This window comes from Eleutherodactylus coqui, chromosome 6 (genome assembly GCF_035609145.1).
Source record: "Eleutherodactylus coqui strain aEleCoq1 chromosome 6, aEleCoq1.hap1, whole genome shotgun sequence".
In the NCBI taxonomy this organism is placed as follows: Eukaryota; Metazoa; Chordata; class Amphibia; order Anura; family Eleutherodactylidae; genus Eleutherodactylus; species Eleutherodactylus coqui.
Genome location: NC_089842.1, coordinates 188,574,297 through 188,718,475, shown reverse-complemented (window position 1 = coordinate 188,718,475; position 144,179 = coordinate 188,574,297). Strand labels below are relative to the sequence as shown.

The following is a 144,179-nucleotide window of genomic DNA, read 5'->3' as shown; positions in this document are numbered from 1 at the left end:
CCGCGCGTACGCCCGTGGCAAGTAGAACATGCCACAGGTGATTTCACGAGGCGGAATTCCACGGTGGAATTCCACACCATGAGCATTGCGCTATTAGGCTCTATTGTTTCGTAATACGTGGCAGAAATATATATATGCACTGACTCGGCTTATAAATTCCTTACATCGCTATACAATTGATCATCTATAGGATGTGCTGGAAAAGCAAGTTATGTCCACAGAAGCCCCACTGCACAACTTAAAAGACTTAAAGAATCTGCTGCTAATGTCTTGGTGCTAGACTAGATACAAGATACTTTCAAAGTGAAGTCCATGGTTCAAAGCTATTTTTGGAAGGATCTACCTACGAAATATTAGACAGGTGATTTCCCTATTATGGTTAATCAATATATAGCTGTACATTTCGGACGGTTTATGGATGGGATTAGGTGTTTTTTACAGCCTTGCCTTAATGTGAATATCTGTGGAAATACACTGCTGCCTCTACAACAAGTTATATATCGCAAATACACAAAACAAAATCACATTCAATCCATGTATTTTATATCAAAAACTTTTTTTTTATTATCATTTGGCTGCTTCTTTTAGAACAGCCATATTTTGCTAATTTTTACTTGTTTTCTCCTGCTTTGCTGCTTACATTTTTGTTCACTACCATAATGAAATAAAGCAGGTTCACTTACCGATATTACTTTATCCATTTCCATGGCAACAATGCTACATACGAATATCAGCTATTGAGATGACCTAATTCAGCTTCCTTAGCCGTTCTCATGATGACAATGTCATCTACACATTAACTTTGATAACAATTAAACTCAACTATTAGCAGACCTTAATATTAACCAACAGACCATCCTGCTGCTGCAGCCTTTGAGTACAAACTGTCCTGGTTTTTGCAGTCATTTCTTTAACAATCATGTAAACGTTATAAACATATACTAACAGCACACTGATTAGTATTATCCATTGTTTATTTTGTAACACTATGATTTCTGTGGTTGCTCCCAAGTTGTAGTTCCCCATGGGTCCTGTAAAACAAACTACATCAAATTAATCCTTATTAGGAAGTGAAATTGTGTCACAAGTATTTTTGCCTACTCCAATATGAACAGTTCCTCAAAAACAATGTAGTTTGCAGAGTCACTTTTCTGATTATATATGTATCCTTTTATGTATATTTATAGTTCTTAGGCTGCATTCCCACGAACGTATATCGGCTCGGTTTTCACGCCGAGCCGATATATGTCCTCCTCATCTACAGGGGGAAAGAATGGAAGAGCCAGGAGCAGGAACTGAGCTCCCACCCCCTCTCTGCCTCCTCTTCGCCCCTCTGCACTATTTGCAATGAAAGGAGGCGGGATGGAGGCGGGGGCTAAGTTCCGAGAATTACCCCCACCCCCGTTCTGCCTCCCCCTATTGCAAATAGTGCAGAGGGGCGGAGAGGAGGCAGAGAGGGGGCGGGAGCTCAGTTCCTGCTCCTGGCTCTTCCACCCCCCCCCCCCCTGCGCGTGAAAACCGAGCCGATATACGTTCGTGGGAATGCAGCCTTATGCTGCTTTTACATCTGCGTTAGGGGGCTGTTCAGGGTTTCCATCTCTGCTCTCTTTTTGGAGGAGAGAAACTGGTAAAAATAGATCAGTTTTTTTCCTGTTGACTTCAATGGAGCTTAAAAAAAAGCAAACAGAAAGGCTTCCATTTGCTTTCATTCCGTCAGGTTTCCGATTTTTGTGGCCGGAAAAAAAAATCTGCAGACTGCCCTATTTTCCCAAAAGGTTTTATTCTATTATAGCAGTCACTAGGGTAATGGCTGCCAATGCAGACAGGAGAGCATTTTGCATCCTTCGGATTTTTACGTTCACCAGTCTGTTATTAGATGCAACGTCATTTTTAACAAAGTTTGATGAAGATCCCTATAGTGTGCACACAATGCATAAGTGGCTCTCCAGTTTTAAAGGAAAAAGGTTGCATCTGTAAGTAAAATTATCCGTCCGTCCACCAGTAAGTGAGGAAACAGCAGAGCGCGTCCGGGCAAGATTCACAGGAAGTCCTCAGAAATCCACCGTCAAAGCAAGCAGAGAATTTGACATCCCGCAGCCAACTGTGTGGGAGATTCTGCACAAAGGTTTGCAATGTTATCCCTACTGACTGTAATTGTTACCGACCCCGAAACCGGCCGACAAAGCAAGGGGAGGTTCTTTCTGCGAGACTATACAAACTAATAGAAACTGGTGGGATCATAGATTCTTTACTGTTTAGTGATGAAGCCGCCTTCCACCTTTCGGGCACCAAACGTAATGTCAGATTTTGGGGGAGGGAAAACCCACTTGTCTACGTGGAGCATATGTGGGACTCCCCCAAGGTGAAAGTGTTTTGCACTATAACCTGCAGGATATGGCCTCTGCCACTGCTGGAACAGGAAATCCCAGGTTTCATCTTCCAACAGGGTGGGGCACTCCTCCCCACCCCACACCCCTCCATTATCACAATGAAGTCGGAAGTGAGTCCAATAACTGACTACCAAACAGATAGACTGGTCGTGAATGTAGTGATGATAGTGAACTCCTTTGTTGGCCTCCACGTTACCCGGACCTTACGTCTTAGGATTTATTTTCTCAGGAGCAAGTTAGAGATCGAGCCCACATGCCACCCTTCTCTCCCACTATGCATGCTCTGCAAGTACACATCCCAGAAACCATTGCATCAGTCAATTATGATATGCTATAAGATGTATGGCAGGAACTTGACTAGAGGCTCCATGTGTGTCGAGTGATAAAGGGGGCTCACATTGACCATCTTTGATGTGGAAAACATTTCTGATGTTGTGCAATAAAACTTTTAGAGTTTCTGTTTCCATTGATATCAAATTCAGTGTAACTAAACATGAGTAATGAGCGTTTCAAATTGGTAAGATCATTTGTAATATAGAGTAGAAGTGCAATAGTAGAGATGGCCTTTTGGGTGTGGGGGGTCTTTAAGCAGACCGTTCGGCTGATGCTGTCTGCCTCCCAATTATTTTCAGGTTTGAGTACTCAAAGACAACTTAGATGGATGACCACACGGGTATGTGGTTAGCCAAAGAAGAAGTGAAGTTTATTCAAAGAATTACAGAAGATATAGAAAAGGTTTGCTGACGTATTGATTTGATTACTGCGCATGCCCCAGGCATGCCCAAGGCTACATAACATCTGCAGATTTTAATTAACAATACACATCTTTCAAAGAAGTCTCCTACATGAGCAATACATCAATGTCCGGTGACAACTGTATCAAAACAAAATGTTCCTGGACGCTTCTTACTAGAAGGGAGTGAGCTTTCTCAAGGAAAGAAGACATGGGAGAGAGAAAGCTGATAAGACATATGTGAACATATTCAAGGTCATTATAATTGGGATCTAACATCTTTCTAGGTAAAAGTTGAAATTAATATAGATACATGTATTAAAGCAAGCAAGCAAGCAAAGAGATACAAAATGGAGTCACTGTAGTCTATTATTAAAGCGTCGGCCCTTACATGTATAAGCTTAAACCTTTAGCAGAAGAAGACGCAAATTATAAACACATAAGTATGCTGTGAAATACACTTATCAATTTAAAGGCATAAACCTGAATTAACCCCCCACATGGGGGTGTAGCAGGGTGAGAGGTGAAGTGAGGGATGGAAGGTATATATAGCGGAGGTTACTAGCATCTATGATGTAGATCCGGCCCGTTCCTCACTCCGGTACGGAATTCCACCTAAGCAGGACAGGTGGTGGATTCATATTGGTGCAGCTGACCAGTTCAGGAGGAGATGTCCTGTGTGAGCAGCAGAGACTGAGAGTGAGAGCCCTGAGATGGAGACTCCGCACCACGCTGCAGGGAAGGTTTGCTGAGACTATGCCCTATTGAACTCTTAAAAGACTTTTGTGTTTGCTTTTGCTGGACTGCTGATTTAAAAGGACTTTCCTTGCATGTTCTGTTATCTGGAGAATGCCAGTACTTTATGTTATGTTCATCAAGTCTGAATAAAGACAAGACGCTCAGCACTTGGTCATGGCCTGGTGTGTTTCCCCCTGCACTGCTACAGGGGACTGGAGATCAGGCATTGTGCACTAATCAGCAGCCTCCAGACACACTGAGCACTATGGCTGCTTACCCCGAGGATGATACCCAGCTTGGGTAACAAATGTGATGGACTTTGTGTTTGAGGCACTAGGCCTGATATAGCTAGTGTGAGATTACCGATGTTATTTAGCGGCCAGGGAAGTTTATCATAAATGTGTTGACTGTGATTATTAACAACAGTATGAAGTTATTCTGCCTGTGATATTACCAAAGCAAATGAACTGAGTTTTATGCAAATTCTGGCCTGGACATGGGTTACTGAGGTGCAACCACCCATCTAGATGAAGGAAACATGGCAATCCTGTGAGCTTCATACCCCCAAGTAGTGTGTGTGTGTGTGTGTGTGTGTGTGTGTGTATTTTATATATATATATATATATATATATATATATATACACGCATTGACTTATATAATGGTAGACTAGTTACGTAATACATGGAAAGAATGCACTAGAGTGGCCCTTTAACTTTTTCCTTCTACTTTGATTGCTCTAAATACATTAAAGCACAAAGTCTTCATGGTCTAGAAGTGTAGAAACTGTAGGACAGTTAATCTTTCTATGACAGAGTCTGCATCTTACTACAGTCAGTCAGAAAATTTAAAAAAATGTTAGAGAATTCAGATACACATGGTAAGAGGGTTCTGAGTTAGATAACCAAGCCTCTCTAAAAAGACATATAGGAAATAATTCTGTATGCAAGAGAGAACACATAAAAGCAACATTTAACATACAGTAATGCCTTCATACCGAATATATTTTATAAGCACTTTTTGCTCTCATAATCCTTAGTTATTATGTTTCCATTTAATCAGATTTAATATGAAATAGAATTCTAAAGTAGCCATGCTACTTAATATTACAAAGGCATACCTTTAAAATAGCACAGCTCTTGCCTTCACTTCTTTTTCATGAGAGGACCGGCTCTAAAACTCTGCATAATTTAAGCCAACATTTCAAGGCTGTCAACCAAATTTGTCATCCTAACATTATGGAGGTAAGAAGAGATATGCTGTTACCATACAGAATTGGCATTGCTTATCATTAGACAGGAACCATACTACTATTTCCCCCAATCAATCTGATTTATGGGGTTATACTGATCAGTTTAGTGGTTTTAGAAATCTTATTTCTGAAACTTTGCAGGGCTAGACGGGAGATGAGTCCTATAATGCTCATGCATATTCATATATGCACACTGCCTGTGCCCTCCTTCTCCCTGTGGATGCTGATTATCAGGTGTTTCTTTAAGAACTGTCAATCAGCATCTGGAGGAAGAAGGACAATGGGTGGGCGTACATATCAATATACACAAGCTTTATTGGACACATCTCCAGAGCAGTCCTGCAAAGTTTTAAAAGTAAGATTTACAAAACAACTACATTTATGGGTATAAATGTCAGACTACTGAAATCAGTGTGTCTTTCACTATACACAGCTTAGACGTCTTGAAAGGTTCCATTAAAAGTGTACCTCATTTTTCCAATGACTTTTTAGAATAAGCTGACATGTGTATACATGAGGAATAATACTTTCTGGACATTACATGACTTGTATCCTGTCTTTTTCTCCATTTTTTTCCTCTGCAGGGTGTGTATCTGATCCTCAATCCTCTCAGGACAGGTTGAAGAAGTCTTGCTGCTGTGTTATGTTCTCTAGACTTCACACTGAGAACTGCAGATTCTAATCTTTAAATGTCTTTAACACACACAGACATAAAATCAAATAGAATCACAGTGTACAGCAAAAAATAAGCAGTGGTGATGTGATTTCTGTACCTAAAACACAGTAAAAAGTGACTTACAATTAGCTTGTAGGCAGCATCTGTGCAAATTTCTCCTTCCATCCATCCTCCCTTTTCCTCTGCTCTCTATACATTTCAATGAGCACAAAGACTCATTCCCCTCCTCCACTCCTGTTCTAAGGTATCCACATCTCCTGTCAATCGGGTGCAGACATTGGACAGCACTTAGATTTTTCAACACAAAAATGTTACTTTGGGTAAAAAAAGTAAATAGCAGTTTTGCTAGTTATCACACTGGCTGTCATACAAGTAGAAGTTGTTTGAAAAATTAATGACTAGTCTTGAGCGATTAATGGAACATTCGGATCGAAAGTACCCGATCTTCTAAAAAATGATCATGCATTTGGATGGCTGATTGTGACTCCCATTGAAATCAATGGGGGTAAAAAAATTATTGGGGTGTGGGTCTTTTTCGTTTTTCCCTAAATGTGGTTCAGTTGTTAGCACTATTGCCTTTCAATACTGGAGCCCTAGATTCAAATGCCAGCAAGCTCAACATCTCCAAAATTTTGAAAAACTCCATCCAGATGTTGCCTCTGGTCAAATTTGAACTTGCTACTCCAGCACTACTAACAACTGAGCCACCCACTTGTCAATTCTGCAGCAGACCAGAACAACTAGAATAAACATAAAGAGAATATAAAAGACTCATCCAAACATTACCCATGGTCAGAGTTGAACCCTACAACTCCAGCACTGCAAAGCAGCAGTGCTAACAAATGAGCCCCCACACTTGTCTATGCTGCTCTGTACGAGAAGAACTGTTTGTACTGCTGTTTTGCAGTGTTGGAGTTGTAGGTTCAAGTGTGACCAAGGGCAACAACTGGATAGGGTATTTTTATGTTTTTTTTTGTTTGTTTATTCTTTTTCTTATTCATAGTAAAAAGCGCAAGTGTGGTGGCTCAGTTGTTAGCACTACTGTTTTGTAGTACTGAAGTTGTAGGTTCCAATCTGAACAAGGACAATATGGCCCCATCCACGGCCGTGACGGAATATCGCTAGCAATATTCTGCCGTGGGGGAGGAGGGGGTAGAGCTGTCAGGTCTCTGCGGTGAGCCTATCTGACAGTTAGGCTCATCGCGGCATGCTGCGTTTTGAATCCCGCGAGCGTTACCTGTGGCCGGATTATTGCCGCAGATAACGCAATGAACTATCGCCCGTGGACAGGAGCCTATACGGATACGTTTGTCAAAGAAAACCTAGGACCCCAGTACTGAAAATAAAGAGTGCTGGCAACAAAGCCATATTCATAGAAAAAAGGGACACATATGCACACTTCTGTTTTTTTTGGGTTTTTTTTAATCCATAAAACCATTTTCATTTGCTTTTTGCTAAACAGTGGGTCGGGATAACCCAGCTCGATTTTATAGCACAGTTGAACACAATAAACAACACTATTAGTGACTATTTAGTATGTATGTATGTGTATATATATATGTATGTATGTGTGTGTGTGTGTATATATATATATATATATATATATATATATATTTCTGTGACTTGTCAGTTTCAGAGTGGCTTGGCCGCAACGGCTTCTCCACAGCGAGTCTCGTCCACTTTACTGGTTAATCTAAGGTTTAAGACTGCCAGCAGAATGTGTACAACTACATTTTAATCAAACTGACTTGTAAGGAAAGCAAGTTTCAAATCAAAGTTCAAGTAACAAAAATCTCTGAGGCAAAGACGATTTAGTTAGTCAAGGTAATAAGTGGCATCCAAGATCATAGAATTTAGGAATTTGATATTCTCACATTTTATGAAATATCAGATGATCATTCGGACTTTAATGATCATTGCTTCTAGGGGAGAATATGTCCATACAGTCTATATAGCTCCATACAATGGGTTCTGTTGTGTGCATGAACCTCTAGGCCAATTTCAGACAGTTGTAAAATAGCTACATTTTATTATGCGTATTACAGTAGTAGAGATGAGCGAATGTACTCGTCCGAGTTTGATACTCGTTCGAGTATTAGCGTGTTCGAGATGCTAGTTACTAGAGGCGAGTACCACGCGATGTTCGAGTTACTTTCACTTTCATCTCTGAGACGTTAGCGCGCTTTTCTGGCCAATAGAAAGACAGGGAAGGCATTACAACTTCCCCCTGCGACGTTCAAGCCCTATACCACCCCCCTGCAGTGAGTGGCTGGCGAGATCAGGTGTCACCCGAGTATATAAATCGGCCCCTCCCGCGGCTCGCCACAGATGCATTCTGACATAGTTCAGGGAAAGTGCTGTCTTGCTGGAGTTGCTATAGGGAGAGTGTTAGGAGTTATTTTAGGCTTCAAGAACCCCAACGGTCCTTCTTAGGGCCACATCTGACCGTGTGCAGTACTGTTGAGGCTGCTTTTAGCAGTGTTGCACAATTTTATTTTTTTTTGTATATCGGCCGTGCAGAGCATTGCGTCCGCAGTCTGCAGTCATTGTACAGAGTATAGGGCCAGTACTGGTGAGGCAGGGAAAGAGATATTCAGGCTATATAGGCAGTGGGCTTTTTCCAAAAAATTGATCGCCGTCATCCCGCCAGAGGGAAACAGTATACATAATATTATACGCTGCCTACAGTATCTATCTGCTGGGGGTAGTAGTCATAATTAATACGCAGCTAAGCGTTACAGCAGGCTTGCGCAAAATTGTTTCCTTGGATCTGCTGTCTCTGTTACATGATCGCCGTCATCCCGCCAGAGGGAAACAGTATACATAATATTATACGCTTCCTACAGTATCTATCTGCTGGGGGTAGTAATCGTAATTAATACGCAGCTAAGCGTTACAGCAGGCTTGCGCAAAATTGTTTCCTGGATCTGCTGTCTCTGTTACATGATTGCCGTCATCCCGCCAGAGGGAAACAGTATACATAATATTATACGCTGCCTACAGTATCTGTCTGCTGTATCAGCTCAGCATTTTAAAAAAATAGAAGCAAAATACTTAAGGCCTACTACTGGCACTTGGGCCACTTGACTGCTTCTGCGCTGTGAATTCCACTAGCTCAGTCATACGCACCTACGTCTCACTACAGGCGTGCGCAAAATTGTTTCCTGGCTCTGCTGTGCGTTCCATAAGGGAAGTCAGCCTCCAACCACAGGCCAATAAGCGGCACATTTAATTACAGCGTTCTGTTTCTGCACTACTGGTAATACAGCATGCTGAGGGGTAGGGGTAGGCCTAGAGGACGTGGACACGGGCGAGGACGTGGAGGCCCAAGTCAGGGTGTGGGCACGGGCACAGGCCGAGCTCCTGATCCAGGTGTATCGCAGCCGACTGCTGCGGGATTAGAAGAGAGGTACGTTTCTGGCGTCCCCACATTCATCTCACAATGAATGGGTCCACGCGGTAGACCTTTATTAGAAAATGAGCAGTGTGAGCAGGTCCTGTCGTGGATGGCAGAAAGTGCATCCAGCAATCTATCGACCACCCAGAATTCTGCGCCGTCCACTGCTGCAACTCTGAATCCTCTGGCTGCTGCTCCTCCTTCCTCCCAGCCTCCTCACTCCATTACAATGACACATTCTGAGGAGCAGGCAGACTCCCAGGAACTGTTCCCGGGCCCCTGCCCAGAATGGCCAGCAATGGTTCCTCTCCCACCGGAGGAGTTTGTCGTGACCGATGCCCAACCTTTGGAAAGTTCCCGGGGGCCGGGGGATGAGGCTAGAGACTTCCGGCAACTGTCTCAAGAGCTTTCAGTGGGTGAGGAGGACGATGACGATGAGACACAGTTGTCTATCACTCAGGTAGTAGTAATTGGAGTAAGTCCGAGGGAGGAGCGCACAGAGGATTCGGAGGAAGAGCAGCAGGACGATGAGATGACTGACCCCACCTGGTTTGCTACGCTTACTGTGGACAGGTCTTCAGAGGGGGAGGCAAGTGCAGCAGCAGGGCAGGTTGGAAGAGGCAGTGCGGTGGCCAGGGGTAGAGGCAGGGCCAGACCGAATAATCCACCAACTGTTTCCCAAAGCGCCCCCTCGCGCCATGCCACCCTGCAGAGGCCGAGGTGCTCAAAGGTCTGGCAGTTTTTCACTGAGAGTGCAGACGACCGACGAACAGTGGTGTGCAACCTTTGTCGCGCCAAGATCAGCCGGGGAGCCACCACCACCAGCCTCACCACCACCAGCATGCGCAGACATATGATGGCCAAGCACCCCACAAGGTGGAACAAAGGCCGTTCACCGCCTCCGGTTTGCACCGCTGCCTCTCCCCCTGTGCCCCAACCTGCCACTGAGATCCAACCCCCCTCTCAGGACACAGGCACTACCGTCTCCTGGCCTGCACCCACACCCTCACCTCCGCTGTGCTCGGCCCCATCCACCAATGTCTCTCAGCGCACCGTCCAGCCGTCGCTAGCGCAAGTGTTGGAGCGCAAGCGCAAGTACGCCGCCACGCACCCGCACGCTCAAGCGTTAAACGTGCAAGTAGCCAAATTTATCAACCTGGAGCTGCTGCCGTATAGGGTTGTGGAAACGGAGGCTTTCAAAGGTATGATGGCGGCGGCGGCCCCGCGCTACTCAGTTCCCAGTCGCCACTACTTTTCCCGATGTGCCGTCCCAGCCCTGCACGACCACGTCTCCCGCAACATTGTATGCGCCCTCACCAACGCGGTTACTGGCAAGGTCCACTTAACAACGGACACTTGGACAAGCGCAGGCGGGCAGGGCCACTATATCTCCCTGACGGCACATTGGGTGAATTTAGTGGAGGCTGGGACAGAGTCAGAGCCTGGGACCGCTCACGTCCTACCCACCCCCAGAATTGTGGGCCCCAGCTCGGTGGTGGTATCTGCGGCGGTGTATGCTTCCTCCACTAAACCACCCTCCTCCTCCTCCTACGCAACCTCTGTCTCGCAATCAAGATGTGTCAGCAGCAGCACATCGCCAGCAGTCGGTGTCGCGCGGCGTGGCAGCACAGCGGTGGGCAAGCGTCAGCAGGCCGTGCTGAAACTACTCAGCTTAGGAGAGAAGAGGCACATGGCCCACGAACTGCTGCAGGGACTGACAGAGCAGACCGACCGCTGGCTTGCGCCGCTGAGCCTCCAACCGGGCATGGTCGTGTGTGACAACAGCCGTAACCTGGTGGCGGCTCTGCAGCTCGGCAGCCTCATGCACGTGCCATGCCTGGCCCACGTCTTTAATTTGGTGGTTCAGCGCTTTCTGAAAAGCTACCCACGCTTGTCAGACCTGCCCGGAAAGGTGCGCCAGCTCTGCGCACATTTCCGCAAGTCCCACATGGATGCTGCCACCCTGCGCACCCTGCAACATCCGTTTCATCTGCCAGTGCACCGACTGCTGCGCGACGTGCCCACACGGTGGAACTCTACGCTCCACATGTTGGCCAGGCTCTATGAGCAGCATAGAGCTATAGTGGAATACCAACTCCAACATGGGCGGCGCAGTGGGAGTCAGCCTCCTCAATTCTTTACAGAAGAGTGGGCCTGGTTGGCAGACATCTGCCAGGTCCTTCGAAACTTTGAGGAGTCTACCCAGATGGTGAGCGGCGATGCTGCAATCATTAGCGTCACCATTCCTCTGCTATGCCTCTTGAGAAGTTCTCTGCAAAGCATAAAGGCAGACGCTTTGCACTCGGAAACAGAGGCGGGGGAAGACAGTATGTCGCTGGATAGTCAGAGCACCCACCTGTCTATATCTCAGCGCGTTGAGGAGGAGGAGGATGAGGAGGAGGGGGAAGAGACAGCTTGGCCCAATGCTGAGGGGGGTACTCATGCTGCTTGCCTGTCATCCTTTCAGCGTGTATGGCCTGAGGAGGAGGAGGAGCCTGAAAGTGATCTTCCTAGTGCGGACAGCCATGTGTTGCGTACAGGTACCCTGGCACACATGGCTGACTTCATGTTAGGATGCCTTTCTCATGACCCTCGCATTACACGCATTCTGGCCACTACGGATTACTAGGTGTACACACTGCTCGACGCACGGTATAAGGAGAACCTTTCCACTCTCATACACGAAGAGGAAAGGGGTTCGAGAGTGATGCTATACCACAGGACCCTGGCGGACAAACTGATGATAAAATTCCCATCCGACAGCACTAGTGGCCGAAGGCACAGTTCCGAGGGCCAGGTAACAGGGGAGACGCAGAGATCAGGCAGCATGTACAGCACAGGCAGGGGAACACTCTCTAAGGCCTTTGACAGCTTTCTGGCTCCCCAGCAAGACTGTGTCACCGCTCCCCAGTCAAGGTTGAGTCGGCGGGAGCACTGTAAAAGGATGGTGAGGGAGTACGTAGCCGATCGCAGACTTCTCTTCTCCACCAGCGGACAGTAGCAATACCTAAACAATACGTAGGCTGCACCCGCGGATGGAAGCATTGTTCTCTATCACCATCAAAAACGTGGACCTTTTAGCTTCATCAATCTGTGTATAATATTCATCCTCCTGCTCCTCCTCCTGAAACCTGATGTAATCACGCCGAACGGACAATTTTTCTTAGGCCCACAAGGCTCAATCATATAATTTTTGTAAACAATTTTTATACGTTTCAATGCTCATTAAAGCGTTGAAACTTGCACCTGAACCAATTTTTATTTTAACTGGGCTGCCTCCAGGCCTAGTTACAAATTAAGCCACATTAACCAAAGCGATTAATGGGTTTCACCTGCCCTCTTGGTTGGGCATGGGCAATTTTTCTGACGTACATTAGTACTGTTGGTACACCAATTTTTTGGGGCCCTCGCCTACAGTGTAATCCAATTAATTTTTTGCCCACCTGCATTAAAGCTGACGTTACATCAGCTGTGCTGGGCACTGCAATGGGGTATATTTATGTACCGCCGGTGGGTTCCAGGGAGCCACCCATGCTGTGGGTCCACAGGGAGTTGTAACTGCATGTGTCCACTTCTAAAGAACCCCAGTCTGACTGGGGCATGCAGTGTGGGCCGAAGCCCACCTGCATTAAACATGACATTACCTCAGCTGTGATGGGCAATGCAATGGGATATATTTATGTACCGCCAGTGGCTTCCTGGCACCCACCCATGCTGTGGGTCCACAGGGAGTTGTAACTGCATGTGTCCACTTCTAAAGAACCCCAGTCTGACTGGGGCATGCAGTGTGGGCCGAAGCCCACCTGCATTAAACATGACATTACCTCAGCTGTGATGAGCAATGCAATGGGATATATTTATGTACCGCCAGTGGCTTCCTGGCACCTACCCATGCTGTGGGTCCACAGGGAGTTGTAACTGCATGTGTCCACTTCTAAAGAACCCCAGTCAGACTGGGGCATGCAGTGTGGGCCGAAGCCCACCTGCATTTAATCGGACGTTCTCAGCTGTGATGGGCACTGCAATGTACAGCCGGTGGGTTCCAGGGAGCCACCCATGCTGTGGGTGCACACGGAATTCCCATTGCGGAGTTGTACCTGCCTGTACTATTTATAAAAAACCGCGGTCTGACTGGGGCATGCAGACACCTTGACAGAATGAATAGTGTGTGGCACATAGGTTCCCCATTGCTATGCACACGTGTGCAGCTCCTGATGGCGGTGGCACAGGATTATATTTCTCATTGCTTCTGTACAGCATTGTAGACTATCACCCCGCCCCTTTTAAAGAGGGTCGCTGCCTAGCCGTGCCAACCCTCTGCAGTGTGTGCCTGCGGTTCCTCCTCATGGCAGATGCACTTATAAATAGACATGAGGGTGGTGTGGCATGAGTGCAGCTGAAGGCTGCGCAGGGACACTTTGGTGTGCGCTGTGGACACTGCGTCGTGCGGGGGGGGGGGGGGGGTTGGGCAGCATGTAACCCAGGAGAAGTGGCAGCGGAGTGTCATGCAGGCAGTGATTGTGCTTTGTTGGGGGTAGTGTGGTGCTTAGCTAAGGTATGCATTGCTAATGAGGGCTTTTCAGAAGTAAAAGTTGTTGGGAGGGGGGGGGGCCCACTCTTGCCGCTATTGTGGCTTTATAGTGGGACCTGGGAACTTGAGATGCAGCCCCTCGCCTGCCCTATCCGTTGCTGTGTCGTTCCCATCACTTTCTTGAATTGCCCTGATTTTCACAAATGGAAACCTTAGCGAGCATCGGCGATATACAAAAATGCTCGAGTCGCCCATTGACTTCAATGGGGTTCGTTACTCGAAACGAACCCTCGAGCATCGTGAAAATTTCGTCCCGAGTAACGAGCACCCGAGCACTTTGGTGCTCGCTCATCTCTATACAGTAGCAACACCCACAAAGAACCTTGCAAGGTCAGGGTGTTGAAACCATAACACAGAACCTAACATGCACTCATGTTACAGCTATCTGAGAATGGCCTCAAGGTCGAAAGTCATTAAAAAAAATCTTTATTTTTAGAGTCCAGCACATTTAGCATCTGCTGTCTTAACCGTTAGCCTTATTGCAATTACAATTTCTGGAACTTGCTTTCTGTATACAGATCTCCTGCCAACAAGGGAGCTTCAAGCCATTAAAATTCAATTTCTGTTAAGTCCCACCTGGCAGTTGGAGGGTTAATATCCTAAGCCATACACTTTCTCTGCTGAGAACTCCAAGCAGTGCACAATAGGGCCATTCAGGACAGCTTAGGGGAAAAATGGCTCATTTCTTACTACTGGTCATGTTGGGGTCATATTGATTGGAGTACATACAGCGAAACAGCTGATGGGAGGAGAGTCCGCTTTCCTGTGTGCAATATGTAATATGGATTCGGCTTTTCGCACGGCTGCATATACTTTAAAACGAATTGGCATGACTTAGAGACTTCTACTACTGAAAAGTACATTGTTAAGAAACTTTTACATGGGATGATTGCGGGGTGCTAAAGCGAATAGAGATGAGCGAGCACCAAAATGCTCGGGTGCTCGTTACTCGGGACGAATTTATCGCGATGCTCGAGGGTTCGTTTCGAGTAACGAACCCCATTGAATCAATGGGCGACCGGAGCATTTTTGTACTTCGCCGATGCTCGCTAAGGTTTTCATGTGTGAAAATCTAGGCAATTCAAGAAAGTGATGGGAACGACACAGAAACGGATAGGGCAGGCGAGGGGCTACATGTTGGGCTGCATCTCAAGTTCACAGGTCCCACTATTAAGCCACAATACCGGCAAGAGTGGGGCCCCCCCCCCCCCCTCCCAACAACTTTTACTTCTGAAAAGCCCTCATTAGCATGGCATACCTTAGCTAAGCACCACACTAGCTACAACAAAGCACAATCACTGCCTGCATGACACTCCGCTGCCACTTCTCCTGGGTTACATGCTGCCCAACCCCCCTCCCCCCTGCACGACACAGTGTCCACAGCGCACACCAAACTGTCCCTGCGCAGCCTTCAGCTGCCCTCATGCCACACCACCCTCATGTCTATTTATAAGTGCGTCTGCCATGAGGAGGAACTGCAGGCACACACTGCAGAGGGTTGGCACGGCTAGGCAGCGACCCTCTTTAAAAGTGGTGGGGCGATAGCCCACAATGCTGTACAGAAGCAATGAGAAATCCAATTCTGTGCCACCTCCATCAGGAGCTGCACACGTGGGCATAGCAATGGGGAACCTATGTGCCACACACTATTCATTCTGTCAAGGTGTCTGTATGCCCCAGTCAGACTGGTAATATGTACCTTAACAGTAACCGCGTTGGTGGTAATGTGGTGGTGACTGCGGACCTAGTAGCACGGTTGTATTTTGTTGGTTTTCGGAATGTGGCCAGGATTAAGTGGGCCGTGGTGGGGGGATGGTGGGGGGGCTCTCTTGTTGTGTCGGTAAAGGTGAAATTCTTGGACTGCCACCAGACGAACCAATGCAAAGGCATTTGCCAAGAATGTTTTCATTGTTGGAGGAGGAGGGGGATGTTTTTGAGGCACTACGTGTCCTCTCCACGTGTCTGTGGTTATATGCACCTTAACAGTAACCGCGTTGGTGGGAAATGGCCTCGCCGCCATCATGTCTTTGGGAAGCCTCTGTTTCCACACCCCAGAGACATACCATTAGCAGCGGTATAGGCAGAGCCCAGAATTCGTAACATTTCAGCCGTAGCATTAGGACAGGCCCCACTAACATATCACTAGCAGCATTATAGGGGGAGCACAGTATTCGTTCCATTTCAGTAATAGTAGCACTCAAGACAGGCCCTAGTAACAATTGCGAAGCAGCAGTATAGGAGGAGCATAGTCTAAGTTCCATTTAAGTAATAGTAGCAGCCTACACAGGCCCCAGGAACAATTCCGAAGCAGCAGTATAGTGGGAGCGCAGTCTTAGTTCCATTTCAGTAGCTGCAGTATAGCCAAGGCCCAAGTTACATTTATGTAGCTAAAGTGTAGGCCAACCCCACACACCTTTCTGTACCATGAGTGCAGGCGAAGAACATAGAAATTGCTATGATTACACTGTAGGTGAGGGCCCAAAAAAATTGGTGTACCAACAGTACTAATGTACCTCAGTAAAAATTGGCCATGTCCAACCAAGATGGCAGGTGAAACCCATTAATCGCTTTGGTTAATGTGGCTTAAGTGGTAACTAGGCCTGGAGGCAGCCCAGTTTAACGAAAAATTGGTTCAAGTTAAAGTTCCAACGCTTTTAAGAGCATTGAAACGTATAAAAAATTTTTAGAAAAATTATATGAGTGAGCCTTGTGGCCCTAAGAAAAATTGCCCGTTCAGCGTGATTACGTGAGGTTTCAGGAGGAGGAGCAGGAGGAGGAGGAGGAATATTAGACACAGATTGATGAAGCAGAAATGTCCCCATTTTGGATGGTGAGAGAGAACTATGCTTCCATCCGCGGGTGCAGCCTACGTATTGCTTATGTATCGCTGCTGTCCGCTGGTGGAGAAGTCTGGGGAAATCCAGGCTTTGTTCATCTTGATGAGTGTTAGCCTGTCGGCACTGTCGGTTGACAGGCGGGTACGCTTATCTGTGATGATTCCCCCAGCCGCACTAAACACCCTCTCTGACAAGACGCTAGCCGCAGGACAAGCAAGCACCTCCAGGGCATACAGCGCTAGTTCAGGCCACGTGTCCAGCTTCGACACCCAGTAGTTGTAGGTGGCAGGACGGTGGTAGGTGGCAGGTGGCAGGACGGTCGTGCGATCGGCTACGTACTCCCTCACCATCCTTTTACAGTGCTCCCACCGACTCAGCCTTGACTGGGGAGCGGTGACACAGTCTAGCTGGGGAGCCATAAAGCTGTCCAGGCCCTTAAAGACTGTTGCACTGCCTGGGCTGTACATGCTACTCGATCTCCGCACCTCCCCTGCTACCTGGCGCTCGGAACTGCGCCTTCTGCCACTAGCGCTGTCGGATGGGAATTTTACCATCAGCTTGTCCGCCAGGGTCCTGTGGTATAGCAACACTCTCGAACCCCTTTCCTCTTCGGGAATGAGAGTGGGAAGGTTCTCCTTATAGCGTGGGTCGAGCAGTGTGTACACCCAGTAATCCGTAGTGGCCAGAATGCGTGTAACGCGAGGGTCACGAGAAAGGCATCCTAACATGAAGTCAGCCATGTGTGCCAGGGTACCTGTACGCAACACATGGCTGTCCGCACTAGGAAGATCACTTTCAGGATCCTCCTCCTCCTCCTCCTCCTCCTCAGGCCATACACGCTGAAATGATGACAGGCAAGCAGCATGGGTACCGTCAGCAGTGGGCCAAGCTGTCTCTTCCCCCTCCTCCTCATCCTCCTCATGCTCCTCCTCCTCCTCCTGAACGCGCTGAGATATAGACAGGAGGGTGCTCTGACTATCCAGCGACATACTGTCTTCCCCCGGCTCTGTTTCCGAGCGCAAAGCGGCTGCCTTTATGGTTTGCAGGGAACTTCTCAAGATGCATAGCAGAGGAATGGTGACGCTAATGATTGCAGCATCGCCGCTCACCACCTGGGTAGACTGCTCAAAGTTTCGAAGGACCTGGCAGATGTCTGCCAACCAGGCCCACTCTTCTGAAAAGAATTGAGGAGGCTGACTCCCACTGCGCCGCCCATGTTGGAGTTGGTATTCCACTATAGCTCTACGCTGCTCATAGAGCCTAGCCAACATGTGGAGCGTAGAGTTCCACCGTGTGGGCACGTCGCACAGCAGTCGGTGCACTGGCAGATTAAACCGATGTTGCAGGGTGCGCAGGGTGGCAGCGTCCGTGTGGGACTTGCGGAAATGTGCGCAGAGCCGGCGCACCTTTAGGCCTCCTTCCCACGAACGGATTTCCGCCGCGTAATTCGCGGCGAAAATCCGCTGCGTTGCCCGCAGCTATTAGGTTCTATTGAACCTAATAGCACAATGCTCACGATGCGTAATTCCACCGCGGAATTACGCACCGCGATTTCTCCCGTCCTCACCCGCAGCATGCTCTATTTTCTGCGGGTGAGGACGGGCTGTACGCACTGACGGCTTCCATTGCAGTCAATGGAAGCCGTCCATTCACGCTATCTCCCGCTGTAACCAGCGGGAGATAGCGTGAAAAAACGCTTTCCCGCCCACCGCCGAGCGTCATATGACGCCAAATGACGCGGTCCGGCCGCGTCACGTGACACGGCCGGCCGTGCACGTGACACGGCTGGTGACGCGAGGGCGGTGGGCGGTGACGGGCGGTGACGCGCGGCGGTGGGCGGGGAAGCGATTTCACGCTATCTCCCGCAGGTAAGTATAGGGGCTCTGGGGGGCGCCGTGACGGGCTTCACAGCGGAATATTACGCTGCGGAGCCCGTCACGCTCGTGGGAAGGAGGCCTTACGAGCAGGTCTGACAAGCGTGGGTAGCTTTTCAGAAAGCGCTGAACCACCAAATTAAAGACGTGGGCCAGGCATGGCACGTGCGTGAGGCTGCCGAGCTGCAGAGCCGCCACCAGGTTACGGCCGTTGTCACACACGACCATGCTCGGTTGGAGGCTCAGCGGCGCAAGCCAACGGTCGGTCTGCTCTGTCAGACCCTGCAGCAGTTCGTGGGCCGTGTGCCTCCTATCTCCTAAGCTGAGTAGTTTCAGCATGGCCTGCTGACGCTTGCCCACCGCTGTGCTGCCACGCCGCGCGACACCGACTGCTGGCGACGTTCTACTGCTGTTGACACATCTAGATTGCGAGACAGAGGTTGAGGAGGAGGAGGGTGCTTTAGTGGAGGAAGCATACACCGCCGAACATACCACCACCGAGCTGGGGCCCGCAATTCTGGGGGTGGGTAGGACGTGAGCGGTCCCAGGCTCTGACTCTGTCCCAGCCTCCACTAAATTCACCCAATGTGCCGTCAGGGAGATGTAGTGGCCCTTCCCGCCTGTGCTTGTCCACGTGTCCGTAGTTAAGTGGACCTTGCCACTAACCGCATTGGTGAGGGTGCGTACAATGTTGCAGGAGACGTGGTCGTTCAGGGCTGGGACGGCACATCGGGAAAAGTAGTGGCGACTGGGAACTGAGTAGCGCGGGGCTGCCGCCGCCATCATAGCTTTGAAAGCCTCCGTTTCCACAACCCTATACGGCAGCATCTCAAGGCTGATAAATTTGGCTATGTGGACGGTTAACGATTGAGCGTGCGGGTGCGTGGCGGCGTACTTGCGCTTGCGCTCCAACACTTGCGCTAGCGACGGCTGGACTGTGCGGTGCGAGACATTGGTGGATGGGGCCGAGGACAGCGGAGGTGAGGGTGTGGGTGCAGGCCAGGAGACGGTAGTGCCTGTGTCCTGAGAGGGGGGTTGGATCTCAGTGGCAGGTTGGGGCACAGGGGGAGAGGCAGCGGTGCAAACCGGAGGCGGTAAACGGCCTTCGTCCCACCTTGTGGGGTGCTTGGCCATCATATGTCTGCGCATGCTGGTGGTGGTGAGGTTGTTGGTGGTGGCTCCCCGGCTGATCTTGGCGCGACAAAGGTTGCACACCACTGTTCGTCGGTCGTCAGGCGTCTCTGTGAAAAACTGCCAGACCTTAGAGCACCTCGGCCTCTGCAGGGTGGCATGGCGCGAGGGTGCGCTTTGGGAAACAGTTGGTGGATTATTCGGTCTGGCCCTGCCTCCACCCCTGGCCACCGCACTGCCTCTTGCAACCTGCCCTGCTGCTGCCCTTGCCTGCCCCTCTGAAGACCTGTCCTGAGTAGGCGTTGCACACCAGGTGGGGTCAGTCACCTCATCGTCCTGCTGCTCTTCCTCCGAATCCTCTGTGCGCTCCTCCCTCGGACTTACTGCCCTTACTACTACCTCACTGCAAGACAACTGTGTCTCATCGTCATCGTCCTCCTCACCCACTGAAAGGTCTTGAGACAGTTGCCGGAAGTCCCCAGCCTCATCCCCCGGACCCCGGGAACTTTCCAATGGTTGTGCATCAGTGACGATAAACTCCTCTGGTGGGAGAGGAACCACTGCTGCCCAATCTGAGCAGGGGCCCGAGAACAGTTCCTGGGAGTCTTCCCGCTCCTGAGCATGTGTCATTGTAGTGGAGTGAGGAGGCTGGGAGGAAGGAGGAGCAGCAGACAGAGGATTCGGATTTGCAGCACTGGACGGCGCAGAACTCTGGGTGGATGATAGCTTGCTCGAAGCACTTTCTGCCATCCACGACAGGACCTGCTCACACTGCTCATTTTCTAATAAAGGTCTCCCGCGTGGACCCATTAATTGGGAGATGAATGTGGGGACGCCAGAAACGTGCCTCTCTCCTAATCGCGCAGCAGTCAGCTGCGACACACCTGGATCAGGAGCTCGGCCTGTGCCCACACCCTCACTTGGGCCTACGCGTCCTCGGCCGCGTCCACGTCCTCTAGGCCTACCCCTACCCCTCAGCATGCTGTATTACCAGTGATTTCCAAGCCAGGAAAGAAATTGGCGCAAGCCTGCAGCCAAAATAGAATTTTTTTCCCTTGTTTTTCAAAGGACAAGCCACACTGCGTGTATTCAATGAATACTACTAAGTTTAATAACTGTGTTGTGGCCCTGCAAATGTGTCAGAGAACTGCAGTGATGCAAAGTTATTCGCTACAGCAGATCAGGGATTTCCCATGCAGGAAAAAAATTGGTGCAAGCCTGCAGCCAAAATATAATTTTTTCCCTTGTTTTTCAAAGGACAAGCCACACTGCGTGTATTCAATGAATACTACTAAGTTTAATAACTGTGTTGTGGCCCTGCAAATGTGTCAGAGAACTGCAGTGATGCAAAGTTATTCGCTACAGCAGATCAGGGATTTCCCATGCAGGAAAAAAATTGGCGCAAGCCTGCAGCCAAAATAGAATTTTTTCCCTTGTTTTTCAAAGGACAAGCCACACTGCGTGTATTCAATGAATACTACTAAGTTTAATAACTGTGTTGTGGCCCTGCAAATGTGTCACAGAACTGCAGTGATGCAATGTTATTCGCTACAGCAGATCAGGGATTTCCCATGCAGGAAAAAAATTGGCGCAAGCCTGCAGCCAAAATAGAATTTTTTCCCTTGTTTTTCAAAGGACAAGCCACACTGCATGTATTCAATGAATACTACTAAGTTTAATAACTGTGTTGTGGCCCTGCAAATGTGTCACAGAACTGCAGTGATGCAAAGTTATTCGCTACAGCAGATCAGGGATTTCCCATGCAGGAAAAAAATTGGCGCAAGCCTGCAGCCAAAATAGAATTTTTTCCCTTGTTTTTCAAAGGACAAGCCACACTGCGTGTATTCAATGAATACTACTAAGTTTAATAACTGTGTTGTGGCCCTGCAAATGTGTCACAGAACTGCAGTGATGCAAAGTTATTGGCTACAGCAGATCAGGGATTTCCCATGCAGGAAAAAAATTGGCGCAAGCCTGCAGCCAAAATAGAATTTTTTCCCTTGTTTTTCAAAGGACAAGCCACACTGCGTGTATTCAATGAATACTACTAAGTTTAATAACTGTGTTGTGGCCCTGCAAATGTGTCACAGAACTGCAGTGATGCAAAGTTATTCGCTACAGCAGATCAGGGATTTCCCATGCAGGAAAAAAATTGGCGCAAGCCTGCAGCCAAAATAGAATTTTTTCACTTGTTTTTCAAAGGACAAGCCACACTGCGTGTATTCAATGAATACTACTAAGTTTAATAACTGTGTTGTGGCCCTGCAAATGTGTCACAGAACTGCAGTGATGCAAAGTTATTCGCTACAGCAGATCAGGGATTTCCCATGCAGGAAAAAAATTGGCGCAAGCCTGCAGCCAAAATAGAATTTTTTCCCTTGTTTTTCAAAGGACAAGCCACACTGCGTGTATTCAATGAATACTACTAAGTTTAATAACTGTGTTGTGGCCCTGCAAATGTGTCACAGAACTGCAGTGATGCAAAGTTATTCGCTACAGCAGATCAGGGATTTCCCATGCAGGAAAAAAATTGGCGCAAGCCTGCAGTAAAACGTAGCTGGCTGCGTCTGATTTTTTTTAACGTTCTGCACGCAGCACACACGTACCCAGAGCCCTGAGGACTGTCAGAGGCAGGCGAAATAGAATTTTTTCCCTTGTTTTTCAAAGGAAAAGCCACACTGCGTCTATTCATTGAATAATGTATGTCTTCTGGCCCTGCCTACACAATTCTATCCCTGTAGTATTAATGCCGGGTGCAATGGTCTGCACAGCCGGTTTTGAGAAAAAAAAAAAATATGCAACACTGCTAACAGCAGCCTGGACAGTACTGCACACGGATAGATGTGGCCCTAGAAAGGACCGTTGGGGTTCTTGAAGCCTACACTCACTGCTAACACTCTCTCTGCCTAACCACCACTTCTGTCCCTATTGCAGGGCACAATGCTCTGCAGATCCAATTTTGAAAAAAAAAATACAGTGCTAACACAGTACTGCACACTATTAGATGTGGCCCTGAGAAGGACCGTTGGGGTTCTTGAAGCCTACACTAACTCCTAACGCTCTCCCTACAGCAGCTCCAGCACGATAGCACTTTCCCTCAGCTAACTCACAAGGCATCTGTGGCGAGCCGCGGGAGGGGCCGATTTTTATACTTGGGTGACATCAGATCTCCCCAGCCACTCACAGCAGGGGGGTGGTATAGGGCTTGAACGTCACAGGGGGAAGTTGTAATGCCTTCCCTGTCTTTCAATTGGCCAGAAAAGCGCGCTAACGTCTCAGAGAGGAAACTGAAAGTAACCAGAACATCGCGTGGTACTCGTTACGAGTACCGAGCATCCCGAACACGCTAATATTCGCCCGAGTATCAAGCTCGGACGAGTACGTTCGCTCATCTCTAAAAGCGAATGACCTTTGTCCCAGTTATAATCTCTCCTGTGCTTTCACATAGGGGTAATGATCGCTCAGTGAATGGTGATGGATCGGCTGGAGATCGCTTCTGGACACCCGCCTCCATTCATGGTACACGGGCCGTCATTGATAAATTAATAGATTTTTATGCCTTCTAAAACTGAACAACGAACGTCAAGTGAACGTATTTGCGCAGCATTTTGCAGTGCATAAAACCCATTTATTTCAATGGGTTCATTCACAAATAGGCACATTTTGTGTATGTGTTTGTTCATGCCAAACGCAGCATGCTCTATTTTCCTGCACATTTGCGCTTATTGAAATAATGACACTAATTGAAAATTTAAATAAATGAGAGCATGTTTGTGTGGGGTTTTTTTGAGTACAGTAAAGGCTTCTTCAGACAGGCGCGTGCACAAATACCCTTGATGCTATGGAGCGTATTTGTGCATGAACCTGTCAAAAGTTTTGGGTTTTTTTGCCCCGTTTAAGCTTTGTGCTATTGTGTGTAGGAAAAAAAAAAGATGAATGATAGGTCCTGCCCTATCTTTTCTCGCATGTATAAAAACGATGTGCGAGAAAGATAGAACAAGGCCGTAGTAATATCATGCTAGTAAAATCAAAATGGTTTTGTTTCATCATATTTTGCAGGCGTTATTTTCACACCAGCAAAACGATCCAAAAACATGGCCAGCTGAAGAAGCCCTAAAACAAATATGCAACACCCATTACATAAATACACAGTGCAAATGTGCGCATTAATGTTCTTATGCAGTGAGACAACGGTCCTACACTTGGGATTCCTGCAATCCAGCGAGAATCTGAATTAGATGTTAGAGGTCTCTAATACCCCATTTACACTGACAGATGATCGCTCAAAAGTCGCTCAAGCGACAGTCTAAGTGACAGTTTTGAGCAATCATCTTTGCATACTTTATAATAGCTAATTAGCTATTATAGAATATGCAGCCGGAGCGGGACACAGCCGTGGCTGCTAGTAGAACAATACAGCTACTGTGCATAAGCAAACAGCTGTATTCTTCTCTGCTCTGACAGCTAGTGTCCCGATTGTGAATTCACAGTAGGACACAGGCACAGAGAACAGCCTGCTCCACTGATAACAGCTGATCACTCAATTCTAGCTAGCTAGAATTCAGCGATCAGCGACTCGTGCAGGAAAACTGCATGATGTCCCTGCATTTAAACAGAAGGAGAAAAGATTCTCGTTGTATCTAAATCAGCCTTAACAGAAATCTCTGAGCAGCGCCAAAGCGGGGATAGTTTTGTCATGGTAATAGGCAAGCATAATATAATTGAGTATTACGCGCACATAATACGCTGTGAATGGGGTCCATGCAAGTGCATTGATTTTCATTGATCCCTTTACACTTGTGTATATTCATTGTGTATAACACGCACGTAAAAAAGAACACAGCATGTTCTATTTTACCATGTATTAAGAGCACAGTTGTTCTCTGTTGGAGGGTACGATCACAAACTCCAAATGCTGGTAAAATGTTGCGCTTTTTTAACAGCGTTTTACTGTCCTATGACCCCGGCCTGTGTGGCATCCAAGACTTTACCTGGTTTTCTTTTCATCGTTTAGTTTCATTGTTTCAGACTTTTCAATGTTTTGTTCATCCATTTGCCAGTTTTATGTCCTCTATTGGATTTCAGGGCTCGACAACCATGGCTATTTAGAAACACATAAATTCCCAAAATGCAGTGAATAGAACCCATTGATTTTAATGAGTTAGTTCACAAAACTGCATTATGCATTTCAAATCGGGCAAAGCAATTAGCAGTAGGCTCTATTTTCCTGCATATTTGCACAAGGAAAGAGCACACATTGAGCTAATTACAGTAATTGCCCATTTCAATGAATGGTTGCATGTTTTTTTTGTGCATGCAAATGCTCATGATTTGCTTGTGCAAATGTACAGTAAATACACAGCGCTCATCATGTAAATACGCATCACAAATGCACTGGCCTTAGGCGGTACTCACACACGCAAGTACGGAATGATTTTGGTAGCTTTCTATGCAATTTTCATACTATTTCCTAGTGATTTTCACATGCGTTTTGTCTGCACGTTTATTCTGCTCTGCGTTTCCCAGTTCTTTTTTCCATGCAGTCTCTATGGTAACCTGCATTAACCCCTTAGTGACGAAGCCTGTTTGTGCCTTAGTGACTAAGCCAAATTTAGGAAATCTGACATGCGTTGTTCAACGTAGCATAACTCCGTAAAGGCTTTACATATCCAAGTGATTCTGACACTGTTTTTTCGCCATATGTTGTACTTCATTTAGGTTGTAAAAAGAGACCGATATCATTTGTGTATATTTATTAAAAGTACCAATATTGGAAAAATTTTGAAAAAATTGTCATTTTTTTACATTTTCAACCGTAATATCTAATATGTCCAAACATACTGTACAAATTTTTCATAAGATATGTATTTCCATCTGTTTACTTTATTCTGAATGCACACTTGAAAAACTTGTGTTTTTTTTTAACCATTTAGAGGACGTACAAATTTAACATTACTTTTCAGCATTTTGAGGAGCACTTTGTTTTCCTGCACCAAGCCAAGTTTGCAAAGGCTCATAAGTATCAGAATAATAGATACCCCCACAAATGCCCCTATTTTAAAAACTACACCCCTTAATGTATTCACTGAGGGGTGTCATGAGTATTTTGACCCCACCAGTTTTTTTCAGGAATTAGTTCAATTTAGGGGAGAAAAAATAAAATTTCATATTTTTGCAAATATGTCATTTTAAAGACATCTTTTTTTCCTATAGAACCCATGAAAATGAGGATTTACACCCCAAAATGGATACCCCCGTTTCTCCCGTGTTCAGAAACATACCCATTGTGGCCCTAATCTTATGTCTGGATGCACAATGGGGCCCAAAATGAAAGGAGCAACCGGTGTCTTTCAGAACCTAAATTTTGCTTGAAGGCGTTTTAGGCCCCATAGCACTTTTGTAGAGCTCTTGAGTGGCCAAAACCAAAGAGAACCCCCACAAGTGACCCCATTTTGAAAACTAGACCCCTTAACAAATTTATCTAGGGGTGTACTGCCCATTTTGACCCCACAGTTTTTGAATGAATTGAAGCCAAGCAAAAGGAAAAAATTGTGATTTTCCTTTTTTGTCAATTCTGTCATTTTAAAAACAGCTTTTTTTGTACAGCACACACATGAATGAAGCCTTTCACCCCAAAATGGATACCCCTGTTTCTCCCGTGTTCAGAGACATACCCATTGTGGCCCTAATCTTATGTCTGGATGCACAACGGGGCCCAAAACGAAAGGTGTAGTCGGTGGCTTTCAGAACATAGATTTTCCTTGAAGGCATTTTAGGCCCCATAGCACATTTGTAGAGCTCTTGAGCGGCCAAAATCAAAGAGAACCCCCACAAGTGACCCCATTTTGAAAACTAGACCCCTTAACAAATTTATCTAGGGGTGTACTGCCCATTTTGACCCCACAGTTTTTGAATGATTTGAAGCCAAGCAAAAGGAAAAAATTGTGATTTTCGTTTTTTTGGCAATTCTGTCATTTTAAAAACGTTTTTTTTGGTACAGCACACACATGAATGAAGACTTGAACCCTAAAATGGTTACCCCTGTTTCTCCCGTGGTCAGAGACATACCCATTGTGGCCCTAATCTTATGTCTGGGGCCCAAAATGAAAGGAGTAGTCGGTGGCTTTCAAAACAGAAATTTAGCATGAAGGTGATTTAGGCCCCATTGCCCACTTGTAGAGCCCTTGAGCGGCCAAAACGACAGGGAACCCCTACAAATGACCCCATTTTGAAAACTAGACCCCCTAACAAATTTATCTAGGGGTGTACCGTGTATTTTTACACTAAAATTTTTGAATAAATCTAAGCAAAGCAGTAGGAAAAAAATTACAATTTTCATTTTTTTGGCAGTTGTATCAATTTAAAAACAGGTTTTTTTGTACAGCACACATAGGAATGAAGACATTCACCCCAAAATAGATACCCCTGTTTGTCCCGTGTTCTGAACCATATCGCTTGTGGCCCTAATCTACTTAAAGGACACATGGCTAGGCCTATAACGGAAGGAGCACCCGTTGGATTTTAGCGTACAACGGAATAAATTCCAGGCCCCATTGCCCACTTATAGAGCCATTGAGCGTCCAAAACTATAAAGAACCCCCACAAATGACCCCATTTTAAAAACTAGACCCCTTAACTAATTCATCTAGGGGTGTATTGTGTATTTTGACCCCACAGTATTTGAATAAATTTAAGCAAAGCAGAAGGAAAAAATTGCGATTTTCATTTTTTTGGCAATTTTGTCAATTTAAAAACAGGTTTTTTTGTACAGTGTACATAGGAATGAAGACGTTCACCCCAAAATGCATACCCCAGTTTGTCCAGTGTTCAAAAACATACCCATTGTGGCCCTAATCTACTTACAGGAAACATGGCAAGGCCTGTAATGGAGGGAACACCCGTTGGATTGCAGGGCACAACTGAATAAATTCCAGGCCCCATTGCTCATTTGTACGGAATAAAAATTGACTCCCTAAAAATATCACCCCCCTCCGCGCGTTCCCCAAATCTTAGATAAAAGTAATAATGTGAACTGTGTGGTATTTCCGGAGACAGGGGTAATTACAGAGACTGGTTGGGATGGGTACATGGGGCAATAAAACCGTGTATCCCCCCTCCTCTCATGCTTTTTGGGGGTATTTCTTGACCTCAGGGCGGGTATGGGGTGTAAAAAGTGGCGTTCCGTGAGTCTTCGTAAGCTTGCTGAGGTGCGGCGGTCTAACATAGAAGGCGCTCAACAAGCTGCTCCTGGAACTGCAGGAAGGCGAGCGTTCCCAGGGCTTCTTGTAAATTGCGTATTACAGGTAGCAGTCTGAATAACGCCGGGCTCACGCAGCCGTAGGTGGAATCCGCTTGCGGAGTCCCGCAGCAGATCCCAGCTGTGAGCCCGGCTGTGACCCTGCGTACGGCCATGTAATGTACTGCGCATAACTGCCTATTCACACAGGCGGTCATTTGCAGTACACTTTTTTTTTTTGTTGTTTGTATTTCCCACACCGTTGCCTAGCGATGACGCAGGTACCCGCAGCCCGTATACAACGTAGTTGCGTATGGGCAGCAGGTATATCCGCGACCATGGAGCACAATGGGCTCTATGTTGCCGATATCCGCGGTAAAATAGAACCTGCTGCGTTCTCTTTTCTGCGAGTGGATTACGCAATTCCGACCCGCTAATGTGAGTGGAATTGTGTAATTAATTCAATGCGATTGATCTGCGTAATACCGCGGATCAGAAGCATGCCGAATCCGTAATTCCTATCCGGTCATGTGAGACCGGCCAAAGGCAGATCGCTACCTTTTTTTCACGTGACCGGGGACCGCTCAACGAGGCCACCCGTCACTGCTCCAGGCTCTCGGCGACCGTTGGTCGCTGAGAGCAAGGAGATTTTAAGTTTCCTGGGCTCCCCGACTCCTGCGCATGTGTCCGGTGTTTTGCCAGCGGTCGCATGCGCAGAATACGGGAAAGATCACGGAAGAAGATTGCGTCGGGGTGCAAATACGGAGGCCTCCGGTAAAAAGCTTCATCTCCTCTCACCGATCGCATCGGTGAGGGGAGATGAACCTTCACCTTTTTTTTAACTTTTACGTGATCGCCATTATTCATTGGATAACGGCGAACACGTGACCAGGAACCGCTCACCGCAGCCCTCCGTGAAATCTCCAGGCTCTGGGCTAAGTTTTGTAGCCAGGAGCAGGGAGATTTTAAATTACCACGGCTTTTGTGCATGTGCCTGCCATATTGGCGACGGCGACGTGCGCAGAAGCTGGGGTAAGGTCCGCGGATAAATCCGCGGGCCTTAGGTATGTCATTTCATCCTCACGGATATGATCCGTGGGGGGAGATGAAACGCAAGCTTTTTTTAACTTTTTAAAAGTTATTTAAACTTTTTTTTTTACTTTACATGATCACTGTCATCCATTGGATGACAGTGATCATGTCCCTTGTGACACATGGCAGCCAGGAGCAGAGGAATTTAGAATTTCCCGGGGCTCGAGCCCCTCTGTGCACGCGCCCGATGTCAATCATCGGGCGCGCATGCGCAGGCGGGGATTTCGGGTCCCGGGACATCGCAGAGTACCGGGGGTGAGTATTTTCACCTCCCCTCATGGATCCGATCCATGAGGGGAGGTGAAACTTCACTTTTCTTTTACTTTTTCGCGATCGCCGCTATCCAATGGATAGCGGCAATCGCGGGCCTGGGGACCGCTCACAGCGATCCCCGGTAACACCTCCTGGTTCCTGGCTACCTTCAGGAGCCGGGAGCCAGGAGATTTTAAATTTGCCGGGGACACCCGGGCTTCTGCGCGTGACGTCATCGCCTGGCGCGCATGCGCAGAAGGCCGCCGGCGGGTCCGGGAGGACCAGATCTCCAGGGGACACCGCCGACAAGCTGTGTGAGTATTTTCAGCTGCCCTGATGGATCCGATCCATCAGAGCAGCTGAATTACTACTTTTTTACACAGTTTTGTTTACTTTTTTGCGATCGGCGCTATCTATTGGATAGCGCCGATCGCAATACCGGGGGTGACTGCCCGCATCCTGGGATGACAGCTCCATGCTGTCGGCTACCTGCGGGCACCGACAGCATGGAGCTGTCACGTCCTCAGGCCAGTGGGCATTAATCCAAAGAGGATGCATAAAACTACGTCCTCTAGGATTAAAGCCCACTTTCTGAGGACGTAGTTTCCCGATGGGGCAGTCGTTAAGGGGTTAACAATGCATCTCGCCTGTATGACAATTGCATGCAAATCAGATGGCATGCAATTGCAATGCATTTTTAATATTCCCATAGAAAATAATGGCAAATTATTGATGAACCATCACACAAAAATATGACATGCAGCCATTTTTCTAAATCGGACTGTCCATCTGAGAGGAAAATCACTTGTGTTCTTTTCCTGCACAAGTTCTGTCCATCTCAGAATCGGACAGTACTTGCACGGGAAAAATGCATATAAAGGCTACTACTAAACTGCAGCCACGCACCCACGCATGCGCTCACTCCCTCTTCTCTAACCTATCTCGTGAGACATTGACGGTGGTCATTTTCTTCATGTCAGCCACCATGTTAACTCTATGACGATGGGGAACATGATAAAGCGCTCTAAATTGTTCAAAACTATAAAAAAAAAAAAAGACCACCAGAATGTATCTGTTCTAAAAAGATTACCCCTCCCTTCTCCCATGGCGAAAATCCTACCAACCTAAAAAAAACCTCTGGAAATTTAGGTTTCCTCCAGAGGGGGGTGTATATAGTAAATCCATCTAGTTGAAAAATCTGCTTAAATTTATTCCATAATTTAAACATTAAAATAATTGTCAGATATAATCTCTTTTCCCCTCCTTTCATCCCTCTCTCACATACAGTTACAGGGGGCTACAGTTTTCATTTTAGCAACTAATCTACCATTTAGCCCCACTCCATTTTTCTCTCCACCCCTTTAAAAGTTGCAATTAAGATGCCAAAAAAATATATCCAAGCATTTGGAATTGCCAACCCTCCAGACCGTTTACTAAATCCTACTAGGTCTTAATCTATATCAAATTTCTAAATATCATATGAAGTCTGAAAAAATATTGTGATGGATTCCAAACCAGAGATGTTTGAAGCATATAAAAGGAGTTGTGGCATCAAAACCATTTTATTAGGATTTCCCCTGACAATCATCAAAAATGGGAGACAATCCGGACCTTGACATTATCTTCTCAGACTTTCGTACAAATGGAAGCCGATTGGCAGAAATATAGTCTTGAGGCTTAGAAGATTCCAAAACTCCCAAATATTTGAATCCTTTTACTATTTGTAATTGTGTATGTTCCAATGAATAGTCCAGCGGCAAGGGATCTAAAGGAAAAATTACAGATTTCCCCCAATTAATACTGAGACCCAAAATATTGAAAATGGATATAACAGGACTCATTGATCTACTCACATTCCCTGTATACAACAGATCATCTGCATATACTAAGATAGATTCCTCAATTTCTCCATAGTGTCCCCTTATCAAAACAGCAAGGCCTCGTTTGCCAAGGCAAAGAGAAAAGAGTACTGGGGACTAGAGATGAGCGAACGTACTCGGATAAGCACTACTCGTCCGAGTAATGTGCCTTATCCGAGTACCGCTGTACTCGTCCTGAAAGATTCGGGGCGCTCCGCTGCTGACAGGTGAGTCGCAGCGGGGAGCGGGGCAGAGCGGGCGGGAGAGAAGGAGAGAAAGATCTCCCCTCCATTCCTCCCGGCTCTCCCCTGCAGCTCCCCGCTCCGCAGCGCGTCCCGAATCTCGGACGAGTAGTGCTTATCCGAGTACGTTCGCTCATCTCTACTGGGGACACCACTGCTTTATTTACCTCTCTAACACCATCTGTCCCAAAATACAACAATTTACCCTCACTCTTGACCCTGGCGTTGAAATCAGCAGTTTAAAGAATGCCAAAACTTTCTCACCAAAACCCATCCTATGAAAACAGGCCACAAATAATCCCACTTGATGCTGTCAAAAACTTTGGCAAGTCAAATTAAAAAACAGCCCTGCTCCCACAAATTTGATGATCCATCTAAAGATTCAAGTATAACCTTTTTACAGGGGTACTGTCATTAGAAAACAAAAATTCTATACTCGCCTATTCCTCCCCCGTCAGTCTTCTTACCGTATCTTCTCCCCACCGATCTTCTGCCTCCTGCAGTTTCCGTAGGTCACCTCACCGCAAGCCGGATGATTCTTCATCTTCCACCAACGAAGCGTTCATATTCTGCAGGCTCCTTCCCACAGGGCAGTGTACGCTACACCACTAGTGACGTAGCGTTCACAGCCTAGCAGGAAGTGAGTGCTATTGCAGAGTCTGCGCATGCGGACTGTCTCTCTGCAATAGTATATGAACTCTCACAGCGAGTATGCAGCCTTGGCAGTAGTTCAGCATTCCCTTCACTGACTTCACATCACTGACCTGCTGGTAGAAGAATGTAGAGAAAGAACGCTCCATAGCAGGAAAAAGAGGATCCGGCAGGCTGGAGGTAAGGTGACCTGGGGGACTGGAGAACATCAGCAAGGAGAAAATGTGGTGAGAAGACGGCCTGGGGAAGAATAGGTGAGTATTAATTTTTTTTTAATTACAAAACCCCTTAGTGACCAAGCCTGTTTGCGCCTTAATGACCAGGCCAAATTTTGCAAATCTGACACGTGTCACTTTAACATGGAAAAACACCAGAAAGGTTTTGCATATCCAAGCGATTCTGACATTGTTTTTTCACCACATGTTGTACTTCATTTAGCCGGGAAAAAAAGACCGATAGAATGTGTTTATTTATTAAAAGCGCCAAAATTGGGAAAATTTTGAAAAAAAATCGTAATTTTTTCACATTTCCAACTGCAATATCTTAAATATGTGCAAACATAATATAGAAATTTTTGCTAAGATATATATTTCCATCCGTTTACTTTATTTTGGGCGCACATTGGAAAAACATTCGTTTTTTTTTAACCATTTAGGAGACGTACAAATTTAACATTACTTTTCAGCATTTTGAGGAAAACTTTGTTTTCCTACACCAAGCCAAGATTGGAAAGGCTCATAGGAGTCAAAATGATAGATACCCCCACAAATGACCACATTTTAAAAACTACACGCCTTAACGTATTCACTGAGGGGTGTCGTGAGTATTTTAACCCCACGGTGTTTTTTAGGAGTAAATGCAATTTAGAGGAGAAAAACTAAAATTTCACATTTTTGCAAATATGTCATTTTAAAGACAGGACTTTTTTCTATAGTGCACATGAAAATGAAGATTTGCATGCCAGAATGGATACCCCTGTTTGTCATGTGCTGAGAAACATACCCATTGTGGCCCTATTCTTATGTCTGGATGCACAATGGGGGCCAAAATGAAAGGAGCAACCGGTGGCTTTCGGAACAGAAATTTTGCTTGAAGGAGATTTAGTCCCCATTGCCCACTTGTAGAGCCATTGAGTGACCAAAACGATGGAGAACCCCCCATATTTTGAAAAGTAGACCCCTTAACGAATTTATCTAGGGGTATGATGACTTTTTTTGACTTCACAGTTTTTGAATGAATCTAAGCCAAGCAGAAGGAAAAAATTATGATTTTCATTTTTTTGGCAATTGTGTCAATTTAAAAACAGTTTTTTTTCTACAGTGTACATAGGAATGAAGACGGTCACCCCAAAATGGATACCCCCATTTGTCCCGTGTTCAGAAACATACCCATTGTGGCCCTAATCTACTTAAAGGAAACATGGGTAGGCCTATAATGGAAGGAGCACCCGTTGGATTTCAGGGTACAACTGAATAAATTCAAGGCCCCATTGCCCACTTATAGAGCCATTGAGCGGCTAAAACGATAGAAAACCCCCACAAGTGACCGCATTTTGAAAACTAGACCCCTAAACAAATTCATCTAGGGGTGTACTGCGTATTTTGACCCCATAGTATTTAAATGAATCTAAGCAAAGCAGAAGGAAAAAATTACGATTTTCATTTTTTTGGCAATTGTGTCAATTTAAAAACAGGTTTTTTTGTACAGTGTACATAGGAATGAAGACATTCACCCCAAAATGGATACCCCCATTTGTCCCGTGTTCAGAAACATACCCATTGTGGCCCTAAACTACTTACAGGACACATGGCTAGGCCCATAATGGAGGAAATACCCGCTGGATTTCAGGGTACAACTGAATAAATTCAAGGCCCCACTGCCCACTTATATGGAAAAAAAATTCACTTCCTAAAAATGACCCTGCGTACGGACGCGTAATGTACTGCGCATAACTGCCTACTCACACAGGCGGTCATTCGCAGTACACCTTTTTTTGTTTGTATTTCCCCCACCGTCGCTTAGCGATGACGCGGGTACCCGCAGCCCCTACACAACGTAGTTGCGTATGGGCAGCAGGTATATCCGCGACCATGGAGCACAATGGGCTCTATGTTGTGGATATCCGCAGTAAAATAGAACCTGCTGCGTTCTCTTTTCTGGGAGTGGATTACGCAATTCCAACCCACTAATGTGAGCGGAATTGTGTAATCCAATGCGATTGATCTGCGTAATACCGCGGATCAGAAGCATGCCGAATCCGTAATTCCTATCCGGTCATGTGAGAGCAACCTATATTAGATCACTGCTTTTTTATTACGTGACCGGGGACCGCTCAACGAGGCCACCCATCACTGCTCCAGGCTCTCGGCGACCATTGGTCGCTGGGAGCAAGGAGATTTTAAGTTTCCTGGGCTCCCCGACTCCTGCGCATGTGTCCGGTGTTTTGCCGGCGGTCGCATGCGCAGAATCCGGGTAAGTTCACGGATGAGGATCGCGTCGGGGTGCAAATACGGAGGCCTCCAGTAAAAAGTTTCATCTCTTCTCACCGATCGCATCGGTGAGGGGAGATGAAACTAACTTTTTTTTTACCTTTACGTGATCGCCATTATCCATTGGATAACGGTGAACACGTGATCAGGAACCGCTCACAGCGGCCCCCTGTGACATCTCCAGGCTCTTGGCTAAGTTTTGTAGGCAGGAGCAGGGAGATTTTAAGTTATCCTGGCAATCCACAGCTTTTGCGCATGCGTCTGCCGCTTTGGCGTGCGCAGAAGCTGTGGTAAGGTCCATGGATAAATCCGGGGGCCTTAGGTACGTAATTTCATCCTCCCTCACGGATATGATCCGTGAGGGGAGATGAAATGTAAGCGTTTTAAATTTTTTTTTACTTTTTTTACTTTAAATGATCACTGCTATCCATTGGATAACAGTGATCATCTTTGCAGGGACATCCCTCTGCTCTTGGCTACACATGGCAGTCTGGAGCAGAGGGATTTTAAATTTCACGGTCCTGAGCCTCTCTGTGCACGCGCCCAATGTCAATCATCGGGCGCGCATGCGCAGAAGGGGACTCAGGTCCCGGAAGACCGGGACACCGCTGAGGTCCGGGGGTGAGTATTTTCACCTCCCCTCATGGACCCGATCCATGAGGGGAGGTGAAATTAACTTTATGTTTACTTTTTTAAAACTTTTTCGCGATTGCCGCTATCCGCGGCGATCGCGGGTCCGGGGACCGCTCGCCTCAGTCCCTGGGGACATCCCCTGGTTCCCGGCTACCTTCAGGAGCCGGGAACCAGGAGATTTTAAACTCCCCGGGGCTCCCATTCTTCTGCGCATGCGTGTGACGTAATTCGTCTGGCGCGCATGCGCAGAAAAGCCGCGCCGGGTCCTGGAGGACCCATTCTTTGCGGCAGACATCAGGGAAGCCCGGTAAGTACTTTCAGCTGCCCTGATGGATCCGATCCATCAGGGTAGCTGAATCTTTAACTTTTTAAACTTTGTTTTACACTTTATTGTGATCGGCGCTATACAGCTCCATGCTGTCGGCTACATGCGGGCACCAACAGCATGGAGCTGTCACGTCCAGAGCCCACGGGGCTTTATTCTCTGCAGGACGCATGTTTTTACGTCCTCAGAGAATAAAGTCTACTTGAGCAGGACGTAAAAAGACTATGGGCTGGTCGTTAAGGGGTTAAATAATAGCCGTTGGTTTATTTGGCACAAAGCCGGACTGATCCTCAAGTATTATACGCCTTATTGCTAAAAGTAATCTATTCGCAAGTACCTTCACCAAGATTTTAACATCAATGATCAACAGAGATATTGGATGTAGGAATCAGGAAGAGACAAATCCGTTCCCGGTTTAGGAATAAAGACAATCATAGTATCTCTCATTGATGGTAGGAGTATGCCTTCATGCAATGACTCATTAAACATTGTCAATAAGTGCGGCAGAAGCATATCCTGATAATACTTCAAAAATGCATTTGGAAGACCATCCAACCCAGGCGACTTTTCATTAGTAAGTGCTGTTACTGCATTTCTTAACTCATTCAGTGTCAAAGGAGCCTCTAATATCACTCTCTGGCTTGAGTGCATTTGCCAACTTTGTCTGATGATCAAATATTCATAAAGGTCTTCACGATCCACACTTAATTTAAAATCATACAGGTTTTTAAAATGCAGAAAAATGTCTCCTAAATTTCATCCTCCTTTAAACCCAAAGAATTATCGGCCTTTTCAATGATGCCACATAAGATGATGATTCCTGTGCCTTAAAGGGGTTGTCTCGTGAAATCAAGTGGGGTTCAGCACTTCTGTATGGCCATATTAATGCACTTTGTAATATACATCGTGCATTAATTATGAGCCATACAGAAGTTATTCACTTACCTGCTCCGTTGCTAGCGTCCCCGTCGCCATGGATCCGTCTAAATTCGCTGTCTTCTGGCGTTTTTAGACGCACTTGCGCAGTCCGGTCTTCTCCCTGGTGAATGGGGCCGCTCGTGCCGGAGAGCTGGTCCTCGTAGCTCCGCCCCGTCACGTATGCCGATTCCAGCCAATCAGGAGGCTGGAATCGGCAATGGACCGCACAGAGCCCACGGTGCACCATGGGAGAAGACCCGCGGTGCATCGTGGATGAAGATCCCGGTGGCCATCTTGGTAAAGGAAGAAAGAAGTCGCCGCAGCGCGGGGATTCGGGTAAGTAATAAACTTTTTTTTTTTTTTTTTTTTTTTAACCCATCCCTTGGGTTTGTCTCGCGCCGAACGGGGGGCCTATTGAATAAAAAAAAAAACCCGTGGGGGTTATTTGTTGCGATAATTGTTGTGTGTAAATGTGCCTCTCTTTCAATTTTCTGCCAATGATGATTTTATGTTCAGCATAAAATCCATGCTCTGAAGAAGAGCTGATAGCAGGGACTTCACTTTGTGTTCTCCATGGGGAGCGATGGTAACATTGTCTCAGCTGTCAGCCCCATGGCAGAACCAAGGGAATGTATTTTAGTGATCATCTTTGTGTGTAAATGGGCCCTTAATTACAGAAGCTAAAAAATGCTCTACTGCGTCTACTTCCTCAAAGATCTTCAGCTTTATAAAATGACACTTATTTTTGCCACACCTCTCCCATGATCTGCGAGTTGACTGCGCCTCTTTCCAATTGATTTTCACCTAATTATTGGAAAAAACACACATATATATATATATATATATATATATATATATATATATATATATATATGTTTGTTCTGCATCCAAAGCTAGTCACTGAAGGGCCTGCATGACATCCCGAGATTTAGACTTATGTCAGCTAATCTTCTGTATATAATGACCACATATAAATGTCTTTATAACATCCCACACTACAGAAGGAAGAGCCAATATTAAAAAAAATATATTAAAAAATCCAATAGAGCCTCCTCTGCTCTAGCATTACCATCAGCAGGTTAAACCAAAAGGGATTTAACCTCCAAACTCTGTCCAAACCAAATCCCCCTACTCATAAGCAACGACAAAGAGTGGAGAGTGATAAGACACAGTTCATAGTAGATATTCCACTCTACAAACATAAGGAAGCATAGATTGAGTACCTATCAGCACAGTCTGCTACCTGCATGATGAGAGGATGCAGCTATCTGCCCTCCTTATTCAGTAGGTATATGGCCATTTTCTGTGATTGTGAGTACCTATCAGCAGATCTATTCTAAAGAGTGTATTATATGAACTGGATAACAAGCAGTCTGGAATTCTCAACCTCTACATCTATATATATATATATATATATATATATATATATATATATATATATATATATATATTATACTGTATAAAGCTGAAAGCCCTCACTGACTCACTCACTGACTGACTCGCCAAAAGTTCTCCAACTTCCCGATGTCGTAGAAACAGGAAATTTGGCGCAAGCATAGATTATCTCCAAAATAGGAAAATAAATTGGGTCCCAACTCGATTGTTCAATTCTATGCGCAAAAGAATTGGCGTCAAAATTTTACGTACATAATCTAAATCTCTCACTTCCCAATGTCATAGAAACGTGAAATTTGGCAGAAGCATTGATTATGTCATAAAAAGGAAAAGCTAGTGGGTCCCAACTCGATTATTCAATTCTAGCGCAAAAGAATTAGCGTCCAAATTTTACGTACGGAATCTAATTTTCTCACTTTCCGGTGTCATAGAAACGGGAAATTTGGCACGAGCATTGATTATGTCATAAATAGGAAAAGCTAATGGGTCCCAACTCGATTATTCAATTCTACGCGCAAAAGAATTAGTGTCCAAATTTTACGTGCGAATGTAATTTTCTCACTTGCCGGTGTCATAGAAACGGGAAATTTGGCACGAGCATTGATTATGTCATAAATAGAAAGCACTAATGGGTCCCAACTCCATTATTCAATTCTATGCGCAAAAGAATTAGCGTCCAAATTTTACGTACGGAGCAGTGTAATTTTCTCACTTTCCGGTGAGAAGGAAATATATATATCCTTGTAGGTAGAAAAGAAAACACTGGAATATATACATTTATATAGATATAGTTATGTGCCTTTCTTTTTATATGTATACTAACTTTATTCTCATATGTACTAACTCTATGAAAAAACTTAATACTTCGCCTTATACCAGATATTCCAAAGGCCTTGCCAGGCGAAGACAAAATGTACAGCAAAGAAGAACCAGACACAAGGCCGTGTGCTTGGCCGTTTTCCCAGAAGCGCCATATCTAGATGAAGACTGTTCAACTACGTACATAACTTTCACTCTCAGGCCGGAAATACGGACTTCCCATATATGGTTATGCTGTGAATTTTAGCCAATGAGCCCATCACCAATTGCTAGTGATGAGACCAAAGGGTATAAGATCTCATGTAATCTGTAATAAAGGGCAGCGCAGTCATGTCCCCGTGTGAGGAACGATACCAGACCTCCGTGTGGTGTTTTCTTCTTTACCGCCGGCAGCGGGGCAAGTGGGGTGGGCCTGATTGGTGCTATACTTAGAATTTTACCCTGACAATTTGGCGCCCGAACGTGGGGCGGTAAAACCGGAGCCATACAACGCATTCCTCCCGGATCCACGCCACGGGGAAGCCGTCCTGCTGCAAACCGAGCCTGATCAACTCACAGAACTCCAGGTAAGACAAGCATATATTTATGTTGTGTTTTACACTGCGAGTCTTGCAGCAGGAGGGACTATCTGTGTTTTGTGACCGGACGGGTTGGGTTAAGAGTTCTACACGGTAACTCGTGTGGGCTTCGGGTTTGCCGTCATGGACCACTGACCGTGATATGCGCACCAATCGCTCACCCAGAAACTAGTCTGTAGTCTATTTGTACTTTGAAGTTCATGGTGTTTTTAACGATAGTGAAGGTTGTTTGTTGTATCTGCAGAATTTTTTTTTCTCTTTCTTTTCATTTAGTCTCATAAGAGAAGGGACCCTCGGTTGTTTTTCCAGTATATAAGGGGCTAACAATTTGAAAATTAAGAGGGATGCATTTTGTGAGACAGGTTTCATAAGAGAAGGGACCCTCGGTTGTTTTGCCATATATATATATCCCAGGCTAACGATTTGATTTAAGAGGGATGCATTTTGTGAGACAGGCTTCACAGGAGAAGGGACTCTCGGTTGTTTTGCCTTAGATATGGGGCTAACGATTTGATTTCAGAGAGATGCATTCTGTGAGGCTGGTTCCATAGGAGAAGAGACCTTCGGTTGTTTTGCCAGTATATAAGGGCCTGACAATTTGGAATTAAGAGGGATGCATTCTATGGAGCGTGTTATTATTATTATTGTTGTTGTTCTAATATGCGTAAGACCTTATTAAAGAAGACAGAGCCCCTCAAGGGCTGCCGCCGTGCGGATCAATTGATGGCGGAGAGACAAGGGTCACAATCTGTAAAATGTAACAAAACTTATGAAAATGTATGACATCGACCCGCACGGTAGATTACAGTATGGTGACTAGGAGGTCTTTAGGACCAAGAAACGTGCCTTGAAAGATCAAGGTTTGCTAGAAAGTGCTGGAGTGACGAGGAGAGAGAGACAGTCAGAGAAAGTTAAGTATGTACACATTATTTGTTTAAAGGTGTATAATACTAGGTAGATATAGATGTATGTGTATATATGTATATACTGTATGTGCAAATGGTTAACTGAGCTTGCTTTTAGATGAGAAAGATTGTTTATGTAAAGCTGCAGCTTGTGTTTAGTTTTCAAGGTCAAGCGATAAAGCAGAGAAAATGAAATAATGACCCTGGATAATATCTTTGCTTGCTTAAATGGAATGGAGGCTTGAAATGAATTTAATTAATTATACTGTCTTAGTAGGCAGGAAATATAGCAATTTCTAAGGTATATTCTTACTTATACAGGGGTTGAAAATGAATGTTGCAAGGTCCCAGGATATGTGTTATTTATGAGTTCAAATGCAGGCAATAGTTAAGCTAAAACAACTTATTCAGTCTGTGTTTCATATTCGGAGAGATAACAGTTGGTTTTACAAAGGTGGGGGCTTTCAGATTTCACTCCAATCTCAGGGTCACAGAAACTAAAATACTTCAGCGTTTAATACAGCATATAATAGTTTCAGTAAATAAGAAAGAGAATGTCTCAGTCACTCAGCAAACTTTTTCACATAATTTGTCAAAGATAGCGCTCATTCACAATCTCATCTCAATAGAATCATGTACTTTATAACATTATAGCACTCACCTCGGTGTTTTTCAGCTGATGTATGTATGTTTATCAGACTTTTTTTTCTGTGTATCTGTATGTACTGGTACACCTTCAATAGGGGGTGACGGAGCGGACTTGAGAGCATGGATGGATGAGAGTTAATGCCCAGTGCTCAGGCTGTGATGAATGTGGGATGTGTGATGCAGATATTGACTAGGGATGGAGGTCCCCCCCATGCATGGGACTTTGCTTGGTTGTGGTGTGGATGCTTAGACTGTTAAGCTGAAATGAAGCTGTGAAAAAAGACGCAAGGAGCCAATATCGAGGGGGTGGAGCTAGATGATGTAATAGTACGTAATGTGGGTCATCCCTCTTGTCCACAAGGGAGGGGGTGAGAATCTTGAGCAGCTAGTAAAAGTTTTTGTTTTGTTTTTTTTCTCTCTCAAATTTGATAAGACATTGCAGGCAGGATCAGACTAATAATGAATTTGCTTAAAGGATATCACATTTCCAATATTAATAGATGTTTGTAGATTATTCTGCCCCGATGTAACTCATGTCTCTGCTATTGGTGCTGACATCTTACAGGCCTTATCTGCATCCATCAAATCTTTTTACAATGTTATACTACCTTGAAAACGGATACTCTTGTTCCAATTGAGTACCCTGGTTCAAAGGGGGGGAGGAGAAGGCATAGGTGATCTAGGTATTGCAAATCAGCCATTTTTAATTTTTTTGCAACAAGGTTCTGATCTATTTGAAATAGAATATCAGCCCGATTGTCCAGCATTTATGCAACAAGAAAATTTAAGTTTTAAAAAGTTACTGAAAGCCCTTGTTAATAATGCATATTTTGAGTTGTTTTTTATAGATGGTACCAGGGTGATTGACGACTCCACACTGGATATGCAGTGGTTACGCAACAAGATGTCCTAAAAGCAGAATGCCTCCGCATGTCGCAGCACAAGAAGCGGAACTAAAGACCCTCGCTGAGGCGTGTAGAGTGGCCAAAGGTAAGACGGCAAACATTTACACTGACTCCTGGTATGCATTTGGCATAGCTCATGATTACGGCCCAACATGGAAGGCCAGACAGTTTTTTTTACCTCAGCAGGACAGCCAATTAAGAATGATGCAGTGGTGCAGAGCCTCACGGAGGCTCTACTTCTACCTGACAAGGTGGAAAGCTCACACCAATTCCTACACCGGAGAAGCAAGAGGCAACGCCATCACAGACCACACAGCAAAAGCAGCGGCCCTCAAGCCGTGGAAGAAAAGAAGAATTTAACAATAACCTTGGACTTTGATAAAAACTTGGACTTTGATAAAAACTTTGGACTTTGATAAAAACTTTGGACTTTGATAAAAACTTTGGACTTTGATATACTAAGAACTTTACAGTTACAAGCCAGCAAGGAAGAAATGGACTAAAAAGGGACAGCATATGATGAACAGTCAACAGCACTTGCCTACCACGGTCCCTGTGCCCCATGATGGCCCAGCTGATGCAAGGAAAGACGCACCTCTTAAAGCGGCAATGATGTCGACGCTTGAACAAAGACGGGTGGCTCCTGGGGTTTCTGTAGCTGCTGCATCATTTGTCCAATTTTGCATGATCTTTGCCGTAAAGCAACAGGGCAGAAGTAAATTTGCCACATAACACTTGCCTAGGCCACTCTACCCATTTCAGGGATTGCAAATTGGCTACACTCAGCTCCCACTTCTTGGGAAGCATGAATATGTGCTTGTTGTTGTTGACTTCTTTTCAGGTTGGAGACCTACTCTGTTACCAAAGTAAATAAGCAGGTAACCGCACAGAAGCTCATGAATGAGGTAATCCGCAGATATGGGGCACCGGAAGTGATTGAGTCAAACAAAGGTACACACTTCACAGGTGAAATAATGCAATACATCATGTCTGCTTTGGGTATATTCCAGGCTTTTCACACACCCTACCATCCGCGGAGTAGTGGGAAAGTAGATACAAAAGGTAATGAAGAAAATGGGTAAATCTTGAATTGAGTGTCTTTCATTAGTTTTTCTTTTCTCCGGAGGGTACATGCCACAGTATCAGAGTTTGGGGAATGATTTTCTTGTTAATTTTGTCATAGGCCTCTCCAAGGAATTGTTAGTAATCCATTCTGCAGTCTCTGCTTTTCTCCCAGGTCCTACAGATGAGTGTCACAATCTGAAACCAGGTGACAGGGTCTATGTGGAAAAGTTTGAGAGACAAACCCTGTTTGAATGTCCCTACCAGATGTTGTTCACCACCCCAACTGCAGTCAAGCTCGAAGGAAAGCCCACTTGGATCCACACTTCGCACTGAAAAAAACTAATGATCCTGCATATCCTTTACATGCTATAATGTGTAACATTTCTCTAACACACACCTTTGACTACTGTACACTAGCCCCCTGTTTCAGAACAAATTAATACAATCAAATGTGCAATATGTAGACTACACTAAGGGTGAGAATCCAACACCGCATCGTGCTAAGAGAGAAGTTGACGCTCCAGATGGTAACTTTGATCCACAAGTATACATAGATGTAATAGGAGTGCCAAGGGGGGTGCCAGATGAATTTAATTCTAGAGATCAGATTAAAGCAGGTTTTGAGTCTTTATTTGCTATTGTCACTGTTAATAATAATGTAGATTGGATGAAATATATCTATTACAATCAGCAGAGGTTTGTAAACTACACCAGGGATGCTTTGAAAGGGTTAGCTGACCAGTTAGGGCCCACTGCATCCATGGCGTTCCAAAATAGAGTGGCCCTGGATATGATTTTAGCAGAAAGAGGTGGGGTATGTAATTTCCTGTACGTGTATTATCCCTTTGATCAAAAAGAGTATGAGTAAGCGACTGGATAATGTGACCAACGTTTCCCTTGTTTGAAAAAGATGAAGAGCCAGTTCCGATAATGCCAACCACGTACGTTACCAGCAGAATGGAGAAATGTACTAGTACTATGCCTACCCCGGTCTCCTAAGATGGACTGTCAGTGGACTTCCCATTTGCCTAGGAATAGTGCAGAAGACCTTAGGTTCGAGCGAGGGCACACCCTGTGGGGTGTTAACTTGTACAGATAGAGGGTATGGATGCCCGGAAATAAGCCCAGGGAATCCATGGCCTCCTTCTGAGGTGAGGTAGGGATCCCCCCCCTCCTAGGAGTAGGGACTTACGGGCAGTGGGGAAACCCTGACGCAAGGGAGAGGCGACCGAGGGAGAGTGCGAGACCTGGTGCTTGGTCTCCGTATTAAGTTTTTAGGGGGGTTTGAGAAGGAAATATATATATCCTTGTAGGTAGAAAAGAAAACACTGGAATATATACATTTATATAGATATAGTTATGTGCCTTTCTTTTTATATGTATACTAACTTTATTCTCATATGTACTAACTCTATGAAAAAACTTAATACTTCGCCTTATACCAGATATTCCAAAGGCCTTGCCAGGCGAAGACAAAATGTACAGCAAAGAAGAACCAGACACAAGGCCGTGTGCTTGGCCGTTTTCCCAGAAGCGCCATATCTAGATGAAGACTGTTCAACTACGTACATAACTTTCACTGTCTCAGGCCGGAAATCCGGACTTCCCATATATGGTTATGCTGTGAATTTTAGCCAATGAGCCCATCACCCATTGCTAGTGATGAGACCAAAGGGTATAAGATCTCATGTAATCTGTAATAAAGGGCAGCGCAGTCATGTCCCCGTGTGAGGAACGATACCAGACCTCCGTGTGGTGTTTTCTTCTTTACCGCCGGCAGCGGGGCAAGTGGGGTGGGCCTGATTGGTGCTATACTTAGAATTTTACCCTGACACTGGTGTCATAGAAACGGGAAATTTGGCAGGAGCATTGATTATGTCATAAATAGGGAAAGCTAATGGGTCCCAATTCCATTATTCAATTCTATGCGCAAAAGAATTAGCGTCCAAATTTTACGTATGGAATGTAATTTTCTCACTTCCCGATGTCATAGAAACAGGAAATTTGGCACGAGCATTGATTATGTCATAAATAGGAAAAGCTAATGGGTCCCAACTCGATTATTTAATTCTATGCGCAAAAGAATTAGCGTCCAAATTTTACGTACGGAATGTAATTTCCTCACTTTCCGGTGTCATAGAAACGTGAAATTTGGCAGGAGCATTGATTATGTCATAAAGAGGAAAAGCTAATGGGTCCCAACTCCATTATTCAATTCTAGCGCAAAAGAATTGGCGTCCAAAATTTTACGTGCGGAATTTAATTTTTTCACTTTCCGGTGTCATAGAAACGGGAAATTTGGCAGGAGCATTGATTATGTCATAAATAGGAAACGCTAATGGGTCCCAACTCCATTATTCAATTCTATGCGCAAAAGAATTAGCGTCCAAATTTTACGTACATAATCTAAATCTCACACTTCCCAATGTAATAGAAACATGAAATTTGGCACGGGCATTGATTATGTCATAAATAGGAAAAGTTAATGTGTCCCAACTCAATTATTCAATTCTATGCGCAAAAGAATTAGTGTCCAAATTTTATGTACGTAATCTAATTTTTTCACTTTCCGGTGTCATAGAAACGTGAAATTTGGCAGGAGCATTGATTATGTCATAAATAGGAAAAGTTAATGGGTCTCAACTTGATTATTCAATTCTATGCGCAAAAGAATTAGTGTCCAAATTTTATGTACGTAATCTAATTCTCTCACTTCCTGATGTCATTTTATATAAAGTAAACGTCACATGGTTACCTCCACGTGGTGTTTCCTGGGTAACGCAGAGAATTATGCAAAATGGTGAACATATGTTTTTCCGGTGTCTCTAAAGTAAGCACGACTTCATAAGATTTTCCGTGTGAACACCAGATAAACACCAGTACCAAATTAACTCGGGCGAAGCCGGGTATATCAGCTAGTATCACATAAACCTAATTCCACTAACAGGTGAGTGGAAGTAGTTGGGGAAGGAGAAGCTACTATAAGGCCTTTATTAAATCTATCCAAACAGGGATCCAGACAATTATTAAAATCAACCATGTAGGAATAGCAGGGTATATGGCAACATATTCCATCACTTTCTTAATACGAAGGGGGGATATATATTGCCACTAAAAAATATTTCTTTTGCACAATAATAATTTTAAAACAAACATCTAAATGGAATCCACAAAAGATGACTCATATCTAAAAGAAACATTTTTATAAATCAGTACATTTACTCAACACAAATAACTGGAGTACACAGAAAGAAAAGAATGTGCCCATACAGAAGGGTGAAGCAAATGTACAATGTCTCGTGTTAAGGGAGTTTCTAACAGTGAAATTGTTGAAAAGATGAAAAAACTGCATATTTTTTAGTTTTCATGCACGAAAATCACCCATTAAAGTTAATGGGTGCGTGAATATAGAAATGTGAATAAAACCAATTAAAACGATGGAATTACTACAGATATGTAATATTTGTGACAACTTGGCTTAGTCACAGAGAACAGTGAGGTCTATCATTGGAATGGGTCTCGTATAGAAAAATTGATACAGAAAGCTAAAAACTAGTAGTTGCTTTCATTTTCTATCCTGCAACAGAAAAACAAAATGGATGTAGTTGCAGTGGGTAGTTTTTTTTTCTTTATGTTCGCACTATATGTATAATGAGTCCTGTTTTCCAAGTTGTTATGCTATAGTATAAGGCTGCTTTCACACCATATTACTTCAGTTTCTGCACCCGTATATATGCGCCCATAGAGAACGATGGGCTCTACTGTGTGTATATATACGTGGCAAAAAAAGAACATGCTGCGCTTTTTTTTGCGCACAGTATAACGCAATTCTGACACCCTAATGTGAGCGGAACTGCGTAAGGCAATGTAATTGATTGCCTACGAATTACCACCTATCACACGGGCGGACAGCACAGGCATAGTGCGCGATAATCATACGCTGGTCTGAGTCTGGCCATAGTTAGCCGACCGCAGCCTGTAGTTACAGTTAACGCAAATAGATGCAAGGCTCAACGGAGGAGGGGGCACCCGCGTCTGATCCTTTTACAAGACATAAGCTGAAGCGCTAGATTTATGATAATGTACATGTGTATTATTTGATGCATGCATAACACCCAAGCAGAGCGCCTAGAAAAAAGAGGGTGACATATAAAATCGGTGAAGCGGAAAACTGGAGCAATTGCCTATGGCTACCAAAGAAGTTACCGAGTTCACTTTTATGCCTTTTCATAATTATAGAATTAATTTGCGCAGTTCTTGTTTGCAATTGCTTCTTTGCATTACTTATTATGGCATATAGTGTGGAGATACGATATATTTTGCTCCTGGATTCCCTGTATGCGCACCAATGATTTATCAATGTATGATTTTGTTTTAATCAAAGTGACAATATTTTCATTTTGCATTAATTAATGTCAAGCTGAAAACAAATTCCTGTCCTCTAATTTATTTTTTTAGGTTAGATTGTAACATTCCATTGGGGTAAGGAGCTGTTAAGAATACAGTACTTGTATAGTCATGCCACATACTGCATGGAACCGTAATTCTTTTCCCAAAAGTCATCCTGTGTATTTTTTTCTAAGATTTGGGGCGTTGGTTTGGCCCATGAAAAATTAACATATTCATGTTAGTGAAGAGGAGTGTCATGATGACCCCTCAGACTTCCTTCCTCCATAAGTAATAAAGTATACTAATATGTATGAGGCATAGATGCGGAGACTTGGGGGGCTATGCTCCCTTCCTCTGGGACTATTGGCTCTCCACAGAGGCTACAGCCTTTTTTCCCCAAGCTTTTAGAGATATAAAACATTAGGTTTAGGAGGTTCAGTTTTTTTGACTCAACATCGAGATTTAGCAAAATGCAAATTATGTTGATGTAAATAATGAAAAAAAAAACATGAGTTATTCCCATGTCATAATGGGATGGCATATCACAATGATATAGTGCAGGGAAAAGGATCTCAATAAATGTGCGCTTGTAATAAATCATGGAGCAAATTGACAAGAGCAAGAGTGAGTGATGTATTACAATAGTAAAACATAGCTTTTGAAGGGAATCTGTCAGCTTGAACACATTGTCCAAACTGCAGACATCGGGTTATAGAGTGGGAGGAGCTGAGCAGATTGATATATAGCTTTATGGGGAAAGATTCAGTAGAACTTGTATTTTATTCATTTATATCCCTGCTCATTCTGAGCTGAACCTTCCAGTGGGCAGAGCTATCAGTGATTGACAGCTTTCCTGGTATGTACAGTCATAAACAGCTGCCAATCACTGATTGCTCCGCCCATTGGACTGTTCAGCTCAGAATGAGTTTTCCCCAAAAACTATATATCAATCTGCTCCACTCCTTCTGCTCTATAGCATCATGCCTGTAGTTTAGACAGCTTGTTCCAGCTGACAGATTCACTTTAATTGATTACTTTAATAAAGGGGTTACCAAATGTGAAAAAATCTAATACAAACAACTGCTTGTCAGTAGACACAAATACAACAATGCTGTCAAGTAATGGAATGCTTCCATAATAGCATGAACATAATACTGCTACATTAGGGCTGCCTGTCCATGGGCGTTGCGATATCCTACGCCGGATCTCCACTGCGGGAGCTGCCACTGGGGAGCAGGAGCCAGCTGGTGGATCTCCGCGGTGAGCCTATCTGACAGATAGGCTCACCACGGAGAACAGCGGCAATTCGCAGCATGCTGTGATTTGCTGGCCACGAGCAGAGAATCACTATGGAAAGAGTGCACTGTGTTCCCCGCGGCCGGATTAGCGGCACGGGGAACACAATGCAAAAATGCGTGTGGACAGGCAGCTTCAAAGGCATGCCACCTAAAACCATGTAAATCCAGACCGCAATTATGCTGCATTATTTCATCACATCAATCGGCAATTTGTATTCCCTGCTCAGTTTTGTGACTATTACCAACACTACACACTTTGAAAGGAGCAGCTGACAAGATTGTATGTTTTCTAGATATTGCTGTCTGGATTTACATTATTATAGGTGGTATTACAGGATACTATTATAAGAGCATTTCATTAACGTACAGTACGAGTATATTTAGTCTCCATTGACAAGTGTTCTTTAAACTCATTTTTTTCTCATTTGCTACATCCTTAATAATGTATAACAATTAATAGTATAGCAACTGCAGAGATAGCCGAGTGGCAAGTACTCGAGTATTTCCGTCAGCCTCATTGCAATGAATGGAGGCCAACCATGCATGCTCAGCCAGCACTTCATTAATTCTGACGCGGAGGAAGATGTGATCCGCGCAGTAACAGGCAGAGGGGCACAAATGACCCCAGTTCTCAAGATCAGTAAGGGATCTCAGGAGTGAGATCCCTACTGATCAGTGAGTTATCTCCTTTCCTGTGGATAGGGGATTATTTGTGATGCTGGTACAACCCCTTTAAGATTGGTGGCAGTCTTACCAGCAAGAACCCTCTCAATCAAGAGCACCACAGGGACTGAGATCCTTATTCTCTTCACAGTGGCCCTCCCGGACACCCATTGTGTAAGAAACTGCAACACAGTCCCAATTCAAGTGAATGGGGCTTTGTTGTAGTTCCCTGCACAGTGGGTGACTGGGAACACGTAATGGAGCAGCAATGGTTAACTAGTCCTATAGTTTCTTGATTTTAAGGATTGAGATGGTCCTGTTAGTCAGACCCAAACCTATTAGTAAATGTTGGCATATCGTTGTGATGTTCCATCACTTAGTAGCATGAAAAAATATATGGAGAGCTAAATTCTAGAATAGATGGGGAGGGCAAATATGGATGAAGAAAAGGTCAGACATAAATGAAATAGACCAGTCTAGGGAAAGAGGCCTTGAAGGAAAAGCAAATTAATGGAAGAACACAGACAAGACTGACATGGGTATAGAGTTCAATTTTTTAAATTGATGAACTCAATGTGTAATAGGGTTTCTTAGCAAAATGGCTTGTGGCTAGCATCTAACATAACATAGAAAAGCTTCATTTAATGTCACTTTCATTCCATGTTAATCGCACACTTTATAACGCTCCTTCTTCACTCTAGGACAGGAACTCTCCAGGGAAGGATTTTTGTGGAATATGATACAGCTGAAAGCATATCTGTCTTTGAGTGTCATTTAGCTACACTTTTATTCACAGCCAGCACAGACCCCTGGGAACGGGGAAATGGTCAGCCAAACAGCATGTGTTGATTGATTTCACAATTTATTCATTTACCTCGCTGCTGTATGAGGTACACACATGCCTCTTGCCAAGAACATCAAAGACTCCTTGTCCACGGTGCTGAATCTAATACAAAGCATGACCATTATCCTATTTGTTGGCCCTACCATTTATAATCAGCGACAAATATTTTGTTGTTTTGCCTTTGTTTATGCTGCAAGAAGCCGAATGTGGAATACAGAATAATTTTTTTTACCTCTTTATTAAACGAGTTATGCCAAGATGGTATCCCCGTGCCTATGCCTTTTATGTCATAGTAATGCCATAAAGTGAGGATCAAAGTCAGCAAGAGCGACTCCCATTCTGGAGAATCTTTTGGCATCCTGTATTATCTATTCCCGAAAAGGCTGCTGCAGGGAAAAAGTCAGGTTGGCCGTAGCTTTCCCCAGAAAAATCAGCTATTTGCCAGGGGTCCCGAGAGCAGGACTTGGGACACCCAGATGATCACCCCAAGCCCCACATTCTCAAAATGGTTGTGCATCTTTTCATACCCCTTGAAGTGTGTATTTTATCTCACCCCCTCATAGTCCTCAGTGGGCAGAGTGAAAAAATATTTCAAAAAGGGATATGACCAATAGCACAACCATTCCCTTTAAAGGGCTTGTCAGAGTATAAAAAATGTTTTAAATGGCAGAGCATGTTATAAAATAGTAAAAGAAGAGGTACTTACCTCTCTTCTAGCCCCAGGAACTGCCTACTCACACAGGCGGTTTTTTGTTTGCATTTTCCGCGCCGTCGCTTAGAGATGACTCGGGTACCCGCAGCCCGTACACAATGTGTTTGCATATGGGGTGCGAGTATATCCGCGGTCATAGAGCACAAAGGGCTCTAGGTCGCAGATATTCGTGGTAAAATATAGCATGCTGTGTTCTGTTTCTGCGAGTGGATTACGTAATTCCGACCCGCTAATTGGGGGGAATTGTGTAATCCAATGCATGCGATTGATCCGTGGATTACCGCTGATCAAGCGCATGCAGAACCTGTAATTCCTCTCCGGTCACGCGTGACCGGCCTAATGTTAGTTCGCTACTTTATCATGTGACCGGGGACCGCTCAGCGAGGCCACCGGTCACTGCTCCAAGCACTCAGCCACCGTTGGTCGCCGGGAGCAAGGAGATTTAACATTTCCTGGGCTTCCCGGCTCCTGCGAATGTGTCCGGCATTTTGCCGGCGGGCGCATGCGCAGCAGCCGGAAGGGTCCATGGAGGATAATCGCATCTGGATTCAAATGCGGAAGCCTCCGAGAAGATGTTTCATCTCCCCCCACCGATCGCATCGGTGAGGGGAAATGAAACTGCCACTTTTTAAAGAACTTTTACGTGATCGCCATTATGCATTGGATAACGGCGATCACGTGACCAGTAACCGCATACCGCGGCTCCCCGTGACATCTCCAGGCTCTTGGCTACCTTTTGTAGCCAGCAGCAGGGAGATTTTATATTTCTTGGGCAATCTTTCACTTTTGCGCATGCGTCCGCCATCATGCTGACGGGCGCATGCGCCGAAGCTGGGGTAACATCCGCGGATCAACATCCCACCAGGGAACAAATCTGGGACCTTGGGTACGTAATTTCATCCCCCCTTACGGATACGATCCGTAAGGGGAGATGAAACTTTAACTTTTTAAACTTTTTTTTACTTTTAACTTTTTTTTTTTTTTTTACTTTTTAACTTTATATGATCACCGTTATCTGATGGATAACGGTGATCATATGACTGGAAACCGCATACAGCGGTCCCCAGTCATATCTCCCTGCACTCGGCTATCTGTGACAGCCGGGTGCAGGGAGATTTTGAATTTGCCGGGTTCGCCGGCTTCTGCGCATGCGCGCCGCATCGGCACATCGCAGAAGCCAGCGGGGGGTCCAGACACCGGCCGGAGGACATCGGCGGACCTGAGGTGAGTATTTTCACCTCCCCTCATGGATCCGATCCATGAGGGGAGGTGAAACTTTTCTTTTTTTACACTTTTTTTAAACTTTTTTGCGATCGCCGCTATCCATTGGATAACGGCGATCGCGGTACCGGGGACCGCTCACCGCAGTCCCCGCTGACATCTCCTGCCTCCCGGCTACCTACAGGAGCCGGGAGCCAGGAGATTTTAAGTCTCCCGCGCCGCCGGGCCTTCTGTGCATGCGGCTGACGTAATGCCGCCAGGCGCGCATGCGCAGAAGGACGGCTACGGCGCCCGGAGCATCGGGACAGCTGGGAGTCGTGCGACGGACATCGGTGAGTAATTTCAGCTGCTCCGATGGATCCGATCCATCAGAGCAGCTGAATCTTTAACTTTTATTGCACTTTTATTTACTTTTTTGCGATCGGCGCTATCCATTGCATAGCGCCGATCGCAATGCCGGGGGGGGGGCTCCGAACAGCCCGGGATGACAGCTCCATGCTGTCAGCTACCTGCGGACACCAACAGCATGGAGCTGTCACGTCCACAGCCCGAGGGGCATTATTCTCTGCAGGAAGCATGTTTTTACGTCCTCAGAGAATAAGGCCCACTTCGGGAGGACGTAAAAACACTATGGGCTGGTCGTTAAGGGGTTAAATGTAGCTGAGAGCAGCACTGACCATGAGATGTAGAGGGTTAACAACTGGGATGGGAGTGATCTAAACCCTGGCCACTACAACCAGGTGTCAGCCGTCTTTAGAGTTGTCAACAACAACATAAAGAGCGGGCACGGCTCCCAAGCTTGTGCCGAACTAACCCCACACACATCTGCCAAACATGTAAGGTGGATGTCACCGAGGGGTTAAACAATAATCTGCTTGCAAAAGGACAAGGAGATCATTTTGGGGGGATTATTCATGACCATCTTCAGCAACAAAAAAAAAAGACTCAGTCTTCCTATTTATCCCAACTGAACAGCTACAAGATAAAGCCTTATATATGGAAGATAAATCCTTCTTCAAGAAATAGCAAATTTAGTGCTTAAAATGCAGTCTTTTACTTCCCCAGATTAATGATTTAAGCAGAAACTGAATTATTCTGCACACCTTATTCTCCATACAAAAGAGGAATGGTGAAATACAAATAAGAATTGAGGGAGTACCGTATTAACATGTTAATAGGCAAATTAGCTCTCCCCTAGGATGAAGAAAGCTTTTTGTCTACTGCCACCTATAGGAAGGCAGCTGGCCTATACCCTTCATTCACATGGGCATATTGCGTATTTTGGTCCTGTCCTCATCTCCAATCTTTGTTTACTCCCTTCATGCTCCAGGTCCTATGTGCGCGGGATTAATATGGTGTGCATGAGTTCAAAAGCTGAGCCCCTGCTCCATACACAGCCGATGTCAGCTGTCTTCAGCAGTTGACACTGGGCCGCATCAGCCTCAGAGTTCATGCCGATTATTGCCGTTAACCCTTAAATGGTCCAATTGGCAACGAGATATGCCAAATGGGCCCCACCCCAATGAGATCTCAGAGTGCCATCTGGGTGTCATTGCAGACCAAGACTGAAGGCCCCCAGAGCTGCCATGTATTTCTGCCTATAAAAAGCAGTTCATAAGCCATATGTAAGCTAAAATGGTACCGACTGAAACGACATGACATTCTGCAAAAAATGAGCCCTCACATGGCTACGTGGACGGAGAAATATAAAAAGTTACTGTGGTCAGAAGATGATGGCAGAAAATATTTTTTTAAAGATAATTATTTTTTTTAAAGCAGTTCCGCAAATAAACTAAATAAATTTGATATCATCGTAATTGCACTGACTCACTGGGCTTTTTTGGATTGCATTCCCCGCGGTGATAATCCGGCCGCGGGAAACGCAATGCACGCCTTCCATAGCATTGCCGTGGAAAAATGGCAGCATGCTGCGAATTGCCGCGATTCTCCGCCTTCAGCCTATCTGTAAGATAGGCTGACCGCGGAGTTCCGTCTGCAGGCTCCTGCTCTCTGCAGGAATACCGCAACTCCTGTGGACAGGCAGCCTAAGCCTGGGTTCACACAGGGCGGATTTGCAGCGGTTTTGCCATGCGGAATTTCGCTGCGGCAAATCCCCTCGCGGCCGCTAATCTCGTCCACACGGGACGGCCAATCCGCTGCGGTAAGTCCGGCTGAAACCGCGGCTGCGGTTTCAAAAGATGCAGCATGTCTATTTATTGTTTACTTCTGTTGCGGCCGCGCTCTGCTCTATGGGAGCGCCGGCCACAACGGAAAAGCGAGCGGCCGGGCCACTTCAAAGCCGCCGCAGTTTTTTCCGCGGCGCTTCTCCCGGCGGAAATCTCGCGGTTTTTGCTGCGGCCCAACCGCAGGATTTCCGGCAGGAATACGCCCAGTGTGAACCCAGCCTCAAGGTTTTCTTTGCTGTAGTACATACCCCTCATCTTAGAAATTTTTTTACATTTATCAGTACATTAGATGGCACATTAAAAGGGTTGTACAGTTACCAGACATTTCCCTAAACCACCAACTGTGCCAAAATAAAATCCTCTGTATTTACCCATCCTTCTCTGCTGTAGCCCTGCAAGCCTCCGGTGTTTGTTGTTGAAGATGTCGTCACTGGCTATCATGTGATCGCTACAGCATCATTGTTCTGAACTCCTGGCATCACAGCTCAAATTCATTATCGCATTGCATCTCACAAACTAGCGATTGTCGAGCGAGGCGATACATTTACCTACCCCTAAAAAGCCCTAACTGCATTCCCTGAAAAAAAAAAAGAAATACTTACCTAAAAGGCTTGGTCCGGGTCCTTCTGCTGCTGTCTGGAGCTCCTCCGTGCATTCTGCAGACCTCGTTCGCCCACAGAAGATCACTTCCTGGTTGCTGGATTCATAAATCCAGCCTCCAGAAAGCGATGTCTCTAATTGGTTCATCTAGCGCTGCTCAGCCAATCAATGCAGAGCTCGATGAACCAATGCGATGGCTAAAATTGGTTCATCCAGCGCTGCATTGATTGGCTGGGTAGTGCTAGATGAACCAATCAACAGCCAGTGCGTTGTGGAGGTGGTATTTGTGAATTGGCTGAGCCGCGGCACTGATTGGCCAATTTATAAATTCAGCCTTCACAGCTTGATTGGTTCATCAAACTCTGCTGAGCCAATCAATGCAGAGCTGGATGAACCAATTACAACCTTTGCATTGGTTCATTGACCACTGCATTAATTGGCTGAGCAGTGCTGAATGAACCAATCAGAACCATTGTTTCCTGGAGGTGGGATTTATGAATCCTGCAACCAGGAAGTGATCTTCTGTGGGCAAACGAGGGCTGCAGGACGCACGGCGGAGGTCTGGACAGCAGCAGCAGAACCCGGACCGAGCCTTTTAGGTAAGTATGCCTTTTTTTTTTTCAGGTAATGCAGCTAAGGCTAATTTTAGGGGTGGGGCTGAACCTCCTCGCTGACAGCAGCAAAGCGATGCACGATATTTCCAAGGAAAACGCATCACTGACGCTACAAAATCGCAGGAACACAGCTGCGATATTGCTGTGATTTTGTAGCAGCGATATCACTGTTGCTTGCGTGAAACAGGCCTAACTTGGAAAGGAAACCTTTTACAAGCCTTGCAACACAGCTAGGGATATTAAGCATACCAGAGTCTTCTCCTATTGGTAGCTACTTTCCAATACGTGGCACTAGAGAAACAGCATAAGAAAGGGTTAGAGACTCAGTAGATGAAGAAAGCTAACTATATTGCTCACCAAAAGGAGAAACATTACTCATCAAGACCTACATGAAAGGCCTTCTACCTAGCCAACCAGTACCCTTCTCTGTACTGATTTCGGACATAAACCCTCACAACCGCTCTCTAAGGATGGCGGTCTTTTGCTTTTGGAGAAAACTTTTTGTTTGGCCTAAAACAAATTTCAGGGGATATTTCTTCTACTCTATAGCACTTCCAGAGACACTACTGATATGGAAAAGCAGCATGAAAGCAATACACTAAGAGGTCCAAATCACATATTCAATACAGCAACATTAGCACAACTGGTGATGGTGTTTTGGGCCCCCATTCATACAGGCATATTTTTGGTCCACATATTACATGGACATCACACTAATTCACATGGATGTAGTCAGTCTGGTCTAAAAAAAAAATCTGGTTGTCTTATTCTCTTCAATTTTCACAGAAGAGAGTAGGAAAAGCAATGGATAGGGTCTGTGAAATTCAGGCAACACAAACAGTATGTATATACTGTCCAATTTTTCTTTGTGCCCAGCTTTCTCAGGTACAACTTGCATGTGGTTGCCCGAAAAAGTCCACATGGTCCATCTAGTCTGCCCTTATATTATTTCCTTCTCATTTTTCTCTTTGGATACATATCTGATTATCCCAGGCAGCTTGAATTCATTTGTTGATGATTTTCCAATCACGTCTGCTGGAAGTTTGTTCTACGCATCTACTACTATTTCAGTAAAAAATATATTTTTTTTTACATTTTTGATCTTTTCCCCAACTAATCTCAGATTGTGCCCCCTTGTTCTAGAGTTTAGCCTCCTAATAAAAACACTTTCTTTCTGAACCTTTTATATATACCTAACATTTAAAAATTTCAGTCATGTCCCCTTCCCCCTACTCTCCTCTAGGCTATACAAATTATGTTCTTTAAACAGACTGTTCCCATCTTTTTTGCACCCTAATCTGAGGGCATCATATGGTAGTACCTTTCATACTGATATGTTTGCTGTATGTATCTGTGCAGTAGTTTTGAAGAAACTTGTATTTTATCAGTGGCAGTATGGGCACAGACACTACTTAAAGAAGCCCTGGATACTCATGAGCTGCAGGTTAGCCACACCCATCTCGCCCTCCAGCCAATGATTGACTGTTGTCAGCCTATTACTGTGCATAGTGAGAGCTGTCAATCATTGGCTGGACGATGTGGTGGGTGTGGCTAGGCTGCAGCTAATGAATATGCAGGGAGAGTTCTGAGTCTTTGCTGCTACTAATAAAATGCAAGTTTCTCGAAAGCTACTGCACAGACCTACACAGCAGACATATCACTGTAACCAGAGTGAGAGGCACTACCTTATACTGCTCTCATACAAACAGATAATTGTGAAATTCAAGGTCGCTGTCCGCAAAGAAGACAGCAAAACGCAGGCATTGAAAGTAATGACCTTTCGATTTTCCCTTCACACTCGGATACGTCACACTTGGTCATCCACAATACAGAAAAATCAGGTAAGCAGGGTGACCAGCCGGGCTCACAGGAGATATCCGCTGTGGGCCTCCCACATCTGGAATCCGACCTGTTCATGCGAGCCCAGTCTTATGCTGCTCTCAGTGAGGGTTGCAAAAGATGGTGATGGAGTCTCTTCAAGTCTTTCCTGGTTAGTTTTGTTCTTGAGACCTTCCACCATTTTTGTAGTCCATCTTTGGACATGTTTTATTTTAGGAATCTCTTTCTGTAGGTGAGGTCTCCAGAACCGAACACAGTATGGCAGATGTGGTCTCACTAGAGCTGTATACAGCGGGATCTCAATCTCTCTCTTTCTACTGGTTATACCTATTGCTATGTAGCCAAGCATCTTACTTGCTTTCTTTTCTGCCTGATCACACTGTGCACTCTTTTTGCGTCTGTCAGAAATCAGAACCCCTAAAACCTTCCTTCTCTTTTGAAGTCCAACGTAACACAGAAGACCCAATATGATACTCAGGCTGAGGATTTTTATTTTCTTACCAAGTGCACTATTTTACATTTGGAAACATTGAACTGTAGTTTCCATTGTTTTGACCATTATCCAGTAAATCTAAATCTTTCTCCATGTTCTGGACATGGCCAGGAATATCAATTTTATTGTACAGTGTTGTGTCATCAGCAAACAGACAAACCTTACCTATTAAATCTTCACCTATTAGATCACTTATGAACATATCAAATAAGAATAGGACCCAGAAAAGCCCCTTGTAGTCACCACTTGTAACTTGTCCCTTTCCAGAATAGACTTTGTTAACACTCTGATATCCATCTTAAAGCCAACTGCGAATCCACCCGACTATCAAAAGATTAAGCCCAATTTTCAATAACTTTCCTATGAGCTCTTTATGAGGAACTGTGTGTATATATATATATATATATATTTTATTTTTTTTTGCAGACGACCGTATATCGGCTCGGTTTTCACGCCGAGCCGATATACAGTGTCCTCATCTGCAGGGGGGGAGGATGGAAGAGCCAGGAGCAGGAACTGAGCTCCCGCCCCCTCTCTGCCTCCTCTCCGCCCCTCTGCACTATTTGCAATGAAAGGAGGCGGAACGGGGGTGGGGCTAAGTTCTGAGAATTAGCCCCGCCCCTGTCCTGCCTCTCCCCATTGCAAATAATGCAGAGGGGTGAAGAGGAGGCAGAGAGGGGGTGGGAGCTCAGAGCACTGCTCCTGGCTCTTCCAGGCTCCTCCCCTGCAGAGAGAGACACCGTATATTGGCTCGGCATAAAAACCCAGCCGATATACGTTCGTCTGAATCCAGCCTAAAACAGGCTTTGCTGAAATCCAGATAGGTGATATTCATGGCACCACCTTCATCCACCACTTCTGTGACATAGTCAAAGAAATCATTTAAACACAATGAGAATCGCTCAAAAATCGCTTAAAGCCGTCTTTTGAGCAATTCTCGTTCTGTCTAAATGCAGGGACATCGTGCAGTTTTCGTGCTTGCTAGAATTAAGCGATCAGCTGTTATCAGCGGAGCAGGCTGTTATCAGCTGGCTGCGCTGATGATTCTCTGTGCCTGTGTCCTGCTGTGAATTCACAGCGGGGACACTAGCAGTCAGCTCTGAGAAGAATACATCTGTTTGCTTATACAAAACAGCTGTATTGTTCTATTAGTGGCCATGGCAGTGTCCTGCTCCACTTGCATATTCTATAGTAGCTACTTAGCTACTATAAAGTATGCAAAGATGATGGCTCAAAACTTGAGCGATTATTCTTAAGCGTAAATGGGGTCTTAGGCAGTCTACCCTAAAGGACTCCCTTACAGACAGCCATAGCCATACTGTTGCACAGCAAAACCATACATCATTTTACAACGAATGTCCATGGAGTTACAATGTTGTTGGTTTTTTTTGGCCACACAGCTTGTACAACTCAGCCTTAGGGTGCGTTCACACGAGCGCATAAACGGCGCGTTTCTGCGACCAAACGTATATACGTGACCATCTGAGGCAATGGTTTCGAATGTATTCGTTCACATGGGCGATTTTACGGCGCGTAAAAACGGCAACCCGAAAAAAAAACGGAACATATGAGACCGAAATACGCGCCAACGCATATTCGATGGCCGAAAAGATAGTTTGCAAATAGGAACAAATGAAAATACGCTTTCTAGCTCTGGTCGTGATCGGTGAAAAACCTTCTCTCGGGCGATTATACATTGCGCTCGTGCGAACGTAAATACGCCTACACTCGTCTGCCCGCACCCTTATAGCATATTATCACATTGAGTACGGGTGGCCTAATTAGGATTGGCTAGAATTTAATAAAATTAGAAAAAAGAACTTAGTAATTTCATTTAAAAATTTTATCAATATTAATTGATGACAGTTCAAAGCTGTGAAGAGAGACATGGTAATGCAGCTTTTAAGATGGCGGGTTAGGTCAGCAAATCTGAGTCAACAAAGTGAACCATGTGCTCTATACGAAATCCATGCAATAGTCTATTTAGCTTGGATTTGAAATCTGCACGCATAGAAAAAAAATGTGATAAGTCACTTAATGTGGAATCTGCATTGAGTTTACCATACTCAGATCAGTACTGCTGAATGAAGCTAAAATCCCAGTGCAGAATGGTGGCAGCAGTAATGCAAATAATCAAGTTGTAGATTTCTGCTGACATTCTTCATTGATGTTCACAGATTTTTCCAACATGAATTATGCATGTGAACATAGTGTAAAATGCTACTATGACAAAAGTGTAATGCTACCTCTAGTACAACTCATAATTAAACCTAGTGGAGGCGAAGAAATATGCCTGGGTAGTACAGCCATAACTCTACACATGTCCTACATACAATGCTTGCCACATTCATCTTAGCTTACAGGTCTCCATAGTGTAGCGGTCCAGTACAACGGCGCCCCTTCATAACTGTATGCATGCATTTCTTTTGTCAGTGTCTTCTGTGTTGCAAGAATGGTGTGCATTGCCTAGCTGCAGCACTGAAAGGGTAAACTGTCTGGTATGCGAGTTGACTGTCTGGGTTATGCATCTTTTTGTCTGTCACGTGATCGTACTTTATATATGGGGGATAGCGAGAGTCTGCTGGGGTGTTCTGTTCTGGACCTGCAGCAGAGAGGTCTTCAGAAATTCCACACAGGTACTTTCAACCTGTGTGGTGCAGAATGGAAGAGGCTGAGAAAATGGCCTAATGACTGTTGAGGACTACTATCCCCAGGATTTTGGCAGCGTGAGCCTGACCGTGAGTGTGGACTGGTAGAGATTAGGAAAGAGAAGAGAGTGTGGTACCGGGCCAGGACCTACAGATAACTGTGGCTGTGGTTTCTCCTGACATCCCGTGAGTTCTCCCTGTCACACCACCTGTCCAGGAAACTGCTGAACTGTATTTGTTTCTAAAGTTGAGTAAAAACGATCGGTTGCCCATCTATTTCCGGAGGCTGCATCTTAAAAAGGACCTGTGTGTGTGGATTCACTCCGACAACCAGAAATTCCCTCATGGAAGCTGCGCAAGAGATGATTTACTCCATCATCTAGGAATTACCCGCTGCAGAAGAAACACTGGCGTCACCCGTGACAAAAGAGACTAAGGTAATCCAATATTCGGTTTCCCCCTTGGATGTGTCACCGTTACCCTCCGAGTGGGAGATCCACTGTGACAAGGCCCAAACTCTACCCCGCTGTCTCCTAGGCCGTGGCCCACTTCTCGGACGCTGCAATAGTGTTCCTGTACAGAAATGGATTTTAAAAATCAATGCGCTTTACAATTGAACAGAAAATAAAAAGTAGTTAAGCAATACTAGACTGAAATTCCACTTAGTGAAATATAATGTTTTACTTCTATAAAAGCTGAATGCTTGCAGAGTTCCAACCCTTTAAGGAACACTTATTCTCTGCTAACAGCTTGTTTCAATCAGTGACTTTATTAGCAATGTTTTAATTAAGCTCGGGGTTCATAGAGACTTTTTGTAGCATGACTCTTCAATTCTAACTATCAAGCAATAATTCACAAAGATGTGCTCAGATGCATCTCACAGTATTCCCCTGGACTGCAATTGCAACTGTTAAAGGGAACCTGTCAATTCCCCATTAGTACTTTAAGTTATGTTGCTGTTAGGGGATGTGACAGGGAGCCAAGTGAGGCATTTTTTGTAATAATAACCTACTCCCGCAATCCAGCACTGATCTCCTCTGAAGTAAGAGTGTGGCATGAAAATCTGACTTTTTTTTTAGAGTACCTTGCACACGCTCTCTCATAGATTTGTATAGTTGAGAGTGCACACGGGACTCTGAAAAGAGACAGATTTTCATGCCACGCACGGACTTTAGGGGCGGTCTCTGCTAGATTGCAGGTAAGTATGAAAGAAAAAGAAAAAAAACATTACCTGGACTAAGTCATGTCCTGTAACAGCACCATAACTTAGTTTACAGTACTGGAATATGTGACAGGTTCCTTTTAAAGAAGCACACCCGTGAAAATACATTTTTCCATCCCAGCCCTCCTCACCTAATTGTCGTTCACACTCTGAATGTCCTATTTATATTGCACTCTTCAATGCAGTGCAGCCTCCTGTCTGATGCTTATCAAATACCATGCTGTTGTTTTTTCTGTGTTATAAGTTTCATGATCCATCAGCACAGCATTACATTAGCATCTAAAAACAGTACCATCTTTGCTTGCTAGGAGGACAGAGTAAATAGCATTAGCTTATTTAGGTGAAGTTAGAGGTTAAAGACCATAAGTATACAGTTATGGAGGATGAACTATTATCTTGATTATAACTATGTGACAGGAGCCTTTAATTATCAGCAGTGATGTGATAGGAGTTACTGTCCCCACCAAGACCAGACCCGCATGCATGGCACAGTCCATGTAATTTTATCACACAGGAAGTTCTGGTGATGTCTTGAGAGAACAGAAAGTCAGGTAATTCCCAAGGGGGAGGGTGGGGGGTCACCATGAGATCACATTACCCAACTGAAGTGAATTTTTCACATCGAAAAGAACTAAACAAGGTAATACTAGCCGATTTATATATACTGGGGGATAGTTACTTAATGAATGAAAAGTAAATTTCACAGGAGTGTCTTTAAAATTGGAAAGGTATGCTACAAGAAGTCTCCATGTAGCCCCACTTATAAAGGGTGAGTGCAAACTCCCCCCCCCCCCCCCCCCCTTTTACTCTTAAAGGGGTTTTCCCTGCATTTACCATTGAGGATTTATTCTCAGCATAGGACATTGCTAGTTGATCGGTGGGGATCCCCATCAATTAGCTGATCTTCCAGGCCAATGTGGAGCTAGAATCGTATGGGTGTATTCTCATGGAAATGTTCTGTAACTGTCTAAGAAACTCAAACCAGGGGCGTTGCTAGTGTATGGATGAATAAGACCTGCCACTGAGAGCTCCCATGGCACTCACGCAAACTCTATTACCTAGCACCGGCTAACAGTGAGAAAAGCCTGCAGATTATGAGAATGCGGCGGTGGAAGGCTGGCAGACCCGATTCAGCAGTGGAGGAGGTCAATAGCAGGACCCTGGTGGTCCCAATATGGCGCTAGATCATGAAAGACATCATGTGCAGGAGACACCACCTCTGACCCAGGACGCAGTGATGGCACCAGGGGGTCCTTCAGATGAAGCAATGCAGAGGGACACTCCCACACATACAGCACACAGCCAAAGCAGCACGTGAGAAGCCAGCAACATCACCCACGCCGGGTCTGTGAGTACCCCTGATATGTGCTCACATGCAGAGAAGAGGCACTACTCCCCACATTCTCCCATGAATCAGCCCCAGCCACCAGATCGGGGTTATAGCCCTACCTGGACACAAGCAGCACCACCTCACAACAGCAGAGCTGAGCACCCCAGAGAGAAGGCTTCCCTTAATGTAGCTGATAAGGCATAGAAAGCTCATATCATGGCAATTCCTACTAAGGATGAGCTAAATGCATTATTTGGGAGGTTTGAGGCTTCCAATATACAAGCACTGGATCTGATCCATAATGAGGTGCAACAGATAGGCAAGAGGCTACTGCAAGTGAAGGAAACCCAGGATGGGAAGGTGTCCATTTTAGAGTCCCATAGGTAAGCCACACAAGCTCAAGCAGACCAAATAACAAGCCTTAAAACGCACTTTGACTACATTGAAAATAGGCACTGGTGCAATAACCTGCGTATTAGAGGCCTCGCAGAAGAGGTTGAGGGATCCCAGCTGGAAGATTGGCCCACAGACTTTTTCCTAAACCGCTTGGCTTACGTGACCAACCTGTCGGGATAGACAGAATACATAGGGCCCTGGGACCAAGAACACCCGACCCCAACCGCCCCAGAGATGTGGTCTGCAGGATCCACTTCTTTAAGGAAAAAGAGGGCATTCTTCGTAGAGCCAGAGATAATGCAGATCTTCTCACTCATAAAGGAAAACTCCTCCTTATCCTTCAGGACTTGGCGCGTTACACACTACATCTGCAAAAGGCCCTGAAGCCGTTACTAGCAGCGTTCAAAGATAGAGGGATCGTGTATCGCTGGGGCTTCCCGTGCTCCGTCAGCTAGAAGAGAGGGAAGATCTACAGTATTCCGCACATTAGGGAATTTACCCAAGTTCTTCGGAACATTTGAACTGCCTATGATTGCACTACCCCAATGACCGACAGTCCCGATACTTCCCGCCCCCGCCTCACATGACCCATGGCAGGTTGCACAGCCCAAGAAGCAGCGGGTCTGCCGTGGAGGGCAGGAGCACACAACAGACTGCATTATATCTGGAAAGCCAGTGATGCCTTCTTGGGGACTGTTAGATACATGCCCTGGAAGAGCTGATTGTTTTGTTTTGCTTTCTCCCTTCCCCCAAATCTCTGCTTAAGTGCCTTGTTTATGTCGTATTTATGGGTCTAACGTGTTTTTGTTTTTTAAGGGGAAGCTTAGTTGCATCTGCAAATTGGAAAGCGGTTGGGGCTAAGCGCACTAGGTATTCAGATAGTTGTTGTACTCTCAATTTAAATACTAGTTGTATTGATAGTTGTTTATTGGGCAGCTGGTGCCCAGAGTTCATTAAAGGGGTTACACTTCTGTATGGCCATATTAATGCACTTTGTAATGTACATTGTGCATTAATTATGAGCCATACAGAAGTTATAAAAAGTTTTTCACTTACCTGCTCCGTTGCTAGCGTCCTCGTTTCCATGGAGCCGACTAATTTTCGCCGTCTAATGGCCAAATTAGCCGTGCTTGCGCAGTCCGGGTCTTCTTTTCTGAATGGGGCTCCGTGTAGCTCCGCCCCGTCACGTGCCGATTCCAGCCAGTCAGGAGGCTGGAATCGGCAATGGACCGCACAGCTCTATTGGAGCCTTTGTGTGGTCCCACCATGCTCCGTCCTGGGGGTCACTACAGGGGAGACTGAACGAGAGAGCTAGCCATAGCTAGCGACTAAACGACAATCTACTCAATGATCCATTGTGTCTGCAGGACATACAGCGGGCCAATCACGCATTTTCAAGAGGACCATGCCTCCGACAACACACCAGTGCCCACAAAATGGGCAGCACTGAAATGTGTGCTATGGCATATCTTCATCGCACATGGAGCACGCCTGAAGAGGGAGAGAGCCACTACATTGGAGGGTCTTTTTTTCACAATTGGGCCTTCTAGAACATAAAAGACGCTACCTTCGGACCAAAAGGCCACCGAAATCTCGGATGTCCATAGTAAGATTCTCCTACTCCTAGACCAGCACTTACTTTGTCAGAGGGACAGGGGGCGAACCTTTGAGACTAAGTGCCCAAAATGCAACCTAAAACCCACTTATCGCAACATGCCGACATGTCAGGGGGCGGAGCTTATCACAACATACGATTTTACCCCCATCGTTCTAAAAAGGATAGGGTCGCTTCAAAATAGACAACGTGCAGATTTTTGCTTTTTGGATGCGGAAAAACTGCAGAATGTCCTTCGCGGAAATTTGTGGAAAATTAAGCAGTGTTTCCGCATCCAAGAAGCAGTCAAAATCTGCATGCTGTCTATTTTGAAACAGCCCTGCCCATTTCCACCACATGTAACCATACCCTGGAAGTAATAGTGGCCCCAGTGATAGCGACCCCCTCCCCCAGTAGTAATAGTGGCATCCCACAGCAACCCCCTGTAGTAGTGGTGACACCCCACAGAGACCACCAGTAGTAATAGTGACACCCCACAGCAGCCCTCCCTCCCCCAAGACCCACATACTTACACCCATCTTCTCGTGGAAGCTCCTCTGCTCGGCGATAATCCCGGTGCGCACTGTGACATCGGTGTGCTGCCGGACACCTCCTCCCCCTGCTCTCGTGGAACCAAGGAGGAGACGTCAGGGGAGGAGGATCCCGGCTGCACGCTGACGTAACAGTATGACCGGGATCAGCGCAGTGAGTGAATACCGGCAGAGACCCCAACCAGTGCATGGTACCAGTACCTACTACTGTCATTGCATCAGATCCTCCTGAGGCTTTGTCACTTGACTCCAGAGAAATGTCCTAAAAATCTCCACACTAAATCAAGTACCTATGGAAAGTGACACCCGGGAGAGAAGTTGGATGCTAGAACAGAGCTGGAGTTATGGAAGGTGGCTTATGTACCAACACAAAATGAATGTGTCCAGTGGGATACAGGAACTTAACTACTAAATTCTGACCAGGTGGTACAAAACCCTGGTCAGAATAGCTAGACTTTACCCCCAGTATCTGTACACTTGGAGATGCTTCCAGGAGAAAGGGACCTTTTGTTATCTTTAGTGGTCCTGTCCATTAATCCAGTCCCTGTGGAAGGAGGTCAGGGCTCTCTGTGCCACGGTAAGTAAAAACCCAACCAATATCACCCCTGAGATTGCCCTGCTGTCAATGATTCCAGGCTCACTAGCGAAACCAAGGGACCTCTGCTGAGACTTTTCATACTGGCTGTAAGACAAATTTCTAGGAAATGGAGGTCTGTCACCCCATTGAGACTGATGTGGCTAGAGTCCCTAGATAAGATATATGGAAGAGCTTTATGCGAAAGATGAGCTGAGACGCACTAAATATTATGCAACTTGGGCTGACTGGATTCAGTTCTGTACCTCTGCGGGACTAAACCACATGGCTCATTAATGGGGCTGTCCTCCAATTGGTGTATGGGTGCACGATTTACCTACCTCAGATGACCATCATGTTTACGTAAACCCCAATATGGGCTGGATAATCCATCTTGGTAACCCTAATTTCCTATCCCCTTTCTCCATTTCCTAATATCTATTCCTGTCTCATTTGCTCCTGCCTAGGAGGCCATTGTTTGACTATGTTTAGATAATGTTAAAAGGCTGTGCAGTTAACTAGTCTTAACGATTGCATACTAAGGAGGGTTTGTGTCAGTCTTTTTTTTTAATTAACCTTATGTAATTCCATGACAATATTTTGAAACTGCAGCTTCAATAAAATCCTTTTGAACCATAACTCAAACTGATATCACTCATAAATCTGTCCCTTATGCCTGCAACAATTATTTGCAAGGGTAAGGTATTCTCTGCACGCACATTTTTTTCTCTCTTCACGTGTTGCTTCAATAGAAAAAAAAAATAAGCCTAAAAATCCCTTCCATGAAACTCACAATTCCTAAACAAGCTCAGACCCCGATGCCAACATCCAGCCCTGCTGCACTGACAGCAGTCCAGACAGACAATTAGCTGAATGGCAGGGATCCTACGTGGCCGGTCAACTATTGATGACCTATCCTGAGCATAGGTCATCAATAGTAAATGCCTGGAAAACTACTTAAAAAAATTTTTTGATGTGGCCACTGTTGGAAGATAAAACCACCAGAAGTTCATCTGGGTATTGGACAACAGCGCCATCTATTGGCAAAGCAAGTACGTGCTTCTAATGAGAATTTTGCAGCTAATAAAAACCTGATGCAATGGCTTTTTACATCATCTCTCCAGAGCAGCTCAACTTGGTCCCCTACCATTTATAATGTACTGGAAAATAAACTAAATAAACAAACCACATTGGACAAGAGGTAATATGAAACACTTTATGCTTTTGAATGACAGCTTTGAGAATCACTTCTCCACAAAAAATAAATAATGACACAACAGGGAATCCTCTTCACTGCTGAGCAGTATAGTATGGCACAATTAGATTTTTTTATTTTTAAACATTTAAATATGGAAGAAAGAGGAAAGAAATTCTAATAAAGAGAAACTAAATCCATGAAAATAAGGAGTCTCAATTAAAAGGGTGATGCTTCAGTCAACGTTTGAAACGCAAGCGCCAGGGTTAAAATGATCAGTCATTAGAATGACTACAGTGGCCATTTTACTAGCCAATGCATAAGGGGGGCACGTTACTTACACAAATCAGAGTACTTCATGCAGAACAAACAAGTGCAGAGCCAACATATTACCCAATGCAACTGGGTTTTTTTTTCCTTTTCTAACCACAACTTGCAAGTTAAGAAAAGTGGCCAGTTGCAGAGAGAAATACCAAAGCTCTTACTATGGCACCAGTTATAACACATGGGTCTCAGAAGTTAAGCCAGAAGTCTGCAAATAAACGCTACATAAAAGGGGTTGACTGACGCATCACACAATTAATAGGACTAGTTCTCCTTAATAAACTAGTAAGATTAGTGCAGCAGTCAGCATGCCAGCTGGAAGCCACCACTAAATGTGGCAAGAGAAAAGTTAGTTACAGTTTAGCTTCACAGTATCGGTTCATGCTTGGCTTACAAGCCAAAACAGTATGGTTTTAAAAATAAGTTGTTTACCAAGAAATAGCTTGACAGTTTCAAAGTTAGGAAGTGTTCCTGCCAATCATTTCTAGCATGGTAGAACATTTCAGTCATTTCAGCAGCAGACTTGAATATCCACCTGTTTTCAGTCAGAACGGTGGAGAGCGGTAAAGAGTTAATGTCCATCAGATATTTCACAAGGCAATCTGTCCATAACCTGGGCTTCTAGTCAGATCTCAATAAGCAGATCCTCTCCGTACTTCTTGATTAGTTTACTATGATTATGATCAACAGACCACTGCTTTGGAAGAAATTTCGGTGCCATTTTGTCTAGGAAGTGTTGACGCCAGCGTTTCTCCAGTTCCATTAAGGATTTCAGGCCATTTTTTGCAGAGCACTGCACTACTTTCAGTCCATGTGGAGTAAAGGTCTCATTGAAGATTCTGAGGATAAAACAAAAAAGGTCAGTTTAAAAAAAAAAAAAAAAAAAAAGTGTTGACCAAGAGGTCTGCATTTCACACTTTTAACAGTGATCAAAAGGTTTCTATCCCCAAATCAAAGGCAACTTTCGTCCGAGAGTCCAGCACAAGTTAGCAGTTTAGAGTGCAAAAGTAAAAATATATACCATATATACACTCGAGTATAAGCTTAGTTTTTCAGTACTTTTTTGTACCTGCAGGCAGCCTAAAGGCAGTTACACTGAATGATTATCGCTAAAAATTTGCTAATCAGTGATCGTTTTAGCAATAATTGGTGCGGGGCACCTGCATTTTGGTCGCTTTTTGCTCATTAAAATCAAGCTCACCTAAAAATCATTGCTCACTTTTATCTTAGTTCTCCATGGGGGAGTGCTGATAGCATTGTTTCCCCTTGGAGAACAAAGGATTTGAGCTCAGATAATAACCTTAAGCTATTAGCAGGGAAAGAGTTCACAGAGGGATCGCGCTCCCTCTTGGTCTCCGGCTGGCTCTCACGATGTCATCGCGAGAGCCCGGCCTGTCACCATGGCAACAGGATGCTAGACACTGGCGTCCTGTATTGCCTATGCTCGCTGTATAAGCTATCAGCTATGTGCTTTTTCTAATATTAACATAAAAAAAGGAAAAAAAAAAAAGTTAAAACCCCACATATTGGGTATTGACACATCCGTAACGACGTGTACAAAAAGTTGAACATTTTTATTTTGTACGACAAAAAGCGTTTAAAAACGCTAAAAAACAGAGGCAAAATGCTAATTTTTAGCATTTTGCCTCCAAAAAAAAAAAAGCAATAAAAGTGATCAAAAAAGCCGTACATTCCCAAAACGGTACCAATAAAAACTACTGCTCGCCACGCAAAAAAACAAACCCTTATATGGCCGCGTCAACGGAAAAATAAAGAAGTTATGGCTTTTGAAAAAAATTGAGATGGAAAAATACAAATCGCTTGGTCCTCAACGCCAAAATAGGCCATGTCATGAAGGGGTTAAATACAATTATTTTTATGCAACATAATCACTCAAGGCTGTCACTCAGACTGTCCTTTCAGCGATTATCTGCTCCTGTAAATGGGCCTTTAGTAATAGTTTTGCATAGCATATTAGTGTCAATTAACACTATCAGCTTCATTTGCATGCTATTGCAACATGTGATTTCCATGTTCAGTGATTAAACTTTGAGAAATGCGTTAACAGCATTTCTGCACTGGTTTACAAGTGCAATATTAGTAAATTTCACTTGCACCCGTAAATAGCAGCCCAACCCTATAAAAGCAAAGAATACCTTGGCAACTGCTTCCTTGTCAGACATGGCCTCTCTGTACCCCAGCTACTAGGTGTCACCTGCACAAGTAACAAGAGTCCCAAAAGACCCTGGACTCCATATAGTAGTTTACATTCCATAAAAATTTCACAAACTAGAATATGCAGCATGCCAAACCCCAATAAGTCTAGATATAAGGACTATTTTGTCACCTCGTTTCCAGGTTTGATGCATTCTTTAGTGTCTCCTCAGTAACGTCATCAACTAAATAAAATGCTCTGATCTCGGACAGCAGTTCTTCTCTTCGGTTGACTGGTAGCTTCGATGCATGGAGAAGTGCTCTTGCAGCAGAACGCACCTGCCTTCTTATAGGATCCTCCAACATACGCATCCCCTCCTCACAGCCGATGGGTGCAGAGAACTCAACTGCGAGCTGCTGTTTCAAGTTGTTATCGTAATAGTTTGACACGGCGTGGCAAGATGTGCAAAGAAGCAGAACATCGTGAGAATTGTGGTCCTTCATCTGTATAGGAAAGTGGCGTCTGTACTCATGAGGCACAATGTTCTTCCTACAAAGAAAGAAATTAAAAAAAGGAAAATCAAGGGATGTTGGGTTCATGCTGCCCAAGCCACAGCATTTCAGAATAAACCTGTCCCCATGATTCAGGTAGCATGAACCTGATGACAGAAGTTTCATGGGTTAGAGAACCTGGCACTTTCACCCCCTCCCTCCAAATCAATGCATTAGCATGGTTCAAGAGTCATTGCTGCTTTACTATGGCAGTTTCTACAGTACGGTTTGTATTTGCATGAAAGATAGACAGACTCTTCAGAAGCAGTATAATGCCTGACCAGCCAGACTGCAGAAGGACATAAGATGCTCAAAGACATTCAATAGCGGTTGGTCTAATAATCATTTCACCAGACTTTATTAAAAACTTGGCTGACTTGAGCTTTACTAGAGTGGAGAAGACCTCCACCAGAATTGGCATTGAAATTCTGCATGCAATCCTTTCCTATACTTAACATCTGCGTGTGGAGAGTCAAGAAGCCCCCATACATGTACGATAATCCACCGGTCACTCCAAGACGTAAAATTTTCCCTACTATATAGGGGGGCCTTGAAAGCTAAGCAAGTGCCAACAGGGTGTACAAAAGGTGAGGCCAACTTTAAGTCTGCAATACAATTACACTCACCGTATATAGGACTCCCTTTTACCACAGACCACACAGAGGTTTTCCTTAACAGTTAGGTAGTAGTCCACACTAGACTCAGGTCGCCCAGAAGGCTCAAACCGTAGTCTCACCACAAATGGATCACTGCTGATCAGGTCTGCAGAAACAAGTTATAGGTCAGTGACAAACAGATACAAGACAGAATAAGGTTCCAAATAAAACATGACTGACCTCCAATGCCTTTATCTAGATACCATTGGGCTTTTTTTCTATCACAAGTACATAGAGGTTGTCCATCAGGCGCATGCAGGAAACAGTTGTCATACAGTGGGGACTTCCTGCAAGAGACAAGACAAACGTTAGAAATCATGAATTCTGTGCATAATATTTACACACCATTCCCTTTGGAATTAGTTGACCCCTTTACACAGGGACCATGTTGGGCATAGATGCCTGCCAGGTTGCCCCAGTGATAATCATTCCTGAGCCTTCTCTTAGCAATGCTCATTCCTTTGTGAAGGTGGAGCAGACCAGGGGATAGTTCCAACCTCCATCCATAATAAATATCCTAACTGAAAGAACGAGAAGCAAACGAATACTTGTTAGTTGTGCAGTTTGGGCATGTATTTACACATTGATTTATTCAGTGTGTAAGAGAGCCCATACTCATTCATTGTCTACAGCAGGAAGTTAAGGGTTGTCCAGTTTGAGGATAGGCCATCACTTGTCTACATCACCACTAGTATATTGGCAGGGAGTCCCAGGCAATAGCACCCCCCACCCTCCCAGCCAATCAGCTGTTTGCCAGGCTAGCATGCTTGTGCACAAAGTAAATTTCTGCAGGAAACTGACAACTGTTCTTAACATAGTGGCCAGCCTTGGTATTGCAGGCTAATTTGCCATTCATTTCAAGGGAAACTTGGCCTGATATGCCAATCCTGGCACATCAGTAAGAATAGAGCAGTCCGCTTCCTGCAGAATTCAGTTTAGCATTTCAATTTGTTCCTTGGGGTTGTACCAAGTTTACCTCTTTATTCTGCCCCCCCCCCCCCTCCCCCTCCACAGGAAAGTTACCAAATGCATGATCAATGGGGCAAGTGTCAAGTTTGCCACAACCCCTTTAGAAGGACCTAAAAAGTTCAGCACCTTTACTGGTCAAGGCCAGATTTTTTTTTTCTAATGTCCGATAAGACATCCCCTTGTTATTAGTGTATCTTGACGCCACCGGAACGCCCCCCCTCACCCCTGGCTTTTGATAGGGTCAAGCATGGAAGTTCCTAGCAGCACACTGGTTAGATTAGTGGCAGCGCTGCAGACTTCGGCTGAAGGTTCCTTCGTTTCTTAGCCTTGCATGAATACCTGTAAATGTTAACATTTACCGCTTTAACATGGCAGCATTTACATGTAATGAAATAAGGGTAAGAAGCCAAGGAACTGTCTGCCTAACCTTCCAGGGCAGCCACAATTCAATTCCAGCAGCTGCAGCATGCGCTACGTCCGCCCCAGGATTTCAGCTAGGCTTACCACCCACCCGCCACTCTGCCGTCAGCTGCCAAAAGCCTCCATCCTGCCTGTCAGCTGTGTGCTGCGACCACCTGTGAGTCATCCCTGATGGCTGATCCCCTGCTGACAGAGAAGGAAAGGGACGTAGCTTCTGTGCTGCTGCCAGGGAATGCACTTGCACCGCCAGGGGAACACGCTTGCACACCTCAGCCTGTGGGGAATGCAGCAGCTGTATGCCTTGTCTACACCAGTTTAGTGGCCTTGCAGGACCTGAAGGCGATGCAGCACTCCAGCCAATCAGGTACAGGGGGCGTCACCCCCTTTGTCAATCTCAACTCCACCAGCAATTCCTGGTGGCGTCAATACACACTAATACCCATCCCCTTGTCTCAACCTAGTTCTTCTGTGGAAGTTACAAACTGAAATACCTCACTGAATATCCAACTCCTAGAGGCTTCTTCTTGTATCTGCGCGGATCACCTTGAGAATTCACATTTGTTTGCTCTGTCGGACCTTCCTTCTGTTTTGAAACAACATTTATATCTCCATTTACAAGACCTTTTCCTTTAAATGGAACATCAATCAGCCCTTGGCATTTGCCCAAGAAAGATTCCCATGTTGTGGAAGAATCAGAAGAGAAGAACCCAAGTAGCTGCAGGAAAAGTGCAACAGAGACCTGGGCATCTCTGGCAGCATAGAACACCTGAAAGGGCAAGAAGGCAGCTTAGACAAAACCTCGAGATAGCACTCAAGCTATAAGCTGGTTTCTATAAGCCATGTGTAGTCTGACAACATGAAAGTGTTATACCTTCAATTCCCTCCCCCTTACAGCTTAAATACACAGGAGGCAAGCGAAGGGCTATGGCAGGGAATTTATCATGCCTTTGCTGGGGGGGGGGGGGGGGCGGGGCGTTGCGGTATCCCTTGGCGGATCTTCGCCGTGGGAGCAGGAGACACCAAGTCTACGCCGGTCAGCCCTATCTGACAGATAGACTGACCGTGGAGAATCGGGGCAATTGGCAGCATGATTCCATGCTTGTGGACAGGGGGCTGGCGCTTTCCATAACAATGCTATGGAAAGCTTCAGAGGGCATGAACAGTCCCGTGGATGGGCACTCTTAGTCTGTCATCTTCTATGCTGGAGTGAAAAGTTTACAGAACATCTGCACAAAGTTTTACTTAATAAGTGTGTACACCTACCTGCTCGCCAAGCCAACTGCAACCACTTCATAGAAGTTGCAACAGCAGCATGGCAGAACATGTGAGTCAAGCCAGAAAACTGGCTCAAGTATATTAATAAAGCTCCCTTCTTTATGTATATATACCTGATCATTGGTGAATTCATCTGCATCCCAATTACTACAGCGAAGCTGAAAAGATTTATCCAGCGAGAAGCACAGGATCGTTTCAGACAAGGACTTAAGACTCAGGCCGTTCTGAAAGAGGTCCCTCCTGAATAAATACATATGTATGAGTTATGGTTACACATGACTTTTAATCTAGTTATTTTAAAAAGTCCTTTCCAGTACTTAACAAAGGGGTGCTCACCCCAAGCATAGTATAAGATATGTTCCTACAGCCAAGTAAGTACTTTTGTTTGCTGTTGAGGTACATGTCAAGTAACAGGAGATAGTAAGTATTAGACACCTATTAGGAGATTCTTCATTTTACCAGAAATGTACAAGTCTACGATTCACACAAAGCATTATGGACATTTCTTTTAATCCTTTCCATAATGTATATTTTGTCCTAGCAGAGAAGGAACTCAGTAGCCAAGGACACATCTGGTATATTCTTGCATACTAAAAGGCTCTACCTCAGGCTAGATGGAAAGTAGACCCAAGTGGATGCCACATATACTGAGGCCTCCTTGAGATAGCCACCAAAGACTGCATTAAAGAAGGCCCAAGGTGGTGGTCTTCTCAGAGATAATGAGAAAGTATAATATGGTGAAAGAGAAAATCCGGTCTGCATATGTGTCACTATACTTGCAGCCTGTGAGGAGGTGGGGTATACTGGCAGGGTGGAGGTGCACCCATGATCATCCTCCTGCCTCACTGGGCTTTAGCTAATACCCAGTAATGGAGGGATACAAACCCTACCCCATCCTGTATGTGTAGCCTAAAGTCATTACATGCTACAGTCACCACTACAGTACGTTTGATAAGTTTTGAGAACGCAAGAGTCAGCCTGAAGTGACATTTACTTACTGTTGCCATAAGTGGTTTTCAATTAGTTCCAAAAATTATATATTAAAGTTAATACGTTGGATTAGGTTTATGAACTTCTAGCAGGAATGGAAAGTTCTATACATACAGTAACTAATTTGTAGGCTAAAGGTTAATGTTTCTTCAACACACCCAACTGTAAAAAGTGGATTATACCCACCTGATAATCAGGTTTCCAGTAGTCTCCACGACAGCACCAATGAGATTGCCTCCTCCTGGTAGGACAGGAACATACTGAGAGGTTAAAAGCTCCCCCCCTTCCCCACTTTCCTCAGTGGATTCTAACGAATTGCCGGGGCAGGAGCTAAACTTAAATTTCTTCCCCTAACCGGGGTTTTTTTATTTTTAAATTTATTATTTTATTTTTATAGGGCGGGAAAGGTACGGGTGCTGTCGTGGAGACTACTGGAAACCTGATTATCAGGTGGGTATAATCCACTTTTTCCCCCAGTCGTCTCCACGACAGCACCAATGAGACGTACCAACTAAAGTTTATTAGGGTGGGATCGCTGCCGAGAGGACTTTGCGGCCGAAGGCCATGTCCTCGTCCTGCTGCACTTTTACCCTATAGTGTTTAGTGAACGTGTGGGGTTTTTTCCAGACTGCGGCCTTGCAAATTTGCTCGACCGAGGCTGAACTGTGTTCGGCCCATGAGGACGCCACTGCCCTTGTGGAATGGGCTTTAAGAGCTAACGGGATCTCCTTCCCGAGGGCTTTATAGGATTCTATGATGGCCAGGCGGATCCACCTGGCTATGGACCTTTTCGCTGCTTTGCTACCCTTATTTGGGCCACTGAACTGGACGAACAGGTTGTCGTCCCGCCTCCAGTGGCTCGTTGTATCTATGTAGGTTAGGACTGCTCTCCTAACGTCCAGGCAGCTTAGGGTTCTTTCCTCCTCGTTTTTTGGGTTGCTGAAGAATGAGGGGATTATTATATCCTGGGACCTATGAAAATCTGACACTACTTTTGGCATAAAGGCCGGGTCTGTTTTAAATATTAGTTTGGTGTCTGCAATTTTCATAAACGGGTGGCGGATGGACAAGGCCTGTAGTTCGCTAACCCGTCTTGCGGATGAAATGGCTACTAGGAAGATGGTCTTGATTGTAAGCATTCTTATAGGTAGCGACTCCATCGGTTCGAATGGTACCGCTGTCATGGCCCCTAGAACCCAATTAAGGTTCCAGTCTGGGAATAGGTTTATGGGCCTAGGGCGTAATCTAGCTGCTGCTGTTAGGAACCTGTGGACCCATCTATCGTCTGCGAATTTTGTGTCGCAGATAGCGCTAAGGGCTGAAACTTGGACTTTTAGGGTGCTCGGGGAGAGGCCCATCTCTAAGCCCTCCTGCAGGAATTCTAAGATTAGCGGAGTGTCGGGGATAGAATCCCCGCGATCCCTTCCCTGTCTCCATGAGGAAAACTTTCTCCAGACCTTCTGGTAGATCAGGTGGGTCGTCTTTTTCCTACTGGACATTAGGGTTTCTACTACTTTCTCTGAGAATCCTTTCTTTCTTAGCGAGGATTCCTCAAGAGCCATGCCGTTAAATGGAGTTTGTCTAGGCCGGGGTGGTTCAGTGGCCCCTGCGATAGAAGATCCGTCCAGGTAGGGAAGGTGACTGGGTCCTGGACGCTCAGTGTTGTCAGAAGACCGAACCAGCTTCTTTTCGGCCAGAAGGGGGTCACTAGGATTAGCGTGCATCCCTGGGTTCTGAAGTGCTGTAAAACCCTGGGGATTAGTGGTATGGGAGGAAAGGCGTAGGTCAGTCCTTGTCCCCAGTCCTGGCCTAGGGCGTCTACCGCTATCGGATGATCTCCTGGCCGGAGGGAGAAAAAGTTGCCTACTTTTGTGTTCTCCCTGGTTGCGAAGAGGTCCAACTGTGGGGTCCCCCACCGGTTGGTTAAGATTCTGAATGCCTCTGGGGAGAGGGACCACTCTCCTGGGTCTATCTGCTTCCTGCTGAGGAAGTCTGCTTTTCCGTTTAGTGTCCCCTTTAAGTGGGTTGCCGTGATCGAGAGGATCCGGCCCTCCGCCCAGTGAAAGATTTTCTGTGCGATGCTTTGCAGTGGGGGAGATCTTGTGCCCCCTTGGTGTCGTATGTGAGCGACCGCGGTGACATTGTCTGACAGTATTTTTATGTGTTAGTTCTGTAGCGAGTTGCCCAACTGCTGTAGAACCTGCCAAACTGCCTGTAGTTCTCTGAAATTTGAGGACTGTTCTTTTATCCTCTGAGGCCAGGGACCCTGAAAGAATTGGTTCCCCACATGCGCTCCCCATCCACAGGCGCTTGCGTCTGTTGTGATGTGGATGGCTGGGTTTTGTAGCCAGTGAACCCCTCTCCGCAGGTTCTCTGGGGATGTCCACCAACGCAGGGATGTTTTTGCCCTGTTTGGGATGTACATCCTTGCCCCTAACGAGGACTGCCTTTTGTCCCACGAGGATAGGACTACGGCCTGCAGGGCTCTGGTGTGGGCCTGGGCCCATGCTACTCCTGGGATGCATGATGTCAAGCTCCCCAGGAGAGACATTGCCTCCCGAATTGTGCAGAATCGTCTTCGTAGGAAGGTTTTGACTATTCTGCGGATTTTTTGTATTCTCTCCTCGGGTAGGTAGGAGCATTGCGATTCTGAGTCGAGAGTTATTCCCAGAAACGTCTTCTGCTTGCCGGGATCTAGGCTGGATTTTTCCCAGTTTATAATCCATCCCAATGATTGGAGAAGTTGTAGCACTGTCTCCAGGTGTTTGGTTAGGAGTTTTTTGGACTCTGCTATTAATAGAATATCGTCCAGGTACGGTACTACTAGGATCGATTTTTCTCTCAAGTGGGCGGCTACCTCTGCCATAATCTTGGTAAAGATTCTGGGAGCTGAGGATATCCCGAAGGGCAGGCATCTGAACTGGTGCTCTATTCTTCCGCCCATGTCCACTGCGAACCGCAGGTATTTCTGTGAATCTTTGTGGATCGGGATGTGAAAATAAGCGTCCTTTAGATCGATGGACGCCATGTAGGCTCCTCTGGGGATCAACTTTATTGTCGAGGAGATGGTCTCCATTTTGAATCTCCTGTATCGGACGCAGGTGTTCAGGTCTTTCAGGTTTATTATCGTCCGGTGTTTCCCGCCGGGTTTTTTTTACTAAAAAGAGCCTGGAGTAATAGCCCTGGGTTTCCTCGTTTCGCGGTACGGGAGATATTGCGTTTAACCGTTGCAAGTCGCGCACGCTTTGCCCTAGTAAATGTAGCTGTTTTTTTGGGGCTCGCGTGGTAATAAATTTCCTTCTGGGGATGGACACCAGCTCTATCTGGTATCCGTACTGTAGGATCTTTGGGATCCATGGGCCCCCGCAGATTGCGGCCCATTGATCCACAAAGCTCCCCAGCCTTGCCCCTACGGGGATGGCGTCAGGGTCTTTGCTTCGGCTCCCCCTGGTGGGGGTTGAAGAGGATATTCCTTCCTCTGCCCCCCTTGGGGTAACTCCAGCGGCCTGTCTTGCCCTTGCCTCGGTAGGCCTCGGGCTGCTGCATTGGGGCCCGGGGAAAGGTCTTCACTCTGTGGTTTTTCCTCAGGGAACCCTTTTTTCCTGTCGGCCGCCTTCTCTAGAATTTTATCTAGGTCCGGTCCGAATAGAAACTGGCCGTAGAATGGGAGGGCACACAATTTGTTTTTCGAGGCCAGGTCGCCTGACCATGATCTCAGCCATAACACCCTTCTGGCTGAGTTAGCGCGGGCTGTGGCTTTTGCTGAGAGTTTGACGGTCTCGGCCGCGGCGTCCGCTAGGAAGTTAGTGGCCATGCGCAAGATGGGAAGGGAGTTAAGGATCTGATCCCTCGGTGTCTTGTTGGTCAGGTGTAGTTCCAGCTGCTCTAACCATACCCCCAGGGTCCGCGCCACGCAAGTGGCTGCGATCCCTGGCCTAAGGATGTTTGCCGCTGCCTCCCATGATTTCTTTAGGAGTCCCTCTGCCTTGCGATCCATGGGGTCTTTTAGCTGTGCGGCATCCTCAAAGGGAAGAGTCGTCCTCTTGGCTACCTTGGCCACCGGGACGTCTACCTTAGGTATTTCGTCCCAGCTTGCGCAAGCTTCCTCCTCCAGGGGGTATCTCCTTTTTACGCCTCGAGCGGAGAAGGAACCTGCGTCTGGTTTACTCCACTCTCTCTGAATTATTTTAGAGATGTTTTTGTGGACCGGGAAGGTATGTTTGCGCCTCTCCCCAAGTCCACTGAATATCTCATCCTGTCGGGTCCGCGGTTCTCTGGGCTGTTCTATTTTTAACGTAGCCCTGACTGATTTAATTAATTCCGTCAACTCGTCTTGATGGAACAAATATTTCCTGTAGTCCTCCTCCTCTGAGGACTCTTCGGCCGCCTGTTCCTCTTGCTCTGATCCGATGGAATTCTCGGAATCAGAAGGCTCCTCGGGAACATATGCCTTTCTTTGGCGTTTCGCTGGCGGTGCCGGCAGTGACGTTAGAGCTGATCGAACCTTCTCCTTCACCAGCTTCCTAACGTCATCCAGGAATCCCCCCAATTCCTCTCTGACTAGCCTAGCCACGCATGCCTTGCATAGAGGCCTCTGATACGTGGCTGGTAGTCTCGTCCCGCATTCCACGCATTTTCGCAGTTTTGTTCTGGGGGGGGATGTCTTTTTTATCCTCCTGACAAACAAAGCATTTTTGCGGGTAAACATGCAATTTTTCCATATACAGCATACTGGATATTTGCATTGTATTTTTGCCGCACTGGCTACTTACGGCCGCTGAGGCTGAGGTTTCAGCTGTCTCTGGGGCTGGAGCACTCATCTTTATACCAGTGCTGCAGACACCTTGCGACCTGTAGTGCTGGTGTTCTGGCTTCTCTCAGGTTCCTATTTGAATTTTCGCGCTCCTGCGCCAAGCCCCGCCCCCTCCGCTCCTAATGCAGACGCGATGACGTCATCGCGCTGGACGTGAGATGCGGCGCCCCGCCCCCTGCCGTCAAAGGGCTTCCTGCCTTTCTGCCGGAGGACGAAGGGGACTGAGGCTCCCGCTTTGAACCCCCCATGGGCCGCCGCGGGAGGAACCTGGCCCGGGGGTTACCACCCTGATGTGGCGTCCCGGGAGTCGTCTGGCTGCGAAGGGATGACAGGGTGAGCCACTGCCTTCCGATCCGCCTGTATACTTTCGCTGGCTTCTCCACCAGCTCCTCTCATAGATCCTGCCTCCTGGCAGGACAGGAAGACACTGAGGAAAGTGGGGAAGGGGGGGAGCTTTTAACCTCTCAGTATGTTCCTGTCCTACCAGGAGGAGGCAATCTCATTGGTGCTGTCGTGGAGACGACTGGGGGAAATTTAGATTTGGGTGGTGTGCAGAACTCCTCACATTACGGCTCTTTGCAGACTGCACTTTGTTTGCATAAGTGGTCTGCGTGAATAGGTCTCTGTTCACAATACCATTCTTGGACCAGAAGAAAAATGAAGGTGTGCCGAATCTCAGGATGACAGAAGCCAGTAGCACAGATGGAACCCATTCACTATAAATAGTTGTCATTTTACAGCAAAATTAAAAAAGCAGCATGCGGTGCCATTTCTGATAGAACCCATGATGGGAACTTCATGATGGGAACTTCCAAGTGAAGAGGCGGAGCATTTCAGCTACAACGTTAAAGTTTGCGCAATCTTTGCTAAAGAACATTTGTATGTAAATCTGTGTGAAGGAGTGTATGTAAATATTAAGCTATGTTTTTACATGTTGTAAGTAAACATTCATGACATCACAACTGTCTGCACTAATTAGAATATATATCTATCATGTTAGCCGATAACTGAATATCACATTTCCATTTACTTGGTTTCCCTACCAATATATGCTTTCTATACATTTAGTGGTATTTTATAACTCTGAAGTGCTGTCCAATTTACACATCTTAAAGCAGTTAAAATGTCAAGAAGCCATTGGGTTGTCCACCGCCAGCAAGTATAAGGTTCAGCAACAATTACTGCTGCAATTCATTGGGTTACTTTTTTTTAAAATAGTAAACAAAAACCTTTCCATCTTTATTTCTGGTGACTTTAGGAAGGCAAAGGATAAGCATAAGCAGAGGTATATAGGATCTCTGCACTTTAAGCTCTTATTTTTAGGGTCTGATATTTCTGCTTCGGTCAGACTTAAGGCCTATTCCAATGTTCGTATATCGGTTGGGTTTCACGGACAATATAAGCCGTCCCTCTATGCAGGGGAAGCAGACGGGCTGGGAGCAGTGCACTAAGCTCCTGCCCCTTCTCTGCTGTTTGCAACAGGAGGGGGTGGAGCCAAGTTGTTTTAAAAAACACATTGCATGAAACTACCTGCATGTAGAAAGCACTGAGTGTAAATTTAGACAAGTTACCAGATGACCAATTTTACAAAGGAAGCAATGAACACAACTGAAGGGGCACAGCATTATGGTAAGCACTGTGGCCCCAACATTTCAGCGATCAGTGGGGGTCTCAGAGGCTCACACTAGTCAAAAGTCTTGACTCACTCCAACATGTCAAAGGTAACTGCAATTTAAAGCTTTTGTTACAAAGCATACATAAAAAAAAGAAAGATGAAATTAATAGTTTGACACCTACCTATGTCTCATTGCCAGGTAACGGATATCAACAATGCCCTTCACAGAGATTCCATAGTCATTCATCAATTTAGAGGCGTCATCCCAACAGCCTACACCGACTTTCAGCACACTGCTGTTTGCTAGAAGAGTTAATAAGGTCCTGGGAATATTGCAGGCACTGCTGGCCAGTCGGGGCAAACGAACCAGGACACAAAGGCCACTGTGGGAGGCCATCTGTAGAAGGGAGATGGGGTTGGTTCTCCCATCTACAGACACCTAAAGATGCAGGGGAAAAACATTGTGAAGATAAACTGTGCGACTGTTAACAAGTACATGTCGGCAACAATAATATGGTAATAAGACCAACCTAGCAAGGAAAGACTGCCTCTAAGCACAAGAGAAATTTTTTTTTTTTTTTTTTTTTTTTTTTTTAAAGTGGTTGTCTGAATAAATTCCACTTATGGATCTCAATTAATGTATATTGGATCTCAATTATAGCTATTTTTGTATCTTGTCACCACCCCATACTTACTGTGGTGACAAGATCCAGTCCGCTTGAGAGGCTGGCCACACCCCACTCAGGTCCTGGCATTAACTAAGGGAGGCTTCCCCGGCAGCACAGCACCTTCTACCTGGACTGGGCAGCGGCGCACAGTGAGGGAGCGGCTTCCATCAGCCTCTCTGCACTGGGCGGCAGCAGCAGCGGACACGGGAGAGGGGTGCCAGCAGCAGCACAGCGCTGGTTGCAGTGACTGAGTGGGGGAGGGGGAGGCTGTGAAGAAGGCTGCAGGGGAGTGGGGAAACAGCACGAGCGGGAGATCAGCGGCAGCACAGCACTGGGTGAGGGGGGGGGGGGGGACAGACAGCGCTGGGTGACCGTGTGCCTGGCATAGAGGGTTAGGGCTTGCTTTAGTGTTGGGGTTCTATTATTAGCTGTAAATACTTCCATGTTAATGAAGCTGGCTCTGACATGGAAGCATTAACAGCTACTAATGTAATCCCCAAACACTGAGACAACCCCCTTACCCTAAACCACCATCCCAGCATGAAGTTAACCCCTTTTGCTGCTAGGACTTTTGAGGGCCTGGCTGCACACAGCCAGTCAGCAGCCTGTGGGCATACACAGACCATCATTAGATCTCCACCCATTCTGCTGGTGGTGACAAGATACAATAACCCTCTTATAAAAAGAAAAAAAGTGTTTATAAATATAATAATCAAACCATCTCATGTTCATGCGCTCAAGCAGTCAAGTTTGCAGAACTACTGACACCACATATCCAATCTGTAAGCACTTGTGGCATAGCATGTACTGCTGTTGCCATCAGGTGGCTGCACTGGGACATCCAGCGATCTTGAGACTGTGCACCCAAATGCTCCATGTGAATGGCACAATGGTGCACATGCAGCCACAAATCCAGTCACTTCTATGGAGCCCTGTGAGATTGCCAAGCACAGTGATCTCTGCTTCTCCCATCAAGCAAGTGGAGCACAAGTCAAGCATGAACACTGCTTCATTCACATAGCATATTCAGAGGCGCCATCCCAGGATTGCCAGGGTTCCAGCAGTCAGACCCCTAGTGTTTAGACATTTATCTTGGGGAAAGGGAAACCATGTCTACCAGTAAAACTTGTGTAAATACAGCCATGCATGTTTTTTAAAAGTCAAGGTTTCAAAAGTAGCAAAGTTTAGGCTAAAGGCCATGGTGAGGCTTTCTGCACAGGATTTGTGTGTGTGGGGGGGGGGGGGGGGGGGAGAAAGCTTAGTGAAAATTACTTTTAAAGACGTACCCATTGTTTCAGCATCCATTACTGCCACAATGAAGCAGACTGCTGGTATCCTTACAGCAGGTTGCCCTGATGTTGCGAATAGTCATAAGACTGTTAAACTACACAAGTTACTGTAGACTTTAGGGGGTCTGTTAGCAAGACCACCAAGGACCCTTAGAAAAGTTCGATCTACACCAGTATGGACATAGGGAGGGCAGCAGGTAATATAACCACCTCCCAAATATTTGGACAAATTTTAGCCTGGACCAGATGGTGTTGCTTTAAGGCCTTATTTGCACAGGAAATGAGTTTGACAACCCTGCCTTGAAGCAACACCACCTGGTAGTGCCCTAAGCTCCCGCCCCGCGACACCATTTGCAATGGGAATGGGGCAGGACTTAATTCTGCTCCCACCCCTCCTCTTGCAAGCCATTGTAAGGGGCGGAGAGAGGGTGGAGATGGGGCGGGAGCCCAGTACACTGCTCCCAGCCCACCTCCTTCCCCGGCAGAAAGGGACACTGTATATCGGCCGGACGTGAAAACCCTAACGATATACGGACCTGTGAATAAGCCCTAAGGGTGGAATCGGGCAGCCAATTAACCCATTTGAAATCTGCACCAAGATATTACATGGGTCCCTCAGAAGTGTCAATAGGTAGTTGAGACCCAAGTGAAAGAATGGCTCACAGAGACAACCCCTGTCTATGTGTTCCATTAGGGCACATAATCAACACAACAGGTCCCTAGTCTAAGCCCTTTAATTGTTACCATTAAACTAGAAACAGCAGCTTTTTTCCCCAGATGGGTAAAGCAGAAGACTAATCTGGTTCTTGCTTTTCAGTTATGAAACAACTCAACGGGCTTAAGGAGTTAGACTACAGGCAGTGTGAAGAGCACCATTAGTGGTCCCTCATTGGGAAATTCTGCTTTCCAGAGAAAGCCAGGATAACTTGCAGCCTGTAAGAGTAGCCCAAGACCCTAAAAACCTACCCACTCGCAGTCCATGCCAAGTACCGGGTACATATTGAGATCCTGCTGCAATATAGGCCACACAGTCTCCCATTCTTCTGCCTTAGAGATTATTTTTACTTCAGCCTGCAGGATTTTCTCCACTGACACAGAGCGCTCTTTTTCTAAAGGCTGCCGCACATCATGATCCGAGTCCTGGACCCCTGTGGTCAATCCATTACATAAGACGTTCTGGTCAACATTAGCATACAGCTGCTGCCTCCGGCGTTTAATAAGCTTCCACAGAATAAGGCATCCTACTGTAGTACCGACCAAAGACGCAACACCAAGGGTAAATCCTGTATGTCTGGGCATGCTGCTGAATTACCTGTCAAACAGTAAAGACAAGACTGAAGGACAATTTTCTTGACAAACAATATAAATGAACTAGTTTTAGCATTATCATTGTTTGTGGATGCCAAATCATTGCAGAGTACCTGCCTCAAGGCTAGGGTGACAAGTTGCATAAAAGTAATACGACAGTTTCCAAGCTGCAATTTGGCTGTTGCAGCAGCCAACTAGAAGAAAAGATGCATTTGACTTACATGACCAAAAGCCAGCCAATTTGGATTTCTGTAATGGTTTGTCAGTATCTCGTTTGGTCATAAAATATTACTGTTGGTCATACATAGTTATGTGCGACAGACCCAGCCTTAGTCAATGCATGTTAATGGATTAACAGTTGTGATCCATCATAGGCACTGATGGCTCAAATGCCATAAAGCAAAAAAAATAAAAAATTATATATCTTGCGTATTCTGAAGCCAAGAAGGGTATAATATCGCAGTTGTGTTTAGTGCATGGAGTTTGTTGAACGCGATTAAAAGTTGAATTGGATTGAACTTACAGTCTGAAATATTGGATGGTGCAGACTTAAAGGGGTTGTCTCGCGAAAGCAAGTGGGGTTATACACTTCTGTATGGCCATATTAATGCACTTTGTAATATACATTGCGCATTAAATATGAGCCATACAGAAGTTATTCACTTACCTTCCCTGCGCTGGCGTCCCTGTCTCCATGGCTCCGTCTAACTTCAGCGTCTAATCGCCCAATTAGACGCGCTTGCGCAGAAGGGTCTTCTGCCTTCTGGTCTGTCTGGCAGCAGCGGCATTCTGGATCCGCCCCCTCAATGCGTCATCACGTAGCGCCGCCCCGTCACGTGTGCCGATTCCAGCCTCCTGATTGACTGGAATCGGCACACGTGATGGGGCGGAGCTACACGATGACACGTAGGAGGGGGCAGAGCCAGAACGCCGCCCGTGCCACACCGAGCCGAAGGCAGAAGACCCTTCTGCGCAAGCGCGTCTAATTGGGTGATTAGACGCTGAAGTTAGACGGAGCCATGGAGACGGGGACGCCAGCGCAGGGAAGGTAAGTGAATAACTTCTGTATGGCTCATATTTAATGCACGATGTATATTACAAAGTGCATTAATATGGCCATACAGAAGCGCTTAACCCCACTTGCTTTCGCGAGACAACCCCTTTAATGCCTATGGTCTGGGATGGTATAAAACAGTGTACATTTTGGAATGTGGTACTAGAGGGGAACCCCTCCACCCCCTATAGACACAGGGCTTTAACAGGTTATACCAAACTTGCCTACAAGGCAACAAATGCCCAGAATTAGGTATACTCTAGCATAAAGCATGTCTTTATTGTAAATAGTATGAAATGAACTAACCAGCATACATGCGCTTGGGGCCTTTAAACCACGGCTGTGATTGGTTCTTCAAGCACTGCAGCGATAGATTCTCAAGCACCGCGGCTCAGCCAATCAGAGCCATGGCTTGCTGGAGGCAGGGTTTACAAACCACATTACCAGGAAGCGATTCTCTATTGGCTGCTGAGGACTGCAAGCAAGTGTGCACGGAACTCCGGAGACCATTGAAAGGGACCCAGACGGCGCCTGCTAGGCAAGTAAAATAAGACATCTCCCGAAAAGCAGACTCCTTGCTTTTTTTGGGGGGGGGGGGCAAAAATTAATATAAGACAGGGTCTTGTTTCAGGGAGCCTGTTTGAGATTCTAGTAGTATACTGACTAATGATACATAACAGAATCCAGCCATTCTATATAGAACTTGGACACTTGAACTCCCAGCATCCTTGGGCTTTTAATCTGCATGTATGCCCGATAGGTCATTTTATATTATTTACAGCAGAGGTTTGTTTTATGCAAGGGCATGTTGTCTTCTAGGCAAGTTTGGTATAGGTGTAGATATAGATTTTTTTTTTAACTTGGCCATCTCTTGTCAAATATTTGTCTTAATCCCAGTACATATTGGGTATTGGTGATGGTCAACTTCATTTTGGAACTCCAGAGCATTGTATCATGTGCAGAAGCAGATTGCTCCCAATGGGTAGTAATCTGCCCTTCCAATTAAAAAAAAAAAAAAAAAAAAGTGGGACTCCTGAATGCTAATGTGAACAGGCCCTTACACAAACACACTTTACAAGGGGTATACACACAACCCTTTGAGCAGCCAATAGCTAGCAATTCACTCCACAGTTCTAAAGTACATTTTGTATACATGCACAGAAAAATGTATACATTTTATGAAGCATATAGCTAGGCAATTTAAAAAAAACAAACTCTGAAAGCTTCTGGACTGCAGTTTTAATTAAACTTCATACATTTAAGAACAGATTGTATACATTAAATGCACATTACCAGCAATATGAAATGTAGCTGTAAGACAAGAGTCAAGCACGCTTTGTAGGATGGTCAAGCATGGTATACAGTGCTTTTCTAACAGGGAGGTCAAGTGTAGTCAAGAGTATGCACTTCAACTATGATCAAGTAAAAAGGTTTTTGTGTGTAAAAAAATAAAGTGTAAAGCTGCAGTAAGTCTAACGTTAACGCAAAAGAGTAACATGGGGCAAGTGCACAGCTCTGCTGCTGAAAACCCAATCACGGCACGAGCATAACGGAATGAAAGACGAGCCACTAGCAGCATGCACACAGCGCTCACCTGCACGCCGCCTGCGTTCCACCGCTTACCAAACACTTCCCCTTCCTGAAATGACGCCATTACGTCCGCTACGTAGGCCTCTTATACGCCTGGGGAGGTTGCGTTTAACCCCTACCTGTCCGCCCCCGCTGATCAGCTGCCCTACATGAGAGCAGTGACTTCTCTGCAGATGGAACGTGCGCGGCTTACTCGTCACTGTGCTTAGAACTGTTACTTGTTTGTACACAACTAACAAGACTGCCATTGGGGTCATCACCCAGCTTTCCTAGAGTCCTGACTGGTTATGATGAGATATTGTGTGGGAAAGCTAAGTGTCGACCTGTGCTAGAGCTATAATGTGACTCCATCGCCAGGGTTTTTCAAGATGGCAGAATCCACCTTGAAATCCACGCTTTGCCCTGTGAATCAGATGAAGGGGTCACTCAGCAGGCCTGGATTTCGTGCCAAACAAATACGTAGAAGGGCCCATTGTTTTGATGCGCAAAATATGTAGGTTTCACTGTGTATTGATGCGGGTCCATTAACTTCACTGGCCTACTGCAGTGCATGTATTTTTTCACTTGAAATTAATGTGTTCTGTTGACTGCATATTAGGGTTCATGTCCACGGGCGTTTTTTCACCACGCATTACACGTGCGATGCATGACCACATGATACGTGGTGAATGAAGTCAGTGAAAGTCTATAGACTTTCATTGATCCATGCACATGAACATGTAGATACGCACAAGGAATAGTTTGCAGCACACTCTATTTCTCCGCGTACCATGCAGCGTGAGCCCTGTACATTTGTGTAGGTTACATATGCAATAATGTCCATACGCAATACATTGCGTATGGGCATCATTTTCATGCGTGACCCGCTATAAAACAGCGTGGAATAAAAAAAAAAGTCACACTGCGCATGACCATGTGTGTGAGATAAAAATGCACCTTTTCAGGGAGGCACACCATGTCCCCTAAACCAAACCCCTCTGTACCCCCCTGATAACATGCTCCCTGACCTGCTGACTGCAATCCCTAGCGGCCATGACCCCCTGCAGTCATACTGATTCAGCCACCACGCAGCTTAAAGGGGTTGTCCCGCGCCGAAACGGTTTTTTTTTTTTTTTTTTTTTAACCCCCCCCCCCCCGTTCGGCGCGAGACAACCCCGATGCAGGGGTTAAAAAAACCACCCGCACAGCGCTTACCTGAATCCCGGCGGTCCGGCGTCTTCATACTCACCTGCTGAAGATGGCCGCCGGGATCCTCTGTCTTCATGGACCGCAGGGCTTCTGTGCGGTCCATTGCCGATTCCAGCCTCCTGATTGGCTGGAATCGGCACGTGACGGGGCGGAGCTACACGGAGCCCCATTCAGAAAAGAAGAAGACCCGGACTGCGCAAGCGCGGCTAATTTGGCCATCGGAGGGCGAAAATTAGTCGGCACCATGGAGACGAGGACGCCAGCAACGGAGCAGGTAAGTATAAAACTTTTTATAACTTCTGTATGGCTCATAATTAATGCACAATGTACATTACAAAGTGCATTATTATGGCCATGCAGAAGTGTATAGACCCACTTGCTGCCTCGGGACAACCCCTTTAAGGTTGCCTGCACACGGGCGGATGGGACCCCGTATGCAGGATTTGACCCGGTGCCCGGCAGGCTACCCCAGCGTACCTCTCCGGCATCTTCTCCGTGGATGTGCTGGCCAGCGTACATGCGCAGTAGAGATGATGCGGCTCCCGTGATCATTCTGCAATGATGATTGCAGAATGGCCGAGGGACAGACGGCTTCCATTAAAGTCCATGCGTAGCCTGCAAAAAATCACGACAGTCCAAGATTTCTTTCCAATGAGCAAAACATTTCAATCGATTTCCGCTCATGGGCAGGAAGTCACGTATTGCCATTGCATGCTATCAGCTGGATTTGCTGCAGAATCGGACGCCAGCTCCGGATTTCGCAATGCAAATCCGCCCGTGTGCAGGAGGCCTAATTCTGACCATAGTCTATGTGTATAGCATAGACTCACTCTCCACCCCGCCATACCGTGCACATCTCCAGCCCCTTTACCTTCTGTATCACCCACTATCTGTAGTATGTAAGCTCTGTGGAGCAGGACCCTCACCCCTACTGTCTCAATCAACAGATTACTACATGTGGTTTTTGTATCTTTGTTTTTGTATCTGTTCTCCCCTGTCTATGTAAACGCTGTGGAATATGTTGGCGCTATATAAATAAAGATCACTATTATTGTTGGCCAGCACATATGGCCTCCCTCACACAGCCATTCTGGAGAGCGCTGGAGTTTAGCATACCTAATCATGGATGAGGTGTGCTAAACGTCAAAAGCAGAACAGACTCCGCACGAAAATCATTGCACTGGGAAAGTGCTGTGATCGAGCGGCTGTCTGAGAGACTCCATTGAAAACAATGGGAGCGTTATACCGCAATTAGTATGGTAGAAAATGTCTGTGTGAGGGAGGCCTAAGACGTGAGGTAGTGTTGGTGTACAGTCAGGCGGGAGGTAATGTTGGGGTGCACACAGTAATGTGTGAGGTAATAATCGGGTGCACACAGTAACGTGAGGTAATGTCAGGGTACAGTAACGTGAGGTGAAGTGAGGGCGCAGACAGTAACGTGAGGTAATGTCGGGGTACAGTAACGTGAGGTGAAGTTAGGGCGCAGACAGTAACGTGAGGTAATGTCGGGGTACAGTAATGTGAGGTGAAGTTGGAGCGCAGACAGTACCGTGAAGTAATGTTGGGGGACAGTAACATGTGAGGTAATTTTGAGGTACAGCGATGTGTGAGGTAATGTCAGGGCACACAGTAACTTGAGATAGTGTCGGGACGCACACAGGTGTGAGGTAATGGCGGGGTGCACACAGGTGTTAATGTGGAGATGCAGTAACGTGTAAGGTAATGTTGTGGTACAGTAACGTGAGGTAATGTTGTGGTACAGTAACGTGTGAGGTAATGTTGGGGTACAGTAACGTGTGAGGTAATGTTGGGGTACAGTGACGTGTGAGGTAATGTCAGGGTGCACACAGTAACGTGAAGTAATGTCGAGATGCACACAGTGACATGAGGTAATGGGGTACAGTGATGTGTGAGGTAATGTCAGGGCACACAGTAACTTGAGGTAATGTCGGGACGCACACAAGTGTAAGGTAATGTCGGGGTGCATACAGTAATGTGAGGTAATGTCGGGATGCACACAGTGACGAGGTACTGTCGGGGTTCAGTGACGTGTGAGGTAATGTCGGGGTGCACACAGTAATGTGAGGTAATGTCATGCTGCAGTGACGTGTGAAGTAATGTCGAGATGCACGCAGTGACATGAGGTAATGGGGTACAGTGACGTATAAGGTAATGCTGGGACGCACACAGTAACGTGAGGTAATGTCGAGGTACAGTGATGTGTGAGGTAATGTTGGCGTGCACACAGTAATGTGAGGTAATGTCGGGACGCACACAGGTAATGTGAGGTAATGTCGGGATGCACACAGTGACATGAGGTTACTGTCGGGGTTCCGTGACGTGTGAGGTAATGTCGGGGTGCACACAGTAACGTGAGGTAATGGGGTACAGTGACGTGTGAGGTAATGTCGGGTTGCACACAGGTATGAGGTAATGTCGGAGAGCACAAAGTAATGTGACTTAGGCCTCATGTCCACTAGCTAAATGAAATTGCGGATTGCGCAGCGGATTTTGCCCATAGGGAATCATTGCCATCCACGGGTCCATTAAATTGATTTTTGCACCCGCGGATGGCATTTTAAAAGAATTGCGTTTTTCACGCGCGGGAGAAAAAACACGGCATACTCCATTCTGCCGCGGATTCCGCGTGGTTCGGCAACATTGCTATCACATTGATAGCAATGTGTGCGGATATCTGCATGCAAAAAAAATACCATTTAAAGCAAATCCGCCGCAGATTCTGCACGGATTGTATTTTTCTAGTGGACATGAGGCCTTTATGTTGGGGTGCACACAGTAACTCGTGAGGTAATGTCAGGGTGCACACAGTGATGTGGGAGGTAATGTCAGGGTACAGTAATGTTGGGGTGCACACAGTAACACGTGAGGTAATGTTGGGGTGCAGACAGTGATGTGGGAGGTAATGTCAGGGTATAGTAATTTTGGGGTGCACACAGTAACACGTAAGGTAATGTCGGGGTGCACACAGTGATGTGGGAGATAATGTCAGGGTACAGTAATGTTGGGGTGCACACAGTGAGGTAATGTCTGGGTGCACACAATAAGGTGAGGTAATGGGGTACAGTAACGGGTGATGTACTGTCGGGGTGCACACAGTGACGTGAGGTAATGTCGGGGTACAGTAACGGGTGATGTACTGTTGGGGTTCACACTGTAACGTGAGGTAATGTAGGGTGCAGTGGCGTGATGTCGGGGTGAAGTGATGTACTTTCGGGGTACAGTGACGTGATGTTGGGGTACAGTGATGTGATGAACTGTCGGGGTGCAATGATGTGCAGTAAGGTGATGTACTTTCGGGGTACAGTGACGTGATGTCGGGATGGAGTAAGGTGACATGATGTTGGGGTACAGTGATGTGATGAACTGTCGGGGTGCAATGATGTACTGTCAGGGTGCAGTAAGGTGATGTACTTTCGGGGTACAGTGACGTGATGTCGGGATGGAATAAGGTGACATGATGTTGGGGTACAGTGATGTGATGTACTCTCGGGGTGTAGTGTGTGATGTCGGGTGCAGTAAGGTGATGTGATGTTGGGGTACAGTGACAGATGATGTACTGTCGGGGTGCAGTGTGTGATGTCGGTTGCAGTGATTAGACGTACTTTTGGGGTGTAGTGATGTGATGTACTGTCAGGGTGCAGTAAGATGATGTGAAGTCGGGGTACAGTAACGGGTGATGTACTGTCGGGGTGCACACAGTGACGTGAGGTAATGTCGGGGTACAGTAACGGGTGATGTACTGTTGGGGTTCACACTGTAACGTGAGGTAATGTAGGGTGCAGTGACGTGATGTCGGGGTGAAGTGATGTACTGTCGGGGTACAGTGACGGGATGTTGGGGTACAGTGATGTGATGAACTGTCGGGGTGCAATGATGTGCAGTAAGGTGATGTACTTTCGGGGTACAGTGACGTGATGTCGGGATGGAGTAAGGTGACATGATGTTGGGGTACAGTGATGTGATGAACTGTCGGGGTGCAATGATGTACTGTCAGGGTGCAGTAAGGTGATGTACTTTCGGGGTACAGTGACGTGATGTCGGGATGGAGTAAGGTGACATGATGTTGGGGTACAGTGATGTGATGTACTCTCGGGGTGCAGTGTGTGATGTCGGGGTGCAGTAAGGTGATGTGATGTTGGGATACAGTGACGGATGATGTACTGTCGGGGTGCAGTGTGTGATGTCGGTTGCAGTGATTAGACGTACTTTTGGGGTGTAGTGATGTGATGTACTGTCAGGGTGCAGTAAGATGATGTGAAGTCGGGGTACAGTAACGGGTGATGTACTGTCGGGGTGCAGTGTGTGATGTACTGTTAGGGTGCAATGCTGTGATGTACTGTTGGGGTGCAGTGTGTGATGTCGAGGTACAGTAACGGGTGATGTACTGTCGGGGTGCACACAGTGACGTGAGGTAATGTCGGGGTACAGTAACGGGTGATGTACTGTCGGGGTGCAGTGTGTGATGTACTGTTGGGGTGCAGTGTGTGATGTCGGGGTACAGTGATGTGATGTATTGTCAGGGTGCAGTGATGTACTGTCGGGGTACACCCCTTGCTGCCCCCGCCGTCGGCCAGGCCCGGCTCTCGGGGACGGTCTGGGGGAGGACGCGGAGGATCAGCTGAGGAGGAGGAGGAGTCCGGATCGGCCCCGCAACTTGTGTCTAAACAGCTCGGTGCCGCTCAGCCTCCATGTCTGTGTGACGAGCGGCGGCGGACAGGGCGAGCCCGGGCCGGGAGCGGCTGCAGCATGAGCAGGGACGGGGGCTGCGGCATGAGGTCGGCGGTCGGCTTCCTCTCCCGGAGGGGCCTCCACGGGGACCCCCTGCTGAAGGAGGACTTCCAGCGGCGGAGGCTGCAGGCCTGCAGGAACCTCTACAAGAAGGATCTGCTCGGCCACTTCGGTTGTGTCAACGCCATCGAGTTCTCCAACAGCGGGGGACACATGCTGGTGTCAGGCGAGTGACGGCCGGGCCCGACAGCTGCCTCCCCTCCCCCCCTGCGCTCGGCCTAGTGCTACCTGTGGCTCCGCCGCTGGGGGGACTACAACACCCAGCAGGCCGGGACAGCTGCGGAGCCACAAGTGGCTGACCTCCGGCCTGCACGACCACAGCCCGGCGCTACTGGAAAAGCAGAACTCCACATTTAGGTTATTTTCTGCCATAGCAGCCTGTGACCCCCTTGGGCATCTGAGCTGTGACCCCCCCCCAGTCACCTGAACAAAGAGGTACAGCAGCAGCAGCGGCTCCCGAATTGTAGACTGAGGGTTGCAGAATTGGATATTTTGGACAAGGAAATAGATAAATGTGGAGTTCCTCTTTAACCTCCGGCAGATATCGGCTGTTCAGGAAGTTATACTAATATTTACTGTACAGCCGTGAATATCCTGCCGCAGGAATGGCGCTCTGACCTCGGAGTTGATGGCAGGTGCCGTGTGTTATGTGTAAACTGCACTGTTATCACAACACAGTAGAAAAAAACCGGCGGGCATCGTGTTCCCCTGCGCTATTATAGTCTGTTCACAAATCTGCCTGCACCCCTTGCTTGTTCAGTGTCTGTAATATGGCGGGCAAAGGGGGATTGAAAAAAAAAAAATAATTGGGGCTTATTCACACAAGCAGTTTTCACGTCCGGCTGCCGTCTATATTTGTAGCCGAACACGGACTAGTGACCCGTTAGGGAATGATTTTGCGGAATGTTTGCAACTGAACGCCGTGTGAAAACTATTTGGTGCACACTTTGAAGTGGATTGTGGTGCTGCGTCACCCCGTCAGTGCGAAGAGGTGGATTCTGCAGCGTTTCTGCTGCGAAATTGAAACAATTCAGATTTAAACTCTGCACCTCATTGCAGTTTCCGCACAAGTTTTTTGTGCAATTTTTCCTTAGCATGTGGTCGAGATTTTGAAAATCGCAACAACTTTGCTGCTGCCGTAAATGCTGCGGATTTTCCTGCGGACGGCCTGCGTGGAAAATCCATAGCAAATTTGCGATGAGGGGACTCCCTGCAGGGATGAAGGAATTCCCTGCCACAGCAGCAGTAAAGGATCGCAATCTTTTCCCATTGCTTTCAATGGGGCCGGCGCTGCTTCTGCGCCATTAAAATCAATGAAATGAAGGGATTCACCTCAGGGATACGAGGCTATTTTCGCATGAAAACTCCTCACATCCAGGGGTTTCCCATGGATTGCGAGAACGATATCGGGCCATGAATTACACCAATATTGCTCTCGCCAGTTTGCAAGAGGCGTAAGACTGCATGCACAGGAGTGAGAATCCCGCGTGTTGCCAGACGCACAAAACTACTGCGAATATGAACTCCACTATTTTTGAATGAAGTTATTCACATGACTGACTTAGTTATTTTTTCTCAGAGCGATGCTACAAGGTTAAAAATCACTGCTTGTCTTATTTTTTGGCGTTCTATTGGAACGCCTCGCCTATTGTTTTCAATGGGACCTCTAAAAACATCTTGTGCATTCGCATACCGTGTGATGTGCCTGTAAGTGCGATGTGATGTTTTCCATTGAAAACTATGGGAAACACTTGCGGTCATCTAGCACACGTGAAACACGCCTGAGGATGGCAATTTCACAAAAGTGATGCGAGGCGTTCTTGAATGATATTGCGCTCGCCCGTGTGATTGTAGCCTAACGTCGCCTTCAAATAGGACAGACTATTCCACCAAACTGAAAAATCGACACAAAATACAGATATCTAAAGCAAACTTCACACGAGGAGTGCGATATTGCGCCATGAATCGCAGCCTGATATCGCTCTCGCCAACATGTGATATCCCTGAGGATGCCAGGCATTTTTGTGTTAAATCCGCCTCAGATCACTTCGGGGAAGTACAGTAGCAATATCCGCCGTGGAGTGCTTCCCATTGTTTTCAATGGGAAACCTCGCATTGCACTTGTGTGTCCCAAGCACGCAGTGCGATACCGCCGCCGGCCCCGTTGGAAACAATGGGCGATGCAAGGGTACGACCAAAGATGGGACATGCCACGATTTGTTTCATATGTGTCATATTTGTGCGTCTCGCAATGCACAAATCTTACATTAATTTTGTTGCCCGTGTGAAGAAGGCCTTAAAGGGGTTGTCTTGTGCCGAAACGGGGTTTTTTTTTTTCCATAGGCCCCCCGTTCGGCGCAGGACAACCCCAAAGGATGTGTTTAAAAAAAAAATTTATTACTTACCCGAATCCCCGCTCTGCGACGTCTTCCTTCTTCTTCCTTCACCAAGATGACCGCCAGGATCTCAACCCACGATGCACCACGGGTCTTCTCCCATGGTGCACCGTGGGCTCTGTGCGGTCCATTGCCGATTCCAGCCTCCTGATTGGCTGGAATCGGCACACGTGACGGGGCGGAGCTACGAGGACAAGCTCTCCGGCACGAGCGGCCCCATTCACCAGGAAGAAGACCGCACAGCGCAAGCGCGTCTAAAAAAGCAGGAAGACATCAGAATTAGACGGATCCATGGCGACGGGGACGCTAGCAACGGAGCAGGTAAGTGAATAACTTCTATATAGCTCATATTTAATCCACGATGTACATTACAAAGTGCATTAATATGGCCATACAGAAGTGTATAACCCCACTTGCTGCCGCGAGACAACCCCTTTAAATGTAGATTTTGATGCAAAATTGTGAATTGCATGTTCACGTGTAGCAGAAATGCTGAAAACCCGCAGCATTTCCTCCAAAGAAACAGAGGAAAAATTTGCCTCATAGTTGCAGACTTTGACTCGAAATCACCTGCGTATCTGCAGCCGATTTCAGCAGCTGCGGCGCTCCCCCTTATCTTGTAATTCTTTGCGCTATTCCTGCTCTCCAACGCTTGGCGACCTCTAGTGAGCGCTGCGCCGCTGGTCAGATGTTGCCACTTCCGCATCCACAGCATTTCCGCTAAGTGTGAAAATACCCTAAAGGCTTGTCCACACAGTGCGGATTTGTTACAGATCTAATTTTTTAATTCTCAGTCACGCGTGGGAATACCCGGAGGGCTTACTCACAAGGGCATATGGGCGCTTTGTATATGCGCATATTTTTCACATGCGTAAAACGCAATCCTAAAAGCCCATTAATTTACATCGGGCCATTCAGACGTGCGTTGTGTTGGTGCATGTGAAAAAAGCATTTGTTATTTTGGTGTGTATTACAGTCATTTTAGGATATGGTTTAACCCCTTACTGACCAGCCCATAGTGTTTTTATGTCCTGCAGCACGGCAACCTCCCTCCATAGATTGCAGCTGCTGGCTGTTTTTTGTTTTTTTTACACCTGGCGGCAACAGCTCCAATAAGTCACGCAACTTATCAGAGCTGTTAACCCTTTAAGTGCTGCTGTCAATTCTGATGAGATCGCAGGGAGCCGTGCGGATGTCATGGCAGCAGGGGGCCTTCTTAGTAGAATGCACGTGGGGTGGCTTGATAGACTGTCTGCCCGATCATAGTATGCCATTGCATTACATCATACTGCAGGAGCGCTCAAAGCAATGCTAGTTGTTGTCTCCTCTAAGGACTAAAAAAAAAGTAAAAATTAGATTGATTAAAGTTTGCCTAATTGCTTAAAAGAAAAAAAGCAATAAAAGTTGAAGAAAAAAAAAACAATAAAACCTTCTCTAAATAATAAAACAAAAATACATATTTGGCATCGCTGCCTCTGTAAAAGTCCGATCTATCGAAGTAATGCATTATTTACCCCGCACAGTAAATGTCAGAAAAAAACAGCCCAGAAATGCGCTTTTCTTGATCACCCTGTCTCCAAAAAAATGCAATAAAAAGTGTATGTTCTCCAAAATGGTACCAACACAAACAGGACGTCCCGCAAAAAATGGGCCCTCGCACAACTATGTTGATATTTTAAAATATCTTTGAAAAAAAATAACTAGTAGTGCAGCAAAAGGGGAAAAAAAAGCTATATAAGTTTTGTGGTATAGTAATTGTACTGACCCATAGAATAAAGTTATCGGGTCATTTTTGTTGCAGTTTGTGCACCATAGAAATAGGAGGCACGGAAAGATGGTGAAATTTTGTGGGTTTTTTTTGTTTTACTCCACTTAGAATTTGGTAATAGTTTTTCAGTACATTATATAGTACATTAAATGTCACCATTAAAAAATACAACTCGTCCCGCAAAAAGCAAGCCCTCATGCAGATATGTCGATGGATAAATAAAGGAGTTACAACTTTTTAAAAAGGGAGAAAAAAAACGGAAATGTAAAAAAAAAAAAACACAAAAGGGCCGTGTCACTAAGGGGTTAAAATATGCGTGCTACGTGTGTATGTAACTGCGTGCTGAGTATTACGTGTGTGAAAGATGTGCATATAATATACAGTCCTCATACACCAGTGTGAGCGAGCCCTAAGGATACATTCACACAGTGAATTCGGCTGTGTGGACATACCCCACATGTCCACTAGAGGCAAAATTTGCTGCAGACCTTTTGAAACAGATCAGCAGAATTCCCCTCATTCAAAGTGGAAACCGCACCGCAAATCTGCTGCAGCTAATTGACATGTTGCAGATTTTAATTCCAGACTGCATGATAGTTTGTCGCTACTGTAAATGTTGCGGGTTTTCTCTGTGTACAGCCTACGTGGAAAATCCACGTCAAATTTGCGCCATATGATCACACTCTTAAGTGCTCTTACCCACTTGCGTTTTTGTAACGCTGCGATATCGGTTTTTTGTTTTGGGACTTTCTAATGTTAAAAACACATCGCAAGTTTGTGCTTTGCAGTTTTTGTGCATTTTATTTTTAACACTTGAAAGTCCCATTGACAATGACGCAAGAAAACCACAAGTGTGCAGGAGCCCAAAGACTTGATGGTGGGATATTCTGTCCTATGTGAAGGCACCCTACAGATGCCCTCGCAGGGGTCAAGTTAGTCTGTGCAGACATTTAGGGCTAATGCCCACGGACGGATTTTTGCCGCATTTAATGCTGCAGCTATTAGGTTCTATTGAATCTAATAGCTCAATGTTTACGCTGCGGAATTCCGCAGTGTGAAACAAACTGCGGCATGCTCTAATTGCCGCGGGAATACACGCGGCCGCCTTCTATTGCAGTCAATGGAAGCCGGTCGTCACGCTGTACTTCTGCTGTAGCACAGCGGAAGTATCGCGTTAATACACATTACTACCGGCCACGTCATCCGGCACTGCCGCCACGTCATGCGCTGTACTGTGCTTGCGTGCCAGCTCGAGGGAAGGGAATAACACGGCGGATCCGGGAGGTGAGTATGGGGTTTTGGCCCGTGATACGGAAGGAAAAAATGGACATGCGCCTGCATGTATGGCCTGATTGGCTATAATGGGTCTGTCTAAAGTAAATGGACTAAAAATATACCTGTGTGAATGAGCCCCTTTCACACAGCCAAGAAACTCACGCGAGATTTGTCTCGCGGTGCAGGAAGAAATCGTAGTTTGCTGATCTTGCCAAATATTTCACTGTGGCAGACATTGGTAGGCGCCTATTGATTCCTGGTTTGATTTTTGGGTAGGAGTCCGCATTTGGCCACTTTGACATGCCAGTATTTTGGTCAGTATGTTGGTGCGACTCTGTGCTAGAATCTGCAGCATATTTAGCGCTGATGATTTTGGTGCAGATCCTCATCAAAACCGTGTCAAAATCCACATTACATTTTTTGTTCTGGATCTGCAGCAGATTTCACCCTTTCAATTGAAAGGCAAAAACGTGTCTGTGCCTTATACTCTAGAGGCAGGGGGGTCTGATAGATCCAGAGACCCCTGACCACTGCTTTAGGCCGGCTCTCACAGCTGTAAAAGTAATCTGCTTGTGGAGGCCCACAATGGATTCCAGCCGTGAGTCCCGCCGTGACCTTACATACTGCCCCAGAATTGTACTGCGCAAGACCGAGTACTCACGCAGGCATGCAGCTTTTTTAGTTTTCTTTATATTTTCGGTGCCATAATTGCATATGGGCTGCAGGTGTATACATGACCATAGAGAACAAGGAGCTCTATGTTGCAGATATCCGCAGTAAAATAGAACATGCTGCGTTCTGCTTTCCGCTGAATCTTCTGATGTTATAACCGGGAGCTTTGTGACCAGGATGCAGCTACAGGAGTCATGTATTACTACACTTGTATGTGGGGATTTAGGCCCAATGTCCACGGGCGGAATCCGCGCGTGGCACCCAATGCTACCCATAAGGAAGCATTGGGCGTCCGCATTTCATTTAACACCTGCGGATTTATTTAATTATTTTTTTTATTTGTGGATGCCATGTCCGGATAATAAATCGCAGCATGCTCCATTTGATCTCTATGAGAGGTTACGATCCGCAAATACATTTGAGGAATCACTGAGGATTTGAAGGTTAAACTCAATTAGGGAAGGCTGGGGGGTGGGGGTTGCGGATTTACATGGATGCACTGCAGATAATCCGCGGGGGAAAAAACGCAATCCCCCATCTTCCGTAAGCAATAAAAAAAATCTTTTTAATGATTATTTGCAGTGTATTCACTGTGAAAATCTGAGCGTGCCGTGGACATGAATCAGCTGCAGATGTGTGCATGTAGCAGAGCTGTTTAAGCTCTGTGTGTATGTGCGCATGTACAATGTGAGTGCAGCACTGCTGTATATGCGTCTAATGTGAACTTACATGCTTGCGCCATTGTTTGAATGCACACAAGTTTAATAGGAGCCGACTGTTAACCCCCTTCTCTAGACTAGAACACCAGGGGTAATGACCGTAGCCCCTCCACTTTGTTAGACCCCCAGAGATGTTTAAATTAGTATGAAATATTTTTTTCCTGTTTTCTGTGGTCTAAGGCCTCCTTCCCACGAACGGATTTCCGCCGCGTAATTCGCGGCGAAAATCCGCTGCGTTGCCCGCAGCTATTAGGTTCTATTGAACCTAATAGCACAATGCTCACGATGCGTAATTCCACCGCGGAATTACGCACCGCGATTTCTCCCGTCCTCACCCGCAGCATGCTCTATTTTCTGCGGGTGAGGACGGGCTGTACGCACTGACGGCTTCCATTGCAGTCAATGGAAGCCGTCCATTCACGCTATCTCCCGCTGTAACCAGCGGGAGATAGCGTGAAAAAACGCTTTCCCGCCCACCGCCGAGCGTCATATGACGCCAAATGACGCGGTCCGGCCGCGTCACGTGACACGGCCGGCCGTGCACGTGACACGGCTGGTGACGCGAGGGCGGTGGGCGGTGACGGGCGGTGACGCGCGGCGGTGGGCGGGGAAGCGATTTCACGCTATCTCCCGCAGGTAAGTATAGGGGCTCTGGGGGGCGCCGTGACGGGCTTCACAGCGGAATATTACGCTGCGGAGCCCGTCACGCTCGTGGGAAGGAGGCCTAAAGCTGGTGCGCATCTTATAGTCCTAAAAATCTGGTATATGGTGTACATGTCCATTCACCCCTCCCTTTGCTGGCAGCTGCATCTATCTTCCTGTTTGCTCTTTGTGTATTGGAGTATGACCACGCTCACACGACCGAGTCGGATTCCACATGTGGATTTCCGCAGCAGAAAACCTGCGCTCATCCGCGGAAAGCAACTGCAAATAGTAATGGGTGCGAGTGGTTTTCGATGTGGATGTACGGTATTGTCCACGAGGAAGAAAGATCTCTCTCTCTCCCCTCCAGACGGCATTTTGGCTTTTCTATCTATTTTCCTCTGAAGTTGCGAGCGTTTTCAACGCTCAAATTTCGTATGGGTGATGGAACACTCGCATCTGTTGACTTTAATGGGGGTGGTCCTTTTTTCTTCCGCTCACGGAGTACGCAATTTGCATCTGCGAGTGTGAACAAAAAATCGAAAATGCATGCCTTTCCATGCTGGCGTCTTACCGCGGCTCTTCCGTGTAAGCCCAGCTGGTTAATGTGGCATGCGGATGCACACAAGAGATCCCTTGCAGGTAGACGCTGCCTTTTGGGGTGTTTTTTGTGTCTTAAGCCACCTTATGCCATACAGCTGTCAATGAAAAATGAAAGTATAGCCGATTCTTTACAGAAAAGGTTGCCGGATGTTCACCTGTCAGGTTTGGGCAGAACACCCCAATCTTTTCTTCCCCTCTGGGCTCATAGAGAGCTGCATCTAAAGGGCATTTGATACTCACTGTTTAATTAAAAGGTGAGAGGTTGATAAAGGAATTGTTTTACCTGGTAATGAAGATCGATGACAGAGATGGAGCCTTCTACTTCCCTGGCAGTACTATTCCAGGTGTGCACCTGTCCAGCAGGTGTATGTAGGGCATGGGGTGTTGGTACATCTGTCATCACCATGGTCTGTACTACCAGCACACTCACACAGGAATAATCCAGACATTCTGAAAGAAATGTATCACAATTAGAGATGAGCGAGCACCAAAATGCTCGGGTGCTCGTTACTCGAGACGAACTTTTCGCGATGCTCAAGGGTTCGTTTCGAATAACGAACCCCATTGAAGTCAATGGGCGACCCGAGCATTTTTATATATCACCGATGCTCGCTAAGGTTTCCATTTGTGAAAATCTGGGCAATTCAAGAAAGTGATGGGAACGACACAGCAACGGATAGGGCAGGCGAGGGGCTACATGTTGGGCTGCATCTCAAGTTGACAGGTCCCACTATTAAGCCACAGTAGCGGCAAGAGTGCCCCCCCCCCCCCCAACAACTTTTACTTCTGAAAAGCCCTCATTAGCAATGCATACCTTAGCTAAGCACCACACTACCTCCAACAAAGCACAATCACTGCCTGCATGACACTCCGCTGCCACTTCTCCTGGGTTACATGCTGCCCAAACCCCCCCCCACGACCCAGTGTCCACAGCGCACACCAAACTTTCCCTGCCCAGCCTTCAGCTGCCCTCATGCCACGCCACCCTCATGTCTATTTATAAGTGCGTCTGCCAGAGGAAAAGCAGGCACACACTGCAGAGGGTTGGCACGGCTAGGCAGCGACCCTCTTTAAAAGGGTCGGGGCGATAGCCCACAATGCTGTACAGAAGCAATGAGAAATCCAATCCTGTGCTACCTCCATCTGGAGCTGCACACGTGGGCATAGCAATGGGGAACCTATGTGCCACACACTATTCATTCTGTCAAGGTGTCTGCATGCCCCAGTCAGACCGCGGTTTTTTATAAATAGTCACAGGCAGGTACAACTCCGCAATGGGAATTCCGTGTGCACCCACAGCATGGGTGGCTCCCTGGAACCCACCGGCTGTACATAAATATATCCCATTGCATTGCCCATCACAGCTGAGGTAATAATGTCATGTTTAATGCAGGTGGGCTTCGGCCCACACTGCATGCCCCAGTCAGACTGGGGTTCTTTAGAAGTGGACACATTTAGTTACAACTCCGTGTGGACCGACAGCATGGGTGGGTGCCAGGAAGCCACCGGCGGTACATAAATATATCCCATTGCATTGCCCATCACAGCTGAGGTAATAATGTCATGTTTAATGCAGGTGGGCTTCGGCCCACACTGCATGCCCCAGTCAGACTGGGGTTCTTTAGAAGTGGACACATGCAGTTACAACTCCCTGTGGACCCACAGCACGGGTGGCTCCCTGGAACCCACCGGCGGTACATAAATATATCCCATTGCAGTGCCCAACACAGCTGATGTTACGTCAGCTGTAATGCAGGTGGGCAAAAAATTAATTGGATTACACTGTAGGCGAGGGCCCCCAAAAATTGGTGTACCAACAGTACTAATGTACCTGAGAAAAATTGCCCATGCCCAACCAAGAGGGCAGGTGAAACCCATTAATCGCTTTGGTTAATGTGGCTTAATTTGTAACTAGGCCTGGAGGCAGCCCAGTAAAAATAAAAATTGGTTGAGGTGAAAGTTTCAACGCTTTAATGAGCATTGAAACGTATAAAAATTGTTTAGAAAAATTATATGACTGAGCCTTGTGGGCCTAAGAAAAATTGCCCGTTCGGCGTGATTATGTGAGGTTTCAGGAGGAGGAGGAGGAATATTATACACAGATTGATGAAGCAAAAAGGTCCCCGTTTTGGATGGTGATAGAGAACGATGCTTCCATCCGCGGGTGCAGCCTACGTATTGTTTAGGTATCGCTGCTGTCCGCTGGTGGAGAAGAGAAGTCTGGGGAAATCCAGGCTTTGTTCATCTTGATGAGTGTAAGCCTGTCGGCACTGTCGGTTGACAGGCGGGTACGCTTATCCGTGATGATTCCCCCAACCACACTAAACACACTCTCTGACAAGACGCTAGCCGCAGGACAAGCAAGCACCTCCAGGGCATACAGCGCGAGTTCAGGCCACGTGTCCAGCTTCGACACCGTGTAGTTGTAGGGGGCAGAGGCGTCACCGAGGATGGTCGTGCGATCGGCTACGTACTCCCTCACCATCCTTTTACAGTGCTCCCGCCAACTCAGCCTTGACTGGGGACCGGTGACACAGTCTTGCTGGGGAGCCATAAAGCCGGCAAAGGCCTTGGATAATGTTCCCCAGCCTGCGCTGTACATGCTGCCTGATCTCTGCGCCTCCCCTGCTACCTGGGCCGCGGAAATGCGCCTTCGGCCACTAGCGCTGTCGGATGGGAAGTTTACCATCAGTTTGTCCACCAGCGCCCTGTGGTATAGCATCATTCTCGAACCCCTTTCCTCTTCGGGAATGAGAGTGGAAAGGCTCTCCTTATACCGTGGGTCGAGCAGTGTGTACACCCAGTAATCCGTAGTGGCCAGAATGTGTGTAACGCGAGGGTCACGAGAAAGGCATCCTAACATGAAGTCAGCCATGTGTGCCAGGGTACCTGTACGCAACACATGGCTGTCCTCACTCGGAAGATCACTTTCAGGATCCTCCTCCTCCTCCTCTGGCCATACACGCTGAAAGGATGACAGGCAAGCTGCATCTGTACCCTCAGCAGTGGGCCAAGCTGTCTCTTCCCCCTCCTCCTCATGCTCCTCCCCTTCCTCCTCCTCTGGCCATACACGCTGAAAGGATGACAGGCAAGCAGCATCTGTACCCTCAGCAGTGGGCCAAGCTGTCTCTTCCCCCTCCTCCTCATGCTCCTCCCCCTCCTCCTCAACGCGCTGAGATATAGACATGAGGTTGCTATGACTATCCAGCGACTTACTGTCTTCCCCCGCCTCCTTTTCCGATTCCAAAGCGTCTGCCTCTATGCTTTGCAGGGAACTTCTCAAGAGGCATATCAGAGGAATGGTGACGCTAATGATCGCAGCATCCCCGCTCACCCTCTGGGTAGACTCCTCAAAGTTTCCAAGGACCTGGCAGATGGCTGCCAACCAGGCCCACTCTTCTATAAATAATTGAGGAGGCTGACTGCCACTACGCCGCCCATGTTGGAGTTGGTATTCCGCAATAGCTCTACGCTGCTCATAGAGCCTGGCCAACATGTGGAGCGTAGAGTTCCACTGTGTGGGCACGTCGCACAGCAGTCGGTGCACTGGCAGATTAAACCGATGTTGCAGTGTCTGCAGGGTGGCAGCGTGCGTGTGGGACTTGCGGAAATGTGCGCAGAGCTGGCGCACCTTTCCGAGCAGGTATGACAAGTGTGGGTAGCTTTTCAGAAAGCGCTGAACCACCAAATTAAAGACATGGGCCAGGCATGGCACGTGCGTGAGGCTGCCGAGCTGCAGAGCCGCCACCAGGTTACGGCCGTTGTCACACACGACCATGCCCGGTTGGAGGCTCAGCGGCGCAAGCCAGCGGTCGGTCTGCTCTGTCAGACCCTGCAGCAGTTCGTGGGCCGTGTGCCTCTTCTCTCCTAAGCTGAGTAGTTTCAGCACGGCCTGCTGACGCTTGCCCACCGCTGTGCTGCCACGCCGCGTGACACCGACTGCTGGCGACGTGCTGCTGCTGACACATCTTGATTGCGAGACAGAGGTTGCGTAGGAGGAGGAGGAGGGTGGTTTAGTGGAGGAAGCATACACCGCCGCAGATACCACCACCGACCTGGGGCACGCAATTCGGGGGGTGGGTAGGACGTGAGCGGTCCCAGGCTCTGACTCTGTCCCAGCCTCCACTAAATTCACCCAATGTGCCGTCAGGGAGATATAGTGGCCCTGCCCGCCTGTGCTTGTCCACGTGTCTGTTGTTAAGTGGACCTTGGCAGTAACCGCGTTGGTGAGGGCGCGTACAATGTTGCGGGAGACGTGGTCGTGCAGGGCTGGGACGGCACATCGGGAAAAGTAGTGGCGACTGGGAACCGAGTAGCGCGGGGCCGCGCGCCGCCATCATGCTTTTGAAAGCCTCCGTTTCCACAAGCCTATACAGCAGCATCTCCAGGCTGATCAATTTGCAATGTGCACGTTTAACGCTTGAGCGTGCGGGTGCGTGGCGGCGTACTTGCGCTTGCGCTCAAACAGTGGCGCTAGCGACGTCTGGACGCTGCGCTGAGAGACATTGCTGGATGGGGCCGAGGACAGCGGAGGTGAGGGTGTGGGTGCAGGCCAGGAGACAGTAGTGCCTGTGTCCTCAGAGGGGGGTTGGATCTCAGTGGCAGGTTGGGGCACAGGGGGAGAGGCAGTGGTGCAAACCGGAGGCGGTGAACGGGCATCGTCCCACCTTGTGGGGTGCTTGGCCATCATATGCCTGCGCATGCTGGTGGTGGTGCCTCCCCAGCTGATCTTGGCGCGACAAAGGTTGCACACCACTGTTCGTCGGTCGTCAGGCGTCTCTGTGAAAAACTGCCACACCGTAGAGCACCTTGACCTCTGCAGGGTGGCATGGCGCGAGGGGGCGCTTTGGGAAACAGTTGGTGGATTATTCGGTCTGGCCCTGCCTCTACCCCTGGCCACCGCACTGGCTCGGCCTGTGCCCACACCCTGACTTGGGCCTCCGCGTCCTCGCCCTCGTCCACGTCCTCTAGGCCTACCCCTACCCCTCAGCATGGTGTATTACCAGTAGTGCAGAAACAGAACGCTGTAATTAAATGTGCCGCTTATTGGCCTGTGGTTGGAGGCTGACTTCGCTTACGGAACGCCAGGAAATAATTTGGCGCAAGCCTGCTGTAACACTTAGCTGGCTGCGTATGATTTTGTAGAACTACTACACCCAGCACAGACAGACCCAGAACACTGAGCAGCACAGTGACAGGCAGGCCAAATAGATTTTTTGCCCAAATTTTTTTAGCAAAGGCCCACTGCCTATATTCAATCAATAATATTAATGTCTTCTGTCCCTGCCTAAGCACTTCTGGCCCTGGAGTATTACTGCAGGGCGCAATGCTCTGCACGGCCGATATACCAAAAAAAAAAAAAAGTGCAACACTGCAAAAAGCAGCCTTCACAGTACTGCACACGGTTAGATGTGGCCCTAAGAAGGACCGTTGGGGTTCTTGAAGCCTAAAATACTCCTAACACTCTCCCTATAGCAGCTCCAACACGATAGCACTTTCCCTCAGCTATGTCAGAACGCATCTGTGGCGAGCCGCGGGAGGGGCCGATTTTTATACTCGGGTGACACCTGATCTCGCCAGCCACTCACAGCAGGGGGGTGGTATAGGGCTTGAACGTCGCAGGGGGAAGTTGTAATGCCTTCCCTGTCTTTCAATTGGCCAGAAAAGCGCGCTAACGTCTCAGAGATGAAAGTGAAAGTAACCCGAACATCGCGTGGTACTCGTTACGAGTAACGAGCATCTCGAACACGCTAATACTCGAACGAGTATCAAGCTCGGACGAGTACGTTCGCTCATCTTTAATCACAATCTTTGTTGGAACATCACAAATAGATTCAAAATGAGTCACACACAGGGTAATGTGGCGAAGAGCGCAGGAGAATCCACGCGGCCGTATTGCGTATTTCGGTCTGTGAATGCAAAGTGTATTCATAGAAGGAAATATGCTAATTCGCTGCGTATTTCTACCTATCACAGTTTATTTTTTCTTTTACATGTGTATTAAAAAAAAAAAAAAAAAAAACTGCACCAAATCCCATTCATTAATTGCATAAGTGCCCATTCACATGAGTGTATTACGCGGGTAATACGCAGTGCATTGATTTCAATGAGTTCTTTCACAGCTGCGGGCTTTTTTTTCCACACATTTTGGTTGCGTGAAAAAAAAACAAAAAACTGAAACATGCCCTATCTTGGTGCGTATTAATAGCCCATAGTAGGGAATGGGCGTGTGTAAATATGCAGGAAAAATGCATATTTAAGCAAGAAATCAATGGGATTTTGTGTCCTGTTTTTTTTCCTTCTTCTAAATCTGGAGATAATAAAGTGCAAAGTTTAGCACTAATCCCCAGCACTTTGATCTGGTGGGTGAAACGCATGCGGGCACTTGCACTATTCTGGTGGTATAAGTGCAGCAGGTACTGTATGTAATCTTTTGTATCTGCTAGCCCTGCTGCGCTCTAACCACCGCCTATTCTTTTCTATTGCGTTTTATTTCCAGGTTATCCTGTCTTATATATAATAACAGCTGGTATACTATAATTCTCCCTTGATGCCACCTTCTTATGTGCAATTTGTCTTTAATCTATTTGTGATGTAACCTTTCTGTAAAGATATAAAACTTTCCCTTTCGGTGATGATGTCCGTCCTAGAAGTTTGTGTTGTTGAGCTTTGCCAGCATGATCTACACCCCTATGCTGATATACTTACCACTACCACTTGTTGGAACATTTGTACACTGAGACACCTTTGTTGGATGTGTTTTTCTGCTAACTAAATCGGAATATTTGCCCTATGTAAGGGTCTTGTACAATAGTGACCGCTGCACCAAAAATTATGGGGCAGATTTATCTCGCTACTTGCATCAGTTTTCTGGTGGAAAAAAGTCGCCGATATTGGCTAACACTGGATTTCTGCTAAAATTTGTCACTTTTGAAAGAAGTAGTTGGAGTCAACAAAGACCCAAATCTTTACCAGCTCACAGCTTACATGGGTTTCACATTCTGGTGAACTGACTAACCAGAGATACATCGGATGTATTAGGATGGGTGAATGGTGTCTGTGTGCCATGCAATGTTTCTTTTACACCCATTCTTTATGGTTGCAACTCCTGTATGGATGTATGAATGCAGCCTTACACACATTTTCCTAGACCTTGTGGATGAAATTTGTTAGAATCTCATTCACTTTGGTACTACTGAAAATCTGCAGCTTTTTTGCTACATGCCAACGTAGCCTAAGAGCTTCGGGCAAAGCATAAAATGCCACTGGTATCCCCACAGTGTTTTACTGGTGATGCTGGCAGAGACCGCCTATAAGCAGCGAGTGTACTGCCGATGTAATGTATTTCGTATGGACAGGGTTGCATACCAGTATATAGGGCTCACACTGCGTGGTTCGCTGAGAACTAGAGTATGTTGCGATCTGTTTCTGGCGAGTATCGATATGCAACGTCTACACGCTCATGTGCATGGGTCATTTAAAGTCAGTCCATTTACTTTAATTGACTCCATTCACCACGTATCACACAGCCGTGCATCACACACGTAACATGTCGTGGACATGAGGCCCAGCTCTGATGGGTATAGCCTACTGTGATACAGAAGTATTGTAGTGTATTATAGAAACGTTCAGTTCCAGTAGATTCAGGATATTTTCAGTGCTGACTCCACCTCGTCACATGAGGGCGTGAAACCAGCGCCAAGATTTGTGCCGCAATTTACACCGATTGGATTATTTTGCGTCGTTTTTCCTACGGTGGAAAGTTTGTAGCGTTTTCACCATTCTTGCTAATTGTCAGGCTGCGCTAAAGCTGGAGCAGAGTTTTTCTTAAATTTCTGATTGCTGATTACTTGTATGCGTTATATATCAGATGTTTCCACTCTCCATTCTAACATTTGCTACAGAGGTGGACCCTTAGAACAATTCCTTCTGCTGTGTCCTCCGAGGGCCTTCAGTCCATCACTGTCTACTGATAAATCATACCATGTAAATTCAGCTGGAAAGAGGACAATTAAGTTTATTATTTCTGTCCCTGTAGTTCAGGACTTGTTTGTGGGACATAAATCTCCTCCTGTTTCTTGTATGATAACGGTGACCTCATATGCTGCTGCTTATCTGCTTCTATACATATCCCTTTGCCTGCTTATCTGACCATAGACAAGTGACAGCCAAGTGAAACCATCTGAGGCCACACACTAAATGCATGGCACGAATGTGATGTGAATGGGGACTAACATATGCAGATATTGCAGTAGAATCCGGGAAAATGCAGGGTAGCATGATGATAAAGGAAATTGATCCCATTATAATTAATGGGGTACTATTGGCGCCGTTCATTTTCAAAACTGGGCAGGAAAACAGAAACCCCAATGCTGATGTGAGTATAGCCTAAATGTTGCAGAATAATAAAAAGAAGTCCTACTTGCCTTACTGTTTCTCGACTCCTTCCAGTCTCTGTTGTCCCCAGACGCTGTCCATGCGCCGTCTAACCGTATGATCGCTAGTGGATGCCACAAACACATTCTTGCCAATAATAATCTGTCGTAAAATAAGGACTTTTTTTGAATATCCGTTTCTGTATCTGCAAAACCTGAACTTGTTCCATCTTTCCAGTAGGATATTGTTATAACTGCGTAAATGAGACATTTGTGCCTGCAAGCTAACATGTGACTTGCTGTCTTCTTACAGGAGGAGATGATCGCCGTGTGTTGTTGTGGCACATGGAAAAAGCCATCCAATCAAAAGCTAAGCCCATCCAACTTAAAGGGGAGCATCACTCAAACATATTTTGTTTGGCGTTCAATAGCTGCAATACCAAGGTGTTCTCCGGAGGTAAGTTCATGATTAACATGCGCTAAATTGTCTTTATATTATCTATAAATGCGGTCTTAAGCTGTATTGAGCTAGAGTAAAATACACCAATTTTCTTAAAATCTGCACACCTTAATAAATTGGGTGTATCGTTTGTCAGTCTGTGCTCCAGAAAGGCCAAAATTTGGCAGCTATGTGCTGGTGTACATTTGCACCATAATTTACACCAGTTTCCGTGATAAATTATAGTAAACCTGTTGGTCCGCAGGAAGCCACGCCTGCTCTGCTAATCCCCATGCACTTTTTGGAGAGGTTGCAAACTCAGCATACATGTAAAAAAAAAAAAAAAAGTTGCACATTTTTGCATAGGCAAGACAAAATGGCACAATCTGCGACTTTTTACACACAAGGTGTTTTGATAAATTCTCCCTTAAATTTAGTGAATCCATACAAAATTTATAGCAGAAGACAAGGCAGCACTGCTTACTCATTTCTTCACTCCTGAGAACATGTTTCCACTGAATGAGTGTTGTGTACTGAAAAGTGAAAGTGTTTTTTCCACTACTGGAGCCAGGGAAGGGTCACGTGACCACTGGGATTCCCTGCTATAGCAGAGCTACAGGGTCATAGTAGACCCTGATCAGCAATGCCAGTGACGAATGTCACTACAGGGGATATTTTCTCCTGTAACTAGGGCTCCTATGGATGCCCCAGCTACAGTGGAAAAATGTCAAATTAAAAAAAAAAAAATGTGAATGTCCCCCAGAGGTCTTACATTTATTACATAAATAAATAAGACGAAATTACAGACTAAAACAACAATATATACACAAAAAAGAAAATAACCCCAAACCATCACTACATGCGCGCTTTAAGCTCCCTGTAATCCAAAACCATACATATAATATATATCAAAACGTCCAAAACAAAATGAGGAACCCAGTGCCATACTTTTATTTTAGCGCAAATATACTAATTTAAAAGAAAAAAAAGTTAGGAAAATTTTTTTTTTCTTTAGCTTTTTACCCACAATAGAACAAAAAAAACGGAACAAATCAGTGAAAAAGATATTAAAATATAGCCCTATATGTCACAGGAAAAAAAACACAGCAAAAATAATTTTGGTAGCTAAAGGAAAAAAAAATAGGGCAGTTAAACCACCACATGGGTAACATCCCTAAAAAGTGTCTGATCCTTAAGGTACAAAACAGCCTGGTCCTTAAGGGGTTAATGGTCACACACTAGTACTTGGTAGACCTGCTCTTTACGTTTTCTTGATCTAAAGCTTCATGGCTGAACTCTTTGTACCCAGATCTTTCTATTTCATAGTTACAGCACTTACGGTTGACTGGGAATATTTAACATACAAAGGATGTATTCAGATGGCGCAGATGAACACCGTTAAAACTATATGAAAATAAAACAAGTGATTTTTTTGTTTGTTTTTTGTTTTTCAGTGTGATTTTTTTTTTTTTTTTCCAATGTCGTTTTTACTGAACCATGGGGCTCTTTTAAAGGGGTTGTCCCGCGCCGAAACGGGTTTGTTTTTTTTTTTTCAATAGCCCCCCCCCCCCCCCCCGTTCGGCGCGAGACAAACCCGATGCAGGGGTTTAAAAAAAGAACCGGATAGTACTTACCCGAATCCCCGCGCTCCGGTGACTTCTTACTTACCTTGCGAAGATGGCCGCCGGGATCTTCACCCACGGTGGACCGCAGGTCTTCTCCCATGGTGCACCGTGGGCTCTGTGCGTTCCATTGCCGATTCCAGCCTCCTGATTGGCTGGAATCGGCACACGTGACGGGGCGGAGCTACGAGGAGCAGCTCTCCGGCACGAGCGGCCCCATTCAGAAGGGAGAAGACCGGACTGCGCAAGCGCGTCTAATCGGGCGATTAAACGCTGAGATTAGACGGCTCCATGGAGACGAGGACGCTAGCAACGGAACAGGTAAGTGAATAACTTCTGTATGGCTCATAATTAATGCACGATGTACATTACAAAGTGCATTAATATGGCCATACAGAAGTGCTGAACCCCACTTGCTTTCGCGGGACAACCCCTTTAATACTATGTCAATGGCTTCTGTTAAACTTATGTGACTGGGAAAAGCTCCCGACACATACATTTAACGGAGGCTGTGACGGATGCATAACAGTGAGATATAATGGTATCCAGTAAAAAAAAAAAAATTCCAATCTATTAAACAGATTTCCATTTAGCCTATGGGTTACGGATGCCACTGATAGGCATCCATCCACTTATAGTCTTTAATGATATATTTTTAATGGCTGTATTACATCATTAGCTTTTCAATAGCATTTTGTATCTGTTAAACAGATATCTGTGATGTACACATCAATTGGTCATAGAGTATTATGGAGGTTATAATATTTTTATTATAAGGGGTTTTTCCATAATTTACCTATTCATGACCTATCCTCTGTTGATCAGTTGATCTGCTGCTCGGGATCCCCATCTACTGTCACTGCCTTGATTGCCGAAAAACAGATAACTCTGTCCATATTGTGCAGTGGTCAGGGTTGGTAATGTAGGCAGAAATCTCATTGAATTAAATGCAATACTAACTTTGGCTGCTGCAATACAGACAGAACTGTCAACTTTTGTCTCTATCCACTGTGACAGTGGGCCCAGCAAACAGCTAATCAGCAGGGAGCACGAGCGATGGACCTTGCTGATTAACTATTGACCCAAGACTTGGGGGGGAAAAACGCTTTAGTAGATGCACCTTTTTACAGGATGCAACTGTACAATTCCAACCAGAAAATACAATGATGTACCAGACAGAAACTCTCAGGACAGAGGCTAAAAGGGTCTGCATCTGGTCAGTGGGGGCCTATAAATCTGTTTGCCATGTGTGCTGGGAGCCTTCTCACCGCACAAGTCAAACAGATCAAAAAAATGAAGTGTGAACATAAACAGACTTCTGTCAAAGTTGGCATTCTATAATAGTGCCACATTTAAAGTTACTTTGATCGTCAGTACAAAGCATAGGCTGGTGTGATGGGGCCGAAACCATGCTGATGTGGAAAATGGTGCAGCTTTCCAATCAATTTCATGGCTGTGTGTGATGTTATGTACCAGTTTGCAATACATGTGGCTGAAACAACTGAACCAATATTACTAGTGGTGTACACAGACTTGTGGCCATATAGTGTTTGTAGGGAAGGAGGATTACTAGTTCTCTGTACTAAGATCTATTCCAACAATGTGGTTGAAAACTGCATTGGAAAAATGTGGATTTTTCATGTTTTTTTTTTTTGTGGTTGTGCTAAAATCCACAAGTGCATAAAAAACTATGTGACAGATTGCCACAAAACACTTGCTATTTTGATGCGGGTTAACCGAACTTTCTGAATACACCCTTTAAAAAAGCAGCCCTAGAGCTGTATCACGTACATTAAGAAAACGCCCCAAATCGCATCACTTAATTCAGGCTGTATCCAGACAGTGCGGTGGATCTGTGGTTTAAACCGCACCGTGAAAATCGCATGTGTTTTTACTGTGATTTTTTTTTTCCTCCGTTTTTTAATGCAGTTTTGGTAAAAACTGCAACTAAAACTCCTGCAGAAACGCATACAGTTTTTGCGGACAGTTTTGACTTTAAGCTACTTTAGGTATCATGTCCACGGGGAAAATCAGGCCCGCTACGGATTTTCCATGGAGAATCCGTAGCGGGTCCCTCCTGCCCCGCGGACATGAGCGCTGAAAAGAAGAATAAACTTACCCGCAGCGGACCGGGCAGGTCTTCTCTTCTTCACGGCCGGATCTTCTTTCTTCGGCCGGCAGATGTACTCGGCACACCGGCAGCATGCCGCGCGCATGGGCACATCTGCCGGGCCGAAGAAAGAAGATCCGGCCGTGAAGAAGAGAAGGCCTGCCCGGTCCGCTGCGGGGTAAGTTATTCTTATTTTAGGTCTCCCGCAGATCCGGACGGCTTCCATAGGCTTCAATAGAAGCCTGCGGGAGCCGTCCCCGTGGGAGACCCGCACGAATGTCACGTTTTTTTTCATGCTCCATTTTTTTTTTTTTTTTTATTCACTTTTATTGACCATCCGCGGGGATTTATCTACCCGCGGGTGGTCAATGAATCCCTATGGGATGCGGATCCGCATGCGGGCAATCCGCTACGGATTTAAAATCATATTTTGCCCGTGGACATGAGGCCTTAGGAATAATCGTGCCTCTTAATTTCAGAGCATATCTCCTCAAGAAATGATGAACAACTTACTGAAAATACACTTCAGTAATTGTGAATAGCTACATTTGTATTAACATTTTATTTACGGATTCTTAAGTCTATTTCAATTGCTTTGCAGGAAATGATGAGCAGGTGATCCTCCATGATGTTGAGAGGTAGATATACTCCACATTTGAAACACCCATTCTTTATGTGCATAGTAGAATTAGCAATGGTTTTCCATTATTTATTTTTTTTAGTGGTGAAACGCTGGATGTGTTCACTCATGACGAGGCGGTGTATGGACTGTCGGTCAGTCCAGTCAACGACAATGTGTTTGCCAGTTCATCAGATGATGGAAGAGTCTTAATATGGGACATTCGGGAGTCTCAACAAGGAGGTATGGAGCGGTCTTTGTATTTCTGTCTAAATGAATAAATTTAATTTTCTACCTATCAGTTTACTTGAGATTCTGCTCACACTGGTGTTTGTCATACGAGGTAAGAACCCTTTTACACTGAATGATTTCGGATTCTCATTGGATTGTGGGAATCGACGATAATCGTTTAGTGTAAATGTCTGCATGGTCTGAACGACAAATCGTATAGGCATAAAAAATATTAAAAAATAAAATCACAATCTGCCTGTTTACTGTAAACGGAGGCAAGTGGTCTGGAATGATCTCCAGCCTGATCCATCTCCCTTTACTGAGCTGAGATCGCTCCTGTGTAAAAGCACAGCAGTAATCATCACTGGGATGACCGTTGGGCACTTCTGCGCCCAACAGTCATCCCATTTAAAAGGGCCCTTAGACGTTGGTATCCATGGGGGCTGAGCGCTGAGACACCCTGCCTAATGCTAGAATGAAGTGGCTAAAGCGTTCCAGTGTACATTACTCTCCTTCCTCTCTACAAAAAATGCCAACCGGTGCTGGAGGCCTCAGCTGGGTGTTTATACATACTTGATCTAGTGATGGCGGGGGCCTCAGCACTGGCCCAACTTCTTTTAATAAATTAAAGGGGTTGTCCCGCGGCAGCAAGTGGGTCTATACACTTCTGTATGGCCATATTAATGCACTTTGTAATGTAGATTGTGCATTAATTATGAGCCATACAGAAGTTATCAAAAGTTTTATACTTACCTGCTCCGTTGCTGGCGTCCTCGTTCCCATGGAGCCGACTAATTTTCGGCCTCTAATGGCCAAATTAGCCGCGCTTGCGCAGTCCGGGTCTTCTGCTTTTCTGAATGGGGCTCCGTGTAGCTCCGCCCCGTCACGTGCCGATTCCAGCCAATCAGGAGGCTGGAATCGGCAATGGACCGCACAGAAGCCCTGCGGTCCACAGAGAGAGAGGATCCCGGCGGCCAGCTTCAGCAGGTGAATATGAAGACGCCGGACCGCCGGGATTCGGGTAAGTACTACCCGGTTTGTTTTTTTAACCCCTGCATCGGGGTTGTCTCGCGCCGAATGGGGGGGGGGGTTAAAAAAAAAAAAAACCCGTTTCGGCGCGGGACAACCCCTTTAACGACCCATTAAAGTCAATGTGTCAGGTGTTACATTTTACTTTCATTAAATGTATATCAGCTTTTACAATAATACACATTGGTAAATGTTATAGCTATGTATTATTTTAAAAAAACTTTCCTGCGGGTAGCCATATTGGAGACAATACTACCACCTTGTCTTTAGGCTTCTTTCACACGGGCTATAAAATCAAACGATTTTGTAGCGATGCGACATTGCTACAAAATGCATGAGTGGGAAGCCCATGTTTTCCAATGGGTTCTTTCATATGAGAGATGTTTTGTGGCCTGAAAGAACCCATTGGAAACCCTGGGCTTCATTTACATGCGTTTTGTAGTGATGTTGCATTGCTACAAAATTTAGCGATTTTGTAGCCCATGTGAAACGGGCCTTATGGTTGCTAGCACATGAGCAATAGCACCACAGCTAGCACTCATGATTTAGAGCTAATTGACAGGCTAATCTTGCGAGTTTCCGTGCAGACTGGCAATTAACTCAAAATCGCAAGTGTAAGGCCCACTGTCCACAGGTGGATTTGAATTGCGGAATTCATAGTTCAAGACGCACATCGGGGGAGGCATGGGGCATCTGCGCTTCAATTAACACCTGCGGATTTGATTTGCAGACACCACACGTGGAAAAGAATTACAGCATGCTCCATTTTCCCGCGGACGGACTCCATTGATCTCTGTGGAAGCGAGTGATCCGTAATGCGTCAGCCTGTTCATACAGGCAGACACGTCTTTTGGCTCGTTCAAATGAGCATTGTTCAGCCTTTCACATTCGATGTATAAGCGAATGTGAAAGACTGAAGGAGCGCTGGTTAAGCTGAACGATGAGTATTTCAGCCAACAATGGTTTTTATGCCTGCATATAATAAACGATGAGTAAAAAGCTAACGATTTTCATTCGTCATTGGCTAATATTTAGAAGGAATGATTTTCATTCACTATTGCTCGTTGGAATGATAATCGTTCATAAAAAAAATTATTCAGTCTAAAAGCACCTTTAGCCCTGCTTGTATAACTGCACCCTGTAGATAATACATACTGTGTGCGCTTCATGGCATCTGCAATGAATAATGGAGAAAAGGGATTGTCTAGGAAATGAGAAAAAAATAGCTACCATGCGTGCTGCCCGTGTGAAACTCATCTTGGGTCATACTAGCTTGTTTTTTTGCATGCTTATATGCGCAAAAAAAATGCATTCCACGAATGTGCAAAATGCACGTGAACGAGTGCTTTGGCACTCTCATGTCCTATCTTTGGCAGGTGCGAGTATTTTGCGCCTTAAACAGACATGTGAACACGTCATAGGAAACCAATGGTTGTAATAGACGCAATTTTTTTTTGCACGCAAAAAAACACTTGTCTGACTGCGGCCTTAGGCTGGATTCACACAAACGTATATCTGCTCGGTTTTCACACCGAGCCGATATACGTCATCCTCATCTACAGGGGGGAAAGAATGGAAGAGCCAGGAGCAGGAACTGAGGTCCCGCCCCCTCTCTGCCTCCTCTCCACCCCCTCTCCGCCCCTCTGCACTAATTCCAATGAAAAGAGCTGGGACGGGGGCGGGGCTAAGTTCTGAGAATAAGCCCTGCCTCTCTCCATTGCAAATAGTGCAGAGGGGTGGAGAGGGGGCGGGAGCTCAGTTCCTGCTCCTGGCTCTTCCATCCCCCACCCCCACCCCCACACCCCTGCAGAGAGAGACGAAGTATATCGGCTCGGCGTGAAAACTGAGCCGATATACGTTCGTGTGACTCCAGCCTTACGCTGTATTTACCAGGTGATTTTATCATACTAGTTTTGTGCGTTGCCAGCGAGGCTCGCACGGAAATAGAACCAATAGGTCGATTTTAAATGTGCGACTTTTCTCTCACAGCAATGCTGCGAGATGAAAAAACTGCAGCATGTCCTTGTCTTGGGCGATATCGCCCATTATAGGCAAAAATCGCACACTTATGCCATATGTGAATGCAATGCAATTTTTGCCATTAAAAGTGCTGGAGCAACATTTCATTTATTTTTCTTCCTCCACGCTTGTGAAAATCGCATGGACAGAGATCCAATGCGTTTTCATTCATGTCCACTACTGAGATCCCCCTGATCTCAATAATTACTTGGTTATTTGGATCTTGCAGATATAAAAATCAAACGATGATTGGCCTGTGTAAACGGGGCATCCTTCGTCTGTGAATGACTGCCTGTTTACTGTGAATGGAGGCGGGCGGCTGGAGTGATTTCCAGACCGCTTTGCCTCCATTCACTGAGCGATCATAGCTGCTGTGTAAAAGCACGGGGGTGATAATGCCTGGGAGGACCATCAGGCGTTTCTGTGCCCAATAGTCATCCCGTGTAAAGGGGGCCTATAAGACCTCTGACAGTGTGATGGACCGATAGACTGATTATCGTGATCAGAAATTAGTTGCTCGTATTTCCAAGATAGATAACCTGCAACACTCCAGAGTATGCACTTTAGTGCAGAGGTATTTCTTTAATGCAAAGCTACCAAAGGGACCATGGACCTCCAGTCCCCATATGGTATCCAGAACAGCAAAGATAGTAGCAGCATCAGATGGTGAATTTAAAACAAATCATCCTTTTGCCCCATAATGTAAAAAACCGGCAATGTTTCGACTGTAGGAAGTCTTTCTCAAGCCTTAAAGGGGTTGTCCCGCGGCAGCAAGTGGGTCTATACACTTCTGCATGGCCATAATAATGCACTTTGTAATGTACATTGTGCATTAATTATGAGCCATACAGAAGTTATCAAAAGTTTTATACTTACCTGCTCCGTTGCTGGCATCCTCGTCTCCATGGTGCCGACTAATTTTCGGCCTCCGATGGCCAAATTAGCCGCGCTTGCGCAGTCCGGGTCTTCTCCTGTCTTCAATGGGGCCGCTCGTGCAGAATGCCGGCTCCGTGTAGCTCCGCCCCGTCACGTGCCGATTCCAGCCAATCGGGAGGCTGGAATCGGCAATGGACCGCACAGAAGAGCTGCGGTCCACGGAGGAAGAGGATCCCGGCGGCCATCTTCAGCCGGTAAGTATAGAAGTCACCGGAGCGCGGGGATTAAGGTAAGCGCTGAGCGTTTTTTTTTTTACGTCCCTGCATCGGGGTTGTCTCGCGCTGAACAGGGGGGGGGGTTGAAAAAAAAAAAAACGTTTCGGCGCAGGACAACCCCTTTAAGAAAGACTTCCTCCAGTCGAAACGTTGCCTGTTTTTTACATTATGGAGCAATAAAGGATGATTTGTTTTAAATTCACCATCTGATGCTGCTACTATTTTTGCTGTTCCAGAAATTAGTTGCTAAGACGATGCAGGAGAGGAGAGAGCAGAGGGAAGCTAAGCAATCTGTCCAGCACATGGACATATTTTCTATTGAGACTTAGACTGCAGTATCTATATACAGGGATATGTAGAAGCTACAGAAAAAAATGTTGCATTATTTTTAATTACATCTTATTGCAAAAATGATTGTCAGCTCAACATGCATGCATTTAAGAGGAAAAAAAGATGATTTAACCCCCCCCCCCCCCACCCACCCTCCTTCCCAAGCACGTCCATGGTTTTTAAACTACTAATTCCCCAACATAATAAATCACTATCGATGTCTGTCTTTCTATTTTCAGATCCTTTCTGCTTGGCTCATTATCCCTCAGCCTTCCATAGCGTTATGTTTAATCCCGTTGAGCCCAGGCTGCTGGCTACTGCCAATTCCAAGGAAGGTGTTGGACTTTGGGACATCAGAAAACCTCACACGTAAGATTCAGTTTTAACAGTTACAATAAATCTGCTCCTTCACTTTCAGTTTTGTGTTTTGTCCTTTCTAGAGGTCGGATAGATATAGGATAAGGGTTGATAGAATTTGCACAGGTAGAATCTGCAGTGGATTACAGTACCAGGCAAGTAGGAGAAATGTTTACAAATCCTATCCACATGCTGTAGATTTTGCTGCGGATTTGTGGCGGAAAGTGTGGACTAAAGGCACATTTACATGCAACGATTATCGCTCAAAATTCGTTAAACTGATGGTATAGGAGCGATAATCCTTGCATATAAATGCTACTATTGTGCACTTTACATCTGAACAATGATTTTTAGGTGAGTTTTAAAACCATTGTTCAGACCACACGCTGTGTTCTGCACTGGAGCAGCTGATTACGTTGTATTCTCTCTGCAGCCCGTGCCAGAAAATGGAGCTGATTGCAGAGCTCAGACCACTGACTGAGTTCTGAAAGCAGCTCCAGAAGGCTCATTTACATGCAAATGAAGTTGATAAAGTACTAATGGGCATTAGTGCCCATTAGTACTTATGCAAAACGATCAGTAAAACTTTCAATCTTTCTATTATTTGAAAGATTATCTTTGCGTACAAATGGGCCTTTACCTTATGGAGGAAGAAAGGGCACACAAATGTAAAGTTTGCCTGTGGGGGAGTTTTGTCAGTGAGAGTGTAGGAACTGCAGTTTGTTCCTTGTACCAGGCGTATATACTGCTCTCTGTGCAGCTTTACTGCATGTTTACGCTTCAGGATATCTGTCATCTCTGTGTTCGTGTATTCAATGTGGCAAATACCTGAAATTTTTAAAGCAGCTGGCTATACGACTGGGATATACACTGAATGACCTCTTAGAGACCTCCATCCAAGTAGCTTGTTGGACCTTCTTTGGTGTGACCAATAGATTCCACTGGGTGTTGAAATCATTTTGCAGGAATATTGCCCCATGCAGACAGGATAGCTTTTTGCAGTTGCAGAAAATTAAATGGAGGTCCTGATATGTTCTGATAAGCTGGGAAGGGTCCATCGATCCATGCTGCTTACTCCAAATCCTGACCCTCCTATCAGCATGGTACAATAGAAATATGGATTTGTCTGACTGGGTGATGTTTTCCACTGCTTAGTAATCCAATTTTTGCACACCTCTGTCCACTGGAGTCTTTCGTTTCTGGGTCTCTCAGACAGAAATGGCGCTCCACCGGATTGTCTGGTACAGGTCATCTGTGCGAAGGAACAACATGTTGTGTGTTCTGATATGTTAGATGGAGCAGCAGCGTTGTATTCAGCTGCAGTTTGATTGACAATGCACCGCATGTTCATTAGAATGATTCTTGACATCCTCTTTTGATCCCTTTCATCAATGAGTTGCTTACATTCCCATAGGATCCCCTTTCTATGGATATTTTTTGTATTCCTGGCTCCGACTAGTCTAAGGCCACTCTCACACATGTGCTTTTAACCGTGATTACCTTAGTGTGTTGAATGCCATGGTAATCTCGGTACAATGCTCGACCGCGGAGTTTTCTAATGCTGTGATTTCGCTGTCTGCTATATTTTGGCGCGTCTTTGCGCTTTTTAACAAAACTAATCACAATGATGGGGATTAAAAAGCGCTGGGAACGCTGTGACATGCGTTCAAAAACGGCAGTAAAAAATCGCATGTGAATAGGATTTGTAAACATTTCTTCTACTTGCCTGGTATTGTAATCCACTGCAGATTCTACCTGGGTGCTCTTCAGTGACGAATCCAGGTTTAGTTTGGGCAATGACAACGGCCGAGTTTGTGCCTAGAGACCTAGGAGTGAGCCCCTTAATCCTGCCTTTGCTGTGGAGCAGCACCCCCCCCCCCCCCTGCTGGTGTGATGGTCTGGGGGGCCATTGCACACGACAGTCGGGGGAGTAGTGGTACAAGGAACCATGACAGCTCAGCGATATGTTCAGCACATCCTGCAGCCACATGTGTTGTCCCTTGGAAAGCCCTGTCATGAGAGACATTTTCCAGCAGGATAATGCTCGGCTGCACCCAGGAATGCCTCCACAACATTGCCACACTGTGGCCTGCCCAATCGACAGATTTATCCAATAAAAGATGTATGGGACCATCTAGGATGCCAACTTCCACAGTCTACAAGTTTGCATGATCTAAAGGCTCAGTTACAGCAAATATGGAGTGATATGCTGCAGTTTACCATGCACAACCTGTATGCTTCCATGCCCACCTGTATCACATCTTGTATCAAAGCTAGAGGCGGTACAACAGGGTACTAGAGCCTTCATGCCCCCGTATCATATCTTGTATCCAAGCTAGAGGCGGTACAGCAGGGTACTAGAGCCTCCATGCCCACCTGTATCACATCTTGTATCCAAGCTAGAGGCAGAACAATAGGGTACTACCGTACAGCCTCCATGCCCTCCTGAGTCACATCTTATATCCAGGCTAGAAGCGGTACAACAGGGTACTAGAGCCTCCGCCCGCCCATATCACATCTTGCATCCAAACTAAAGGTGGTACAACAGGGTACTGGAGCCTCCATGCCCACTCGTATCACATCCTTGTATCCATGCTACAGGAGGTACAACAGGGTACTTGAGCCTCCATGCCCCCCGTATCACACCTTGTATCCAAGCTAGAGAGGGTACAACACATGGTAGTAGAGCCTCCATGCCCTACTATATCACATCTTGTGTCCAAGCTAGAGACAGTACAACAGGGTACTAGAGCCTCCATGCCTGACCGTATCACATCTTGTATCCAAGCTAGAGACAGTACAACAGGGTACTAGAGCTTATATGTGTTCAGTTTTCCCCAATAAATGATCTTGCTCTCATATTGTAATCCCTTATATCAACGTTACAATTAGAGATGAGCGAGTATACTCGCTAAGGCACTACTCGCTCGAGTAATGTGCCTTAGCCGAGTATCTCCCCGCTCATCCCTAAAGATTCGGGGGCCGGCAGGGAGCTGGGAGGAAAGGAGGGGAGATCTCTCTCCTTCTCTCCCCCGAGCTCCCTGCCGCAACTCACCTGTCAGCCACGGCGGCCCCCGAATCTTTAGGGACGAGCGGGGAGATACTTGGCTAACGCACATTACTCGAGTGAGTTGCGCCTTAGCGAGTATACTCGCTCATCTCTAGTTACAATCACACAGAGAAAGTTTCATTTGTTTCCGACAACTTCTTGGGGAGGGATTGCTTTTTTGACAGTGCGTCTAGAAAGCGGTCAAAGGAAATGTATGTTGCATTTTCACCAGTAGGTGGCAGCAGTTGCTTGTTTTATGGGAGGATTTGCTCTGTGACCACAGCACTAAAGCCCAATAGTAAGGACGTACTGTCAGGTCCTGACAAGAAGGGTTCCAGACATCACGGGGAGCCACATTCTTAAGATTTCTAGCCTTGCTTGGAAAGCAGGATTCATCAAACATGACACCCTATTTACACTTTGCCTCGGGCTCGGAATATAGCTAGGAGTCCAAAAAGTCAAGCACTTGGTTAGGTGAAGGCATGGTTAAAGCAGTTGATCTTATAAGGAAGAGTAGTGTACAGCTATGCATGTAAATGTTTCCACACCTTGACACCACATAACAAATAAATACAAAGTTAGTTCTGTGATCTGTCATCTACACATATTGGATTACCCATTATTAGTTGGTGTGCACACCTACTTAGGCTGTGTTACATGAGTGAATTCTCCACAGGATTTTTCACACGGATTCCATCTGTAAAACTGCAGAAGAAATCCACAGCTATTCTGCTGCAGTTTTTGCCATGGATCTACATGTGAATTTAGCTTTGTCAAAGGGAAGATCCATGTGCAGAATTCCAACGTGTTTCCGCGCATATCGCTGTCAATAGGTGACCTGTCACTGCGTCACACGGAAACGTGTTTGAATACCGCGCACAGATTTTACCCATTGATTGGGCTAAACCCTCATGCGGATGAGCGAGAACCGCTGCAGTACAGCTGTGGATTTCTGCCCTAGTTTTACAGGAGGAATGTGCATGGGAAATTCTGTGTGAGCATAGCCTAAAGCTCCAGTTGCATGTATTCATGAAACAGCGGGTGGTCTGTTCTCTAAATACATTACTATTATTCTGTGTCGGGACAGCAACTGAAAGAATGTTATCAGCGCTGCCCGTGGAGAACTCTGCTGACGATGGGTGCTTATTCACAAGCAGCGATTGTCGCTCCAAAGGTGGCTTTTGAGTGATAATCGTTGTGTGTAAAAGGGCCTTAAGTGTTTACTAGAAAACTGGATTGATGTCTTTGTTTTAAAGAAGTAAAGACCTATTTTCACGCAAAGACAATCTTTCAAATGATTTAAAGATTGACAGTTTTAGCGATCGTTTTGCATAAACTGCTAATGGGTACTTATGCCCATTAGCAGTTTATTACCTTCATGTACATTTACATTTCATTTTGCATGTAAATGAACCTCCAACAGCTGTTTGCAAATCACAGCATGTGGTCTGAACTTTGCACTTAGCTGCATTGTCTTCGCATTTACAATGATTATCGCTCAAAAGTCATTGTTTGAACAAATTTTGAGCGATAATCATTGTCTAAATAGGGCTTAACGCATATGAATTACTGTGACTGTTGTATTTACATTTAGAACTGCTGCCTGCACCGTACAAGGTATTCTCCTGTTGTTGTATTAGAACATCAAACAATTGCACTAGAAATGTATGAATTCCAAAATGTATTGTCTTCAAGTGACCCAAGAACTTTTAAAGGGTTGTCCAATTGTCTAAACTATTGATTGCCTATTCTCAGGATAGCTCATCAATATTCGATTGGCAGGGGTCCATCACAAGGGACCCTCACTGATCAGCTGTTGGCCAAGTAGGTGCACTGAACTGATTTCTGCAGGAAGCACACAGCTCCATTCTCACTGCTGTGGCCCAGCTTGGTATTGCATGCCATTGAAATGAATGAGAAGTTTGCCTGTAGTACCAAGCTTCACCACTACAGAGAGAATGGGACTATGTTCTTCCTGCAGAAATCGGCTCTGAGCACAGCTGATGGCTGGGGGTCCTTTGGGATGGACCCTCACCAACCTGCTATTCATTTCCTAGATTTTTATTTATTTTTTAAAAAAGAACAGTCCTCCGAAAATAAGATGAACATAACGTGTCCTATATATCTGTGAGAATTGGGCAGGTTCCAACCATCCAATGTGTATTAGATGTTCGTTAAGCAGATGATGGGAAACAAAAAGATTCAGGCGTGTTGAACTTCAATCTTTTCTTCTCAATGGACGCAAGTTGTCACCAGAAATATCTAGCAGCTGCTTGAAGGGGTTATTCCATTAAAATTATAAGTCATTCATCAGCTCTCCAGAGGAGATGAAAAATGAGAGCGTACTAGAGATCCCTTCACGCCCTGAGTCCACCGGGTAAATGACGGAGCGACGGTACACATATGCCACCAACACGCTGTTTCTGGAGATAGCCAAGTGCAGGTTTGGGCCATTTCTGTCAGCTCCATAGAGGCGAATGGACCTGTGGTCACACATGCCCACTGCTGCTCCATCCACCTGGCTGACTTACCTTTTATCCACTCTCCTCAGTAAGTGCACTCGGCTGAACAGAGCGTGCGTGTGTACGAAAAGATCTGGGGGAATTGCTGCTCATTTAACGATAACTATTGTAGATGGCCATCTTAATTCATGGAGATCCTGAATGAGGGACTTCTCTTTATTATTTCAGAATTCATTAATAGGTTATTTGATTAAAGATACCATAGCTATTTTGATGCTATTGGCAGTCGTATAGGGGCTATTTCTTCTGTGATGTCCAGAAAAAAAATGTCCTGATTGATTAATACCACATTTGGCCTTTTGTCACCAGCTGGCTTTAGATGCCCGTAGTATTTGACTGAATAGAATGCCCATAGGAATGGACTGAATAGAATGCCCATAGGAATGGACTGAATAGAATGCCCATAGGAATGGACTGAATAGAATGCCCATAGGAATGGACTGAATAGAATGCCCATAGGAATGGACTGAATAGAATGCCCATAGGAATGGACTGAATAGAATGCCCATAGGAATGGACTGATTTGCAAGTGGCTACTTGTTCTAAGTAAAAATGTACTGACTCTTTTACGGCCTTGAGTCATACATGTTTAGTTCTAGAACATTCTAGTGTGTGTAGGGGAACTTCCAGCGAGCGTTTTGTGGCCTTTAGGCAAAGGTGGAGGCAAATGATACATAGTGAGACATTCTAGAGGTTAGAAGCAGGATGACGACAATTTAGGCACGTGCGAGAGACATGAACTATATTAATAAAACCTAATTATGAGTATCAGACCAGGATATGAGCTACAGAGAAACAAGGGGGTATTACTAATCCGTATATTACAACATGACCGTATGAAGCATATATGATGGGACTCGCCTTGCTGCATTCACACCTATCTCATCATCTGTGACACACACTTGATATCAGTTGTGTTTTAAACTCAGAATTCAGAGTTTTTCTGTTTTGCCATTCTTTAAAATAATCAAATTCTTTGTTTCTTAGGTCGGCTTCACGTGGGCATATTACATGCGCAATACACAGAGAAAAGAACCCAATGATTTAAATGGGTTCATTCACATTTCCATATTTTGAGCACTTATTTCAGTCATGAAAAAACAAACAAACAACATGCTCTATCTTTTTGTGTATTTGCGCACCAAAGGTTCCCACAGGAGTCAATGGAGGGTGCGCAAATAAGTGTGCGATATGCAAGGAGATGCGTGAAACCCAGCAGAATTCTGTTGGAAAAAGAACACCTCTGGAACAAATTAGCCATTTCAATCGATGCGTTTGTTTGCTGCACGAGAATGAACATGCCCTGCCGGCAGAAAATGTACTGTAAAATACTCTGATGCGCGTGCAAAAAAGCCGCCTGCAGTGTGCAGAAACGCAGCACTGAGGCATGTGCAGTTACGTTTGTGTGAAGCCGGCCTTATTGTTTTAGTGCGGTATAGAAGCAATAGGCATACGGTATTTGACGTTTGGCTATGTTTCACAGGACAGAACATTTCATGGTTTAGTATGGGCATATTTATGGAACCTCTGAAGCAATACTTGCCCACCTTATCTAACTAACATTGCAGTTCTGAGCACAAAATGCCGCTGCAACACTGCGTAGTCACTTGGCCTGTCAGACTTGAAAAAGACTAAGAGTGGCTGTCCACGGGCGAGGTGTCATTGCGAGATAGGAGCTCTTATGACATGCTTTCCATAGGATAACTATGGAAAGAGAAGCCTACTGCTCACGAGTGGAGAATCATAGCGATTTTGCTGCTTGCGTGATTAAAATTGCGGCATGCCGTGATTCTCCGTGATGAGCCTATATTAATTGTAGACCTTTTAGTGCTCCCCCTCCTCCCCGCAGCGGAATATCGCTAGTGATATTCTGTCGCAGCTATGGACAGGCAGCCTTACATAAAGTTAAGCTAACCATAAAACTCAACTAGACATGTCCGTTTCAGCAGGATCAGTCGACAATCTCATGTGCACGGTCTCCTGACCTTTTTGCGACGGGAATACATCAAGGGAAATTTGCATCGGACATATTGGTTTGCAACATGCCTGATCCTTTTTTTCCTGTGGATAAGTGACTGCTAAAGGTGTCTCACAGTGGTTTATTCCCTTCTCCCCAGTGAAATAAACCCACTGGGTCCCCCAGGCCCAATTGGGAGAAAGACTTGTTGGTCAAGCATTCGACTGACCACTATCTCAAGTGTATGGCCAGCCACAGACTAGGTCTAATGTGAGTGCTGATATACGGTACTGTGGAAGAACATGCTGCTATACTGATAATGGTTCCTAAGAAATAAATATTCTGTGACATTAAAAGAGTCATCCATAGAGATAAGCGAGCACGCTCGTTTAAGGCTGCTGCTCGATCGAGTAGCAGTCTTATCGAGTAACTGTGTACTCGCCCGAGCAGCATGCGGGGGGTCGGCGGGAGGGAGCGGGGGGAGAGTGAGAGAGATGTCTCTCTCTCACCCTCCCACATGCTGCTCGGGCGAGTACACAGTTAATCGATAAGACTGCTACTCGATCAAGTAGCAGCCTTAAACGAGCGTGCTCATTCATCTCTAGTACTCCAGGCAGAGTCTACCTCCCAAAAGACACAACTGCATGCTGGGGAACCATATGGCACCCAGTGAGTATCATACACAAGTACTAATCTAATAATTAGGACTCTCTCGCCATTATCGCTGGATGTCGAACGATTGTACTGCTGGTGCATTACTTCATGGCCAATGACAGCATTTTAAAGTGATTAAACTAATGGTGAATTCTTGCTCGGGTAGACCTCCAAATCTGAAAAGTGAATCAATTTTGCAATGGTTTAGAAAAAGCAATCGCCATGTGTTAATGTAATGCCATAAATATAACCTGGTAATATGTCCCAGAACAGATGATATAATTAGGATTATTTGAGAAATTAATATTTTTTTTCATAGCTGAGGGGTTTGTAATTATAGCGACCTGTATTGTTGACTATGTTTATGTAATCGTGTTGCTTTTTTCTGCGCCTATTGTACTTTAGGTCTCTTCTGCGCTACGGTGGAAATCTTTCCCTGCAGAGTGCAATGAGTGTAAGGTTTAACAGCAACGGGACGCGGCTCCTTGCCCTGCGCCGACGACTGCCTCCTGTATTGTATGACATTCACTCACGTCTGCCCATATTCCAATTTGACAATCAGGGTTACTTTAACTCGTGTACGATGAAGAGCTGTTGTTTCGCTGGAGACCGAGATCAGGTGAGGAGATTAATGACCTGTATAGATGATACCATATATAAATGATTGTATACTTTCTGCACATAGTTTTTATAATGTTACAATTCAACAAAAGGTTTGGTCTGAAGAAAGTGACAATTTTGATCCATTATAGGTTAGAAGAAAATGCATATTAACTAGAGATGAGCGAACGTACTCGTTTCGAGTAATTACTCGATCGAGCACCGCGATTTTCAAGTACTTTCGTACTCGGGTGAAAAGATTCGGGGGGAGGCGTGGCGGAGCGGGGGGTAGCAGCGGGGAACGGGGGAGCCCTCTCTCTCTCCCTCTCTCCCCCACTCCCCGCTGCAACCCCCCCACTCACCCACGGCGTCCCCAGAATCTTTTCACCCGAGTACGAAAGTACTCGAAAATCGCGGCGCTCGGGCGAAAAGGGGGCGTGGCCGAGTAGGCTCGCTCATCTCTAATATTAACCCTTTCCAATCCACTGTCTGATGTCTTCCTACATTCTGATTGAAGCTCATACAGCTCCAATGTCAGAAGATGTCCGACAGGGTATTCTTACAGTCTATTGCCAGCCACTCTGCTGTCGGAGCCTCTCTGGCGCACACACAGATGGCACTATTGTACAACAGCAAAAAGAGAGAGCCTTTTAGGAAGCCCTGAATGCAAAATTGGATTGCAAAGAGTAAAATTCAATCAAGGGAGTGGGGAAAGGCATAGTTAGATATGGGGAAGGGGGGGGGGGGGGGTAAGCATACTGGAATGTTGTTCCCTATGTTGATTTAGAGGAGGGCAAGAAACCATAAAACATTAATCCAATTTAACCTAAAAAAAACCTTTTTTAGTAACAATGGTTCTATGGTTTTAAATGGTCAATTTATTTAAGTGTATGTGCGCCTTTTTAAGAAGAAAAAATTCTGGGAAAAAGACAACAAAACAATCAACAAGTATGCATAGAAAGGTTACAAAAGAGTGCAGCAATGCCATATAAACACTTGGAAAGGGTGTAATGCTGCACAATCCAACACAATAGTAACAAGCAAAACAAATCTGAAATGAGCCATAAACAACCCGGTAATTAGTAGGCGTTGCACGTAGTCATAAACCTATCTAAGAAAATACCCCTCTTACATCCAATAGTGTAATTACTTGGAAATACAACAATTTACCATAAACTGACAGAGAACAAGTGACGAATAGGAAGGGGGGAAACAAGAGGGAAGAGAAAGGTGGGAGCAACTTCTAAGTGAAATGGCAAGGAATTAAACAGAGCAAGCAATCCCTTGATATAAAAGTCACATTTGGATCCAGAAAGCGTCCCGGGGGTCCCACATTGTCTCGGAGTTATTTATTTGATTGGCATTCTATATTTACAAGTATTCGTCTTGTTCTATTTCAAGAAATCTTCTAAGCCTTTCTTAATGCGATCATCTGTTTCCTGCGGTGCAATCAATCCACAGCTTCCCAGCTCTTCGGTCCAATCCCCACGAACGTAAATTCTGAGCAGAATTTCTACCATTGCACGCTGCCATAGGATTGCATGCAGACAGCCATAATTTTGATCTTGGAAAATCCGTGCATTAACAAAATAGCGGCATGCCCTATTTCTGTGCAAGCCTTGCAGAAACGTCACCGCTGACGCACCGCCTTTGCACTACGCATATGTGGTTAGCGCCAGACTGCGCAGAGCAGAAAGAAAAGATGCCGGACTGGTAAGCGAGAGGTCAATGCAGGGGCATGGATCACATACCGGTACGAGAATCCCGCAGTCGGAATCCGACCCGGCCGTGTGCATTCGGCCTTACAGTGAAGAAGTCTTTTTATTACTTTAACATATTTTTTTTCTTCTCTAGAAAGTAAATGGTAACTTCCTCTTAGATTTGGGGTCCCGTTTTAAGAGGCTGTTCATTCAGATGCAGGAGAAGCTGCTTCCCTTTTGAATGTTTTTGACATCCATAGTGTTAAGTGGAATCTCTACGGCCTTCTAAAGTCAGGATCAGTGCTGCACACAGTTCTTGGGCTTAGGTTACATGACAGGATTTTCAAAAAGGGAACTTCCTTTCTGTTCACTAAAAGGCCTTTAATACACCATTAAATGGGTTGTCCAGAGTTTTAAAAAAATCAATGTATATCTCTGGACAACCCCTTTAAGGTTTCTTTTTACATTGCTGAGCTCCGTAACAGTGAGTGTGTTCTGCGGTGGGACGAGGAGGTTTTGTAACCGATGTAAGCCATGCTCATAAACATTCTAGTGCATGTTTTTATAGTTGTACATGTAGCATTTTTCATTAATCTGAGGCCCAGACTGGGTAACCACAAATCTCATTCATGCATTTACATCACTTTCGACTCCTACTGTTCTTGCTACATTTTAGCAGGCACTAACAAGGAATGCACCGTCTACCTTTAGGCCAAGTTCTGCATAAAGCAAGCCAGCTGACAACTGTACTGTAAGCAGACTGCAGCGATGTCTATAAATCCTTGTACAAGAAGAATTCCTGATGGCTGCACCCATTACGAATGTCTCCAGGACTACAATCCTATGTTCAGCATACTTATGGATTATAGCCCTGACAACGTAGGCCTAAATCACATACATTTATTATCTCAGTCAATCTGGATAAGTGCAGTTCAGGGACCAGACTTGTAAATGAACCTCCTGCCATTTTCTTGCCAGTGTCGCAGTCCAAGGAGAATAACCCTATTTTTCATACAGGTCCGTAATGATTTAGACAGTACTGCTCATCTTCTCAGTTTGACATAACCGTGATGGCTTCTAAATCTTTCTTCCATGTAAGGTAGCTTCTGCTTACCGCTGCCTGAAGGCTTTCCTACCCCCTGTAATTGCTTCCAGTGAAATTAAAGCAGGGCTCTGGTTTTTATGGCTTCTGTTCACATTCCTTCCAGACATCAACAGATGCTTTGAGCTCCTATCAGATAATCTGTCAGCACCTGCCTGCCCTGTGAGCTTACAATGGCAGGAGCTAAAAGAGTTTTCAGTCCTGGGGCATCTCTGCAGCACTTGGAATGTACCAGTAGTGTGTGCAGCGGGCGCTCGGCTGATGCTTTGCTCAACACTGGAAACTTCACAGTTACTGCGTCGGGCAAAAGGACCTGTGTAGAGATCTGAGACTCCTTCGGGACTGTGGGATAAATGTAGCATACATCCAACAGGTGGAAGGTGAATTTTAAGTTTAATAAAATAATCGGCCCCATTTTTTTTCAATAAATTTACATCTTTACGCTCATTCATGTTTATTTTTTTAGACACTGGTTTGTAACTAACTTTTATAAATTCTAAAATTTTAGGCTAATTTCAGACTGCATTTTCAGACGCATTCAGGTGGAGTCTTAGGCTGCTATTAGTTAGAAAAAAATGCTGACGCTTTTGTCTCCATTTTAGCAGGTTTCCATTCAATTACGGCATTTTGGCAGGATAGGATAGTGTAGTTGACTATGCCATTCTGCCATCCAAAATGCTGGAATGAAATGGAGACCCGTTAAAACAGACCAAGGATTGCAGTTTTGGCCTCCCTTTTTTTCGTCAGCCTAAGGTTCCATCTAGATACAGTCTTTGCCCATTCAGACAGAGCTCTTGGACTTTTCAGAAGCACAGACGCTCATTAGTCAGCCAAATATTTTCCTGGTTGACCAATAAGTGACAATAGTATTAAAGTGACAAGTATTAAAATCCAATATCATATTTAAATACCATATTTTCTGACTTAAGATGCACCCCAAGTTTAGAAAATAGGAAAAAAATATTTCATACTTATTTAAATGTCTCTGGGAGCCTAATAAAATGAAGGGGCTACAGTCATTAACTTTTGATGATCTAGTATAGAAAAGGGATTAATAGCTAAGTCAGCTTCTATTACCCTTTGCAATACAATTTTGGATTCAGAGTTTCCTAGGGGGTTTTCTCTTTCTGCCATTATACAATATCGCCATCTGCTGGCTAGAGCCAGTACTGCGGTATGGGACATGCTGGAGAGGCCCCCGACAATAGAGTGGCCAGTGATATACAGTAAGAATACCCTGACGGACGTCTTCTGACATCGGAGCTGTACAGCCTTCAATCAGAATGTCTTCAGACGTCAGACAGTGGATTGGAAAGGGTTAAACCTGGTGTCTATTCAAACAATGGCGCAAGCACATAAGTTCACATTGTACACATACACAGCACTGTTGCACATACATTGTACATGCGTACAATATATACAGCTCTCTGACATATACGACTCTGCAGCATTCACGTACAGCTGTGCTACATGCACACACATCTCCAGCTGGTGTGTTAAATACTGATTTTATTAACACTACATCCCCACTAATATGTGTAGTAATACATGACCCCTGTAGCTGCTTCCTGGTCACATGATTATGACATCAGAGGTCCTGCTACTGCAAGACCTTTAATCTTTGCTATTATCTGTCCCTGTGTGTACAGAGGAGGAGGGACCTGCACCCTGGGGAGATATGTGAATGATCTCCAGTGTTTGGGTTGATCGGGCAGGGAGAGGGAGGCCTGTGCGGTATATATGGCTGCAGAGTTCTCCCGATGATCTGGCAGCATGCTATATTGGCACACTGCCGGATCTTTAAAGGGGTTGTCTCGCGGTAGCAAGTGGGGTTATACACTTCTGTATGGCCATATTAATGCACTTTGTAATGTACATCGTGCATTAAATATGAGCCATACAGAAGTTATTCACTTACCTGCTCCGTTGCTGGCGTCCCCGTCGCCATGGATCCGTCTAATTCTGATGTCTTCTCGCTTTTTTAGACGCGCTTGCGCTGTGCGGTCTTCTTCCTGGTGAATGGGGCCGCTCGTGCCGGAGAGCTGGTCCTCGTAGCTCCGCCCCATCACGTGTGCCGATTCCAGCCAATCAGGAGGCTGGAATCGGCAATGGATCGCACAGAACCCACGGTGCACCATGGGAGAAGACCCGCGGTGCATCGTGGGTGAAGATCCCGGCGGCCATCTTGGTGAAGGAAAAAGAAGGAAGACGTCGCAGAGCGGGGATTCGGGTAAGTAATAAATTTTTTTTTTAAACACATCCTTTGGGGTTGTCCTGCGCCGAACGGGGGGCCTATGGAAAAAAAAAAAACTGTTTCGGCGCGAGACAACCCCTTTAAGGCAGCTGTCAGACGTCTCTGGATCTACCAGACCCCCTGGATCTGAACGATAAGGTGCAGATGCTTTTCAGCAGAATTCGAATACGGTACTTGAATCAAATAATTGCGTATTAACATGATAGTAAGGCCAAATGTCAATGGGCAGATATGAATTGCGGAATCGGTGCGGTGCACCCACGCGGACGATCCGCAGTTCAAGTCACCCATAGAAAAGCCTGGCTGTCCACAGCTGAATTAAAGCATGCAGATTTGATTTGTGGATCTTTGGATGCGGAAATCAAATCGCAGCATGCTCCATTTCAGTGAGATTCCCGCATGGATGGCTTACATTGAAGTTCAAGGAAGCTCTCCGCAATTGAATTGCAGACAGGCGCGGATTCCGTGGCAAAGCAGGAGTTTAGAAGAAAAAAAAAAATTACTGCGCATGTGCGCCGGGTGGCACCACAGGGCACATCCGCAGTAGAGAATAAAGATGACCTAGACTTGTAAGCAGGATCTTTAAAGGGGTTCTGACATAAAAAAAAAAAATTTGTACTCACCTTGCCTGGCCTGGCCCGATCACCAGGCATGTCCCCTCCAGCCGGCATCTTCTTCTGTGCCTTTAAAGCAGAGTAGGAGCGGTCAAAAAGACTGCTTCCTGCTCTGGTCCGTCCGTCAGGCACTTCCGAGGTCAACGGACGGACCGCCACAGCAAGCACGTCACAAGCAGTGCTTGCTGTGGGCGGCCCGTCCGTCCGGCTGAACTCCGGAGTGCTGCGCATGCGCAGTGGAGACGCAGCCCGTCCTGACTCCTGTCAGAGGGCACCTCTCCACTGCGCATGCGCGCGATCCCGGAGCGGCGCGGTTCCTGCAGACAGAAGAGGAGGAGCAGCGCCTGCCGGGAGATGACCCCTCCGATGTCGACAACAACAGAAGAACAGGTAAGTGTTATCTTTTTATGCTTTAGCAGCCATTAAACCATGGGTTCCCTGGGTCCATTAGGCACACCAGGGAACAATGGCTGCTAAAGCATAAAAACATTATTCATGTCAGAACCCCTTTAAACGCTGGTAAGGTCAGATTCTGCTGCGGGCTCCCGCGTTCGGAATCCAGACCGCTTGTTGACATGAGGCCCTAAGCGTATGCAAGATCATGTGAAAATAAGAGTGTTTTCCTGCTTGCAGGTTGTTTTTCCTTATGTTCCCAATGGTATGAAGTGTCTGATATATGCAAAAACTGTGTCTGCATACTTGACTTAACTTTTCAATCCAGGGAATCACAACAACAAAATGTATACTACATGGTTTGCACGTTTTTTTGCTCTATTTTTGCAATGGTAACTATATGGAGTACATACATCAGCACACTCTGGGTAAATGTTGGGCGCATTTCACCTTTTATATAAAGCAGACGGAAACCAAGGAAAAGAAACAAGATGTCTCTCCTCCACCTGTAAGATACATTATAGCGTTATGCTTGAAATTCCATCTAGTAACCGTTGCCTGTGCAAGGTCTGTGCAGTTGGATTGAGCCAACAGATCTCTCTTAACCCCCCCCCCCCCTCCAAAAACTCCGATCCACCAAGTGTGCACATGAGTTTCAGTGGGATGCAGGAGGTAAACTGCTGTCAGGCACCTCTGCTAAGTGTAGCCATCGGGTATGTTGAAATCCAAAATGTCTGATCCTTCTTCTGACAGCAGACATCTGGGGAACATGCAGAATATCTCATTGCCTGATCTGCGAAAGCTGAATCTTTATTATTTCCTACTGGTGTACCTGTTTTTAGGATTTTCTGTATGTTTAGAGTCTGTGAGGCAATATAAACCCTAAATAACAGTCTCTTCCCCCAGTTTAGATTTACTAATAGCCATAGATATTGGCACTCGTTAATGGAATGACTTCTCAATCACAGGTCATGTCTGGGTGTCTTATACTTTACGCAGCACAGTTTGGCATTCCATTATCAGCTCAGACTCCCCTATAACATGAATGCTTTCCTGTGACGGCAGACCTTGGTGGGGGATGGTATGGCAGACCCCCAAATACACGAGACTGCTGAGGATTCTGGCCGAAGTCCGCAGCATCCAGTGACAAGAATCTGTCTGCAAAAGCTTTAATTTAGCTTTGTATTAAGTTGTACAGTCCATATCTAATTTTAACAAGTATGCTCTCCTAGGAGTTACTTGGATCCCGAGTAAACCCATCGGGACCGCTGCTGATTGTTCAGATGATGTAACTGGAATTTATTTATCACTCGCTTTACTGCCTAAAAATGTGCCTGTAAATGGAAACTGAAGCGCATCTTGTGTGTTATGTGGAACAGATGTATGCTTGTATGTGAGGCTGAAGAATGCCACGGCCTCTTGCTTTGTGGGTATAACTATATAGCACTACTCTAACCCATGTACTAGGGAACGGGGGGTGACTTATAGCGGAGTTGTTATATTCAGATATTCACACAGTATCTATTTCTAAATTGTTCTTGCAGTACATCCTCTCCGGTTCAGACGACTTCAACTTGTACATGTGGAAGATCCCCTCCAGCCCAGAAGCAGGTGTGTTAATGTAAATGTGAGCCTATGCAAGGAAAACAAATGATTTAAAAAAAAACTGCGCTCCAAGTGTGTGAGTGGGTGGTAGTGAAGGGCAAGAAAGACACTTATGCAGGAAACCTTCTCAGATGTCCATGTTCGCTTTGATAATTATCTCACATTTGTCCAAGTGGATATTCAGGTGTAAGGACAACTCCAGTTTATTCAATAGGTCAGTATAGGAAAGTGCAACGCGTTTCGGAGGACTTATGAGTAAGCTAGCCGCCTTGTTCAAGCACGTTTTTACAGCTCTGTCCTAAACACTTCTTTTGTGAGTCTATGAGTAGATCTTTCTAAGATGGCCATGAAAATTAGGTAACCAGTATGTCAACAGACTTGATTACCACTCCCTCCCAATGTCGTCCGCCAGGTTGGCTTTTTACCATAACCAATCTTTTGTTTCTTTCCCTAGGGGGATAACTAATGCCCTTTTTACAGTGAATGACAATCAGATGATTCTCGCTTGCCAGAGCCAACGAGCTGCTGATGACTGCACAAGGCGGCGCTGATTTTTATGCCGACTGAATGACGAACGAAAAGCGCACAATTCTCATTGGTCGTTCAGTTATTGGCTCGCGTTTAAACTAAATGATTATCGTTCAACTTCGCTCATTTGAACGAAGGCGTGAACCATAATCGTTGCGTGTAAATGCAGCATAAGGGCTTATTCCTACGAGCGTATATCGGATGGCGTTTTCACGGCCTGCCGATACACGTTCCATCTAAGCAACTCTCCCCCTTTCTTCCCCCCTCACCCCCCCCATCACAGGCTCTCTGCCTCGCTCCTTCATTCCTGCGTTTGCAATGGGAGGGGGCAGGATGGGGGAGGAGCTAAGCTCTGCTCTGTCCCGCCCACTCCTTGCTGGCTAGGGATAAGGGGAGGGGGCAGGAGCTTAGCCATTGCAAACCGCTCGGAGGGGAGGAGAGAAGCAGAGAGCCGGTGAGTGGGAGGGACAGCGTATATCGGCCGGCTGATATACGCACGTCTGCATAAGCCCTAACTGTATAGGTTTCTGGCAGCTTCTTATCTTCCACTATTGGATTAAAACACACTTTTCATGGCCAAGCTGAGTGGGTATGTTTGTTGGATAATCAGAACACATGGCAGCTTTCATATCTATATGAGCAGCTTTGGCTTTTTGTATAACTCAAAAGTCAGACGCCTATTAGGACATTTTTAATTACAGTACTTTGTGCTCTGGGCCATCATAGACATTTGATTGTGTGTTCACCATCGCTTAATGCAAATAACTGAAAGTGTGGTATCCCTTTAATTGTTTATTGCATATTAGACCTTTGAATTGCCTATTAAAGGCCTGTTTACATATAACAAGTAACCATACTAATAACTGCCCTGTGTAAGGCGGCTTTGAATAAGTGAGTGACATTATTGTTGGCTCTTGTTTAGACAGGCAGATACACTTTTTAACAAACCAACAATGTATCATTCAGTCTTTCACATTTGCTGTGTAAGACTGAACGAGCGCTGTTTAAACTGAACGATCAGTGAACGAGCCAACAAAGGTTTTCATGTCTGCGTAAAGCAAATGATTCTCAGTTGTTGGCTTGTATTTAGACCAAACTATCATCATTCACTTTTGCTCTTTTGAACAATTTTTTTTGAACAGTCATTCCATCGGACACGCTGTGAATTCGCGTGAATGGTCCATTTTCCGCGATCAAATCCCAAGCCTAATTAGCACTTTCTCATCCATTCACAAACCATTTTATGCACTGCAACTTTGCCCGTGTGAACGAATGCATTGGAATCCAATGCCTCAGATAGTTGTGTGTATCGGCCTGGCGTGGAAAAGCGGCTACATAGCCACGTAAAAACGCTCGTTTAAATAAGCCCTAAGACTGTGTCCACACAGCAGAAACTGCTTCCAGCCTAAACTCCACTACCATAACGGCAGCCAATCTTACCAGCATTATCGACACAATCATGCGGCAATTGGCTACTGCAAGTCGGTGGATGTTACGGTTGCCTGAAACCAGCTTAAAACATGACAACTCGCAATGAGCTATACATACTTAAAACCATCCATTTACTACAGTACTATCCTGCTTTGTTATACGCCATAGACCATGTTTCTTCCCGTGACTTTTGCTCATTTTAGCAGTGATTTTTTTTTTCTTTTTTGTTTTTACATGAAAACAGATTACGTTTCCATAAAATCTAGAGGAGACATTAGGCTTGCAGTCACAAATAGGCTAATTTCTTCCTGAGTAAAGGAGATTATGGAATCACTGTTGAGTTGTAAATGGCTTGGCATAAATCCAGCAGCTACTGATTACTGTGTAACACGCTCAGGACATGACAAGTGCTCTTCATGCATAGATGCAGAATATTTCTCTGTCTTAATATTATTTGTACATTTCGTTAATCTTCATTAAATTTGCCATTATGTCTTTGTTGCTTTTAATGCTCATTGCTTTTGTAGGCGGACCAGGAAGAGTTGTAAATGGCGCTTTTATGGTACTAAAGGGACATCGGTCAATTGTAAATCAAGTGCGATTCAACCCTGACTCCTACATGATCTGTTCTTCAGGTGTTGAGAAGATCATAAAGGTAAAACACTAAATAAAGCAAATAAATATGTAGACGTACAGAACATACCGTTTTTGTGAATCAGTAGAAGAAATTCGCACCAAGGACCACATCATCATATAGTTATGCTTACATTAATTTATAACTCATATCAATAGTAAGCTGATATCCATTTTGAATACTTTTTCTACTGTTTTGCGTTTTTTAAAATCAATTTTGAGTTTTTTCATATTGCTTTTTTTTTTTTTTTTTATACAACTGTTTTCATAATGCTTGTTGCTCCGAGAGGCAGACAGAGAGGTTTAGCTCCACCGTGCTGTCTGTAATGTAACTCGATAGATTAGCTGTGTAATTAATTGTGTAACGGTCATCTGAGCTGCACTGCATTCTGGTAAAAGAAATTCGGCATTATTGTGAGTTTTAGCTTTGGGCATGACCAGAGGAGAAAATGTCATGTAATTTACAATCTGTACTAGTTGTGTAACAGCCAGTATTTACCAAGTTGTTATTTGTGGGTGATTTGGAAATGGTAATTAATATATAATGTATTGGAATCCTTTCATCTTTAACATGCAGCACGAATACACAACTTTGAAAGTTCTATTTCTATGTATAGGTTAATGTAAGCGTCAAACTGCCTTGTAGGAAAATCATTTTAATAAGATTTATACAGTATTCTTTAGCACTTTACAGATCAGAGGATACATGTACAGATACAAATATATAGAAGACCCCCACTGGTTCTAGCCGTACCAGTATGTGTTGTAGGAGTATTTCATTCACTGCAGTCCATTGAAATCAATGTGTCCATTGAGCTTAATAATTTTTAGTGAAGGTCCTTTTACATGGCCTGATTAACGGGAAAGAACAGTGGCCTGAATGCTCATTTGTCCGATCATTGGGCCGTGTAAAAGTACAAATTACCCAGTAAATGAGCGCAGCACATTTACCTCTGTAAACTAGATGATCTGCAGCTCCATGGGGACAAGTAATCGTATGAATGATCCCTTAATGGAGTCTGAATCAGCCTATGTAAAAGACCCTGTAAACGAGCACCGATATGATTGATCGGCGTTCGTCTCCCACAGCGAATTGATATGTTTAAAATGACCCTAATTCAGAAAAAAATTTGAGTTTATATTGTGGTTTTCTTTATATTACTCGCACAAGTTGTCTCGCTTGAGGTGGACTTGTAGTATGCGCTCAGGTTGTCTGGTCAGGACACCCACTTTGAAGAGATCCTTTCAGCAGGTTAGGGGGCCACCGAGCACCCATCATGCAGCTGGGATTTGCCATTCTAAAGATGCCCCCGTGAAAACTGGCTGTTTGACTAAATAAAAACTGGCTATTTGACTAAATAGTTTGAATTTACTCGATTTGGAGTCTCGGACTTATCTCCTGCACTATTGGTCACCTGTGTATTATGCATAGGAGACTGAGGACGCATACACAGTAAAGCTGAATGTACCATCCTCTGCTACATATGCGCATGAACCCAATGCCGCAGGAGATGAGCCCCCAGACTCCTATACAGTAACTACTGTTTCTAGTTAGTAACCAAATGCCCAGTTTCGCCTCTTTAACCCCTTAATGACATGGCCTATTTTGGCGTTGAGGACCAAGCGATTTTTTTTTGGGGGGGTATTTTTCCATCTCCATTTTTCAAAAGCCATAACTTTTTTATTTTTCCGTCGGCGCTGCCGTATAAGGGCTTGTTTTTTGCGTGGCAAGCTGTAGTTTTTATCGGTTCCACTTTTGGGTACATAGACTATATCGTAAAAATTTTTTTTTTTATTTTTTTTTATAACAGGGAGAGAAAACGCATCAATTCTGCCATAGATTTCTTTTTCTTTTTTTACAGCGTTAATCATGCAGCATAAATGACACACAAAATTTTTTCTGCGGGTCGGTACAGTAACAACGATACCAAAATTGTTATTTTTTTTTAGGTTTTTACACTTTTTTGCAATAAAACCCCCTTTTTTTTGGAAATCTTTTTTTTTTTTTCTCTATAGCTGTATTCAAAGTCCTGTAACTTTTTTATTTTTCTATCTACGGAGCTCTATGAGGGCTTATTTTTTGCGAGACCAGCTGTAGTTTTTATTGGTACCACGTTGGGGAATGTACGGCTTTTTTGATCACTTTTTATTGCATTTTTTGGGAAGCAAAATGCTAAAAATTAGCATTTTGCCTCTGTTTTTTAGCGGTTTTTGTTACGCTTTTTGTCGTACAAAATAAAAAGCGTGTTCAACTTTTTGTACACATCGTTACGGACGTGTCAATACCCAATATGTGGGGTTTTAATTTTTTTTCCCCTTTTTTTTATGCTAATATTAGAAAAAGCATAAAAAAGGGATTTTTTTTTTTACACTTTTCTGTCTTTTTTTTTTTACACTATTTGAGTCCCTCTGAGGGACTTGCAGCACTGTGCCTATGATCGCTGTCATAAGGCATGGCAGTGCTACTGCTCTGCCATGCCTTATCGCTTGTACAGCGATTATAGGCACAGGCAATACAGGACGCCAGTGTCTGGCGTCCTGTTGCCATGGTGACAGGTCGGGCTCTCGCGATGACATCGCAAGAGCCGGCTGGGGACACAGAGGGAGCGCGATCCCTCTGTGAACTCTTTCCCTGCCGCAATCTACTTAGATCGCGGCAGGGAAGGTGTTAACAGCGGGGGGCGCTTCTACCGATGCCCCCCCGCTGTTGCAGCAGGACGCCGGCTGTGACTGACAGCCAGCTCCCGCTGCGGGATAGCGCGGGATCTTATGTGATCTCGCGCTATCCCCAGGACGTACCGGTACGTCCTGTTGCGGGAAGTACCAGGCTCCCAGGACGTACCGGTACGTCCTGGAGCGGGAAGGGGTTAAAAAGATAAACCCCAGCTGCGTGTTGGCATACTAAGCTGGTGACAGGTTCCCTTTAAGTTAAAAAGAACACGATTGGCTGATTAAAGTACAATCTAATGTTGGCAAAAACACCCCCCAAACTTTGAACTGCTGACTGTGGTTTTATTAATGTGTTCTTTTATTAATAACACATTATATTCTCTATTACAGATCTGGAGTCCTTACAAGCAACCAAACTGTTCTGGTGATCTTGATGGCGAGCTAGAGGATGACTCCCGCAGTTTGTACACACATGAAGAATACATTGGACTTGTGCTCAATAGTGGTAGTGGATTGTCCCATGATTATGCCAACCAGTCAGTCCAGGAAGACCCCCGAATGATGGCATTTTTTGACTCTCTTGTCAGACGTGAGATAGAGGGATGGAGCTCAGACTCTGATAGTGACAGCACAATTCTGCAGCTCCACCCCGGAGTCAGCGAACGGTCCGCTTATAGCGACTCTGAGTCATCCGCTTCTTTACCTCCTTCTCCGGCACCGGTCCCCGGAGAGTCTGATGAGGCTGCCACTGCCGGAGAATCACAGAGATCAAATGAATCTCCTTCTAGAAGATCCAGGACTACATCACAAAAACTACGACTATTAGCACTTAGTAAATACCATGACAAATATCTAGCAGCCATTGCTAACAACTCAGACTCCGAGGGGGAAGCAGAAGCCGAGAGTAGCACACTTCCTCGCCCCCGCTCCCCGAGTCCTGAGGAGGAGCGATCTAGCAGCAGCAGCAGTAGCAGCGATGAGGAAGACACCCTCAATGACCGCAAGAGTTCAATGCGACAGCGCAATGCGTTAAGGCAGAAACAGAAAATGCAGAAGGAAGAAAAGACCAAGTTGAACCCTGAAAGAACATCAGCAGTAATCAGCGAGGATGTGCACGATTACCCCCAGATAACAGTGGATGAACTTTCTACATCTACTGAGTCTTCACCAGACAGAAGAAGTCCTACCAGAGTAGACCGAAAATCTTCTTTCTGTTCTAACATAGACTCTGTTGAAAGAAAGATCTTCAAAGCCTACAAATGGCTTCACTATTCTTATATATCTTACTCTAAAGGTAAAGATGGGGAATCGTCCACTGTGGATGGAGATGGTGATGACACGAGGCCAGGAACAAGCAGGAGGAGTACTAGTAGTACATTACCACCCACTATAGAAAATGATCCTACTTCTGATAGTAAAGACTCCTTACTAGATAGCCTTAATCTTCGAAAGAAGTCTCAAAAAGAAAAGCAGTCATGGGTGGAAGAAATCGAAAATTCTTCTCAAGACACAATGTCTATAGAATATGCCTCAGATTCCAAAAGACTGAACGGAACGTCTGTCCATAAAGAATTAACGTCTTGCTCTGAGGACTCTTGTGAGATGCGTGACAGTAGTACAGCGCAAACCGACTCGCATCAGTTCACAGTAAACCAGCAATCCCCCTGTTCTGACAGTAGAAGCACAGACAGCAGCACAAAGAGTCAGGAGGGGGCAATAAAGGAGGGGGACGCAGATATGAGCGGTACTCACCACAGTAACGGTCATCTGCATCTTCACTCTACAGACTCTAACCACAGTGGACAAAGTTATGTGGAGCAGGTAACAACTTGTTGCCATACACACTCCAGTATAGACAGCGCTAATTCCATGCAAGTGGTGGCATCTCTGCATAGGTGCATGTGTTTAGCAGACGTGGGCTCTACTAGGAGTACCAAAGAAAATGCCACATGCCATACAGACAATGGAGGTTTACAACCTCCAAGTGGACTGAAAAGACACTGGCAAGAGGAATGTGAAAATTCTTCCTCTGAAAAGAAAATGAAACTTTAGGTTTGTGTCCCCTCGTACGGTCGAGGAGGTTCCTTCCGTGTGTTCAATTCACAAGAAATCTGCGGCTATGTCTGTCATTTTTTTAGGAGATATGGCCACAGTTGAGTTTGCACTAAAAGGCAGCAGTGTTTTCTTTCCGCTATTTTTATAATATCTTCTCTTCCTTCGTGTAAAGGTTAGTTGATGAGGTGTCTGCCAACAGTCGGCAACAGCACTGCTGGAGGTGACAAAGACAAGTCTTAGTGGTGTGGAAGTGATGCAGTACAGCAGCGAAAATCTGAACTGGAACAGGTTTCTTTTCTGCATATTGCCAAAGCAAACAATTGCTCTATTGGATCAAAATATATCTGTGACAAGCAAACTTTAGGGCTGACCCAACAGATTAAAGGAAATCCTTCTTTTCAGTCATTTCTTGTTTGGGTTCTTTTGTTTGGTTCCGTTGTTTTGGGTGATGCACTCATTTAATAAAATGTTTTGCGCTATTGGGTATTAGTTCACTGACAATGAATGACCTGGTACAAAACTGATGTGATGTCGTGAATGGTTTTATGAATGACCATGATAATTATCTTTAGCTTTGTCACTTCAATGCATTTGGTCTGTGACTCCACGGTGGCAATCGTCAACATAGTATGTTTTCATACAAATGTGATGCTGCAGTTGGTCAACGTGATTTTATTTGGCTGTGTTAACTAAGTGGTATATACACTGGGAAAATCTCCCCACATATGGCAGTTGTATAATGCATACTACTTCAACTACATGCCCTATCTATCAAGGCAAAAGCCCTCACTGACTGACTCACTTGCCACTAATTCTCTAACTTCCCGATGTCATACAAATATCAAATTAGGCAGGAGCATTCTTTAGGTCCTAAATAGGAAAAGTAAAGGGGTCACAACTCGATTATTCAATGCTAATTGCAAAAGTAAGTGCACCCCTATGTAATGTAACTTCTCAGTGTCGTACAAGCGTGAAATTTGGCGCGAGCATTCTTTAGGTCCTAAGTGAGGAGAGTAGGAGAGGTGGCACATTCTGCAGAGGGACATCGGTATATGCAGCCTGAGGAGAATCTAACACTACTGTGTATACATATTTTATTCCCAAGTTACTCTAAAGTAACCACAACTTCATAAAATGTTCAGTGTTTCAATATTGAACATGCACACTGAACGCAGTGGGGAACATAGCCTTAGTCCTAAATAGTGTTTACAGGATCAAAGAAAAATGCATGCTAGGCCTTGTTCAGATCTGCATTGGAGGTCTAGCGCAGCTACGGTACCAATTCCCAGACAAAATAGCACTGCATGCTGTGCTGTTTCATTACAGTCAGTGGGGTCTGGCATGTGCTGGATCCAACAGTTCTGCTATTTCATTGTTTGACTC

The 144,179-nt window shown here is 45.6% G+C and overlaps 2 protein-coding genes across 4 annotated transcripts; one reads left to right on the top strand and one right to left on the bottom strand.

The window, feature by feature from the left end:
* Positions 1 to 67,005: 67,005 nt before the first annotated feature.
* On the bottom strand, positions 67,006 to 93,112 carry EXD2 (exonuclease 3'-5' domain containing 2). 3 transcript variants are annotated; one of them, XM_066608490.1, is made up of 9 exons: positions 93,096 to 93,112; positions 83,690 to 84,035; positions 80,949 to 81,205; positions 73,462 to 73,588; positions 72,565 to 72,839; positions 70,865 to 70,971; positions 70,655 to 70,790; positions 69,670 to 70,026; positions 67,006 to 68,161 (listed from the first exon to the last, which is right to left on the bottom strand). In XM_066608490.1, the coding sequence occupies exons 2-9, from the start codon at positions 84,020 to 84,022 to the stop codon at positions 67,948 to 67,950; spliced, it is 1,806 nt and encodes a 601-aa protein (XP_066464587.1). In that variant the 5' UTR covers positions 84,023 to 84,035; positions 93,096 to 93,112; the 3' UTR covers positions 67,006 to 67,947. The 3 variants fall into 3 exon arrangements, with proteins under 3 accessions (XP_066464587.1, XP_066464586.1, XP_066464585.1); XM_066608489.1 differs by lacking the exon at positions 93,096 to 93,112 and adding an exon at positions 87,870 to 87,891; XM_066608488.1 differs by lacking the exon at positions 93,096 to 93,112 and adding an exon at positions 86,680 to 86,740.
* Positions 92,518 to 143,201, top strand: DCAF5 (DDB1 and CUL4 associated factor 5). Its single transcript, XM_066608487.1, has 9 exons — positions 92,518 to 92,838; positions 109,436 to 109,579; positions 113,895 to 113,931; positions 114,016 to 114,155; positions 118,912 to 119,041; positions 127,617 to 127,830; positions 135,419 to 135,485; positions 137,966 to 138,093; positions 141,132 to 143,201. Exons 1-9 carry the CDS (start codon positions 92,631 to 92,633, stop codon positions 142,791 to 142,793), a joined length of 2,730 nt encoding a protein of 909 aa, XP_066464584.1. The 5' UTR covers positions 92,518 to 92,630; the 3' UTR covers positions 142,794 to 143,201.
* The last annotated feature ends 978 nt before the right edge of the window (positions 143,202 to 144,179 follow it).

Bases quoted from the DNA above. Each gene is read 5' to 3' on its own strand.
- EXD2 (XM_066608490.1), bottom strand. From the start codon at position 84,022: ATGCCCAGACATACAGGATTTACCCTTGGTGTTGCGTCTTTGGTCGGT. The intron at 73,589-80,948 runs GTAGGTGTCAAA...GTATTTATTCAG, and splicing joins TACCTGGCAATGAGACATAG to GAGGGACCTCTTTCAGAACG. The intron at 68,162-69,669 runs GTGACAAAATAG...TTTTATCCTCAG, and splicing joins GCATCAAACCTGGAAACGAG to AATCTTCAATGAGACCTTTA.
- DCAF5 (XM_066608487.1), top strand. From the start codon at position 92,631: ATGAGCAGGGACGGGGGCTGCGGCATGAGGTCGGCGGTCGGCTTCCTC. The intron at 92,839-109,435 runs GCGAGTGACGGC...GTCTTCTTACAG, and splicing joins GGGACACATGCTGGTGTCAG to GAGGAGATGATCGCCGTGTG. The intron at 135,486-137,965 runs GTGTGTTAATGT...TTGCTTTTGTAG, and splicing joins CCCCTCCAGCCCAGAAGCAG to GCGGACCAGGAAGAGTTGTA.